The sequence below is a fragment of the Micropterus salmoides genome, unplaced genomic scaffold (assembly GCF_014851395.1).
Source record: "Micropterus salmoides isolate LMB-PRFRI ecotype aquatic unplaced genomic scaffold, ASM1485139v1 Ms_hic_scaffold_3, whole genome shotgun sequence".
In the NCBI taxonomy this organism is placed as follows: Eukaryota; Metazoa; Chordata; class Actinopteri; order Centrarchiformes; family Centrarchidae; genus Micropterus; species Micropterus salmoides.
In genome coordinates, this window is record NW_024042261.1 from 19,357,367 (window position 1) to 19,501,545 (window position 144,179).

Sequence of the window (144,179 nt, forward strand, 5' to 3'; positions counted from 1 at the left end):
GCTATGTGTCTATGGTAACCATGGGTATCAACTGTTATTTTGAAATGCCATTGAATAATTGATTTGCCTACTGTGACACTGACTCTGTTATGCTTGTGATTTGCATAGGAGTGTGGTAAAAAGATAATTTTACCCTATAGATGTTTATAGACATGTGCTGCACACTTGTACATAGTTACACACCAGTTATACACAAACACACAGACAGGTATGTTTTATATGGGGTCCTTGTAGCGGTTGCTTTGTCATTTTAATCTTATTTTCTTCCAACCAGGGGACCTGTCGCTATGTGATGTGCTCCACTGTAGCCCACACACTCTGCTTAACAGTGTCAGATTACACACAAACATGATTATTTTCATCTACCATACCTTTCAATCCAATTCTCCATGTTTAGACACACTCTGCTCTATGAATGTTTCAATATTCATTCACTTATTGATCCAAATTTGCATCAATGAAGTTTCATGTGTCCTTTTCAGTGATTAAAGTGTTAAATGTGTGTGTTTGTGTTTGTGTGAGAGAGACAGTTTCACTAGCATCAAATGAGAGAAATTGATCGAAAACTGATCAATTGGCTGATTGTTGTTGATTTTGATGGAAATATGACTCCAGATGATTCTGTTATTTCATCCGTCTTACACTGCTCTGAAAATCAAGAACACAATGTCTCTAAGCATTGTTGATGTCTGTGTGTTTGATCAAGGAAATTCTTAATATTGTGTACAAGGATCCATTTATATGTTGACGGAGACACATCGATAGACAACTTTATCAATGAGCAGATGAAGGATTATGCTGCATCTTAATTCAGAGACTGGATCCTCCAAAGTTGGCGTGACAGCACACTCTCAGCATATCCTAACCAGCTTAAATTAGCTCACAATGAAAATTTACCTGATCGTACATGTGCTGTAACTTTTTGTTCTTGGCAATTTCAGGACTGGATTGGCCCACTAGGACCTGTGGCCAAAAGTGAGCTGTGGGCCAGTTTTGAGTCCCCAATGTTTTAACCTTTATTTTTAACCACTTTAAAAAAAATAAGTACACTGTTGAGTGCTTCTTTTGGTATTTTTTATGTGATGAATTTTTTTTTTTCTGTGTTTGAGACGCCAATGTTCTTGTGAGATTGTGAGCATTAACAAATGCTTATGCTAATATATTTAAGATAATACAACAGGCAAGAATGATATCAAGAAAGCTGTAAGAAAGCTAGCTAACTTTGACACATAGCCCCTTTACAAGACATCAAAATGAGAAAAGTAAAATAAAATTGCAGTAGTTGCCTCAAGGCACTTCAAATCACTGATAGCTAATTGCCACAAAGTCAACCTATTTGGGCCCCCTGAGGATCTGGGGCCCTGTGGCAGTTGGCCACTTTGCCTGGGTGGTAATTGAGCTTAGGGGATTTTAACTCTCATTCTTCTTTTTTTTTAAGGCTCTTGGAAACCTAAAAGTGGGATGTAACCTGGGTTTACTACCTTAACAAAACATTATTTTGACCAGCACCAGTGCGTGTGTGTGTGTGTGTGTGTGTGTGAAAGTCTGTGTTTGTTTATGTATGCATGTGCACTGGTGTTTTTGGCCCATTTGTTTGTGTTAAAACTAACCCAGAAAAGTGAAACAGAGAGAGAGAGAGAGAGAGAGAGAGAGGGAGAGAGAGGTCAGGGTTAGTAAGGCTATCACTGCATCAGATAAAGCGGCATGTGTGTGTGAGAAAGACAGTGTGTGAATGTGTGCAGTTGTGTGTGTGTCTATGCTCTTTTAATGGTCTACTAATCCCAAATGCATTTGGCTGGCAAATTAATCCAAGCCTTGTCATAGCCAAGCTCTAAACCTCCCTTCTATCCCATACTCCCCTCTCCGTGTCTCCCTTGATCTCTCGTTCTTCCTCTCGGGCTACTCTCTATCAGTATCTCCAGATGGTATCTTGGAGGTAGGTGTGACTTCGAGAGAGAGAGACAGAGACTGGATGACCTGTGACGCGAACGGAGCCTCCTCATTTGAGCTCGTGGCGCAACGAAGAGAGAGAGAGAGGGCAGGACAGGGTTTATCTGTTGCCATAGTGAAAAAGTAGATTACCCACTGACAGCATGATGCTCTGATGGACGCGTGAGGGATGCTGTGTTTCTCCAGGAGCATTCAACTGTCCTGCAAGAAAAAGGTAGGCTACGTGACTCTTAACTTCTCTCGATCTCATGAAGGGAAATATGTAGTTTTAGGGTAAAGACAATTGCGCATGCTCCGATTCTCCTTACACCAGCCAAGTTCATGTATGGGAATGCACCTCAAAGTTACTACAACAGGGGGACGCTTCCTCAGATGCTTCCTTTACATATTTCTAGAAGCAAACCTGGGTCTTTGGGAGAGCTGATGGCGACCTAACAGCACGTATGAAATCCTTGATGTCCTAGAGTTTCTTCTACTGCAAGCTTTATGTAACGTTTTGCAGCCTATCACTAAAGTCCCCCCCCCCCCCGCCCAAGGAAATGCTGTTTAGCCCATTGCTTTCATATCCGAGTGAGTCACATATCCAAACAAATTCCCCAGAGTTAGGCTAAGTAAAGCACAAGAGAGGTTTCCATCATACAATACACCCATAATAGCATGCCATTTTTGTATTGTGCTTTTATATCTTGACAGGCGTCTGTATTGATAAAATAATACAAGCTTAATAAAACACAAGAACATTATGTTTTCTATTATTTATTAAAGTGAAATAAAAATAATTGTAAAACGGTATTTTATATAATAATTTTTTAAAAATATATTTCATACAAATTAAAAGTTGTCTTGTCATAAAAGACAAACAAACAGGTCTATTTTAGTGAAAAACCTAGCCAGTCAGTGCTGGTAATGGCAGTTAGTGTCAGTGTTATAAGGCTGCAGACGTTCGCAGGGGGAGAAGGATGTTTCCATTAGATTTGTATTGATTTTTTTCTTTCTTTATTGATTTGATTTCCGTGGGTCTTTAAGTTGGACGCCAGGCGAGCTGTATAGGCCCGGATTAATGGCTCTTTACTCCTGTGACCACTATGACACTTCAAATGTTATCGATCTCCTCCGCTGCATCGTTATCCCAGCCGAGTGTCACCTCTGATGTCTATTTGATCAGACAGGGGAGATACAGTAGATACAGACACCACCTTCATGCTACACATGAGGCCATTCATGCAGCATGGAGAAATGTAGCAGCCTTTGCAATGAATACGGCTTTGCGTCCATCTACCAAAAGGCTTATTTAAATTGAAAATTGTAAGTGCAGGATTTATTGTAGGCTAAGTAAAAGACAAAGGGACCAACAGAGAACAGAGACAGTCGAGATGGGTGATGAAAACAAAAAACATGTGTAGCGAGGCAGAAACAAGCAGGCAAAGACAGATCACCAGCAATCACAAAAATCAATGATCTCGGTTTGACCATCACACTGCACAGTTTTTGTCGCTGTGTTTCTTTTCTTTGTAGATTAGGCTATGTTTCCATCTGCCTGTTCCCTCCGCTGGCGTGATTTAATATAGGCACCCCAGTCCTACGGAACGCTTTGACAATACCATACAATTATGGTCATGACAGTAAATCGTATTTACATTAGAGAGAATGGGAGCGAAGGTGACGAGAAACCGATCCTCAGCTCAGATTGGCTGAATCGCGCCGCACAGGTGTCACGTCTAAATTGTATTAAGCTGCACACCAGCTGCTAGCTTGTCTATTCTTTCGAGCAAGGTTTTATAGTTTTTCCTCACTTCTCACCACATCAGGTAGAAAGAGGAAGGACAGGGGATTAAGGCAAGATAGACGAGGCGAAAGAAATGTTCAAAAAACAAATCGCATGACCTGTTTAAAGGCACATTCTCCAGAGCTTAACTCAACAGTCAAATACAAGAAAAGAGAAAAGAAGTGGATGTGAAATGAAAAGGTGGGGGGTTAAGTAAAAGGTTAAGTAAAATTGGAGAGAGGTACATTTTGGAGAGGGGAAATAGGAGCTGGTAGCAGAGGTGGGGTTGGGGGTGTGTGTGTATGTGTCGGGGGGGGGGGGCAGAGGAGAGGAAAAGGGGTGGGATGAAGGAGAGAGGTGTTCGGAGAGAGACTCAGGTGTGCGTGACTAGAAAACGGAGGAAGCTCTGAAACTGCACAGCAATCAGGGGCAGCTCCGGAGGGTTTGACATTGGACTACCAACACATGATCGGCAGTATCTTTTCTCTCTGTGATTGTAACTTGCAACCTGATCAGCAAGCGCTGGACCGTGCCGGCGACGTCAGATAGACGTAGATTCCTATAAGGTAAGGCTTACTGTTAAAATTTTGCAGAAATGCACCCTTAGTGAAAGCTCCATGCAATATGTCTACAGAGACTTATCCTGTCTACCCTACTTTATATTCTGCTCAGAGTGATTTTGTCGCACCTTTATTATATTATGTTATTTGCCTACTGTTTTGCAATATTCCTAAAGGCACTTAGTTGCAGTTAAATCCGGACTAGTTATCCTTGGATTATATTATAAGGTTATATCCCGTAACAGTGTCCTAGTTAAAGAGTGCAGCCATCACTGGGAGACGTATGGGAGATGCCAATAAGAGAGAGAGGGATCAGAAGCCCGGTTTTCATCGGTGCATGCTGTAGACATGTTCATTTCAGACGGTGTCTCTGTCATGCTTTGCACCAGTCGCTTGTAATAAAATCGTGTGCATGTGTGTTTGATTCGGTGCGAATGATGGACTCTGATCTCCCATTGCGGATGACGGATGCAGCGCTGCGCCAGTCATTGTTGTTGTCGTCTCTGGGTTTTATTTCTCCTTGGAGAGAGGCGGTTTGACCAGGCGCTCTGCGTGTATGTCAGTGATTAATTAGGGGTTTACCAAATATCACACTAATCAATGAATTATTTTTAAAGGGACCCTATAGGAACATCAACGAAACCACAATAGATAAAAAGCAAAGTATAATAATGAAGTCGCTGAAAACCGACGATTGACTACCAGTGTAGGCTGCGAGTCCCAGTTGAAACATTGCAGAATGAAGTGGTTTAAGGTCAGAGCTTGTTTGGAGGAGTTATGCAGGCGCAGTTCTGTCACACCTTGTCTGATGTGACGCTGCAGCAGGTAAGGTCTTACGTGTTGGCACTTCCTGGCGACAATGACTATATGAGCATTATTGAGGCACCATATAGTCAGCAGTAGGCTACACTACAGCAGGTTTACAGTGACATACTTTTTGGATTTCTGATTGGTTTCAGAGAGATTCTGATGGTGTTTGACATCTTCATGTCCTCTATTGTGAGAAGGTCATTCAGTATATCATACCTTTATTTATTTATTTATTTATTTAGACATGTTTAACTAGATAGACTGGCAAAATCTAATTGGCTGTAGCAGTTGGGAAGAGTAACACAAGAGATGTCACTTTCTATGGAGAGCTATGGAAGTACAAATCTGGATGTTATGTGTTGGCGTCTCCTAGTCCTAATGATGTCAGATGTCTGAGCACAAGCTTCTAGTGGCACTTAGATAATTCTAGAAACAAGACAGCAATTAGTGATGATGAAAATTACCTTGTTGTGAAACATGATGTTTCCTGGGGCTCAGGTGCAAAAAAAAGTACCTCTGTCCACTTGGGAACAAGAGGCATGTGGAGGCACATGGAGACACATTTGTCACATGTCCACTCAGCAAAAGCCTTCCCCGAATAACTGAAGTTCCCCAAAATATTGCTGCTTTCTTAAATTGTGCACACAACAGAAAAAGCAGCATGACCCATTTTATTTTGACACTATGATATGGCATCAGTTGATGGTGCCTGTGTGCTCTGTGTTTCTGTTGAACATTCATGAGTTTTCTACTGTAATCTAAAGTTGGTATGTCTTATATCCACAGAAAGACATGGACATGTTGTATCATGTAAAGATCTGTATAGCCTATTTATGTCTGTGTGTTTCAACATATGTGGTGAACAATTGTAGTTAGTGTGTGTCCTGATATGTGTCTTTGGGACCCCCGCCCCCATTTTAACCAATTAAAATATGCAGTCAGTGCAGTTTTTTTTTACAGTCAAAGTCAAGCTGCTCAGATTATGAAAAGAGCAGCTACAATCTATTTTGAAAACTCCAGACGCTGCCCCCTGCCCCATCATTAATTACAAACACAAATGTCTGTGCGTCACACAGAACAAGCTGGAGAAAATAAATGTATTTGCGCACCAGGGATTCTTTTTAATACATTTTAATTGTTATTTTCCCTTTTAAATGTGCAGTAAATTAAATGCTTTCTCAACACATTAAACATTGTGTGTCAGCACTAATGAAACTCATTGAGTTAAAGTAAGACCGAAATAAGAATGTTTGTTTGTCTCTGTCTACATTGTGTGTTTATGTCTGTGTAAAAGTTGATTTGGAGGGTTTTATAATGCCCTTGCGCAAAGTGTGGTTAGAACTAGAGATATAAATGCCTAATGGCGTGTGTGAGATGTTTGTTTAGGGAATGAGGATTTGATTTGATTTTCTTTTCAGCTATAGTCGGGGCCACACAACAAGAGAACGACACGGGGGGGGGCGCGACAGAGAGACACAGCATGTATGTGAGTGAGTGCGTGAGGGAGACATACTGGAGGATTGCTAATGAAACAGTGGCTTGCCTAGGGCAGAGAGAAATGTGTGTTGAAATAAATTTTGGTGAGTTGGAAAGTATGTATGAATATAGTTAGCAGAGACATTTTAGGTGAGGAGAGTTATCTTTGTTACTTGTGAAAGTGGATAGGGAGAATGGGAGAAAGAGACACAATTGCATCATTGATAGAGTGTGTGTGAGCGAGAGCTGAGATTTGCTGGATTTGTTCATTATTGGAGCAGCAGTTAGCCCTGTTGCCATCATGACACTGTCACGTTAATTACGTTCAGTGAGGCTCTCTGTCCCTGATGCCTCTTTTCATCACTCTCTGCTTCTTCTGTGTCCTTTCTTATCTTTCTATTTCTGTCTTTCTAATCTTACCTCTTTCTCCATACACTCCCCCTTTCTCTTTCTTCCCCTACCTTTCTATTTCCTCTTTTCTCTCCATCTTCCCTCTTTCTGTCTTTTCATCTAATGTGGTCTGTTTCTTTCCCTCTATTTCTGTATTTCCCTCCACTCCATCTTCCCTGTCGTGACCTTGATCCTGTTTTGTATAAGCAGTGGATGCCATACTCTGCTGTCTAAACTGTCACAGCCCCCTGCTTTTTATGGTCAATTAAATAGCTCCATTGCAGGAAAGTATTTGTGTAGCTCTGAGGTAAAGCAAATTATAAGACTTGCCCATTAATGCAGAGGGATGACCATGTCAAATTTTACATGGGGGAAGAAACTGACGTTCCTCATATTTGACTAACTCTTAAACACTGTATGCTTGGTATATTTCTTATACCTAGATTGTCTCCTGTATGTACGTTTGAATCATCCACTTGCTGACTTGGCCACATTTTGTAAAGGGCATTCTTCCTTTTTATCTAACGTCTGTTTGCAATTCATTCTTTAACTTATAATAAAAATGCATGTGCACAAGTCTCTGACTGCTCAGTTTTTGCCAAAGGTTGTATAGTAGTCTTTGTTTCAGTCTTTTAAAAACAGTTTAAACTGTAATGAGAACGATACAAGGGGGCCCAATTTGGAGAGAACACCCAAAAGCCAGTGTAAAAGTAATACAATTAAAGCTGTGGGAGAAAATGGTATAACATACCCGGTTTGATTTTGTTAGAGTAAATGGGCAGACACTTAGGGAATGACATACGGTGTGCTGATGGATTTTTTTGCTTCAACAGTGAGAGTTAATCATCAAGGACCAAAACAAAAAGGATTTAAAATGAGAAATGGGACTGCCAGTGGCTTTATGTGATCTTGTTGGTATTATAGTTTAACAAGTGAGTGCTGTGTAAAACTTCAGACACACAAAGATTCCTCACAGCAGCTGTGAGGTGTGATACGATGTCGCAGTGGTGTTGTTGATATTATGTTGACACAGTGTTGACCATGGTGACTGTGCTCAGTCTCAGTGATTTAGTGCTGTAGACACCGGGCACAACAGGGCAGGGCTGTAAAGCTAAAGCCAGTGTCTGTAAAGTCTGCATACATATTTCAAATGTATTGGTCTGTAGCCAGTACTCTAGTCATCACATCAAGCTTCATTAAGAATAAACAGTAATTGCAAATTGTGTTGCTCACTTTAATGGCCGATGCAGTGGTCATTATGTTGATGTCACTTGCACAGTTTGCATGCTGATTTCAATTAAACATCAAGTAGGCTTATGGAATAGTAGTCTGAGATTGACATTTGCTGTGAAATGCGTGCACAAACGGAGAGAGTGTCGAGAGAGTGAAAGATATGAGCTTGGGCATTTTTTTACACAGCTTTCCCTGCTTCACCAGCAGTAGCTGAAAAGATGAGGTGTGAAGGGAAATGGGTTGTAGAGGAAAGGTGTTTGGATTTAATCTTAAACTTGACTGAAGATCTGATTTACCCAAACTACTTATGTTTAACAAAAAAATGTGTGGTGATCTGCCAACATGTTTGCCTGTTGCTCTGAGGTTAGGAAAATACATTAGAATCCCACATAATAGTTCTTAATTTATTTCCCCATTTTGCCATGCAGTGTACAATATAATACATTAAGATTATACATTTACATTATACCACAGACGATGCCCATGTCAAACTGATAAATTAAAATCTTATTTAATCAAAGATTATAAATGCATATGGGTAAACAATGTTTTTTTGAAGGTCTGTCAAGCTTAAGTAAAGACAGGAGATTGTGTCTACAGACTGTGATTATTTAGAAGTAAATAGATCAAACTATTAAACTACAGACAAGCCTATGTGGCAAGCATACTTGTGAAGTCCAGCACCAACTAAGATGTCCAAATGTGACCAAAATTTGTCTTTTCTGGCCACAGGTTTGATGTCAACATGTCTGTCTATTACCTGTTAATGTGGAGATCAACTCTACATTTGTAATTGGGGGAGCCTGAAGTTATTTCATCCAATGAGACTAAGCCCACATTTCCTTTTGAATTTTCCAGGTAGCACCGCTGCATCTGTCTCTGCACCTGTTGCAGTGATGGTCCCATCTTGAAAGGAAGTAAGACCAGTCAGAAGAAAGGAATATATTAAAATCTTTCGTTTTCAAAAACTCCTCTGTGCCACAAGCTCTTGCCATGGCCAGGAAAAGTGTTTCTCGGACAAGTAGTTTCCTGTGACAGCTCTACACAACTCATTTAAGATCCGCTTCTCCTTGTTGTTGTTACCTGAACGGACCAAGATGATTTTTGGGCTGCTGCTAATTCTGTCCATTTGGGTGGTGTCTGATCAAGCTGACTCTGCTCAGTCCAACGAACGTCGAGTTGTAGCACACATACCTGGTGACATCATCATTGGAGCACTGTTCTCCGTCCATCATCAGCCTCCTGCTGACAAGGTAATTCTGTGTCTGTGTGTGTCTGCATGATGGTTTGTGTGTCATAATTACAGGAATTCAGTTTTTGTGCATATTTTCTCATGCCACTCTCATCAACCTCGATTATGTAACGCTGCCTGGACAGAATATCTATAAAATGATGATCAGAAAAATTATTGGAATTGCCAAATTTCCGATCTGTTGTACAGACCCAAAGAACACATTCAATTTGTAGAATGGGTACTTATTAATCCATGAACCTTCAACCTCCATTAGTTGCCCCAGGAACCTGTAGTCACCCACTGACATTCAGGCTTTCTCATTATTGATAATTGCAAACAGCCATGTGAGTATAAAACCAATTTTAGTCCAACAGTGAAGCACTTATGTGTCTTTCTGTTTATCCCATTGAAATGTGTCTGAATAATTAATGCCATCATCACTAATGACAATATTTAGACAACACTGTTATCTAAATGTCAGTTCAATTTGATTAGATTTGATGTAGTCTTCCAACCTGTACACCCCACGCAGGTACATGAGCGCAAGTGTGGTGCGGTCCGAGAGCAGTATGGCATCCAGAGGGTGGAGGCCATGATGCACACACTGGACCGCATCAACGCTGACCCGTTCATCCTTCCCAACATCAGCCTGGGCTGTGAGATCCGGGACTCCTGTTGGCACTCGGCTGTAGCTCTGGAGCAGAGCATTGAGTTCATACGGGATTCACTGGTCTCCTCCGATGAGGCCGAGGAGTGGGGTGGGGGAGGTTCCTGGGGAGGAGGAGGAGCCGGAGGTGGAGGTGCAACAATGAAGTGTGCAGACCCCTCTGCCACTCCAATGCGGGGGAAGAAACCCATTGTGGGTTTGATTGGACCGGGGTCAAGCTCAGTGGCCATCCAGGTACAGAACCTTCTACAGCTGTTCAACATACCACAGATTGCCTACTCTGCCACTAGTATGGACCTCAGCGATAAGGTGAGACCATGTACCTTTCTTTTCTGTTATTGTAGTTGTACAGATATAGGCTCATAAATATTACAGGGAATCAATAAGAGAGAGAATGTATTACTGCTACTTTAATGTAACTTTAATTGAATTATGTAGAATTACCCATTACCTACTTGAAAGTTCTAGATGCTCAATGATTTTATTTCCATTGTTTCAGAGCCTTTATAAATACTTTATGCGGGTGGTGCCTTCAGATGCCCAACAGGCAAGAGCAATGGTGGACATTGTCAAAAGATACAACTGGAGCTACGTGTCTGCTATACACACTGAAGGTACAACCACCCACTCTCTTTAAAACCCCTCTTCCAAGCTCACACACGCACATACAGACTCTTATCTTTAAAATGTTCTCGTTCTTTCTTCCTCTCTCTGTCTCTGCCTCATTATACTGATTTCTTGGCTGCTCGTTACATTTATATACCTAAAGCTTATCCAGAGTGACTTAAATAAAAAAAGACCTTGATCGCTCACATATGTCCAATTGTGAAGAAATTTGTGATGCTTCACAAAAAGGAACTTTCTGAGAAATTGGAGCCAAGGAGGAAAAAGCTGAAAAGTTTTCTTTCCAACAAGACAGGAGTATTTTCAGTGCAAAGACAAGAAAGAGAAAGGCAAGGCAGAGAGGAACTGACGCAATCGGTCATAGCAACAGTGCTGCAGAGAGGGAGGGAGAAGTGTGTAAAGAGATTTAAAGAGAGGTAAATGTGATAAAATTGGAGTTATTGTAGCCAGGTTAAAGATGAAGCCAAGAAGTTGATGAACAAGTAGTGTCCAAAAACAGCAGTGTAGATCAGTAGGTAATTGCTGGAGGACAGGGAGACGAATGGGGGTCACAAGAACAGGTGCCAGAAATAAGCATGTGGGGATAGCAGGGGAGACACACATTATGCCAGAGAGCATAATAGTAAGGATTGCATATTATAGACAGAACATCATTTCAAGGAGATCAAATTTCCGATGGAGATTTACTGTAGAAACTCACTTATTCACTAATTCACACATTCACTCTGAAGTTGGTTGAGTTGGGTTGGCTGGTTTACTGGTGGGAGATAGTGTCACAGCTACATGAACTGGAGGACAATGTAGTAACTGTGCCTGGATGTGTGTCCACTGAGAGAAGGCTTGTTAAACCTGAAAGTGTGTGTGATAAAGACTGATAAACACACACACACACACACACACACACATTTAGGACTCTAGATACTGGCCTCTGGCATTGCCTGAGGGCATTACAACAGCATTTGAATTGAGGTATGAACGTTTTGTGAGTGTAAGAGAGATATTTGTCTGTTGATTGTGTTTTGGGAATGCATTAGAAGAGTGTATAAAGTTTATAAATAGGCAAAAAGTGTTATATGATGCAGCAGCTGATGTCAAACGCTAAAACAAAGAACAAATTGTACATGGATCACTTGAAAACAGTAAACTTACTTGTAACTTGAAAGTTTATACCTTTTTCTAGTTTTAATTCACATAAGCAGTTATCGTTCTCAAATGAAAGGGAAATTCAAGTATTTTGGTACACCTTGCCAGTACCGGGTTGGACCTTCTTTTGCCTTCAGAACTACCTTAATTCTTCGTGGCATATTTGAACAAGAGACTTTTGTCCATATTGACATGATAGCATCATGCAGTTGCTGCAGATTTGTCAGCTGCACATCCATGATGCGAATCTCCCGTGCCACCACATCCCAAAGGTTCTCTATTGGATTGAGATCTGGTGACTGTGAAGGCCATTGGAGTACAGTGAACTCATCGTCATGTTCAAGAATCCAGTTTGAGATTTGAGCTTTGTGACAAGATTTATTATCCTGCTGGAAGTAGCCATCAGGAGATGGTACACTGTGGTCATAAAGGGATGGACATGGTCAGCAACAATACTCAGGTATGCTGTCACGTTTAAACTATGCTCTGTTGGTACTAAGGTGCCCAAACTGTGCTAAGAAAATATCCCCCATACCATTAATACTCCACCACCAGCAGCCTGAACCTTTGATACAAGGCAGGATAGATCCATGATTTCATGTTGTTTACGCCAAATTCTGCCCCCACGATCTGAATGTCGCAGCTGAGACCAGACCAGGCAACATTTTTCCATCTTCTTTAGTCCAATTTTGGGGAGACTGTATGAATTGTAGCCTCGGTTTCCTGTTCTGAGCTGACAGGAGAGGGACCTGGTGTGGTCTTCTGCTGCTGTAGCCCATCTGCTTCCCATTCTGCATACCTTGGTTGTAACGGTTATTTGAGTTCTGTCATCTTGAACCAGTCGGCCCATTCTGCTGTGCCTCTGACCTCTGACATTAACAAGGCATTTTCGTCCACACAGCTGCCGCTCACTGGATATTTTCTCTTTTTCAGACCATTCTCTGTAAACCCTAGAGATGGCTGTGAGTGAAAATCCCAGTAGATCAGCAGTTTCTGAAATACTCAGACCAGCCCGTCTGGCACCAACAACCATGCCCCGTTCAAAGTCACTTAAATCCCTTTTCTTCCACATTCTGATGCTCGGTTTGAACTTCAGCAAGTTGTCTTGACCACGTCTAGGCATTTGTGTTAACAATTGAACAGGTGTACCTTATAAAGTGGTCGGTAAGTGTAAATGTGACTGTTGGTCATAATACCATTTTACTCACCACCTCCATTGCAGAGGTTTACAGCCTACGTCAATACACAAGTCTTGTTTTGTTGTTGCCAAAAGTAATTGTTGCTCTGTGTTAAATAAAAAAAAAATATATATAACACATTAAACTCTAGTGACAACATTGATTGATAAACCTTGTGGAATTATATTATAATTTACATGATACTACTACTTCTCTCATTTGAAGATTCAATGTGGTTTCTTTGTAGATGACAGAAGACATATTTGCAAATCTGTCTACATTTGTTTATGTACATGATGGGTTACAGACAAATCAACCTGCATATTTGTAACAATATTGTGTCAGATATAACATTTGTCTTGAGTGTGACATTTTAATTTTTTTCTCATGAGACCAGAGTGTGTGTGTGTGTGTGTGTGTGTGTATGTTTATAGTAGTTTGAGAGAGTGCTTGTGTGTGTAAATATGTGTGTTTGTCAGGAAAGTATTGGTCTAATTCCTCAGACAGGCTGGTTTGACCTTGGAACTGGTCTTCAAGGTCAGACGCTGCCATCTCAAATACAATCACTCTGAAACAGAGAGAGAGAGAGAGAGAGAGAGGCAAGGGATAGGGAAGGCATTGGAGACAAGGGAGACAACAAGGACAGGGGGTTCAGAGAGGAAATTAAGGGTTTATTGAGGGGAAAAAGGAAGAAGAAAAATGTGGGGTGGGACAAGGAATGAAGAGAGACTGGGGGAAGCAATGATAATGGTGCCAGAAAACTGCAGAAGACAGAGTGCAAAGTGTGTGTGTGTGTGTGTGTGTGTGTGTGTGTGGAGTGCCTTGGATAGATAAGCGAGCATACAGGAGCTGCAGATTCAGAGAAAGATGGGGGGCGGGGTTATAGAGACTCATTAATTCTCTGCATTAACATTTTGCATCTGGAGGCAACAGAAACTGATACGCAAGAAACTGAATAATACATGTAATATCAGCCTAGCAATTATAATGAAGTAATGAAGTAATATTATTAGAGGGAGGACAGGGAGTATTACCTTCTCACTGGAAGAAGGTAAATAACCTACATGCCATAATATATGCAAATAATGTGTTGGTTTGACATTTCTTTTTCAATGAACGTAAAATTCAAAGGAGTCTATAGAGTATCTCTTTTTAATTGTGGAGATTGTGTATGAATCTGTCAGTTCTCCAATGCTTATAGAAATTCATTAAGCCAAAATAGTATAAACCTAGAAGTAGTATAAGATTAACTGCAGCACACCAGAAGTGAGATAATCTATGATCACCATCAGTTCCTTTTTGGTATCATCATTTTGTTTCCAAGCTATAGGGTCAATCGCTACAGAAATTAGAGGTGAGACAGAAAGAAATCAGACACAAAAAATTGATACAGAGATCAAGTCTTTGTAGAGCACCTTGGGGAGACCAGCCTGTAGCTGAAGGTGCTCATCTGTTTCACTAGGTGCTGTGAAGGGGAAGGGAGGTGATGTCCAATGTTCTTTGGCAGCGTGTTGGCATGTTTATGCACTGTACTGTATGGATTAAATGTGTGCACATTCTGTACAATATCTCACTTTTTGATCAGTCTGTTAGTCAAATCATAACACAAACTAATAATAATTCACACACACAGGTGCAAATGGGTTTCAGTGTTCAGTATGTATTTAACTGAGGAGAATTAACATCATCATCATCCTCAACAACATTGAGTTTAGCATTCCTTTGTTTCACTCTTCTCCTCAGCTCAATGGGTTTTATTGACACAAAATTTGACGTGTTTCACCCAAGCACACTCCAACAGAACTCGATCCATCTCTCAATAAATCAAGACGTCAACGCTCTCTCCACCTCTTCCTCTTTTAGTCTCACTCCCTTTTTGTCTTTCTCAATTTCTCTCATTATTTTCTCCTATTTCCATCCATCCATCCATCCATCCATCCATCCATCGTCAACCGCTTATCCTGCATACAGGGTCGCGGGGGGCTGGAGCCTATCCCAGCTGACATTGGGCGAAATGCGGGGTACACCCTGGACAGGTCACCAGTCCATCGCAGGGCCACACATAGACAAACAACCTATTTTCTCCTATTTGTTATTGGCAATTTCGATCCTGACACCACTAATTCCCCCTCTCGCCCACCTTCTCTGTTTTCTCTCCCTTTGTTTTTCCATTATCTGTCTCTAGAGCATGACATGCCCTGTGCCTATTACCTGTCATGGCCTTCGCAGGATTGAGGAAAATGAAAGTGGGATGGGTTGGAGAGGGCAGTGTATAGAAAGGCATAATGAATGGGGAAGAGGAGAATCACGGAATCTGCTCAAATTGTCATCGTCGTCTTTGGCAGTGTTGCCTAAGGGTGAAGATTCGAAGTGGGTCATGGGCCTGTTTCTGGTGGGTTCCCATATAACAAGATCTCTTCTTTCTTTTAATAAGCCTGGGTCACAGGACTACTACTACTAATATGGCTCAGATTTTGGAACTCTTGTTCTGCAAATCCATTTATTGGCTTTTGCTAAGATAGATAAACGACCATCCAGCTGCCCAGATTCTTTTTCATGAGGGAGTAGTAAATAGAGATTTCCTATTGCCAAAGATGTTAGCAGGCTCATTAAAGGGGGAAACATCTGAGCTGTTGCCATGGTAAAACACGTTAAAATAATTTACTGGAGAATATATTAACAGGGCTATAATTTATTATACCAGGTGTGTTATTAGCTGCACCTGCACAGGTACATATGTTTATGACCAGCTGCATGCATCAGTGTTAACAGTGTGCACTAATGCAAGTGTTTGTTTCTCTGTATGTGTGTGTGTTTTTGTGTTATAGTACTGATGTTTTAAAATTTAACACAGTATGCAGCTAAGTTTTGGGAAAAATTGGGGATTTTGTTGCACTATTACATACTATATGAGGGGAGCACACAGTTAAAACGTCCCAAATCACTGACAAAATATTCAATACAGAGTGAGTCAGACGTCACTGAAATGTTGTATGATGTGTTACTTAGACTAAAGGTAGTCACTGAAGGTTCTTTGTCATCCAGGTCATAGTTAAACTTAAAGGTTCAGTGTGTAATATTTCTTAGGATCTATAGGCACAAATGCAATATAAGATCCATGTTTTCAGTGTTGTCATGTTCCCCTTGTCAATGTAAAAACTTTATCTATTTTCTGGTTTATAATGGACTGTGATGCAGAAATAGTGACAGTGTTACATACTCTTGGCTTACGTTTTCCATGTTATTTGTTAGTGGCAAAGTCGCAATAACATATGGTTTAACCGAATAATTAAATAAATACAATAATAATTTATAAATCTATCTAAACAAACCTCATTTCTTGACTGGCTACTCTCTGCTGTCGCAGAAGGGACACCTTTTGTGCTGTGTCAGCCAGCTGTCCTACGCTCTTTGAAATGGTAGGGGGTGGTGTTGGACTGGGCAGTTGGTTGTAATTCACAACCTCACAGCTAGATGCCACTAAAACTTACACACTGAACCTTTAAGTATACATTAAGAACAAATATTACTGGGACCACTAGAGAAAATTGCAGATGAACATTTAACACACACAAAACAAGGAGAAATTGCGCTCAGCTGCAAAACGTTATTGCTGTGTTTGTGCTGTAATATTAATAGCACAATATCTTTTGTGTATCGCACAGTGAGACAGGGCAGATAGCAGTGGCAAGTGCAATTTATAGTGCTGTCAGCGGTCGCAATCCAGTCTTTGTGAATTGACCTTTGAGTTTTAGACTGTTCGTTTAAAAAAACAAGTAATTTCAGAACGATCATTTGGGATTTAGGGAATTGTGACCGGCAGTTTTCACTAGTTACAGACATTTTTGATCAAGCAATTAACTGATTAATTGAGAAAATAATTGGCAGATTAATCAACAATGAAATTAATTGTTAAAGGGAGAGTCAGTTATTCTGGACCGTTGATATTTGAACTCAACTGCCAAACAAATACACCCCTCCTCAGAAGCTCCTCCCCCAAAATTTCAAATCTCAGAAGTTTCTCCAGCATCGACACGCCTTCCCTCTTGCCTGATCACCTAATTTTCTTCTCTGTTTATACTCTTCAGACATTTTCCTCTTTGGCTGTTTCTCCACCATCTCTCCTTCTTCACAGTGCCTAGAGTCCAGGATGTTTGAATGTAATGCCACCTGTTGCTGATTGGCTGCAACAGTATTGTGTGGCAAGGTCCACACCACTTTCTTTGTCTTTCATTTACAGAGCCAGGGCTTTGTAGGAAAACCAGATTTCACACACAAAACAGAGAGTTAGCAAACCCTGAGGTAACATTAGCTGAATTTAACAAAGTGTACTGGAATATAATCACTCACTACCCCTTTAATTGCAGGCCTAATTTTACATCTGTCAGTAACGTCACTCTTACTTAGTAATTACTTAATAATGTAGACTTGATACTGACACAGACACAACTCACAGTTTGTGAGTTTGTGCATGTCTATGTGCTAATGCATGCAGTTTTGTATTTGTGTTTATGCACGTGCTCTTAGCTATGTAATTCTGTAATCTTGTTTACCTCTGTGTTTGACACAATATGAGTGCCAAACAAATGTCTGCCCCAGGGTATTACTGTGTTCGACATTTAGCTGCACATTGTCGTAGCACTCCAGATGTGACATGGGCCAGCGGTGGCATTGGTGAGGATCAAGGAGAACTGGAAGGTAATAAGAGAGGGATCATGGTGAATAGAAAGAGACTGCAAGAGGATGCAATTTCCTTAATAATGTGTATATTTTTACTGTTGGTGAACCATAGGGAATAAGGGCTTGAAAACAGACAAGGAAGGGAGAAAGGGGAAAGGGAGGAACATGTAATTGCATGTAATGGACCTGATAAGAGTGACAAGAGGATGAGGATGGCAATTGAGAGGGATAGAGGAAGGGTGAGAGGGGAGGGATGTAAAAGAGGCTAGAAAAGACACTGTGTCTTAAATTTTACTGTCTAATTTGCTGCAATGAGAAAGCAGGGGGCAGAAAAAGCAAGTAGCGAGAAGGGGAGGAGGGAGCTCCACTGAGGGCAAGCAGAAGACTTTTCAGCTTTGCATGTGACTGCATGTTGTAATTTATTGCAATATATCAGAAGAATAACACGATGAGCAGAGATCAAAGAAGAAGAGAGTAGAGGAGCAGAAATGCGAGGCGCACACACTGAGAAGGGATTTTTGTCCTTTTTTAATCGTTCATGTTTTTTGCTAATTTGTACTTTAAGCTCTTTTTGTTTATCATTAAAATATATATATTTGAATTAAAGAGAGACACAGCTTTGTAGGAGGAGTGAAAATGGGCAAAAAACACAGCGGGCTAAAGGGTATAAAGAAAACAATGTGAAGCTAACTGATCTAGTGATCTCTGTGCTGGAGGTGCCAGTTATCTATTTCAGCGGGAGGTCGCCAAATGTGAGACAGAAGCTTGAGTTATATATACTGTATATGAGGTGTTTTGCTCAAGTATGTGTTTGTGTGTGTGTACTGGGTATAATAAAAAAGGCAAAACAAAATTAGAGAGGGATGGCACCAGGCGACAGAGAGAGAATGAGAATAAAGCAATAGAGAAAAGGTGTGCAAGGTGAACTTTAGAAACCCAGAGAACTGAAATTGACTTTGAATGCTGTTAATAATCCTGAGTGTAAGAATTTGTGCATTTAATCACACCCAATGTCAACTTTGATGAAGCCATTTGATGATTTTTGATGATTTCCCTTCTACCCATTCTAACAAACAAAACACTATTTATGATAACATAGTGACATGCTGGAGTTTGGTCGTAGCCTAAAAAATGTAGGTGTACGTGGGTGGGTGGGTTTTTGTTTGGGAGGGATGGGAGTGCAACTGTATTTATGTGAGATTGTAGCATGAGAGAGAGAGGAGAGACGCCTCGCACATAAATCCCTGTTGAGACCAGAGTGAAGTAGGTTACAAGCTTTATCGATTTTGATGATGGTAACAGTGTGAATGTGTGAGTGTCTGTGTGTGTGTGTCTGTGTGAGCAGGCGAAGGATGGTTTGTACCATCTGTCTCCCACTCCTCTCACTGAGACACTAATTACAGGACTTTACACTTTGCTCCACCACACTCATCATTGGCCTGACTACACACACACCCGCACACACACAGACACTGAGCTGCAGCAGCGGTCAGGGATTGTGGGACCTCTTCTACTTTCAGTGTACATTTCCTCTCCCTCTCTTCCCCCTTTTCTCTCCATGTGCTCTCTTTTCCCACTATAATTTGCTTCCTCTCTCCTCTTTTCCCTTTTCATCACTCTATTTCTACCACTTTGTTTGCTTTGACCTCTTAATTTTCCCCATCAGTTTAAGTAGAGCTTGGATCAATGATACCTAATTAGACTCCATTCTATTGTTGATAGCATACTCTGTCAAAAGGAGGAATTATTGGACGATATAACAACCTCATTGGGCGAGAAAGAGAGTAACACTGGTAAAAATAGTGAGAGAAATCTTTTTTATCCTTTCTTCAATCAACAGGAAGAAGGGAAAGAGATAAAAGGGAGAAGAAGAGAAATTAAAGAGGGGAATCCTATCATATTTGTTGCCAATGTGTACAACCCTTCATTAGCATAAATTCCAGGTCACCCACTTTCTCTGGCAAAGAAACGGGTGCCACAGCGGGGAGACGCTTTCTCTGACATAAATTTGAGCTTTTAGTAGTGCCGTAGCAGGCTAGTTACTGCAATGGGCATGCTTTTGAAAATCACAAGGGACAATCTTCCCATATATGCATGCATTTATATATCTTTACACACATCTATCCGTGTTCCTTTGCTTTTCACATGGCTTTCTGAGTCATTTTAAAACAAAACTGAAATTCAACTGAAACTTAAATAAACATCATCCTTACCCTTTCTGTGGTTTTCCAGGCAACTATGGTGAAAGTGGGATGGAAGCGTTCAAGGACATGGCGGCCAAGGAGGGCATCTGTATTGCCCACTCTGGTAAGATACTCAGGTCAAGACAACCACAGTAAACTAAGCAAAATGAATCCCAAACATTACAGAAATGCGTAGTCAAGTAAGAAACTACATTGGATTGTAGTTTGTGCATGGGTTGTTTGCAATTTCACGCAAACAGCAAAAAGCAAAAAGCAGAACTTGCAGAATTTAAAATAAATTTTACTGCTCTCAGCTTACAGATATCCACTAAACAAGAAGGCATATATTTTTACAATAAAGGTTAGCCTGTTGTTTTATTAGAAGGTGCAAGGTAGATTTATTGACCATTTTATAACATGGATTGTAAAACGAGATCTTACCTTGTGAAGACTAATTTTCACACTCTGGGTGTCAGGTGGTTGATACTTGAGCTTAGTGAAATAATAAAACTGAGAAACTGTGACCCCCCACCAAAAAACAAATGAAACGCAACACCTTACAACACATAAAGCAGCAGAGATCCAAACACGTCACGCAACTGTCACAGAGCATATTTGCATCTGACAATGTGTTTTGTACAGGCAAAATCTGGAGCAATGCTGGAGAACAGAGCTTTGACCGGCTGCTGGAGAGACTGAGGGCCCACCTGCCCAAGGCCAGGGTAGTGGCATGTTTCTGTGAAGGCATGACTGTTCGCAACATTCTCATGGCCATGAGACGCCAGGGACTGGTAGGAGAGTTCCTACTCATCGGCAGGTCAGTGGAGTGGTATATTGCCATACGTAATGGATATAAAGACTTTTCCCCGGGAAATTACTTACTTACTAAAGTAATATAATTGAGATATGTAAATGGGTTCTTGATTCCCTCTGTTTACTTTGTATCTGTGAGTCTTGTTTATGGAGTTTTAAAATGACTGGATCAGTAACAGTTTCATTTGGTAAAACTTGTTTTAACTAGCATGTCCCACGTTACATATTCAGGAAGCTTTATTCAAACGATGTAATCCATTGGGGATTTCAGCCACTGGATGATTTGGAGGGTAGATGGAGAGGCAAAGCAGTGGCTCTGCGCTCTTCTCTAAAATAACAGTTAAGAGAGCCATTGATGATTATAAACACAGAGCTATTAACGTTAAAATAAGAGCCCATCTGGTAAATATCTACTTCAAACAAATTTCAACCAAGTTCTTTGAATAAAATGTTTATCTAGCTGGTCATTATCAAACTTCCAAGTAACTTCTACCTGGTCTTTGACCAGCAGTGCCGCTCCCACATTTTCAAGTTACTACACACACATACCCAGATGATGATTGATTGAGCCATTTGCCTCAACATCCGAAAAAACTGACATACTGTTTTAATTACCATTTAGCAAATGAATGAAAAGCCTGTTGGACCAATCACTGTAATGCGCTGAGCTGAGTTACAAATACAAATACAGACATTTCTTCTTTTGTGATCGATTTAGTTTCATAAATGTACATTCATTTATTTTGATGTTAGTGGAGGAAGTCTTTAATTCAGTGAAGGTGCCCTTTTTTTGCTGAGGAAGGCTACAGGAAACCCTGGTATACTACACAGTAGTAGCCAGGGCTTGACACTACCACTGAGCAAAAACTTTATTCTGTAGGTTGTAAGCCCGACTGTTTCGAAACTCTTGTTTGATCAGTCTGCTTTGTTTTGAAACTCTTTTTCAAAGAAATTAATTTGATTTCTTAGTGGGAAAGCAGTAGATTGTCATGCCTCTGTAAAATGGTGGAGCAGTAGTCTTTTGCCTTTATTCCATTACCAGTACCAGCTCAATTTGCCTCGACTTGACTCTACTCGACTCAGTTTTGGCCCGCCGTCCTCCGTTTTCCATTGCAGATAGTAGCCAGAGATAGTACCCTTCAATGTAGCTGGTTGTCATAGCAACAACACAAACAACTGCCGCGACATAATTTTCAATGCGACACACACACCAGCGACCCACACGCAGCTGTCTCTTGATTTAAGTTAAAACATTTCAATATTACTCAGAATGTAAAGACAGATAAGCAGTATGAAAACCTTACAGCTGTGTTTTCCTCTGCCGTTGTTGCTGCAGCGGTCTGTGTGACTGTGGCTTTCAGGCTCGGTTAGCGGGCGGCTGGCCGGCCTGGCGAGCTCCTCCCGCAGATTGCTGCAGGCTTCCCCCGCCAACACTTGCGGAGCTCCTCAACTCCAAAAACTTTCAAGCACATTTCCGCCATCACTTTTCGTAAAACTGTCAATATTCAAAATCTACACAGTTGATTTCTCACCTCAAAACTTCTCAGAAGTGGATTTAGTGGTGAAATAACATATGAAAATTCTAAAATATAAAACTTTCTGTTGCTGGCCTGTGTCTGGCACACGCAATGATGATGCAGTGAATAGTGACGATTCTCTCTGACCAATCAGTAGTCTGCTGTGTTTTCACATCACATTTTTGTAATCGCCTCAGCTTGCTTAGAATCTCGATGGAGGTGATAGTAAAAAAGTACCTGGGAGCAGGTAGAGGTACAAGTTTTCCACAATGGAAAACCAAAGAAAGTTGAGTAGAGTCGAGCTGGTACCATGCAGTGGAAAAGGGGCTTTTGTTTCGCAAACACAGAGTGGCGTTAAATACTCAAATAGACTTTACATCGAAACCGTACAGCAAGAGACATTGTTGCCTTTTATACATTTACCAAAACACACACGGACACACATGCTGTTTTCTGTTTTGGAGGTAGTTTTCACATTAAGCTTTTTTCTCACTTAGATGAATTCCTCCTACAATTCACATTCAAAAATAACCTTCCAAATGGACTGTTTTTATCTACATCTGTGTGTGTGTGTGTGTGTGTGTGTGTGTATGAAAGTTGTTTATTAGCCTCTTGAACTGTGTAATAAACATGGCACAGCACCTATGCCAGACAATATGCGGAGAACAAAATAGATTGAAACCATTATCATGTGATTACCATTAAAATGCCACAAATATTATTCTATTAAATTATATTTTACTCTTTCCCCCAGTGATCTGCGCGATGTAGCTAAATCGTAGCCAGCATCAGTTTTGTTGTCATCGCCACCATGATGCTCATTATCATCATGCTCATCTTACCCATCATCATCTTCATCTACGTCATCATCATCGTCATCCTGCCGAGAGTGAGGTAAAGTCTTAAACCATACTAAAAATACTTTACATCCTGTTAATTGGATGTAAGGAAGTGGAAAGATCCTGTCATGTGGTTAGTTGTTGTAACTATTTATAATCCAGCTGGTTTGATGGATAATGTCAGTTCAAATGATATTACACAACAATGAATTTATTATGAGTGCTAGCCTGAAGCTACACAACCAAGTAAAAGTCCACAACAGTGCTCTCCCCTCCTCTAACAATTACTATGAATGTGCCTTTGAGCAAAACACTTAACCTCCAACTGGTCCAGTGGAGCCGCTCTATGGTTAGCAGTAGAAATATATGGAAGCTCCCAAATGTGAATATGTGGAAGTGGATAAAAGTCAGGCTGGAAAGAAAAAAAAGTCATCTCAGTCTGAGTTGGAGGGGTGCAAAATTCCAGTTCAATGCTGCAGAATATTGGGGTTTGTTTCTTAGCAGAGGTAGCTGTAACAAGTCCAGTTGAAGCGTACCCTGGAGTGTTTACCCCCTTAGTGTGGTTCACTTGGGCTCGTGTGAACGTCGGATTCGAGCTCTGGTGCGGACCAAACAAATCAAAATATCAAAGCGATAGAAAAAACACTTAAAACTACTACAAGCCCACTATTACAACAAAACGTAAAAATACAACAACAACAACAATAACAATAATAATTGGCAAATTATTTTAACCCTTTCATGCATAGTGGTCACTACAGTGAAAAGCTGTTTACTTGAATGGGCTGAGGTTCTGATAGTCTAGTTTGCCATCAGCCACTACAGTGGACGCTAGTGTGTCATGCCATACACTGCCACCCTCTGGTAAACTGTTGTAAGTGCAACTTAAATTAGTCAAAACCAAGATGGCCGACGGACGGTCAGAAACGCTGAGCAGCTCAGGTAAATCTTGCCATTCCTCCAATTATAGGAGAACCCTGCTGGTAAATAAAATTTGGTAACATCTAGTAACAACTAAGTGTTATACAGTTATTTAACTTTTCAAGCATTGATTTTATGTTGGGAGAAAATTGCAATTAATGATCTGTCGACCAAATTGGACATTATGCATCCCTGGCTATATTTCAACTATAATTACCTATTACTGAGACTTTGTTTTTCTTGAAAATACTTTTTGAATGTAAATCAGTGGATTTATTTTACACTTGCAGTTTTTGTTACAATAAGAAAAATATTTTGTGCAGATTAGTTCCATTATATGAGTAACATTTAGGGTTTAGCAGCAACTAATAGAAAGGCATTCAGGATAGTGGAGCCATGTCTATCAGAATCAAGTAAGGATAATACTAGTGACAGTGATGATGATTGGCTGCCAGAAATATGAGAAACCTCAAATGCTGGCAGCAGTGATAGTGGAGCTGAGGATGCTGAGAAAGAGAGAGAGTGTGGAGTAAGAAGTGAGGTTCAATGTTTTTGCATTGCATTAAACTATATTAGAATATGTTAAAATATGTGACCACATTGGTTTAACAGCATTAAAAATATAGTTTTCACTTACTGTATAATTTTATTCATTGGTTTGTTAAAGACATATTTCTTCAGTTAAAACCATGTCCACCCTAGTGGACATGTAAAAAACTCCTTGAAAAATGTATGTTTAAAAAAATTTAATTCTAATTTTATTTTTCATGCTTAAAGAGCAATAAAAACACAAAGGAAAAAAATCCTGACAAAGGCTGTCATAATTCATGCATAAAAGGGATAATATGTAATATTTATTTTTGATGAAAGTCTGCACCTTTTATTGAAGTTTTTTTATGTATGTAGCATTCACGGAGATCCACACGGATTCTGTAAACATAAGCTGCTATTAATAATAGGCCTTTTGCAAGGGCTAACTTTTGACTACATGTTTGCAATAACTTCACTGGTCCACTGTGATAAGACTGTCTGATGGAGAGTTTCTTCCTTAAAATGCCTGTTTTATCAAAATTAATTAATTATGGCTTTTGTTTACAATTTCTAGACCGTTTGAGTTTTTGCATTTGTGAACGCAAACCGGATCCACTGGAAAATTGAAAGAATGTATCATTATTGCGTTTTATTCAGGAACTGGACTTTTAGGTGTGAACCCACCCAAAGAGAGACTCAAGTAAACCCAATTTGTGGTTTTGGTGGGCCAGCAGCTGTTGAGGGTCCTTATCCTTGTTGCCACTTTGTCATGTTTCTTTTCTTGGTTATTTAGAGCACCTGCATGGAGGAGGTTGGGGTCAGCTTTATAGCATGAACCTCCCTCACATTACAATCTTCTGGTGAAGCTCACTGTGAAGGAGCACTAACACCTCCTGTTCCTGATTGGCTAAAACCATGTTGTGTGGTCCACACCACTTTTTTTGTTATACATTTACATAGCCAGGACTGTGTAGGAAAACCAGATTTTTTTCTGAGCACACGGAGAGCTCGTGAACTGTGAGGAAATATTCCCAGAATTCAACAAAAGGTCAATTGGATTACAATTACTTACTAGCCCTTTAAGGACAACAATAAAATTAGCAGTGACAACGACTGCAGGTCAAAGGAAATTGGACATTCCCAGTTAGAAAGAAAAAAGGTACTTATTATTATACAACTTATTTCAAGTATCTTTAAATTATGCAACACCATCTTGATACCAGTAGAACAGACTCCCTAATTTCATTTGGTCACTTGTCACATTAAGATTTCTCAAACTAAGTGAAAAAGCATTTAAATCACCTAAAGTTCTCACATCATTTAGCTTTCCACTTGTGTGAAGAAAATGTTTTTCTAAGGCTGAATATAGAACTTAATGGGTTGTTAAAATTTATATATTTTTTGCAGTACATTGAAGTTCTCTGGCCAGTCTGTTTTGATTAGGTTGACTAATTGAATCAGCCTTCGTCAGTGTCAGTATCATAAATGGACCAGAACTGTAAATTGGAGATGGTCACGGGTGGTACCCAGCTCACTGTGGAAGGAACTTCTGATTCTGACACTCGTTTAACACCAGGATAATTACATTACCACAAGAAGCAGGCAGACAATTTTTCAGTTACCTAGGGCAGATAACTATGATCATTAATGGAGTAGAATACCAAAAGATCTCCTGAATACATTTTTACTGTTGAGATGGGCTGCGTGCTAGATGCTGTACACTAATTTAAGATGAGTGTTTGACTCTCCTTGAATCCTGTCTGTCTGTATTATCGCCTCTAACACTGTCCAATGTGATGTGTCAGTCTTGAAATTGATCTTCTCAGTTTTTGAATTGGTTAAGTCACAGTCTGATGAATCCTTAGTTTGTTGGTTAGTTTCTTTGATCTTGATGCATCTTCCAATCTCTTACAGTGAAGTTGTTTTGAGAAACACTTGTACTGTTCCCCTTTTTTAAAGAAACACTGACAAAACATAACCCACTTCTATTAGAGCATGACTTTACCACCCTAAACATAACAGTGACATTACACTTTTAGTGAACTGTTTGAACAAATTTGTTCAGTAAATATACACTATATTGACAAAAGTTTTAGGTCGCCAGCCTTTACATGCACATGAAGGTTAATGACATCCCATTCTTAATTCGTAGGGTTTAATATGGAGATGACCCACCCTTTGCAGCTATAACAGCTTCAACTCTACTGGGAAGGCTGTTTCGGAGTGTGTTTATGGGCTTATTTGACCATTTTTCTAGAAGTACATTTGTGAGTTCAGGCACAGATGTTGGACAAGAAGGCCTGGCTCGCAATCTCCGCTCTAATTCATCCCAAAGGTGTTCAGTTAGGTTGGGGTCAGGACTCTGTGCAGACCAGTCAAGTTCTCCACACCAAACTCGCTCATCCATGTCTTTATGGACCTTGCTTTGTGCACTGGTGCGCAGTCATGTTGGAACAGGAAGGGGCCATCCGCAAACTGTTTCCACAAAATTGGAAGCATGAAATTGTTCAAAATGTCTTGGTATATGAAGCATTAACAGTTCCTTTCACTGGAACTAAGGGGCCACGTCCAACCCCTGAAAAACAACACACCATAATCCCCCCTCCATCAAACTTTACACTTGGTACAGTGCAGTCAGGCAAATACCGTTCTCCTGGCATCCCCAAACCCAGACTCGTCCATCAGATTACCATCCAGAGAAGCGTGATTCGTCACTCCAGAGAACACGTCTCCACTGCTCTAGTGTCCAGTGGCGGCGTGCTTTACACCACTGCAGCCGACCCGCTCTGTGATTTTTTGTGGCCTACCACTTTGTGGCTGAGTTTCTGTTGTTCCCAATCACTTCCACTTTGTTATAATACCACTAACAGTGTATTTAGTAGTGAGGAAATTTCACAAATGGACTTCACGGTACCACACTTGAATTCACTGAGCTCCTGAGAGCGACCCATTCTTTCACAAATGTTTGTAGAAGTATGGAGGACTGATCCTGACAAATTCAGATATAAATACAGATATAAATAAATACTCAATAAATAAATAAATAAGAATCCAATTAAATGCACAGAAAAATAAAGTAAATAAATAAATCTAGGCAGTAATTAAATTATACAAGGAGACATAAATATATATATCTATAATATATATTTTAATTAGCTTCTTTACTTATTCACCTTTGTAATAATTACTTAATCTTCAACTTTATTTATTAATTACTTCTTTTTTAAATGTAATTATTTATGTGTATGTTTTAATATTTTTGTCTGTTTTATTCTTCTGTCGCATTTTCTACCCTATTTATTTCCCCAATGGTATTTATTTCTGCCTGTCCTTTTTACATTTCTGTATGCATTTCTGCCTCATTATGCAAATGAGGGGGGGATGTGTCTCAAGGGGAGAACTTCTCCCCTTTTGGTGGACCAGTCAGACGGAAGAGCTCTAGGCCTACTCTACCTGCACACATCAACAAGCTTGCTCCTCACACAGTCAGATGGCTTCCTTCAGAGCGCTGAGGTGTTTAGCAACTCTATTTGAAGACAATACTACCAGCCATGTCTTTCTTCCCTTTTTATGTGGACGCTCTGACAGACAGTGTTTTCAATTTGCTGCATGCATGGACACAGAACTGCGATACAGGGAGAAGCACACGGTCAGCTAGCTGCAGCTAAATCTGGAGTGCACTCGTATTCAATTCCAGATGGTAAATTCAGTTTTAACAGAGAAGAGCAAGCTGACAGGCAGAGTTTGAGGCCCAATCCCTATGTCCCCCCCTAAGCCCTAAGGCCTGAACCCTTACAGACTTTTCTGATGTCACTTGGAAAGTGATTGAGTGCAAGAGGCTGTGAGGGCTCAAAATGCTGTAAACAGGAATGGGACAGCCCTTTGCCACTTTATCACGTTACCTTGACGACGCTAAAACACGTTGCACACTTTTTATTTTATGTTGTTGCCTTATTTTTAAGTCCTGCAGGCTCTTGTCCTACATGAGGAGAGGTAGCCTAAATGTCAATATATATTTGTAATTAATCAATACACTATTGTTGGTCCCGCGACCCTGTACGCAGGATAAGCGGTTGACGATGGATGGATGGATAAACTAAGTATGTCATAAAGTTATTGCATTCCTCTGACTATGCAGCATCTTAAGCATCTCGCTACCGGGCTTCCCCCGGTAACCCCCGTGTTTTACGTCATAACGCTATGAACTGTGGGCACTTCCCTCAGCCAAAGTCTGCAGAAATGCGGACTTAGGAAAAGGGTCTATAAAGGCTCAAAATGTCCGCAAGAGAGCCCTCGCACACTTGACTATTTGACAGTGGGACAGCCCTAAGCCCTCACGGACTTCCCGGGAACGTGCCTCAAAGTCTGAGTCTGTGATGGGGGACATTTGGATTGGGCCTAGAGACTCTTTTCAGTCTGTTTCTCTCTTTACAAAGACACATGTTGCAGTCTGAGAGTCTTATCTGAAGAGGGCAATGAAGTCTCAATAGTACGCCATGCGAGCACCACATATAATTATTTATACAGTATGAAAAAACAGAAGTACAGTAACTAGCCTACATTAAATCATTTCAACTGGTTAAGTGCAGTAAAGTATGATTATAAACACTACATAAATTAACCTAGCGGCTAGTGGACTTTTACTCTCCTCATAGCTTAACAAATTACATGTATTATTCATAATATTTCTTTCTCAACGCTGGTTAAGTCACTGCATCTCCTGACACAACACCACAGTTGATTTTTTTCACCCTGAATGGCATTTGTTGAAATAGCAGCTGATAACAGCAGAGCAACGAGCTGCTCCATGAGGGAGAATTTACCGTAAATACTCGAATAGGAGTGCACTCCAGATTTAGCTGCGGCTAACTGACCATGTGGCTCTCAGAAACAACAGTTCACTTTCCTGCAGTTCTGTGTCGGTATAAGTCTTTATTTTTTTGTGCATTTAATCGGATGCATATTTATTTATTGAGCATTTATTTATTTCTGAATTTATCAGTCCTCCATAGTAGAAGCAGTCAGAATTCAATGATTCAGAGGGGTGTCCTAAAACTTTTGGCAATATGTTATATGTTTTACAAGGTAGTTTGCAATTTTGTCATTTGCAAGTGATGTATATGGAACCATAGTTGATAACGGTGATACCATAAACATAATATAGAAACAAAATTATTTAGTGCTGTAAAGGAATAACATCAGGAGTACTGCCAATGCTGGTTATTTACATAAAATTGCCATTTACATTTTCTTGATTTTAAAAAAGCCTCAGCAGGCGCTCAGTGTGTTTCCGTTTTAGATTTTTATGTTCTTCACCTAGAAATAATCCTAAAAACCCACATCAGGTCCTGGGGCTAACTACCACATCACAAGAAAACTATGTCACTCTCTCTCTCTCTCTCTCTCTCTCTCTCACACACTCACACACACTCACACACACACACACACACACACACACACACACACACACACACACACAGTCTGGATTTCGAGGCTGAAGTATTGATTGCTTCTGTCTTTAATTCCTCATGGTGCCAGCAGGCTACAGACCCATTAATGAATAGCTGGGCTGAGATAAATATCTAGAACCGCAAAGGACACACAAACACTCCCCCACATCTCCACACATACACACGCACTTACCAGCACAAACCCACATGCTCTCATGTCCATTAGTTTTTTTTTCTCCCTAAATCAACTTTATAACCCCTTTTTTATCTGTCTGAAAATGAAACAGCCTGTCCTCCTTTATCAAATTCAGATGAGGTCTTATCAAAGACACAAATAATTCTGTTTGGCCGCCACTTGTAAAGTGTTGTGTGTGCATGTGTGATTATACACTGTACCAGACAAATACACAATCTACAGTGAGAGTTAGTTTATGGAGTGGATGTATATATGTATAGCTCATTGGGTCAGGCGGTAGGACCTGATGGTATTTAGCTTTTCTTTTTTTCACACATTCACACATGCTCACACAAAACGCACTGATGCACTGTCCCTCCTAGCTATAAATTTCTATCCACACCATGCAGGGCAGCCGGTGATAATAGCTGTGGCTTATCATATGGTTGACTTCACAGCAACAACATTTGTGTATTTTATGGCCAGTCATTACTGTTTGAAATATGTTTCCCTCACAAGCACTGTCTCCGTTTTACCTGTGTTATATGTCCACTCCATCAGTAGTATTTATAATAGGCTGTTTTTTCTCATTTGCAGCCGATTTCAGGGAAATATCTTTGATGAAAAGACCCAAGTTGTTAAAAAAAAACAGCTAAAACATTAGAAAGTATAAATACAGATTATACAGTTACATAATAGGTTAAAACCAATGTATGCAAGTTTTGCAATCTTACTGTTCAGGCAGTGTAGTTGCATTTCCATGGCAGCCGAGATGTAACCAAGGCTGGATTCTCTGTGTTTTTGTAAGGGGCAGATATTTCAACTGCGCTGAAGAAAGAACTAAACTGTTGAATGAACTGAGAGAGAATAGTTTGAATCAAAAGTCAAAAAGCAGACTCTCTCTGGAGATCATCCAGCGCAAGTCTGCACCCCATCTGCCTGTTGTTGCCATGGAAATATCTCCTACCATATTTGGATGAATCCAGCATAGAAGCTGGGGTGATATGTGGCGCATGCGCATGTGTTTATGTGAATGGCTATGTGCATGCGTGGGTGCATCTATATGTGTGTGTGTGACTGTCAGGAAATGTGTTTTTGTGTATGCTGGGTTTTTCTGTCATATTGAGAGTCTCATTAACTACATTAGCACTGTTAGAAGAAGGTTTATTGATAATGTGAGTGGCCATTTCAGTGAAATTCAGATCAGCTGCCCTCTCATGTCCCATAACTCATCTCTCACTCGCTGTCTCTGTCTCTCTCAGAGTCAAGCTGCTTGCGTTTTGTCAAAGTGTAAGAGTGTGAGGTATGGGAAGAGACCCTGAACTGATCATTTAACAGAGGTCAGACCCCTGCGGTGTCCCACTTCACACCACAGCTGTCTGTTAAGACTGCACTTCTGCATGGTTTTAAGTCAAGATATGTTTGAAAGAGAAGGGTTAAACGGAATCTCATGGTAAAACATCTGAGCGGCTCAAGATGTCTCAAAGCTACGCGTCTATAAAATTGATTTTTAGTGGATTGTACACCTGCATGGTAGTGCGAGGAGATCAAAGACATGGTGAGGGCAGAGCAGGGAAACGGGAAGGAAAGACTGAATGGGAAAGAAGGGATAAGATGGTTGAAGAGAGGAGAGATTAGCAGTTGAGAGCAAAGCATAGGGGGCAGTTATAGAGTGTGTGTGTGTGTGTGTGTGTGTGTGTAATGGTATTGAGATATCGGGGTAATAAAAGATTTCTTGTCAGACATGAAAAGCAAATCCCACGCAGTAAGAGAGTAATTTACGCATCATCGCTGGGTTTGGGATGTATCTGCACTTGCAAACACACACATTTACTTACATGGGCACACATTAACACACAGACGTGTTGTACACACACACACACTGTTCCAGCCTGCAAGTTCATATGGAGCTGTGTAACGTTTGCTAGTATCATGTTATTTTACCCTTGCTTAAAGCTGCTTCGTGTCATTTAATTGATGAAACGATAGCTCTCTGCTCTTTCTTTTCATAGCTTTGCAATAAAATAAACTGCTGGTAATTAAACATAGGGGGATATGTAGGAAAAAAATGGATGGATGGATAAAAAGGAAGGGAAACGAGAGGAGAAATGTGTACTTGTGTGAATTTGTATGTTTATAGATCGTCAGTGATTATTTGCCTACGTATGAGTTCTGTTCATCTTAGTTTATACAAATGTGTGACATGACATGTGCATGTATGCAAGTATGCCTGTGTATAAATGACTGACTGCCTGATGATGCGGTCTTATTGTGAAATCAATAGATGGTCTGTGGCTCTATGGCTTCTCTCTGGAGGCTCACTGAGGGGGACTGAACACACACGTACATACATACACACACATACTGCATGTTCTTGAAAGTGCTGCTGAAATGTGAGTAAACAGTCAAAATGTGTTTAAACTGGGTTTAAAATGTAGCATTGGAAATATGCGCAAATAACTCAAATCTTGTTCCTAATTCCCAGCAGTCTGAACAGGGGCATCTAGCTTTGGGACTGAATTATTCTCTGTGCTTTCAGGGAGTGTTTAGATTTTTGCAATCCTAATCATTAATATACCCCACACTTTCATTTTCCAAAGGAGATTTCTATTCCTTGGGGCAATGGACGAGTCCATCTGTTTTTCAAATCTTTGGTGGATTCTCAGATTGCACTGGTCTGATTTTGCAGAAAATACCGATCAGTGATCTATAAAAAGGCAAAGTCATGATATCAAATGCCGGCAAGCCTCTATTTCATAAGTAACCCAATGTAATCTCTCATACAATTCCTTTGGTAGCAAACAAAAAACTACAGCTCAAAAAATTTACCAACACAGCAGCGTGAATACTTACATCATTATACTAGCCACAGCTTGAGGTGTGCTCGAGGGTCTAGGGCTTATGGCAAATGATGTTTACAAATATTAAATGCTATCTAAATATTGTGTAAAGGTTATCTTCTTAAAGAACTACGTAGGTGACAGCTAGTTGCTGGTTCCGCTTTGTACATGTTGTTGATAGTGATCGCTCGCAGGCTCTGGTGTGGACTCGAAAAGTTTGTCTGCACTGGAGTTCCACAGCAAAGAGAGAGTCGTAATATTTCTTGTCCAGAGTAATCCTTCCTCCTGTACATCGGCATCTGAATATCCCTCGTTAGCAGAGGCTGATGCTATTTTCTGAGGTTATTTGCATTGTTACGCATTTTGAATGAGATTTTCCTACTTCTGGAACAAAATCTGGATGTTCCAGTTTCACTGTGACTCTGCAAAATGTTGCATTGGTTGATTTTTGGGGTGCTTTAACGTCAAAATTTGGCTTTTTGTTATGACTTGAAAGGTCAATTTACTGTATGCTTGTTTGAAATTGTGATGCATCTTGTTACTGCTTTATGCAAAGTGTTTTCCATGGTGATCATGTTTTGTTTTTGTTTTTTATCATTTGTTGACCCTCTAAATGCAAAGCTGGGTCTTCTTCTTCAAGATCTTCCATTTTTGTCTTCTCCGTCAGAAGAAACTCGCACAATGATTTTCATGATTTGTACACAAAACTGCAGACCAAGTGAACTCAACCAAGACTGTTTTTAACAGCAAGTTAATGACTAAAACCTTATCCCGAGCTTAAGATAAAGATCTTTACTTAATATAAAACGAAAAACTCAAAAGTCTGTTGTTGTTGACATATATGGAAGTTGTCAGAAAGGGGCCATCAACTTTCATTAAATTTGATACTTTTCCTTAGAAAACTGTTTCTCTAGTTGTTATTGACTTTTTTTTTTTGTACGGCATCAAGCATTTTTTCTGTGAATTTGAAAAAGCAAGGAATTCATAAAGCAAAGTGCCTTGGATCTCTTTCTTCCTTGGTGTCAAGTGTCAACCACATATCAAAGAATTCTGTCAGCAGGTTTATGTAACATTTTAAACCATAACGAAACTCTACCTTGGCTTTTATTTTCTGTCAGTTTGGGTGAAGTCCTCTAAGACAGCTCATCAAAAGGCTGCTGAACTGAAACTATCCAATATAATAAAATTATTCTTTATTCAACTCACAGGTCTGTCCCTTACTTTCTCTGTCAGTATAGTCTTTGTTTCTTTCTCCCCCTGCTCCAGTCTTTTTGACATTTTACTTCTCTCTTCCTGCCTTTGCTTTTCATGGAGAGGTTACTTATCAATGTTTGTTAGCGTTAAATCAAAAGACTTACAGAAATATCCAGGACAACAGCTTTCCTGTTGCTCAAAGTCTTCTGAAAGACTGTGCTCCTAAACAATTTTAGCTTTGAGTCCAGGCACCTTTACAGCAGACAGCAAAGTTGGTATGTATCCATATGGTTGTACCAGATATGGATTAACACAATAACCTGCTATTATATAGAGTATTTTCCAATCTCATGCAATAGTAATGAATACTGTGACAGTTATTTATTTTTATTTTGGCGCTGTTGCATAAGGTTATTGTGTCCATTCCCTCTAAGTCAGTGCCTGCAGTAGGATTTTCGCAGTGAATTATTTTTAATGGGATCTTTAGGCCCATTGAATAGAAATACATCATACGGGACCAAAAACCTGTGGTAAGTCTAATGCTGCATTGACCTTGTACCATTGGTACATGGAATATTGGGTATAGGTTGATTTTAGTAACATCATTTAAACAAATGACCTACCAACAACAGTTAAATTCTTGAAATCCTTTACCCTCAAAGATGTTTAACTTCCTTGTCTTACATCTGGCTTCTCTTAAGACAAATATGCAGTAAAGTGGACATTTATTCTTTTAACTTTTCATTGTTAAACTCAGTAGCAAACTGACAATTTTAGTTTTCAGTTCCCTGCCTGTCTTCCCACTCATTTACTGAACAGTGAGAGTCATGATTATGTTTCTGGAAAATATAACACAATTTATATTAAAATCATGCATTTGACAAAACTCGGATTTTTTAAAAACTGAGGAACATGCAATGATCACACCTCCTGTTTTATAATAATTACTTGTGGTTCACCCGCGGTTTGGAAGGTTTTAATAAAACCACAGCTTAAAGAACAATGGAGTGGTGGTGTCTTACATGGTTCAGTGTACAGTATTTCTGGTTGAAACTACATATTTAAGGTCTAAAAATTGGGGATAAAAATGTTAACCAATCTCATGACCTTCAAATGACAGATTATAGCAATTTCTTCTGATTCCATGCTAATCATATGAATGGCTGCTTTTAAAACTGTTTCAAAAATCAATTCTGCTGCTGCACATCCCCTTAATCTTTTTCTCTCTGTTCCACTGTACGAGATGATTAATTACTGCTAGTGATCACTCTGCAGTTGAAGAGGAGGAGAACATTGCGAGATTCAAGAACAAAAGACGTATATACAGGATTTTCTACTAGTATTCCCACTCTGAGTCTCCTGACCAGGAATTAAGAGGTTTCCCATATGTAGGGCAGACCTGTGGGCATGTGTGTGTACACACACACACACACACACACACACACACACACGAACATAATGTAGACAGACAAATGCATTTCACACACAAACATTCACATATAAACAGCCATGCAACTAGACACACCTGTATTTTGTTGCATATTATCAACATGTGCAGCATACAAAAATAAATCATAGGTATGGCTGGCACACAAACACACCTACAAACACACATTCATCCTCTTATTGCTCTCTCAGGGAATGGCCTTATCCTCTTACAGCACTCCAATGGGAAAAGTGCTGGGAATTAGAGAGGATAGGAGGGGGAGACAGACAGACAGAAGAAATAGAGAGACAGTGACAGTAGAGAAGGGAGCTAGAAAGACGGTTATCCAGAGTGAATGCATAACTGTCCTTGTGTGAATGTGTATGTTTATGAATATGTGTGTTGGTACAACAAACTGTGTTGTTTGTATGGTCTGTTGTGAGTTCTCAGTTCGGCATTTTGCTGCTCATTTTCTGAGATTTACACTGTGGGATTAAACCTACATACATACATACATACATACATACATACATACATACATGTAAACACAGAAACACACAAAGATAATCCTTTTTATAGTTGTTATTGTAACTTTAACTGTATTTTTTTACGCTGGTATAAAGTTGACATAAACTAATGACAACAAAGATCTAATCAGGACACAAATAACCCGATGTTTGCTCTCAGTACTCTTCATTCCATTTCTACACTTTCAGTATCTCTCTACTTTATTCACTTAATCGACAGCACCTTTCTTTCTTTTTGAAATACACTTCACTATGCTTTTCATCCATCACACATTTGAAAGGCTATCTGTAAAGAATTGCCCTGCTATCTCTTCTAGTGCCAGGACAGGAAATGAATTGGCCCTTAATTTAGCTCCGACTCTGAACCAGGCAAAGGTAATTAAGAGAAATATGAACTGTGATTCCTCTGAGAAATGGCAGACCCCTAGTGAAACAAAAAAATGTGAATACGGAAAAAGTGAAGCTGCTGAGTGTTTTGTCAGATATATTTTGAAATTGTTTTTCTGCTTTTGTGTGAACAGCACAGAAAAATGAGAGCAATTGAAGAAAATGGGATTACATGACACAGGCTGAGAGAGAGTGCAACTAATCCCCAGTATTGTTGGGAACTTATTGAGTTTTAAAGAAGGCAGCTCTTCGTGGCATGCAAAGTGAAACAGATGCTTGTATTGATTTATCACAATTTGTTCAGTTGCCTCAGTGTTCATGGGAATACAGAAAGAACTGGGTCATCAAATTAAATGAAAAATTAACTGTGAAATGGGTTGCCTTGGCTGATTCTCACAAATACTGTATATTGTGGATATGGGCTGGCTTACACTGGCCTATAACATGGCATTGTTTATTTCAAAATGAACAACTCTCATAAACAAGTCATTCACACAGAGAAAAACCAAAAAAGTGGTTGGTTTTGGCAGAACAATGAGCATGTAAGCATTCTGGAAGCTCAGTCATTATAGTCTCTTCCCATTCAAATACATATAAAAAACAATATAACAATATTGTTGTACTGAAGTAGCTTGTATGGTATAGGCATGTCTGAAATGTGCCATAATGATGGAAAACCTAACACACATTGTAGGATCCTATACGAACTTGGCTGTCTGAAGGCACTTGCGCTGCACATGTTTAACTAATCTCCACTAGATAACTCTGTGTTAGGGTGACTTTATGAAACTGTCAGATGATATGATTGGCTTCGATATTTAATTATTTGTAACACCAGCAAGCTTTTGACAGACAGTGATCTGCAGGTGGTGGCCAGGTTTAGCAAGCACCAGATTACAATGCAGTGAAACTTCACCTTTAATTAGCTTTGCAATCGTTTAAAACGATAACAGAGATACTTGTCACATAAACAAGTCATTTCAATTCTCTGCAGCCCAGTAAACCTATCTTTTAACAGCTATTCGACATCGAAATGTTTGTTTCAATGTTTGTCTGTGTCTCCCTCACTTTCCCTCTCTTCCGGTAAGCTCAGTGAGACGGGTGTGATGTGTGCCGCATCAGAGCCCCCGCACAGCTTGTTACCATAGCAACACAGGAGAAAGAGCGCAAGAAAATTATAGAAAGACAGAGATAAAGCAAGAGAGCGTGTGTGTGAGAGAGAAAGAGAGAGAGAAAGTTTGAGCGAGAGACAGCAGGATGTTTACTTGTGTACTATATACATGCCTCCATCTGTGCCCGCTTACTATAATGAGGGCAGTTTCCGAATTCTTCACTCAGATCCTTCACTTCTGTCCCATTAAGGTCAATTTTACCAATTGGAGACTGCATCAAATTATTTAATTTCAGATAGACATTTACATACATGGCAACACATGTATATACCTGTAACAGACTGCTCAGAGGAAAAGTTATGCTGTTAAGAAACAATGTAACACAAGTCATTAAACTGTGTTAACATCTGGGTATATACTGCAAATGGCAGCATTATATAAAATATGACCATGCACCAAAAACCCTAAACACTGTGCTCTTTGAATATAGGAAGGAGGAAGCTGTAGATCATCAGAGATGGTGTAATCCTAGCTACTGCCACAATAAATGCTGTCAAAACAATCCAAGAGACACACACCATGTGTCATCAAATCATGTGTCTTAAAATGGCTTTAAATTAGAAAATAGAAAGTCTTTAACATCATCAAATAAACATTTTCAGCCAGTGCTGATGGTCAGATAAGAATATATTCTTATCTGACCATCCACCCATTATTCAACATTTACAGAATATCAATGAATTGTCACCTTGGCTCACTGGGAATGAATACATAAAATACCCTCTCATATAGTCATGCTATCACAATAGTTTTAGGAGTGCGGCAAGACCTGTCCTCAAGAATTACTGCCAGGCCAGAGGGTCATCAGTGAGTACAAACAATGCAGGAAATTAAAAGTAAAATCAAAACATTGCCTCTAGAAATACTTTACATCGGTTGCTGCTGGAAATACAAGAATTTCATCAAATTCTTTAGCCACTTGTCCTAAAGTAATCCAGACTCTACTCCAGCTCAAATTTGTTACGTGGGAACTATAGACTAAATTGACTAAATTGTTTGATGATACGCACTGGCAAATGTCACTAAATGTGACCAACACGTCTCACTGACATCAATAACTTCTGCAAAAGAAATCCTTAAGCAGTCACAAACTCCAGGGATACAGTCTGGCCATAGAGGATGCCACGGCAAATACATTGCTGCCCAGAGCTCAGAGGATGCTTGTTAATTAGGATACACAGACAACAGAGGTGCAGATCTGTGCTCTGGGTGAAAATGCAGGCAAATATCTGCAGATTTCTTCATCACCTGTCATCAGAGTGAAAACATCTGTCCAATGATACTTTTGTAAATCCATGTGTATACTTGCATCCATAGTATGTGTACTGAATGAGTCTATACAGTCAGTTATTATGTAATTATGTATACTTGTGTTATTTTTTCCATTTGACTTATCACTACTATTTATTATTCATTTTTATGTTAATCAGCACCGCCTTGTTGTTTTCTGTGTCATATACACCCATTCATGCAAATAAAGCACATTGAAATTAGAATTTGAGAATCACAGAGAAAGAATGAGAGATAAGAGGAGAGCGTTGGTTGAGACATGTGGTACCGATGCCATGTTGGAAAGTAATTAAAGTCAAATAACATGCAGCTAATGTACTGTAGATCCGTCTAGTACCCTCTTTCTCTGACTCACACATGATTCTGTGGGCGATAAGCTGGATGTCTCGTTACTGGGCATTAGCTGCACCTCTCCTTACTAATCCTTGCTGTCAAACAGACAGGCTGGTGGTCTGTGTGGGGGTGGGTGTGCAGCCGAACCAGTATAATTATTGCCATCGTGTAAAGCAGGGAATAACTCTGACTGCTGCTTCTAAGCCACTGGCCCATCATTAAGTTACACAAGATTGTCCATTAATGGCTGTGTGTGTGTGTGTGTGTGTGTGTGTGTGTGTGTGTGTGTGTGATTGTTGCAATGAGACACATAGTCCACAAAAGTTGCCAATGCATCTTATCTGCACCTATTGCATTAACGATGGCAATTACAACAGGTTGTTGGACTAAAACTTCAGGGAAAACTAGCATGCCTTCCCTCTGCTGATCACTGTGTTTCTCACTCTTTTCTTAAGAGTGAAGACATTGTCATATTCACAGTAAAAGCCAGATAACAAGTTCTTCCTGCTAGACTCAACCTCTCTATCTGGTTACCTACAACTCAGGTCCCCACTGTCTGCCCCACACTACAGAACAGATTACTGAAACATTGCCACATATCTTGAATGGCTGCCATGTGAATGTACATAGCACTTCATGACAGAATAGTGGACCTTATTGTGAAAGATATATTAAACCATATCTCACCTTCAGTAAAAACTTGCAAACATTCATGTGTAAAACCATCCATGTTTCAGCTCTGCAATAGTAATTTTGATACTTTCCCACATGCTGGCCAATATACGTTAGAGGGCTCTAACAGCTGGGGATGCCCAAAAAGAGGTTTAAACAGCTGGCAAAGTACTGTTCTCTGTCTGCTATCATTGGCAGCCGCCATATATGGCGAAGACGTACTTACACCTGTGAGTGATATGCTGAGTATTGTGAAGATCTGTTGTATGCTGTTGGTCAAGGATTTTGTCTATGTAATTAACTGCACCTATAATGTTTGTGTCCCTGTGATTATTTCTTTTAAGTGGTCTCAAATAAATGGTAAAATGTGTGTGTGTGTGTGTGTGTGTGTGTGTGTGGTGACTTGGCTTTAGAGATTATGTTGTCTGAAATGTTGATTTGGCCTGTGAATCGACTTCAAGTGAACTTAAATTACAATATTTTTACTCTACTGTTGTACAGAATACTACATTAATATATTGTATGTCATTAGACTTTCAATTGCCAGTGTTGTTTAAGTGTCATTCGCATGATATAAGGATAAGTTTGAATTGTGTATTTTGATACTGATATATGTGCCATATGTACACTGAATGAGCCATGTGTCCCTGTAATCATTCCTTGTGTCCAGTCTAATGATCAATAACTCACATACTTACATATGGCATGTGGAGTATTGTATTAAGACTTGATGCTAACCTTTCCTTTAACTGTTGCTTCATCTGGCTTGTTTGAAATGTAAATGGCTTTGCCAAATAATGACACTACTTAACTTCAAACTCACCTTACAGTCTGGTCCCAGGCTGGGACATTGCCTTTGAAAGTCAGTTAAACGGCTGGGCTTTGGAACACTGGCTCTGAATGTAGAAACTGAGAAAGTGAGCGAGTGCTGAGAGAAAAAGAAAATGATAGAGGAGGGGGGTTAGAAAAGCAGAAACGGAGAGAGGATCAGGGAGTAAGAGACCAAAGGGCCACCATGGTAATAAAGATAAAACAGAAATAAGAGAGACAGGGAGAGAGAGTAATGTTACATTGGTGGTGTATTACCTCAGCAGGTGATATTACAATGTCCGCTGTGCAGAATATGAGAGATGACACTTTTATGTGTGAAGCAATAAAAAGTGATGAGGCCAGACCAAGAGGAATAGGTAGAATATACAGCCTCTGTCTCTCTCTAACGCTTTCCCTCCTGACATCATTCTACATTCTCTCTCTGTTTCTTTCTCCGCTGCTCAACTCATGTCTTCACCTCGAACATTATTGCTCTTCTTTCTCGACCTCGCCAAGAACACAGTTAAAATAAAACACTGCCATCTCCCTTTTGATCCTCCTCTCTCTCCCTCTGTCAGTCATTCCATGTCCCCCCCAGAGATCATATCTGTGTCAATTTATCCTCCCTCTCTTTGTCTCTCTCAATCCTGCCTTATCTCCGAGGATTTAGTTGTCTTTAACCTCTCCACTTCTTCCGGTGTTTCTCTTGCGAATTTCATTGTCTGCTACTTGCTGTTTTGCGCCTTTTTCTTTAATCATCCTTGCTGCTTAGTTTCCCTTTCTTTGTTGACCTGTATTTGTTGCGCCATTGTAGTTTTGTTATATTGTTTTGCTCTGTTTTTCTTGCTTCTCGTGGGTTATAAAAACTATATTGTGTGTGTGTGTGTGTGTGTGTGTGTGCATGATATGGGTGGCTGAAAAGTAATTTTTATTTATGTGGAGTATTTTATGTGTTGTTTAGCAACATGTTTTCTGTGTTTTACTGTAAAGCACATTGAGTTTACCTGTGTTTGAAATGTGCAATGCATATTTTGACTTGACTTGTCGTCTCGATAGCCTCTGAAGGTTTCCGTGGCAATGCCCGGCTTAAAATCAGCAAACTAGTAGAAAGTACATCTGACGGCACAACACAGTGAGATATAAAAAAGTCAGGAGTCACAGCAGACACTATGGAGTTTGCTCCATAGTCTTTTTCTCTCAGATGATTCAACTGAAGATGAGATTTCTGTGAGATGTATGTGTGGTGTGTGTGTTACTCTCACAGCTGACTGCGTCCAGACTAAGACCCCAGCTGGAGGGCAATAATGTCTGTTATCTGCAGTCATCCATCTTTTTTCCCTTGTACACAAGTTATTTTCACTCTTCATCTCTCTCTTTACTCTGCCTCGTTTCTTTATATTTCCTCAGTACCTCTGTGGGTAGAGTGAAGAGGGGTGATTTGGCTGTAATTCAAATCAAAATAGAAATGAACAATTTTTGTTCTCATTCAGCATGTACAAAAGTCAAATTTAAACTTATGGAAATGCAATTCAATGGAAGTCCACTTCACAGTAGGTAGATGATTCATGCTGTTTTTAACGTTATATATTTATCTGTTCAGAGTGTTAGCAGTGGCATTTTTGTGTGATCATTCATCTGTATTGCCAAAATATAAATGCAAATGTCAACTTTTTGTTTCCAGTCTCAACAAAGTCATTCATTTACAAAGTCAGCTAGAAAGAAACTTTGGATTTGAATGGGAATTCAGTGTTCAGTGTTCAGCATTTTGAGCACAAGACACATACAGTAAAATGTTTCCACTTACACTTTCTTAGGTGGATGTGTGCTTCAGTTTCCACTGGGGACACACTGATCATAATATGTAAACGTATAGTACTAGACAGAAAGTGTCCGGTTGTTGGAATATAGTCTTGGTGAAATCATTCTGCCTTTATTCTGTCTAAGCCACGGCTAATTTGTACTTTTGTCTGGCCTTCTTACCCCCCTATTTGTAGCTTTTATCTCTTCCACACTCTGATTATTCAATGTGAATTTGTTCAGTAATGAAAACAAATTGAATTGGATATTTTCCAATGTGTTGCCTCCACCACTGCATTTGACCATATACAGTATCTCACAAATGTGAGGACATCCCTCACATTTTTATAAATATTTGATTATATCTTTTCATGTGACAACACCGAAGAAATGACATTGTTACAATGTAAAGTAGTGAGTTCACAGCTGGTATAACAGTGTAAATTTGCTGTCCCCTCAAAATAACATATCACGCAACCATTAATGTCTAAACCGCTGGCAACAAAAGTGAGTACACTCCTAAGTGAAAATGTCCTCTGTGTCTCCTAGTGATGTTTTTGCAACTATTGTTACGAAACAGTTCTTCGCCATTGCTTTTGACATATTTTTCAAGACGGACATTTTCTTGATGACAAACAGTGATGGAGTGAGTTCAGGCCCTGAAGGTCAATACACATTGCTGAATTTAGCTTGCTAAAAATGTGCCAGAAATATTTGCTGCGACATATATGAACTGTCATTTTTCTCCATTAGGACTGAGCTTTTTGTTAGTTTTATCACTTCTTCTTTCTCCTCATGCCTCCCTCTCCAAGTCTATGAGCTATAGCTTGCTTCAGTGAATCAGACCAAAGTGAATGAGAATGAATCAAACGGGTTGTCTGAACATGCATGAGTATATGTTTTACTAGTTCAGCTCTGTGAATCATCTACTTTTCTTTACTTTACTTTTTTGCTCTTCTCTTCCTCACCTCTAAGCCTGCCTGGTTGTCTCTCTCCACCAGTCTCCCTTGAATATTTATTTGACCCTGTATCTGTAACTTTTTTTTTTGCGTCTACATGTCCGTTTCTCTTCTGCCTTGACAGTTTTGTTTCTGTCACCCCGTGTCACATATCAAATCAGCGTCTTCTCTCTGAAGCTCAGGGGAAATCGGCAAAGTTGCCAAAATCTGAAATGAACTCCTGTGCCTAAACTAGCCTGAACAAAGTGTGTGTGTGAGTGAGTGTGCAAAAGAGGGGGAGTTTGCACTTCTATCTTTGTGACTTATCTTTACAGACAGTTGAGGAAGTGAAGGCATTTCGAAGGTTAGTACATGATGGTGATCTTCATTTTGGAAAAGAGCCACTTTAGGGTTTGATGTTATGGAAAGTGTTGTGGTCATCACTGGAAGAAAATTGAATACTTTCATGGTAATACTAATATTGTGACTGTAAGGTCAAAATACTTATTTCCAATTCTGGTGATTTATATTTTTTATATATATTTACATTTTCACCTTTATTTATTAGAGACACAACAGTTGATAGTGATAGGAAACGAAGAGAGGGATGAGGGCAACACGCAGCAAAGGGCCGCAAGCTGGACTCAAACCCAGGCCAGTGCAGTAAGGACTCAGCCTTGTATATGCGGCAGGTGCTCCACAAAGTGAGCTGACCGTGCTCCCAGGTGATTTATATTTTTAAGGTGAAGGATTAAATGCTCATTTTATTTAAACATTCCACATCCCTGATAAATATGATTCATTTTCTGTGTGTGTGTTTGTCGGTCTGTCTGTGTCAAGCAATCCTTGATTCATTTTTTTCCAGGCAGTTAAGTAACTGAATTTCATTAATGATCTGCCAATGTAATTATGACAAATTCAAGCAACAGAGAGAAAGAATAAAATGAAAAGAGAAGGAAAATCAGAACCAGACATCTATTAAGAAAAATCTATCTATCTATCTATCTATCTATCTATCTATCTATCTATCTATCGCAATAAGGGAAATCAGCATTAGAGAAACATACGTGGAAGAAATGGGGAGAGAGAAACAAAAGAGAGAGGACCCAGATGGGGAGAAAATAGATATGGGAAAAAGATGACAGGTGATAGAGTGTCAGGAAAAATAGAGACAGGGGTAATGAAGTGTGGCATCGATAGATGAGTAAAAGTGAACCTGCTGCCAAGGTAAGCAGGCGTGGGCTGTTGTGCAGCGTGTGTGTGCGTGTTATTGAATGACGGCCGTGTAAAGTGGTCCGATCAGTCACATAATTACACAGTCGGGTGCACACATGGACACAGGCCTTGCATCCAACTCTGTTGCGCGTGCACATGCACACACGCACACGCACACACACACACACACACACAGACACTCACACACTCAGAGTTTAGCACCGCTATGTCGGTGTATGAGACAATTCTGACATTGCACTTAATGAGTTTTCCTGTTGTCATGGTGGCATTTCACCTCCGTTAGGCTGAGGCTGTTGATAGATGAGGTGTCATGGCTCAGGACTGGTTGATACTTTCCGTTCAATTACAATTTGCAAAAAAATGTTACAGCGAATACTCTTCGTAAAGCCTCAGTCTAAAACCATGAATTCCTCCATGAATTGATTTTTTTTTTTAATGCTTCTCTATGTCACTAATGTGACTTGTCAACCACTTAATAGACAATAAAAAATGTAAAGCATGACTTTAACAAGCAGTGTGCCATGTAGTCACAATGTACAATACCAATATTGGTCTTTTTCATCACACTGTGGAGGCCTCTCCCCTTTCCAAATATTTAGACATACGTAGTTCTAGGCAATGTAAAGTCCTGCTGTTTACCAAAATGCACATATGCCAGATTTTTAGTTCCCTAACACATAGTATTAGATAGTTGCTTCTTATAAGCAGAATATTTTATCACAGGATTTATTCAGATGATATAATCATTTATCATCTGTAGGTTCTGAATGGCAGAAGCACTGTGACTTAACATTCTTTATTACTACTGGTGAATAACTTTCTACCGTACCTCTGTTTTTTTCTCTGATAAATCATAAATGCTGCATTCCCATCCTAAACCATAAGTCTTTCACCTCTGTCAAACCTTAATTTAAATCTGATAGCTGACATTGTAAACACGGAACAATTAGTTGATGTGCTTATAAAGCCATTGATCATTCTATAACATGCATAATTGCATTATAGCATGTAACTTCGGGAGCTGTCTTAGCTTAGATTAAGTGTTTTTTTTATTTTATCTGGGCAAAACAGCATCTACTACATCATTAAAATCCAGGGCACTGAACACTTCTTTTTCACCATATCCTACAAAATATACCTACTTGTGAGACAAATTGTGACTGCACAGGATTAGCAAAAAGCACCAGTGTTCTGCATGCATTGTTGTATTTGATTGACATACTCTGCTGCAGATTACTATCTGTGCTAACACACATTGACATGTGTTGCTGTGTTTTGAAGCTCGGGGAGCCTTCAGCTACCATGACTTAAATGTGGGCTTATAAACAGCTGAATTATAAATGTATGTAACAAAAAAGAAATTCACACTGTCCTTTGGACAACATCTATGTTTGCTTATTGTTTATTTCCTGGATTTGAATTTAACAGCAGAGCTTGTGCATGTACAGCTGTTGGGCTGCCAACACATGAGTTTTTGATGTTCACAGATTTGCAGAGCAGCTTACTTTTTTTTCCTGCAATTTCTTCATTTCCCCCGCTCTGTCAGATTGTAACCGTCTGTTTGTGCATGCTCTGTGTTCACTTTCCATACTTGTGTTGTCTGTCCAGTTAATTAATGCTGTCAGGTTTGGTTGGTGGACTTAGTGTGTGTGTGTGTGTGTGTGTGTGCAGTATGTATGGTTGTAAGCAGCAGATGCTCATCTAGAATCTCTGCCAGGTTGCCATGGCAGCTAGAGAGTGGGTGGGTTGGGGGTCGGATGGCGTGTTATTATTGAACTCAGACATTAATTACTGAAGTGACCTATTGGCAGCACAGCTTCAGATCAGATTCAAATATTTTGCCAATAGAAAATATGTGACCTTATTTTCCCGAGCAAAACCAATCTTACTATACTGATTACATAATAATCCAAAATTGTACCCTAATATAACAACTCTGAAATGGAAATGCATGCCTCCACTTTCCACTCTCTCCCATTAAACATTGGTAAGCGATTGTTTGCCAAAGGATCTACAGCTGTATCGTGACAAAGCACAGCACGTCTGAGGTCAAAGGGAAACATTAACACAAATGAACATTTACTTTAAGCTGTGGATCCCCAAACACTGAGGTTCATTCACTGATCAAATATTATCAACCCACTTTAATTTAGATGCAGTGTGGGACAGGGATGACCTTGTTCAGCTGTGGGGTTGTAATGAAACAGTCAGCTCCTGATTTACAGTCAGTGTTGGGCAAGTTACTTCCAAAATGTAATAAATTATAGATTACTAGTTACTGCCATTTGAGAGTAATTAATTATATTACAATATTACTGTCTCTGAGTTGTAATGCTTTACACTACTTTTGCATTACTTTTTAGGTACTTTCACTGCTATTTAATAGACACATTATTGTGATAGTAAGATGTGACTGCATAGGTGGGTTCTATATATGCAGAGTTATGTCCGTGTGGGTCTTTGTCAGAACATTTGGGGGGGGGGCTTATGGGTGCAATAGGATGAATTGTCTCCCTTGTAAGACCTGTCCGCATTTATGCACGAGGTACAGCAGCATAACGATTGATTATTTGAATCTCCCGACACTCTGACAGGATCGTTCAGAACTGAGGCTGTCAGCAGCCTCTCTAATCATGAAAGTAAGTAAGTAAGTACAAACACATAGCCTATAGAAATCTATTTACGCATGATTCATCAGGGGAGCCACCGTCTCTCCGAGCTCACCCGTAGTTTGCACCCTGCCTACAATCTCGACCATTGGATTCCTGCAACAGGAAATAACGCTACTCTTTTTACTCATGGATCTGTTTTTCTGGTGCCGAAATATTTCTGTGTTGGTGAATTATTAAAAATACAAAACACCACTTAATTTTAAGTTAAAATCAGTAGTAACACGTATTACTGAGATTGTAACAGTTTTTTTTAGTTATGGTTATATTACTGCGTTACAGCAAAAAGCAGTACTTTACTGTAATTGTGTTACTTTTGTAATGTGTTACTCCCTACACTGTTCAATACATGGCTCATGGTTTGATACAGTTACAATACTTCTTCATTCTTAAATGTTTTTATACATCTTTGTAAATTAATAAATACCCACCTTGTCTTACATGCAGATCCTTATCTCCACAAAACTTAACTGAATGAAAAAGGTAAGAATAGTCTAAAGGAGATAAAGAACAAATTTAGTCTCTCTAAACAACCTATTTTGCCAAAAGAACTGATTTCCGAAACAGCTACATGCATTGTCAGGGTTTCAAATTGGCTCCATTTTATAATGCACAGCAATATTTAGGTGCAGCATAAATGTAAGCCAAGTCAGTGGAACAGACAGAAATAAAAGTAGATTTGCTGGATGCAAGAAAGTGAAGCGAAGGCATGAATGCTTAAGTTACAAATGTTAGCAACTTTAATGAAAAAGATCCAATCATTGAAGTTGTATCACTCTTGAATGTACACAGACAATAGACAGAAAGGAGTCTGGAAGATAATCAGAGAATATCGAGTTCCTGGTATATTTGGAAATCAGTCGGAGCTCTAACGCACACAATGGAACTCATCCATAGGCTGCTTTTGTTGAAAAAGACTCCAGCAGTCATATTGAGCCAAAATTGACTTTGCTTTGTACCTAAACATTCTTGTTTTCTTTGATAGAGGGAAAGACAGAGAGAGAGGCGCTCTGAAAAAGTTTGACCATAGCCCCCCTGCTTCCACTTTTCACTGCTCACACCGGCCATTGATAATGTGATCTATTTTTCAGCTCTATGGTCACTTTTTGTATGCCAAAAAAATATTGCCACAGTATTGCACTAACATGCTTGTTAAGTTGCGATAACAGCTGGTTGCACTGTCAATCGTGTTAAAGATGCATTTGTTTAGTGTGTTTCATATTCCTGTGACCGCAGACCATGGCAAAAAACTTCTAGCTTGAGATGGATTTCATAACCAAGAAAGAACCAAATGAAAATGAATAATCACTCGCAAATGTTCCAGTTCCAGTTTCTATTTATACTTTGAATAGAATGGAAAGGCAATTGCCCCAGGCCTCAGTATGTAGAATTGGTTTGTTAAAGTTCTGCTTAAGGTAATGTATTGGCCTACAACACTGGCATACTGTACTATTATGCAAATAGCATTTCCAATATTGGTAGAGACAGGCCGTCTAATGTTAATTGAATAGTGAATAGAAAAGTGAGAGAGAGATAATGTGTGTGTGAGAGAGAGAGAGAGAGAGAGAAAGAGAGAGAGAGAAAGAGAGAGAGGGGGAATAGAGTGTGCGTGTGTCTGGTAGTAAGAAAGAGGGAAGAGATAGGGAAAACAGAGGGAGTGTGTGTGTGTGCGCGTGCATGCACATAACACTTAAAATCCAGTGTGCTCTAATGAGACACAAAGTACAGACAGCAGGTTGAGCGTGGGCTGGAAACTATGGCAACGGCCTTGGGCTCCTAGACATGTAGAAAGATACAGAGTGAGAGAGAGAGAGAGAGAGAACCAGGATGTCATTAAGAACAGCTTTTTTTATCAAGAATAGAGTGAGTGATTGATCAGCCAAATTTATAATGACATACGCACACAGACAAGAATTGTCCCTCCTACACACATACTTAGATGCGCACACAAACACGCTCTCTTTTCACTCTAATAAATGTATACATTTACCTTGAAGCCCACACAGTTATATACCGTAAATGTTGATCTGTAAACATCTGTGTGTATTTTTGTGTATGTTTAGTTGCATTTGGTTGGAAATCCATACAGAATATAAGACCCTATAGACTGTGGTGTTTTGAATTGAGGGCAATTCAAGAGCTGCCTCAAATGCACTGGATGCAGAGGAGTCACAATCGCACCTTTTGGTATTTTAGCAGTTGGAGGCATGTAGCCAGGGTCTGAAATTAACGTTTTTCCACTGTTCGGTTTTTTTGTCTGCCACTCAGAAATGTTATCTGCTACTTTTGAAATGTGTACGCTACACCAAGGATTGACATTCGTCTCAGTTAAGCACAGCTTTCTCATTGATACTATACACTGGCTTGGACGTCCCAGAGGAAGACAGTCCACGTCCACTGATAATACAATTCACTATGTGCACCTCCAGGCACAAAAATCTGGAAGGCCTCACTGAGCTGATGAAAAATGGGAATATTTCAAATTTAGGATTAGAGAAATAGCAATTAAACATAGCAAGGACATTAAGAAGGCTAGTACTGCAAAGGAAAAGGAGACTATGGAACATTTAGGAGCCTTACTGAATAACGAATATCTTTCAGAAAATGACAAGTAAAAACTAATGCAACTCCAGAATGAAATAGATAAACTATACATTGATACTGCCAAAGGGGCATTTATACGATCCTGGGCAAGATGGTTATAAAACGGTGAAAAAACACTAGCTATTTTTTTTGCATTGAAATTCTAAAAATAATAATATTTCAGTAAAATAAATAGTAACATCAGTACTAATCCCAAAGAAATGGCAAAATATGCAGGATCTTTCAATGAAGAACTATATAAATCTAAATTTGAACCAGAACACTGTGAAGAATTCTTAAATAACATTAAAGAATATATTCCTACTATCTCAAAACAATGAACTAGTGGAAGCCTTGAAAGACATGAAAACTGGAAAGTCTCCTTGGGATTGACGGTTTATCTACTGAATTCTATCTGCACTTTTGGGATCTTATTGAAGCTCCAATTATGGAAGTGTATAAAGAATGTAGGTCACCCCGGCCTTTCTGTGTGAAGTTTGCATGTTCTCCCCATGTCCGTGTGGGTTCTCTCCGGGTGCTGAAAAAACATGTTAGTTAGGTTAATTGGTGTCTCTAAAATTGTCCTTAGGTGTGGATGTGAGTAGTTGTTTGTCTATGTGTGGCCATGTGATGCTCAATGTAAGCTGGGATTGGCTCCACCCCCCCACGACCCTGTATGCAGGATAAGCAGTTGACGATGGATGGATAAAGAATGTATAAAAAATGAGGAAATGACAACATCAATGAAACAAGGATTATTCAGTTTGATCCCTAAACCAAACAGAGATCCTATGTTTATTGAAAACTGGAGACCAGTCACACTTCTAAATGTGGATTATAAATTATTTGCACTTGTTTTTGCAAGACCTTTAAAAAGAAATTTGCGAGAGATTATAAACGAAACCCAAACAGGTTTCATGGTCAATGAACATATTAGTAACAACATAAGATTAGTTTTAGACTTACTTGACTACTCAGAATATGTGGAATCACATGCGGTCCATTGTTTTTCTCGACTTTTATAAAGCATTTCATACAGTAGAGCACACATTTTATATACAAGGCATTAGAATTGTTTGGCTTTGGAGAAAACTTTATATCCGTGGTAAAATTGTTATACAAGGACATCAATAGTAGTGTGATGTTATATCCCAATACCTCCAAAAGATTTCCTCTAAATAGATCAGTACGTCAAGGCCGTCCAGTTTTCCCCTTTTTGTTTCTTATTGTAGCTACTGAGTTACTCTCTCGTTAAAGATTTTCAATAGTCCTAGTATAAATAGTTAAGGAAATTCGAATTACACAACTGGCAAATGATAACATTTTTGTTTCTTAAAGATAAACATCAAATTGAACCAACAATTAATTCATGAATTTTCAAAGGCTTCGGGATTACTTCTTAACATAGGAAAATGGGAAGTCTTGAATTTATTTGATATAGATAATGATAGCATATGTAGCATTACAGTGAAAAAGACTGATATTTAGGTATTGATGTAATTAAAGACATATTAACAACTTAACTTTCTTCCCAGACTTAAAAAACAAAAAATATCAACAACTTACTTACTAATTTTGTTTGGACAAACAGACACCATCACCTGCAGAAAGACACAGTCTGGACACTGTCTCAGTCCAGAAGGAAAGGTGGTTTTGAATTATTAAACTTCATTGACTTAAACAATACATTTAAAGTGAATAGGATTAAGAAATGTCTTAAAGCCCCAAATTCATTCTGGTATTTTATCCCAAATAATATCTTAAAAAAACTAGGAGGGGGTTATTTTCTACTCACTTGTAATTTTAACATTACCAAATTGCAAAGAATTTACCAACAGTCCTTTCTTGCCTGGAAATTATGTTACATAACTTTTCCTCACACAAAACTGTCATGTGGAATAATGGAGATATTACTGTTGGGAAAAAAATCGATCTTTAGGGTTGATAAACGCATTATTTATGTGATCTCTTTGATGTCAATGATGTATTTAGTTTCCTATAACAGAGAATTTCATCTTGTATTGAAAGCAATTCAATTCAATTGAAAAATTCCCAATGGTCTGTCACATTTAATGAAATGTCATCTTCAATATGAGCAAGCACTGAGGTTAGAAACCCATTTGATGATAAATGGTATTGATATTATGAATGCTAAATGCAACAATAAGCATATTTGTAATAAACTCTGTAAAAGAAGGAATATTGCCCATAAAGGTAAATTCATCTTCATCAAAAACACAAAGATTCGCCTCAACTTCACTGGATTTCTATGCGAATTTGCAGAATATATTAAAACCCTTAAGCTTAAAAAGGAAAAGGAAAGCAAAGCAGCTGGCCGGACTCTGTCTCCCCATCCACCCTGAAGCACTGTGCTGATCAGCTGTCTCCGGTGTTCACAGACATTTTTAACACCTCACTGGAGACATTCCATGTACCAGCCTGCTTCAAAGCCTCCACTATCATCCCTGTCCCCAAGAAACCAAGGACCACTGGACTAAACGACTACAGACCCATCGCCCTGACCTCTGTGGTTATGAAGTCCTTTGAACGCCTTGTGTTGTCCCACCTAAAATCCATTACAGACCCACTCCTGGACCCCCTGCAGTTCGCCTACAGAGCCAACATGTCTGTAGATGATGCAGTAAACATGGCCCTTCACTACATCCTCCAGCACCTGGACTCCCCAGGAACCTACTCCAGGATCCTGTTTGTGGATTTCAGCTCTGCTTTTAACACCATCATCCCGGCCCTGCTGCAGGACAAGCTCTCTCAGCTGAACGTGCCTGACTCCACCTGCAGGTGGATCACTGACTTCCTGACGGACAGGAAGCAGCGCGTGAAGCTGGGAAAACATGTCTCTGATTCCAGGACAACAACAACTGCACCTCCAGTCACCAGTCTGTCAAGCTCCTGAAGTTTGCGGACAACACCACCCTCATTGGGCTCATCTCAGGTGGGGATGAGTCCGCCTACAGGTGGGAGAACGACCATCTGGTGACCTGGTGCAGCCAGAACAGTCTGGAGCTCAACGCTCTGAAGACAGTGGAGATGGTCGTGGACTTCAGAAAGAGCCCAGCCCCACCCTCCCCCATCATCCTGTGTGACTCCCCAGTCACCACTGTGGACTCCTTCCGCTTCCTGGGCTCCATCATCTCCCAGGACCTCAAGTGGGAGCTGAACATCACCTCCATCACCAAGAAGGCCCAGCAGAGGATGTACTTCCTGCGGCAGCTGAAGAAGTTCAGCCTGCCAAAGACAATGATGGTGCACTTCTACACCGCCATCATTGAGTCCATCATCACCTCCTCCATCACCATCTGGTACGCTGCAGTCACTGCCTGGGACAAGGGCAGGCTGCAGTGTATTATTCGCTCTGCAGAGAAGGTGATTGGCTGCAATCTTCCTTCTCTTCTGGACCTGCAGGCCTTGAGGACTCTGAGGCGAGCAGGAAAGATTGCAGCTGACCCCTCCCACCCCGGACACAAACTGTTTTAGACTCTCCCCTCTGGCAGGAGGCTGCGGTCCATCAGGACCAAAACCTCTCGCCACAAAAACAGTTTCTTCCCGTCTGCAACTAGCCTCATTAACAAGGCCCGGGTCCCCTACTGACACTCCCCCCTTGCAAATGATACAAATGTCTCTGCACATGTAAATACTGTTTCATCTCAGTTTATATATTTATATGTACATAATATTCTCTTCCGTTGCGTTACTTCTGCACAGCACAGACCCAGAATAATGCACATGTATATATCTGCAACGTTGTTCTTCCATTCCATATTTATATATTCCTACATTTATTTATGTTGACTGTATGTTTGTCTACATGTAGCACCTTATCACAAATTCCTCCTATGTGTAAAACACTACTTGACAATAAAGCTCCTTCTGATTCTGATTATTGACTCTGGAAAATGCAACAGAACTATAAAATTGTACAATGAAATAGTTTAAGAGAAAAAATAACCCTTTTCGTTTATTTTTCCCTTGATATTATATTATTTTCCAGTTTAACGATTACCGTGTCTGCACGGACAACTGGCATGCACATAACTCTGAAGAGAGCTTGCGGTCCAGTGGATTTCAGGTGTAAGAAAGGGAATTTGTGAGCAGATAATAACAAGGTAGAGAAGAAAGAGAGCCACATGTTTAATTATGGCTTTTTGTGGAGCTTTTCGTAACAGCTGCTCTAGAGTGATGTCAAAGTCACATCAGTTCCGATCCGAGTGTCCAGACTCAGGTCGCATTTAAAAAGATCCAATTTGGATGGGATTTGGACCACATATGAAGGTGGCCTAAAACTAAAACTGGAAAAGAGCCTTAATGAGGTCTCTTTTGTATGCTGGTACAAAACTATCCTCTCAGTGATCCCTGCTTCCATTCAGTTATTTGAGACAATTCAGTAAGGAGGCTTCAGTAACGCTATATATTGTTTAAATATGTAATTTCATGATACACTGGCCAACAAACATGTTTCAATTATAAAATAAATATGTGGGATTGAGAAGAAAAGTTATTATTATTTGTGTTGTTCCAACATGTGTGGGAGTCATTGTGCTAATTGAGAAATTATTTCTTATGCTATTTGTGCCGAGAACAGAGCAAATATAAATTTCTTTGATTATACTGGAGATGTAAGAAAACACACATTATTTCCGGAAGGGGCAATTAGAAATTTGTTGATAAAACACACATACACGCATATTTTTTCATCAGCAGTACGTGTTTATTTATTCTATTCAGATTTGATCACAGACAGTATAATACAGTGGAGTGAAGCCGTTGGGTGAGACAATGAGGAGATGAACATGGTGAAGGTCGGTGATTGGGATCAAACAAGCAGCGTTGCTTTTTGGAATTAAGGAGAACTTTCTAGAAATAGTTTAACTTTAAGGTGGTGTTTTAATGCAAACGTGGCCTCGGAGGTGTGACTTGCTGGGGAACTTGAAAGACAGAAAGGGATGAGTGAGAGACAAAAAGGGAAAGGAATTAAACATTGAAAGTAAAAACAAGACACAGCACAGGAGAGACATATATCGTGTGTGTGTGTGTGTGTGTGTGTGTGTGTGTGTCTGTGATTGACAGGATCAGAAGGATACAGTGGAATGTGACAGAGTTGGAGGATGGGGAGGAAGAGTTGGATAGAAAAATGAAGGGGCTCAAGGGAAAGCTGAAGGTGTTAACAAGAGAGGGTGAAAGAAACAGATGGAGAGAGAAAATTGTGTGAAAGAATTATAGAAACCTATTGACAGGTTGAGAGAGTGCTGATTAAGGGTCATTGATTGTTTACTTCTGAGTCTGTTTTCATTGGCTCTGCCTGTCAATCTCTTGAAGTTTGTCGTTATTTTTTCTTTGCTCCTCTTCTGCTTCTCTTTCTTTCATCAAGGCAAAAAATGCAAAAATGTCATGTGCAAATCAGGATTGGGCAATATGTTAAAATTGCCTTGTTAACTCATCATAAGACACTTTCATTCAAACTTGACAGAAACAAAACAAAATTCACCAAAACCAACTTGGTTAGATTTTCCACTGTTCAAATAATCATCAACTCTGGTTGGCAATGGACATGTATTTGTCCAATCGACCAACCATCGTGCAAATTCAATACTGTTTTTGAAGTAGTCAATACTGTTATTTCTAAGCAACAGTACATACGAGGAATAGGTTTGTAGTAATATTATGATTTGTGACACGCATTCAAGTTGTATGAAATGATGTTACACTTGATACAAACTGACTTTATGACACTTTAAAATGAAGTTATTTGATGGCCAAGTTAATTGAGTATTTTTTGAAGACACTAAAGCTGTCTCTCAATACCGAGTTCGCCAAGTTCGGACTTCTGTACTTGGAGGCTCAGACTTGGCAAGCTTGACTTGGGAGTAAAAACTTCCAGAGACGAGAGTACTCAGTCCGTCATTCTGCAATTAGAACTGTAGCACACTTGATGACGGCAGGTCTCGTTAGCAGACGGAATCACATCTCCGAAAATGTTGTGGCAAATTTTCAAATCAGCTGTATCTTGAGAAATCGACCACAAATTTAGAGTTAAAACAACTACTGTATATTCCCGCATAAAAAACTGCATTCCATGACACAATAACAGCAGCATTATAACTTACAATTGTGGGCCTTCTCCTCTGCCATTTCTGCTCGTTGGTGTGAAATGCATTCGGGCATACTTAGCTATCCAATGTCCACACAAGTCAGCACCGATGCATGCTCAGTAAAACAGGCTGTGCGAGAACACATCCGGATATTTAACTGTACTTGGTTAGATGCACACTTTATAATTGGAACAGTACTTGGGCTGCGATTGATGACGTTTCACAAGTCCACAAGATCACAAGTACAGACAAGAACGCAGATTGAGAAACAGCTAAAGATTAGTTGTACAGTAATAATTCATAGGAAAAAACCAATAATTAGAAGTATGTATGTATGTAATGTAAAAATAAATATTATTTTGTGTAGCACATTTTTTCCCTGCTACTTTCCTGTTAATTGTCCCCTCAGGTTTATCTAATGGCCCCTTTGGGCGTCCAGACCCCAAAGTTGGGAACTACTTTTATGTACTTAAATGTCCCGATAACCAAAAGAAATTTGTAAAAACATATTTTGCTGTAAACACACTAGAAACACACAGAGTCCCTGCTCACTCACTGTGAACATATGACACCATACATTCACACACACGCATCACACATACACATACTTGCACATATTTATTTGGTTACAGGCACAGTCTATCATGTAGTGGGATAGCCATCTAGAAATGCTTTCATTGTGATTTATGACCACAGCCCAGAGGCAGAGGGTTAAAATCAAAACGACAGAAAGAAAGAGAAAAAGAGGGACAGTTAAAGCAAAAATGGTGGCAGACAGAAGCCAGCTTACACACACACGCGCACACACACACACACACACACATACAAACACTTTGGGTCTCCAATCAGACTGAGGCTGGAAGGACTGCTGTAGGAGAAAATGAGTTTTGTTCTCTCGAGGCTCAGAAAGAAAGAAAGAAAGAAAGAAAGAAAGAAATGAGAATTTCCACTGGAAGAGCTGAGGATCATTGTTTTGCTTTAGGCCATGTTGGCAGTAGTTGTGAAAGGAGGAGAGAAGATTTGTCATTCACATCCACATCTCTCTCTTTCCTTTCCTCTGTTTATCTCTTTCTCACACACAAACGCACTGACTGTGCCATCTGTACTTTCTTGAGGAGCAGTAAACCCAAATTTTCCACCCCAAAATGCAAACTACAGCGACATGTCTCCACATTTTGTGTGTGTGTGTGTGTGTGTGTGTGTGTGTGTGTGTGTGTGTGTTGTGAAATTATTATATTCATCTTGCTGGTGTCTGACGGGGCATGGCTGCTGAGCTGCAGCCAAAATACTCCATTTGACCTAGATCATCTCAACACCCGGCTGTGTGTGTGTGTGTGTGTGTGTGCATAGTGTTTATGCCTATTTATCAGTGATATGATGCATTTTGGACATTGCCCATAATGATGTAAGAGCTCCCTCCCACATGTCCTCTGACTTTCTACTCATCATTCTGTTTGTGCCTCCTTTCACTGTATTTCTCCCTGCCTTGCTATTTCTGCTTCTCTGTCTCTCACTCTTATTCCCTGTTTTTCAGTTTCCCATTCTCTTCCTCCAAGGAAACTGGAGCACTCACCAAGTAAATGTCTTTGTGGTGTATGAAATAGTGTTTATTTGTTATGGCCCCTGTGCCTCAATCCTCAACCCAAGCAATTAATTTAATCCAATAACAGGCATGTCAGCAGTCCACTGCGCACACACACACACACACACACACACACACACACACACACACACACAGAGATGTGTATTGTAATTCCATTTCTATTAAGAAAGCTGACCCACTCACGTTTGCATCTCGGCACATTATAATTTCCATGTACTGTACATGCCCAGCTAATCAAATAATCATTGGCCCTGTAAAACCTTCACAGCTCCACATGGCTGATTAAACTCTAACCATAACCAGACAGCACACCTGCGAGAGGGTTCCTTTTAGACATAGAAACAGGGTATCTGAGCAAGTTTTGGCTAATGGGAGGCTTGTTTGAGCAGTTCAGATGGTCACTGAGTCGTCAGCCTCATTATTTCAACCTTCTTTTTTGATAGTAGAACCAAAAAATTACAAAGAAAATGTTCCCACATACTTACACCTAAATCTTCTTCCAAAATATTTAGAACTGGAAAACATCAAATGTCCAATTAAGTTCTCTAAATAGCTCTGGCAGCATAATCAGCATGGGTAATTCAGAATGATCAAATGATTCCACCGCAAATCCAGAAGAAACTATGCAAATTTTGTTTTGATTGCAAAACAGTGAAGCAGGTATATTCATTCTCACAGATAAATTGGCGGGGTCTTTGAGTTTGCTGAACATTTTCTACTTGTCTTTCCTTGTGTTTCTTTGCAGTGACGGATGGGCAGACCGGTATGATGTAACAGATGGCTTTGTTAGGGAAGCAGCCGGTGGTATTACCATCAAGCTCCAGTCGGCTGATGTGAAGTGGTTTGATGAGTACTACCTTAAACTTCGTCCTGAAAACAACTTCAGGAACCCCTGGTTTCCAGAGTTCTGGCAGCATCGTTTCCACTGTCGACTTAAAGGCCACCCACAGGAGAACAACAAATATAACCGCACCTGTAGCAGTGAGTACAGACACAAATAAATATGCACCAAAATACACTCACCGGCCACTTTATTAGGTTCCCCTGTTCAATTGCTTGTTAACACAAATAGCTAATCAGCCAATTTCATGGCAGCAACTCAATGCATTTCGGCAAGACAACTTGCTAAAGTTCAAACCGAGCATCAGAATGGGGAAGAAAGGGGATTTAAGTGACTTTGAACGTGGCATAGTTGTTGGTGCCAGACGGGCTGGTCTGAGTATTTCAGAAACTGCTGATCTACTGGGATTTTCATGCACAACCATCTCTAGGGTTTACAGAGAATGGTCCGAAAAAGAGAAAATATTCAGTGAGCGGCAGTTGTGTGGACAAAATCCCTTGTTGATGTCAGAGGTCAGAGGAGAATGGGCAGACTGGTTCAAGATGACAGAAGGGGAACAGTAACTCAAATAACCATCTCTGAACGCACAACACATTGACCACTGAAGCAGATGGGCTACAGCAGCAGAAGACCACACCGGGCCCCACTCCTGTCAGCTCAGAACAGGAAACTGAGGCTACAATTCACACAGGCTCACCAAATTGGACAACAGAAGATGGAAAAACGTTGCCTGGTCTGATGAGTCTCGATTTTAGCTGCGACATTCAGATGGTAGGGTCAGAATTTGGTGTAAACAACATGAAAGCATGAATCCATCCTGCCTTGGATCAACGGTTCAGGCTGGTGGCGGTGTAATGTGGGGGGGGTATTTTGTTGGCACACTTGGGCCCCTTAGTACCAACAGAGCATAGTTTAAATGTGACAGCATACCTGAGTATTGTTGCTGACCGTGTCCATCCCTTGATGACCACAGTGTACCATCTCCTGATGGCTACTTCCAGCAGGACAATGAACCGTGTCACAAAGCTCAAACTGGATTCTTGAACATGACAATGAGTTCACTGTTCTCCAATGGCCTCCACAGTCACCAGATCTCAATCCAATAGAGCACCTTTGGGATGAGGTGGAACGGGAGATTCGCATCATGGATGTGCAGCCGACAAATCTGCAGCAACTGCATGATGCTATCATGTCGATATGGAGAAAAGTCTCTGAGGTGTTTCCAACACCTTGTTGAAAGTATGCCACGAAGAATTAAGGTAGTTCTGAAGGCAAAAGGGGGTCTAAACCGGCACTAGCAAGGTGTACCTAATAAAGTGGCCAGTAAGTTTAGAATGCTCAGTAGCAAGAGCAATTTTACACTATTTCATGACAGAGTGATTAACAGCTACAGCTTTCAGTTTAATTGTTGTTGAAATCTTTTGAGACATATTGGTATAAGACCTGAAATGTACTTCTTGAACACCTGTAACAGCGAGTATGAACGGAGACAACACAGAGTTACAGCTGTACTGTACTTCTATTTTGACAATGACCATCTGGGGTGCAGAGAAAGAGAGAGAGGCTGCATTGTTTACAGTACCAATCTGCATTTTTTATTGACCGGCTTTCATAATGGCCACTATTAATGCAAATTCAAAACATGCAAACAGACTGGCTGAACACACATAACATACGGATACACACAGCTTTCCTGTTCATCTGGAGATATCCCTTGTGGCTGTGAGTGCACCCTCCCTTTATTTTATTTTTTTGTATTCATCTCCCTCCGTCTTTCTGTCTCTGTTTCATTCTCTCCATTCATACGCAAAACGGTGCGTGAGAGCTGCATCAAAGGGAGTCATGCCTCATGTATTCTAATGAAGTGGAACATGAAATACAAATGAACAGGACACAGAAAGAGGCAGAAAGAAATGAGATGTGGAGGTGGGAAGTGGCCGATGAGAAAAAATGAGCGGAAGGAGAGTGGTGTTTGATGTTAGGAAGAAAAGCATTCTGTGTGTCATAAAACTAGTTGGGAAATTAACATTTTCTGTGATATGCGCGCTTTCTCTTTCCACCCTTCCTCACCAACCCAATTCTCCCTCCCCCCGACTCTACCCACCCTCCTCTCTGCAGAACGAGAGTCGCTTCGGCAGCAGTATGCACAGGACACTAAGATGGGGTTTGTCATTAATGCCATCTACTCGATGGCATATGGCCTGCATAACATGCAACGGGCACTCTGCCCAGGCTATCAGGTTGGTACCACTCTGTTGGATGAATGGAGGGACATACTAGGATAAAGGACGTAGATGAAGGGGTGGAGAGTGGGAATGGTGGGACAAAAAGAAGCAGGGTATTGTTGACATATTCCACTTGATCTTGTTTAACTTATTGTCAAACTGCATACACTGGAGTTCAAAATGGAAACCTAGATGATTGCATATATTATATAAACATGACTTATTACAGTAATTATGTGCCAATTTATGAATTGAGATAGAAAGCTGAAATAGTTTTAGCTAAACCAGAAGTTTTAAAAATACAGAAGAAAATACATCATTGCTGCTCTTACAGATTTCAGCTCATATTAGTTTTAACATAGATTTCATCCTTGCAGACATGAAAACTGGAATGTAATATTTCAGACACAGGGCTTCAATTCTGATTAAACATAATGAGATGATTAATCTTGATCTTCACTGTGTGTGCCAGTGCTACAGTAATTGGCCTGAATGGGACAGTGGTGATAGAAAAGCAAAACCTACTGGACTGCACATTTAAATTTTCATGAAACTTGGGATGATGCACCTTGTTTGCTGGTGTTTTATTGCTTTAAGTTTATATGATGATAGTCCAACAGTACAGTAATCATGTTTTGAGGATAATTTACCATAATGAAGCTGTTCTAACGAAAGGAAAGTTTTTACTGTTTATATGCCATTGCGTTGTGTTCTTGACCACTGACTACCATTTCCAAAGTGACTTGTGTACACACAAAAATACTTCTATGAAACAATGTTTCTTAAGCTGTGGCTCAGGATTTTTGTTAGATATGTCATGACAAGTCCTGTTTGTGTATTTAAAGGGCCTGTGTGATGCGATGCGACCTATAGATGGTGCTACTCTCCTGGACTTCCTGATGAAACCAACTTCACAGGCGTGTCAGGGGAGGGAATCCTATTTGATGAGAACGGAGACTCACCTGGCAGGTACGCACTGTAACTGAACAAAGCTGTCATGGATTTCTTTTTGGTGTGGCCTTAATCTGTTGGATGTATACTGTATGTGTACCATCCATCAACAGGTATGAAATAATGAACTTCAAAAAGATGGGGAAGGACTACTATGACTACATTAATGTTGGCAGTTGGGACAATAGAGGCTTGAAGATAGATGATGATGAAATCTGGCCCAACAAAGATGCCATGATTAAGTCAGTCTGCAGTGAACCCTGTGACAAAGGACAGATTAAGGTAAGACGACTGGTACAGATTACATGAGGCAAGTAAAAGTACATTTTACACAAAATACATGAGTATTTTCCAGTCCAGTTTACATACTTTGGCAATTTTGGAAATCGTCACTCCACTATGGAGTGTTTACTTCACATGAGAAATTCCATTATATGTGCAATAGATTATAGGGATGGGTCACAATTTTCAAATTTTGGAATAGTGGTTAAATTATAAAAAATGTAATAGTTTGTGCACCTATTGTTATATAACTATCAATTAGGTTGTAGCCTAATAGTGGTTTGGTGTATTGTGTCCGCTGCTGTTGAGGAAATACAGTTGAAAACCACCACAACATCTCGCCACCATCCTCCTAATAATCTAGCGCACTCCTAACTTCAGGTTCGGGGTCACAAATCTTCAAAGACAAGTACACACAGACATTGTGCACTCTGTCCCTTCCAGGTGATTCGTAAAGGGGAGGTGAGCTGCTGCTGGACATGCACTCCCTGTAAAGAAAATGAGTTTGTGTTCGACGAGTACACCTGCCGAGCCTGTGAACTGGGCTCTTGGCCTACTGATGATCTGACAGGTCAGTCTCTGTTTGTTGTGTGTTTGTGTGCCTACATGCTAATTATAAAATTTATTTTATAAATATATTTATATTATTTGCAATCTCAGAGACATTTCTGACCATGACATCTGACCACGCTCCTGCATAAAAATCCTTTTAATATCAATCCTCAGCAGTGAGGCCACTCGAAGGAACCCATACAATGACCACAGATATGTGTGTGTGCATGTCTGTGTGTAGGGTCCTAGGATAAAGGATGTATAGTACAATGAGATATGTTGTATTTTCCCTGACACAGCGTGCCATTACAGCATATTATTATACAGTAAGTCCTGCACTAGATACATTAGAGAGAGAAACCGAGAGACAATCCCTCCGTTTCAACCTCCCCTCCTCTTTTCCTCTTTTACCCTCCCCCTCCCTCCCTTCCACTCCCTCTCTCTCATCCCTTTAATTTGTTATGAACATGGTCACCAATGTTTTAATTATTCTGCATCAAGAGAAGCTTTCAGTGCAAATACATTTCAGTTGCAATGCAAATGTATTTACCCTCCATTGCGTTGGAAGTGGTTGGATATTGTCTTGTTATGCTTTGAGCTGCTCATTATACTGCTTGCTAGCATGAATCAAACCCTGCTGAAAATTCAGATTGAGCTTGCCAGAGAGGGAAGCATCCTTAAACTAAAACAGGGTGCAAACTAGTGAGAAAATGACAAAGAGAAAGTTGACAGTGAAAAAAAGAGACCGATAAAGAATTTAAAGCATGATTGCGGTTATCCATGTATCACTTTGTGATAGTGCTGCATGTCCCCAGTGGGGCTATATGGAACATCAATAATGAGGTGTAAACAAACTGCTTGCCCTGTTCCTCCAGCAGACATTTTGATCTCTCTCCCTCAGGCCAAAAAAGGAGACAAAAAGTGTGAGAGATGAATAGAAGGAGAGGGAGAGGAAGAGGCAGAGGGAGTTGAAGTGGTAGAGGAAGGGCTCAGCAGGCAGGGACAGAGGTGCAGTGGGTGTGAAACCATAGAAAGCAATAGGAGAGTTTTGGACAGCAATAGAGCAAGAACAAGAAAATAGAGTGAGAGAAAAGTGACTTAAACATTAACAGAAGAAAAAAGAGTGAGAGAGAGAGAGAGCGACGAATAGAGGCTCTGACAGAAGCGGCAGCAAGGGAGAGTAAAAGTAGCAGAAAAAGGGAGGATTAGCTTTGGGATTTGAGCCTCTCCACTGATCGGTGAAGTTCCATAGTCTGAGTCTGAGAGTGTTTGAAGGAGTTTGCCTCAAAACTTTATATCGACTGAACCCTCCAAACGGCCCCCCTCCACTTAATGCACCAGTTTTGCTTAGGGTTAAACGCAACACAATTTCCTGCAGGTTCTGTGAACTAATTAAGTTTTAAAATGCCAACATAGCCAATGCTTTTTGACTGCTCTGAGAAAACCCATGAGGAAAACTCTGATCTAGGAATTTCGGCCTCGACATCTTGATGCATGTGGGGCAGGATTAATTGGAGTTAAATTTTCAGCAAGTGCCTTAGTTTCCTCCCTCCTTACATTTTCAACAGTGGGTGGTCCTCACCCCTCATGGCTAGTCAGGACAGTTACTCTACTCCCTCTCTTAAAAAGGGGCTACGCTAAAGCAGTAAAAAAAGCACCAAGTCTATGATTTTAAAAAGTTATATTTACATACAAGTAATTTCTAAGATCAGAAAAAAAGAGATTCAGATCTGCTATATTGTAGTGATGATGCTCCATTTTGGCTGATTTATGTATGGGTAATTTTTCTGTTTCTCTATTTATCTCTTTAAATACAATTATTGGACTGATTATTTTTACCCACACTGCATGATGTTCAATCCCTCACACTGCTTTAGATTATGATAATTGTAACTGAAATGACACGGCCTTTCAGTGAGTGAGCCTGCAAGTGAGCCACATCCTCTGCAGAATGCTTCCACCTGACTTATTTTCTGTTTGTTACCGTCCCCTTGGCTCCCGTTCAGCAATTAGGCTGCTGTTTATGCCCCTGGACCAAACCACATCACTGATTTGATCAACTTTATTGACCGTGTGAAAGACAGAGTCATTGAATTACTTAAGCCTTTTTTAATGACTGTTCTATCTCTTCCTCTCTCTGCGTTTTGCTGTACTGTACAAACAGGTGTATGTGCATCTGTGTCTGTGTGTCTATAAGGAAGAGAAACAGGTAAAGCAAGAGAGAAGGAATGAGAGATAGAACATTGGAGACAGAGGAAAAGAAAGACAAAAAGCAAGAAAGTTAAGATGTATAGGAACAGAATGTTTTAGAAAGAGCCTACATATATCCCTGCTGCCATAGTATGTCTAGACCAGCCAGCTGGATAATTTCAGCAAGCGTTAATTCAGATCGTAATTAGAACTGTCCCTCTAATTAATGACACTTTATCTCCTTGCCTGTGAGAGAGACAGAGATGGAGGAAGAAGGGAGAGATTAAGGATGAGGATGAAGAGAGATATGGGACATATTGGGGGGGGGGGAGGACAGAGTGATGAATGTGGAATTACAAAGAAAAAGAGACTGACAGGAAACAGATGCAAAGATTGAATGACATGGGTACAAGAAGAAGGGAAGAAATTGAAACACAGATGAAGGGTTAAGAAAGAAAGTGTGGACAAGTATGTATTGCAAGGATAAAAAGCCTGCAGTCTGATGTAAGTGGAAAGGTAGTGAAGAAAGAGAGATGTCATATCCTCACTTAGAGATGAAGGGGGCATGCTGAGTAATGACTACACTATTACTACTATAATATACTTCTCAGTCAGTTAATGGTTCAGACTTCCCCACCAGGACAACTGTGGCTCCAACCCTGGCCTGTGCAGGTTGTTGTTCACTGGGTCAAGCTTTTTACACTGATGTTCGTCCTGGATCAAAGCTTGATAGAGAAACAAGAGAAAAATGAAAGAGAGAGAACATAAAGAATAAAGATAAGGCTACAGTTAAATGTTTGGCAAACATATGGAAGTCTCATTATCTCAGTTGCTGGGCTTCACACTCATCTAATAAATGTCAATGATTTTTTTTTGTCACCAGGCTGTGATGCAATCCCAGTGGAGTATCTGCGGTGGGGAGACCCTGAACCCATTGCTGCTGTGGTCTTTGCCTGCCTCGGTCAAATGGCCACATTTTTTGTCACCGCAGTCTTCATCAGGTAACGAATCACTTATCACTCAGAAAATAAATGAACCGAAGAGAACAATACAAGTAGTGTTAGACTAGACAAAAGTATGCACCATAAATACCCACTTTGCACATTTCTACTATTTTCTTGTAGTTTTCACAAGTGTGTTTTTTTCTTATATACAGTAAACTGTAGGGTGTGTGTGTGTGTGTGTGTGTGTGTGTGTGTGTGTGTGTCTGCGTTTAGGTTTCGGGACACACCAGTAGTGAAATCTTCCAGTAGGGAGCTGTGCTACATAATACTGGCAGGGATCTGTCTGGGGTACCTGTGTACCTTCAGCCTCATAGCCAAACCCCATGTTATCCACTGCTACCTCCAACGACTGGGAATAGGTCTGTCACCTGCCATGAGCTACTCTGCGCTTGTCACCAAGGTAAGGACTGAGTTAAGGATTTGAGATGTAGGGTACAGCAGTTGTGAGAGGTGTAGGGCTAAAGGAGTTACCTCCACAGACATGGAATCTACTCCTTATCTGTTTACACTTTGTTAATGTATTACGTGCTTTATGAGTGAGTGATTTTACAATTTTTGTCTTTTTCTGCATTGTTTTAAGTGAGCTCACTAAGACACATTCCAATCAATCATGTTGACATGGCAATAAAGTATTGAATCTTGAATACCCCTGTCATTAGATCTATGCTAACCTCTCTTGGTCATCAATGGTCTGTGGGGAAGAGCCACAGAAAAGCTTCAGATACTGGAGAGTCAGCAGCAGGGATACATCTGTGGGTGGAAGCAGAACTGTAGACCTTATCAGAAAGAAACAGGGGAAAACACAGGTGCCGTAGTCCCTTCATACTGCAGTTTTTTTCTCTTCCATTTCTTAATGGTTAGAACGAGGGGATATGGGCACCATAACATTAGAGAGAGCCAAAAGTCTATCCTACCCATGAATGATGGCTGAGGGAACATGGAGGTAGGATTGAACAAAGGCAGGCAACAATAGCCTTCCTATAAGAAATCACATAGTTTCCAGTTTCCACACAAACTTTTTACTCCTGTGTGCAATATTTTTTTTTTTATCAAAGTTTTGTTCACTTGTCTACAGATGTCTACATAAGGACATTGGCAGCAGTGTAGAAATACAGAAAGCAGATGGCCAGAATATAGATACATTATGTTCAGTATAGCTTTTTAAAAGGTACTGATGGTGTTTGCGATCTGACCCTAGACAAACCGCATCGCTCGGATCCTGGCAGGCAGCAAGAAAAAGATCTGTACAAAGAAACCTCGCTTCATGTCTGCCTGTGCTCAGCTCATCATTGCCTTCCTCCTCATACTGCTGCAGCTGGGCATCATCGTAGCTCTCTTCCTCATGGAGCCACCTGAGGTAAGCTGTGAGTGTAGGTGTGTGTCTCAACAGGTATCAAACTGAAGCTCTACCAACACGCTTAGAGTTAAACAGTTCTCACAATTAAGCAGTTTAATGAATGGCAATGTTATTTTGTAAAAGTGTACTGCTTGCCCAATCTATTTTAATGCCACTGTTACATATCTGTAAACATAATTTTTAATGTTCTGGAAGAGAAAAGTGATGCTTGTAGTAGAAGCTTTTTCATGCCCTGGTTACTCCGCTGTCTTTATAGGTGATCCATGACTACCCCAGCATCCGCCAGGTCAACCTCATTTGCAACACCACTAACCTGGCCGTGGTTGCCCCGCTGGGATACAATGGTCTGCTCATCCTCAGCTGCACCTTCTATGCCTTCAAGGTACTAGCTTAAGTGTTTGTAACTACAACTGACAATATCACTAGTGAAAAGTCACCCAGACATAATGTGAAAAGCAATGATTGAACCACTGTTTGTGTTTGGTGCTCTACAACCTTTCAACAGGCGTAAATAAATTATATTACACCAAATACATTATAAAGTCAATGTTTGATTATCAGTGACCTGCAGCCATCCATGTTCTGTAGAGTGTGAGAGCAGAGTGGTAAATGGAGACAAAAGCTGAAATACACTGCAAGTCAAGCAAATACATTAAGCATGTTTACAAAGCAGAGAAAACCAGTACAACTCTGGTAGCGAATGGTTATGACCCCATCTTTAATGAGGTGCACTTTCTCTACCTTTAAGGCAGAATCTACAGAACAATTCAACTACAAATAAGAAATTAATCTACTTGCTTACACTTTCTCTCTCTCCAAGACCCGCAACGTCCCAGCTAATTTCAATGAGGCTAAGTACATTGCCTTTACCATGTACACCACCTGTATCATCTGGCTGGCCTTTGTACCCATCTACTTTGGTTCCAACTACAAAATTATCACCATGTGCTTCAGTGTCAGCCTCAGTGCCACTGTGGCTCTATGCTGCATGTTCGTACCCAAGGTAAGCCTGAGCCTAAAATCCACAGTTTCTACTCATTCACCTTTTAGATGAATATGTTTTTACATTTTTCAGACTCCCTAAACATAAAGTTTCTGCTTTAAGCTCCTTTAAATAAAATTTTCAAGTGTCCATTAATAGTGTATATTAGGGAACTTCAAACATGCCGCAGTTGTAATCGTTCTAAATCAGTGCACAGGGTATATTAAACTTCAGGTAACCATAGCAGCAGTATTACTACTTTTATGCTACATTACCAGTTAATTACTACTGTCGAAACAGACCAAGATGACAATTTCTTGTATGTGGTAGGCATCCAAGTTATGACCTCAGTAATACACGCTGATGTCTTCTGATCTTTTAAGTAATTAAGTAAAATCGTTATTATTTATAGAAAAGCAGTTCACTTCCTACAGTACATGTGAATATTTACGTCATCCTTCCTCAACTTCCTTTTTTCACTTGTGCATGCAAGAACTTAAATGTGATGATAAAGTACCCCAAAACATTAGTTGCTTGCGACCATATCTACCGATGCACAGGCAGAGTAAACACCATGTAATTGAAAGTAAGTGCAAGTTAAGTTTTTGAATAAATAAATAGAAACTTGAAATTAAATTTTAACCAAATGCCTGCATTGATGTGAAAAAGGTCATTTAAAATATTATCATGCATCGTGTTTTCTCCCACTTGTAATAGCAAGACATCCCTGTGGTGCCTCAAGGAGAAACTATAAAAACATTTCAATAAATATTGTTTCTTTGAGAATTGTATATTTATTGCAGTTTCACATTTAAGGTCAGTCATAACAGCCTTCATCACTCATCACTCTAAAAAGAACATTTGTTAGAAGACAGATTTGTGTAAACAGTCGGCATCAAATTATTTCCAACAACAGACGCAGTTATGAAGGTCTTCATTTTTTTTAATGGTCTTCTTTAAGAACTTAAATAACATTATGTTTTATTTCATATCAGGTGTACATCATTCTAGCAAAACCAGAGCGTAACGTGCGCAGTGCCTTTACCACTAGCACAGTAGTGCGCATGCACGTGGGTGACGGCAAATCTTCCTCAGCCGCCAGCCGTTCTTCTAGTCTGGTTAATCTGTGGAAACGCAGAGGCTCTACTGGAGAGACACTCAGGTACATATGTGTGTGTGTGCATGTGTGTGTATACACTAGAGGCTTATTGGCCAGGTTAATGCCAGGTTACTCCTCAGTTAGAGTCCAAGGCACCATTTCTGTAATGACACTGCTCTGAGACTATTTATAGTGTGTGTGTGTGTGTGTGTGAGAGAGAGAGAGAGAAAGAGAGATTGATTCTCTGAACTCTCCTGAGTCTGCTTGACTGTTCTTCTGACCCTAACATGAACTGCAGACAATTGCCTAATGATGACATGGCAAAGAAGGAGAGAGAGGAGTGAACCGAGGAAGGGAGGGTAAGGAGAAATTCGGAAAGAGAAATCTGATGACAGGGATGGAAGGGGGTGGAAGGAATGGACAGAGAGATGCCAAACAGAAGTGGTGCAAAAGAAAGAGAAGAAAAGTCTAGATACGGAATAGTTTGAAAAGAAAGACGTAATAACTTTCACAGCCAGCTTAAGGCCATCTACAAGTCATCTACAGTGACAAGTAACCGATCAAAGGACACAAAGGGAGTGACGCACAGCTACTTGCCCAGAATGAAAGGGGAGAAAAAAGACAAGAACACATTTTCGTTTGTCAGCAGGTTACTTCAGCTCACCCCGCTTGGCAAGCAAGATTTCAATCATGCTCTTACAAGAAGCGTCAGGAGTGTTTCCATCTTTTATTGCTCTCTTCCTCTGTTCTGCTTTTATTCCTCTCTTCCCCTCTCCATCTCTTCTGGTCCTATCTTCCTCTGTGGGTGGTGGTAATTGGCAGGGCTGTCTATCTCCTCAGTGCGGGGCTGGAAGCAGTTCCCTTTTGAGATGCTGTCATTGTGTAGTCTGAACAGATGCAGACAGACATGAAACCAGCAGACCAAGTGGTGGTGGTGGGGGGGGGGTATTTAAAGAAATAAAATGACTGTTGTTTGAATAAAATGTTTGAGCTACTTAAGAGTGCATGGTTTTCCTCAACAGATCAGTCAGTCAGACTCAGTGCTGGATACGATATAAGATAAGATCAATTAAGCACTACTTTATTTTGTGCAACATGTGTTTCAGTTAGTAGCAGGTCTGGTCTGGTCCTACCTTGCTCCAAAGCCTTCTGTAAGAGACTATGGGATCAAATGAGTAGATCACAGCACAGTGAATGTGTGCGTTTTACGTGTGTGTGTGTCTCCAGGGTGATTTGAGTTCTTTTCAACCCTTGTCACAGTGGTGTGAGGTTTAATCAGAAGTTCCACTATAGATTAATCACACTAATTAACCTGACAAAAGGATGAGAGGAAGAAAATGGGGAGGGGGGCAGGGGACAGACTGCTGTGACTGATGAGAAAACTGAAAAAAAAAATTAAAAGATAGAGAGAGAAATAGCAATGGAGAGAACCTGACAAAGAAAAATGAATGGAGACCATGCTGTCGGGAAAAATAGAACAGAAAATTAATTGTAATGAAATTACACTGCATATGATGTCCAACTGATTTTCTGTGGTTGAATCAAGGCTCCATTTGAAAATGTTTGTATCTATTAAATGACATTACTCATCTAGGATAATAAATTGGAACTAAGATAGAGCAGGCACAGTTTATCTAATGTTTTTTTTTTTCAGTGTTTTGGCTCACAATGCAAATTTACTACTAATGGGTGCTTTTAGATTTAATCCACAAAATACATTTAATTGCCTTGTCTATCCTTTGCAACATTAGTATGTCATTCATGTAGAAAGATCGTCTTTAATACATACTTAAACAAGGAGATGTTGGAGTCTGCAGTTGGAAGAAGTGAAAGAAATGTTCAGCGCTTCTTTTTTCGGGACCTAAACACAAATCAATTCACTTTTTGCCCCTTTCTAAATTAAAAATAAAGAAAAAAAAATTTTTGTAACTCTTTGTAAATTTATATAACCATTAATTGGAAATGCAGTTTGTTTTTGGAAAAACCAATTAAATTAGTTTTTCCACATCAAATTAGCTAATAAATGAAAGGTGGCAAATCTACTTCCAACCATTAAAAACAGCCCCTTATTTCTTTTCTCTTTTTCCTTCCGTGTCCTTCCTGTTCTCCAGCTCCAACGGTAAATCAGTGTCTTGGGCGCAGACGGAGCGCAGTGGCTCACGTGGCAACCACCTGTGGCAGCGGCTATCCTTCCATATCAAGAAGAAGGAGAACAATCAGACTGCGGTCATCAAGCCCTTCTCGAAAACGTCAGAGGAGCGTTACTGTGGAGGGGGGGACCTGCCCCCACATGTCCCTCTGCCCTCCCTCCCCTCTATGTCCTCCCTGCCCAGTCATCCTGACACTGTCACAGACAAGACCCTGTACGAGCTCTCCGAAGCAGAGGAGCGCTACTCCATCACATACCGACCACAGACGCCCTCGCCAATCAGCACGGTTAGTCAGAGGCTAGGGGTGGGTTTTGGGGAGGAGCCTCCGATGACTGGTATTTCACAGTACCAGAGCAGCATCTGCAGTGGCGGCAGCGGCAGCAGCTGTGGTCCTTCCAGCAGCGGCTCTATCGTCGCTGGGAGTGACGGCCGTTTGATTACTGTGGACGATCACCCGGGAGAGCCCCAGAGCTCACTGATGGATCAGATCAGCTGTGTGGTAAACCGCTTCACCGCCAACATCACTGAGCTCAACAGCATGATGTTGTCCCCCTCTCCGACGCACTCACACACGCACAAACACACACCTCCTTCTCCTCACCCCACCGACCCATATCTGCTACCCCGTGAAATCCAGATGCCCCCGACCCTCACCACCTACGCCGACGTCCAGCCCCTCCCACCTGTCGAGTCCAGCTTGGGGGGCCGAGGTGGGTGTCTTGCACACCCTATTCCTCATTCACCTTACCCCCTGCCGCCTCTTCACCCCCAGACCTCCCCCTCTCTCTCCCCCATGCGAGGAGGCCTGATCACCTGCCTCACCGACTCTCCTCTGAGGAGGGCGGAGTTGGATGAGGAGCTCATTGCTTTGACTCCACCGTCGCCTTTCCGCGATTCCTTGGCATCTAGCAGTGGCTCAGCTATCTCAGAGATAGACCTGTGTCTCCCCCCAGTTCCCTCCCATCCTCCTCCCTCTCCCCCTTCGCCCAGGTACAGCAGACTGACACTCAGAAACTACAGCCAGAGTTCATCCTCACTGTGAGACAGAGACAACAAGTAAAGAAAATGCAGAAGTGAAGAGGAGCACTCAACAGCAACGGTCAACATGAGAAAAGAGTAAGGGAAGATGGAAGTACAGAAATCCATTTGTCCCTACGTGGAGCAAAAACCTGAAGTAAAGGAGTCGTGGAAGACTGGTTGGTGAAGACACCAAGCTGCAACAGTTGGCTGTGTTTGTGTTTACATGTTTGCAGTGGGATGCAAGTATAACACACTTGCCCACGTTGTATTTTCTTAGTGCTGTTTGTCACAAGTGGGGTGTGAAGAACTGCAAAAATGGCCACTATAACTTGGCAGTGCTTTGGTGTCTGTAAAGCCTGAAATCATTCTCGAAGGTCTAGATCAATGTGCATTTAGGTTTGGGTAGTGGCCTTAAGAAAAAATGGCTATCAACTAATTAGAGATTGTAAATGTGTGCGTATGAGTATGTTTTTGTTTCTGTATCTTAGTTAATGAGAGGTAAATGGCAACATGACAGCAGTATTGATGAGGCGAGACTCCTTAAGCCTGTACGGACTAAACACTAAACAGAGGCTATCAAGGGCACACATATATATATATATATATATATGATCATACACACTCACAGTCACACAAACAAATACAATGTAAGGAAAAACACTGTAAATATATGAGAAGTTATGGATTTTGTCTTTGATCAAGTCCAACATGCTTCTGACAAAAGTGCATTGTGTTAACATACCAGGCTGTATGTTACTCTGAAGATTTTTCTCACAAAAAGCATCTTTTTATTCATTCAGCTCTCTGATCTGTCCGCTCCACATAGCTTTGTTTTCCTCAGTCCCTCTTTCTCTTGCTGCTTTCTTTTATCCTGCCAGTATTTCAGTATTTTCTACTCTTCTGGTTTGTTTTCTTCAGAAGTTTGAATGTATGTTTTCTACATGATTGCTGAAGTAGTTGGGACCAAACGATTTTTACCTCTGCGACTCGAGAAAGAGGGAGAGGAGGGATTGACTAGACCGGGCCTTGTTTTATCCTGAACATCTTAGTCATTAAATGTTCAGGTGGACTACTTTCAGAAAACTGACCCCAAAGCTTTTTTCTAGTTTGTGAAATTTCATACATTCCATACAATGTGTCAGCAGGACACAAGTGTTGCACTCTTTCATCAAAGGCAGTCCTTTGAATGAGATTAAGGCCCCATCCACATTACTGCGTTTTCATTTTAACATGGAGACAATTTGCCAGGTTTGCACCTCCCATCCAGACTAAAATGGCGAAAATGAAGACCTAAAACAGAGAAGTTTGAAAACGCTGCCGACCCTATTTTTTGTTTTGAAAGAGCGTTGTAGTGCACGCTGTTTTCCGCCATCACAGTCACTTTTAACTTCCGTGTTACAATCAGTAACAGTCAGCTCATTATTGGTGCATGCAAAATAAAATCTGGTATAGTTCTTTGTCTGTAGTACTTTATTCTTTCGCCAAATCTTCTGTAACTACAGAATAGACCATCTGCTTCATGTTTACACCGACATGCACATGTCCAGTGTACATGAACGACCACTAGATGTGCATTTTCAGTCGTTTTAGTATAGACAGAGATCAACTCTGATACGCAGCCAAAATGCTGGTGTGGGTGGAGATCGTATTCGTTTTAATTGTCCGTTTTTAAACTAAAACGGACTAATGTAGATGGGACCTTAGTGGGCACAGATTGATAGATTCAAACAGGGAGAGAGAGCCTCCTCCTCCTCGGCTTCTGCCAGGGTCGTCTGTTGCAGAGGTGCGAAGACCCTTTTGAACTTCTTCACTCTTTTGTTACAAAGAGAGGCAGAACAGCAAAAGAGGTGAGATGAGACTGGTCTTGATCTTCTAATCTAAAAAAGCGATTCAGTAAATTTCCAAAATGTCAATCAATTGCTTTAAAGTGAGGTCTCATGAGACTAATATAAATTGTCATGGAAAATGTTGCAAGTGAATGTAGTCCAGGTGGTAATTACATTATCTCTAAAAGGTATTTGGCAATATTAGTATATCTTTGCTTTTGGTAGGAGACAGGGTTTGGTTTATATGGCGAGAATTACGGTTTGATATTAGCGTAAAGGTCAACCTCAATACAATATGTTTATGCATCTTAATATTCCATTCATAAATGTTGAGGTGATGGGTAAACAGAACAAAAAACACTAAAATATCTCATTTGGATGTTTCAGATTTTCATAAAAACATATGCCTTTAAATGGAAAATTGTACTTACACATGCCAACACTGTAAGTACTCATGCCTACTCACAGAATTTGAGTGAGTACCCAGAGTAGTACTGGGATATAAAATGTGCCGATGAATGCATTCACTAAGATGCTTTTGAGAAATGGGGTCTTGGCTTTTGTCAGCTCCCTCCACAGAGAAAAACACTCATAAACAACAAGAGTCAGAAGGTTGTGATACACAAACATTTTTAGATATTTTGTATGAGGCATGTTCTCTGCATCAAAGACATTGATTGGTATATCTGACTTAATTTAAGATAATTGGACTGTTGGTATCACAACACAAAAAAAAAAATCAATACTTTAAAACAACCCCTGTGTATTATTGTAAATCATGATATTTTCCGCAGCATATGCGTTCATCTGCTGTCCTGGCTGACTGATCCAGATGTGATCCGTGGTCTGATTTCCTCGTGAGTGTAGTATTTCTGCTCTACAGTAGCCAGCAAGAACAAACTCAGACAAAGTGATTCTGTAAATAATAAGGGCATGCAAAGACCGTTCTTTTTTTGTTTCAGATGAAAGTAAATTTATTTACATATCAACAAAGGTGAAAAAAGGAAAAAAAGATGTTTTTGAACTATGTTATAACATCATACAGTACCAATATGTGTTACGACTACAGAAACTGTGTTACTACTCTGAATGTGTGAGTGACCATTCCTATTCAAATGTCTTGTAATTCAACAGTATAATAATAATTAATATGAATATGATTATTGTGCCAAAGGGGTTAGGGAGAGTCTAGCTTACTAGCTCGTGGGTAAATACGTGGTTTCATAAAAAAAAAAAAAAAAAAAAAAATGTAAATGTAAAACTGTTTCTATTGTTTTGGATATTTTCTATATATTCCACATTTTCCAGTGTAAAAGCAATATTATCCATATGTATACAAGTTGCACATCATGGGGTTTTTCTGAAATCCTAAACAACGTTTTAGATTGTTGTTCTTTTTCATACTTATGTAATCTCTGGTGGAGAATTCAACAGGGAAGATGGTGGGTGGATAAGTTGACATTTTTCTTTGCATTCTTCTCTTAATCTTTATGTAAGGTACGACTCCCTACTTTTGTTGTTATCTTCTCACATATTTCACTTTTATCCACCATGAATTTCTGGTTCACTCTCTGATCTAAACTTTTAGTTTGTGTGCCATTAATTGTTGTTTACTCTTTTGCTGTTTATCAAGACGTGTGCCGGTTAATTAGGATACAAACCTGAATTGGTGTAGCTATAGTATGAATATAAACTTTTTCTTGGGTCCCAAATGGGAAAAACTATGTGATCAGCTTACTAAGTGATCAATCAACATCTGAGATAATTGTACAAAGACATCACTTACAGTATGATAGAGAGAGAAATTGACACCAAAAAAAAAAAAGCATGTAACGAGAACTGTTGGTCATACTTGTTGACATAATTGGTTCCTGTCTCAAACTGCTGTCTGAATCATTACCTCTACATCTGCTTATCTAATTTTAACAGTCTGGACCCTGAATTGTTGTTAAAAGAATTAACCAGTGCCATTGCTAAGATGTTACTGGGGAGGAGCTGGTTTATGTGCTGCTATCACTGACAGTGTTTACAATATGCTGAGAGAGTAACAGGGCGCTTGCTTCAGCACTTCAGCAGCATGTTAACAGCACCCCTGGGTGAGGCTCGACAGTTGTGTGCTACCGCTGCAGAAAAAGACAGGATCAGCACTTACATCTACTGCTATCTTATTCTCTTTTAAGGCCTCTGTTAGTGGTATCGATTTATATTAAAATGAGTCATTAAAAAGGATAGTTAGAAGAGTGCAGCAGGCTTATTACGAAACTGCAAGAAAAGTGAGGCAGAGAATCATGGCCTCATATATTTGGCATAAAAAGTAATGCAGGTATTGAGTTGTAAGTCCGATATAAAATCACTGAACCACAAGGATATGAAAATGAATCTGTCCTCTATTGTAACATCTTGACAAATCTTGTGTTTGGATCCAATCTCTTCAGTTCTCAAGGGATATTTACACCTGGTGAATTTGGGCGTTTCTAACATTTTCCATGACAAATGCGTAGTATCGCCCCTTTATGGAAATAAAAAGTTGAGCTTCAGTAGTAATGCAGACAGGACATTTTGATGACAAACTGTGAGCTTTCTGCACTAATACTGTTGCACCACATTTTAGCCCTGCCTCAAGGATCATAAAAATCACTCACATTAATCTGGGGTGATCTCAGTTAGGGATATTTCCGCCTCGTATTTTAGCCAAAAAAATGATGATGATAATGAGAAAAGTCTTATGCTTGCCTGGAAGATGATCTCCTGATGATGTCTACCCAAAATGCTGTTGGCTGACTTACTTTTGTAAATGCACTCTAAAGAATTGGATTGATAATCCCTGCGCTCAAAAATACTTTTAATCCAGACATGCTCATCTGCTGATCAGAAGGAGAAAAAAAAGAGACAAGGTCATTTATTTTATACTTTATGACTGAAAATTGTCACTGTTTCACTGGTTGTCTCTCAATCCTTAAACCCTGGTTCAGAGCCAGATATCCGTAATTATGGGCCTGTCACATGTTTCCTTCTAGTGTTCTTTATAATATATTTTTTAAAAGCCTTGGTTTCGGGGTGCAATATCATTTAATTTTGGATTGCAAGAATCAGCATCTGTAGGCAGATTAGTAATGTACTGATGAGGTAGACAGTTTTTCAGAAGAAGGACCTAGGAGGATCACAAAAACCCGATTTAGGGCTTTATCAGTCTGACTGGCAGTGCTGTGTGATGGAGCAGCCTCTCCCACTGTCCTGCCTGATTATTTGTTTGATTTGATACAGAAAACAGAACTATGTTTACTGTGTAAACACCGCATAGACAAATGGTTGTACACGCTGTCAGGGCAGGCTGGAAGAAGTTTGTTTTGTCAGGCCACTGTCTCACATAATTCAATCAAGTCAAGATGAACACCTTGTTGTGAGTGCAGTTTGGTGGATATCACAAATAGTTTCTTGCCTTTTAACAGCGATAATGAAATGAGTAAATCACAAGATGTTTATGCGAAGTAAGAACAAAAGTGTTGGGTGGGGCTGGGTATTGAAATTCTTGTTTACACTGAGGCTGAGATCAACGGGCCCCTCTTTCCTCTATCTGCAAAGCAGTAAATTCCTTCACAGTTGTGTTGATTTAGTTCAGTTGTTGATTCAGTTGTTTCTAGCACACTAATCAAAAGAAACTAGTAAGGATGCAAGCTTAATGATACCCATTCCTAAGAGTAAATGCCTCATGAAATTTTGCAGAACTTGGTTATTTAAGAGTTAGGCTGATTTTTTTTATTTTACAGCAAAAAAATCAATATGGGAAAATTCAAAAGAAGTATCGTTAGAAGCCGGTATTGATAATTGTACAAGGATACTGAGTCCTACTGTTGATAATGGTGCAGTCTTTAAAGGACGGAACAACTCGATGTCTTAAAAATCATCAACAGTATTTTTGCAAGTTTGTCGGAAGCTGCTGATTTGAATGTTGCTTTTTATAACTTAGTAAAGAACATGTGTCTTTTAATATGTGATTGTTTCCTCAGCCAATGTGGTTAAATAACTTATTTTAGGCAGTCGGTGTAGGTTAAATAGGGCAGAGGAGATGGAGTTGCGTTATAAGTCAGCCCTTAAGAAATTAGCTACTGTGTTATATTGATTAGTAAGAGAGGAGTTTGTGTATGTGCTTATTTGGCTTCAGGATTTATGAGAAAGTGGAATAGTCTATCAAGCAGGTCTGTGTGTGTCTTTAGGGGATAATATTGTTTTGTATACAGAGCAGGCAAGTTGCCGAATTGTGTATTGATGGTTTGTAAAAAAATATTTAGTTAAACCAACTCATCCCATGTTTCAATTTATAAGAGAGTTAAACCAAACTGAGGTGTGACATTTCACCATATAACAGAGGTATTTTTGCAGGGCATGATGGGATCAAAGAAACACCATTGTGGCTGATATTTCGATATTGTTTTATGCTGCGTGCTTTTTATATTCTTCATAGACCATCTTGTTGGGATTACTGCTGTGGACACAAACACAAGCACAATCCCCCATTAAAACCCCCTCCTTAAAATTCTGACAGATTCTATTTTCAGTACAGTGTTTGAGGTATCAATAAGTAAATGATGACGTGGTGTTTACATTCTTACTGATCACTTGAGATAATCAAGATGATCATGTTTAATTACTGACTTCGGGTTGTGACATTTTACGAGCTTGTAAGCAAACATAGGTCTTTTTGCGTTCTTCAGCAACACTGAGGTGGATGATCTGAGCACAGAACAAATTTCTCTTATTCTCAACTAAGGCATCTGCATAAAAATAAAGGTGTTGTTATGTTCCAATTTTTTTACAACCCAGATTTAACAAAACCTTAATTCAACCATTCTCATTCGAGCAGCTAGTTTGGGGTTCGTTTTGAAAATGATGATGGGTTAGCATAAACGTAATTAAAGGGAAGTGGAATGAGCTGAATTCCCTATACTCAGTGTAGAATCTAATATATTTTTTCTATATTCATTTACAACTAGAAAGTGACTATTATGGAAATGGAAATGTATGATAAATGTATTCTAGTTATTTATTTTAAAAAATAACAGCAAAGTCGGGCTTAGATTGCAGTGTATCCCTAGACTCCAGTGGTGTTTAATCACGGCGTTGTTAACATAAGCGCCTCCACTCAGTGCCAACTTTCACTCATCTTTTTATTTCAAGTGCTACTGCATTTTTTTTAGCTCGGGTGGATAAACACTGCAGAAATATGAATAAACTGGAATTATATCGACATGCTCATCTGTGGAGAAAATTTCTAATTATATATTTTTTTCATAAACTGTTCCAATATTTTGTAAATGTGATAAAGATGGTTTTAATTCCATCATTTTCTAAAGGAAGCCTTGTAGTGTTTATCCACCCTCGGGATAGTTGGTAATTACTTTTAATGAACATGACTTTTAAAGCATTGTTGTTATGTTTTTGCTTCCCCCCTCCCCTCTGATGTTCAGAACTTCAGAATGTACTTTGATGCTTTATATTGATGTGATAATGGCAGACGGTTTTATATTTGGATATTTGATTCTTTATTTAATATTTTCACACAGCTTTGTGAAGTGTGCATTGTAAGAACATAGCTGGAAAATACAGCGTGTTTCTTAGTGGCTTTTTAGTTGGGTGAGTTGATGATTGGTGAGGTGGCAGGTTGTAGACTTCTACTTCAGATTTTTATGTTCGATTTTACTGATTTTCCCCACAAATAAGCTTTAGACTTCCATCAGCCATTAAACAATAAGATACCATGGTTTATTCCCTGAAAGGGTTGATATCTAAATGAATTGCCTTCAGATTGTGCTGGGCCACATTGTTTGTCACTGACACTGAGGCCTCGTTCACATGCTTTTTGGAGGCTCCCTACAGACCTGTCAGTAAGAACAAGAGCAGTTTTGGCCAAAAAGAGTTCTTCTCATCCCCCAGTTAATGAATCTTTATCTCCTCACTCCAAATTGGCCCGCTGTGATGCCTGTGAAGCTCGTCTCTGGGCTGATCTGTGGCCATTGGGAACAGAAATTGGAGAGTGGGCAGTGTTATGTTTCCTGTACCTTAATATAACTACACCATGTATTTGTTTATCAGAGGACACAAGAAATGAGGAGTAGGGAGCTTTTTATAAAAGCCTGGAGCCAAAGGTTCACATAATTATAGAAAGTGTTTTATCTAACATTGGATGATTAAAGTACTATTTTATGAAATTCCTAAATCCCATCAACTCTGGCACAATTGTGGGTACACCTATCCATAAATATGTTCATTTTGTAGGTGATTGGTGTTTTCAGAGGGGATGATCAAAGTTAGCAAATTGGACCGTGCATGCATAATAGTTTGACCGAAAGCGTCAGCTGGCAAACAGAAAATGCAAAAAAGTTTAAATATAAAACAACTTTTCATATGATTGATGTGTATCCCATTTGGCAACAAAATGATTCCTCTGTCCTGTGTACATTTCATCCTTAGCTTTTCTCCATCTGTCATAAATGGGAGGAGCTGTTGAACAAAGAAGAGATGCAAGGCAGGAAGTGCAGCTGCATTAATGGGATCTGAGAAGAACCACTTTTCTGCAGAAACACCGTTATACCGCAGCACTTTGGCATTAACAGCTGGATTTTTAAAAGTCACCATAGTTTGACTCGCTGCAGTCAAACGCCCACCCACTGAGCACCAAGAAAGAGCTAGAGTAGCCTTCTTAAAATGAAAAAAAGAAAAGTCACAGTGCATTCATTAACTCATTAACTTGCAGCTCTTTATGATGGCATGGTTCTCTTTGTGTTTTTTCTTACTGGGATGTAACGCAACAACTCTGGAACCCTCCAGTCAGTGTGAACACCATGCAGCAGTGCTGTTGAGTCAGACAGGCAATGGGATATGGTGTTGGGGGGGAAACTTACAAAGAGAGGGTTATGCTTTATGTTGTTTTTTTTTGCCATTGATAAAACATTGTGTAAGTGTACTACAGAGTACCTCTGAGTCATTATTGAAATCATTATTAAAAAAACTATGATTGACACCCTTGTCTTTTCCATCTTTTTACTGATTCATTATATAATAAGAAGGTTATAACCTTTTTGACACACACCCTTAGCACTAAGATGCAGTATAAAGAACAAACAGTCAACCCATCTTTGACTTTGCACACCAGGGTTTTAATCCTGGGTCAAAAACATCTGGTCACTCAGTCTATCCACATCATAACTAAATCAGACAGACACTGTAAATATTCGTATCAAACAGGGTTGTTTAATATTTATTGATTAAAAGTGGTTTCTGCTACATTAACACTGGAAATTCAACATGGCTTCTCTTTTCTTCCCTGGAACATATTTGTTTTACGATCGCATTCAAAAGACAGCTGAGAATGGATGACATTTACAGCTGAGGGGGCAGAAAGTAGTTGCCAATATCTCCTATAGGGTAAAAATTATCTCTAAGTAATTATATGTTTTATAGAAATGTGAAGTAAAGCAATGTTTGACCTGGCAAATTCAGCTTTATTCTGCCTTGATCTGAAATGATGAATCCCAGTAAAACAATAAATGTTTTTTTTGTTGGCTAAAAACATTTGTATAAACTTCAAAACTTCAGATTCTGACCTTCTTAAGAGGCCAATTAAATAACATTTTTGGTCACTGTCTTTATAAAAATGTTGTGTTTGAATTTAATGAGTTCCTCGCAGTGAGATTTTCATTTTTTAGTACACTTACCACTGCAGCAAGCATTGTGCAAACGTTGGCACATAATCGGTGGAAATGAAACATAGACCACACGGTTCAAGTTTGGAGAAAGAAAGGTTTATCACACCTTACAGTTCCAGTCTGCATTGGTTTTATTTCATCCAGTAGTTGGACAAACTCCCAGTTTTATTGCCCACGATAAATGAACTAACAGTCTGTGAGTATCTGGACTGAAGTTGAACCCGGTCCGGTTGCTGCTAGACAGCAACTTGAGAGCTCCTGCGATATTTGCTTCCTCCTCTGTCTGTTTCAGTGTCACAGTGACATGGCAGCCAGTGTGACACGGCTCCGCTATGAATCAGCCCCAAAAAACATTTCACTCATTTAACTGAAGGCATAAAGGTCAAGACAATAAAATTACCCTGCCATCTTTCATTCTCTCTCCCCATATCCTCCTGGTCTCTCCAATTCACACTCTTTTATTTCTCTCTGTCACTTCTCTCCACCATTCTATTCTTTATTTTTCTACACCTCTTAGTAAAGAAATTGCTCTCTCCAAAATGAAATTGTTGCAAATGACCCACTGTTCAAGTAAATGGAAAGGGTGAAAAGGCAATAAGCAAATGGCAGAAATACGGAAAAGGGGGGGGAAATAAAATAAAAGAAATTTGTAGGTAGAAATTGGTTTGTTACGTACATGTAATATGTTCCCAACACCTTCAACAGCTCTGCTCAGTCATTGATTGCTTTATTCAAGTATTGTCTGCATCAATATTTACTGCACATCTATCTCTGTAAGTAGCATCATTAATAACTCTCTTTAGTAAAGATTTAAACTTGTTACATTGAACTTGTTCCCAGTTTACACTCTTATGTCATTGGCTGCAAACAGAGATAAGGTTGTGTATCAATAAACTTGCTTTTCATTGACTTATCAATAATTACTGATGCTGAAGTGACAACTGGAGAATAAATTTACCTGATAAAAACAAAAAATCTGTTTCAAGACATATTTCTTGTTATGGAAAAAATGCTTGCTAAAAAATTGTTTATTGTTTGGAAGTTACTAGTGGCTGCAGGGCCTGTAAGCAGCAGCTCAGTTTGCTCTTATCCAACTTTGGCACTTTGAAACCAAGAGAAACTTTACATGTTTGCTTTCTTTCAGAGTGTTAGACGAGAAGTTCGATAACACTGCCATGTCTCCCATGTACTCAAAATATGAAGCTACAGCCAGCAGCTAGTTAGCTAAGCCTAGCAAAAAGACTGGAAGCAGACGAAAACAGCTGGCCTGGTTCTCTAAATAGGTAAAAAAAAATCTGCCCTTCAGCACTGCTTAAGTCCACAAATTTACACATTGCATCTTGTTTAGTGTAGTGTGTACAAAAAGATGTTGCTACATTTATTAGTGCTTTCATTCTAAGCGCCATTCTAACCGCTCATTCAACCAGTCAAGCACACATCGATTGCAGCAAGCTACCACGCAGGGTGCTGGCCAGCCGTCAGGGGGAATTTGGTGCTGAAGGATGGGTCAACATGTGGAGATGGGGATCAAATAGCCTCTCTGTGATCAGCAATCTAAGATGGCGGCAGATTTTTTTGGTTGACTAACTGTCCAGGGACTACAGATGAAAAAAAGTCTTTTGGCTAACTCTGGCGCATTTACTTTGATGTTTTATTAATGTGCACTGTCCCTGATAAATTAAACTAATTTAAAAAAGGAGACAACCCACTCTACCTCCTGAGCGACAGCTGCCCCCGTGTTTTTATGTGGGGAGATGTGTGTCATTATTTCTTGGCTGGTCACAGTAACTTCCTGAAGGCTCCACTCAACCTCATGATGACGACAAGACTGTATTACATTGATGCTAGATATAATTTGTTAGTTAGCATGAGCAAGGCAGATGTTGTTACCTGCGGACAGAGCCGGGCTAGGCGTTTACCTCAGCTTCCAGTCTTTGTGCTACGCTAAGCTAACTGTCTCCTGCTGTTAGCTTCACATTCAGACATGTGAATGATATTAATCTTCTCATCTAACGAAAACGATTAACCAGATTTCAAGGTCAAAATATTTCTTTAACCACGATCAATGATTTGACACATGGTCAAAGATACTGTCCATAAATGCTTCAGCTGGCATGTTTCATGTGAATGAATACCTAATTGTGCCTGATTTTATAAGGAACAAGCAGTTCTGATCTTTGATGCTTTAAAATATATCTGAGGATGTTAGATGTCTTATAGTGTCTACAAAGGCCCCGTTCTCTTCTATGCCCCCCTGGGAACTGTGCCATGTGTTTGGTACCATAAGAAAATCAGTGGGTGTGCCTTTGACTTCCTACATGTGCAAATTAATAATTGTGCTTGTAGTGAGAATAAGAATTTAGCGTGTATTAAAAAAAGAGAAGAATGGACAGTTTTGTTTGTTTCTATGTAAATGGCATGTTGTGGGTTCAGTGTAGTCAGACACTATATAAAGTTTGTGTGGGCAAGGGGTGTCATGGCAGCATGTGGTTAACAATGAGTGTCACACTGTGCGTGCGTGGACGTATATCATCTCTGCTACATAGTATGCATGTGTGGGCACGGACATATGTATGAGGAAGGTGAAAGCATTTCATTCCACAGCACGCAGTTCTGTTGTGTGTAGGTGTATGCGTATGGCTAAGGTAACTGACCGTGAAGCCTCACCAGAGGACTTAATTTAAATGTGAAGGATTTAACATTAACACCACAAGGCTGAAGTGGCCAACCCCACTCTGTGATGGAGTGGCTCCACCCACACCTCCAACTTAATGAAATGCTGCTCTTGCATCCTTTTTCACACTGATCAATGTGGGTAACAAAAGGCAATGATGTTAGTAGTGCTGAGAAGTGTTGTCAGACACGATGTGAACAGTTAAACCTTCTTAGTTGAAATCATCATAAAGCTCCCATCAAGCAGAACTAAAACATGATTAACACACTGACTGAAAGTGTTTTCTAGGTGAAGCATGAGGAGCCGAATGGCTTTCAAACAGCATGTTAATATATAAATTAAAGGCAATTTAGTCGCAGATGCTCATCGGGTATTTAACAGCTTTGAACATGAACTGGGGACCGGAGCGAATGGTTTCATAAATTACATTAGTTATTACACTTACATTAATTCAGTGATTCATTCAGAGTTTAAATTTGCATAAATGCAGTGTTAACCTCAACAAAATAAAGGAATGATCAGGCACAAAGGAAGGGCGTTTTGTCTATGTAGTAGGGAGTGAGGAACTGTGCATGGAATACAAAGAAGGGAAACACAAATGGAGGCATGTTTATTATGCTCACACACACACTGTATACCTGTAAACGCAAAAACTCACACACAAGTATCTGCACTTGAAGGTTTTTTTTCAAGCAAAAATACAAAATATTCTGTGTTTTTCCAGCTTCTCAAATGTGATGATGTGCTGCTTTTCTCTTTGTTGTGTGATTATAAATGTTTTTTAGATAAAACAATATATTAAAAGACATCACACTGGGCCCTGGGAAAATGTAATGTTTTTTGCATTTTTATAACACTGTATAGACCAAATAGAAAATCGATTAATCATGAAAATAACTGAATTGGCATGTATACAGGTTCATGGAATGAATGTCTGTTATATGTGTGTATATGAAGCAGAATCCTGAGCTAGCGTGTGTATTGTGTGTTGCACAAGTTACTAAACCACACAAGTTGGAATTACGGAGACCAACAGCAAGGGAAACCAAAAAGGCATGACAGAAGAACTGTGATGGAGAGAGAGAGGAAACCAAGCAAGCAGGGAACAAATCTGTGGGTGCCAATATAGCAGAACTGAAAGTCACTTGAGTTTTAATTTCCTGCCAGTGGAAGCGAGAACAATATCAAGATTGAAACACGAGTTTCAATGAGTCACTCTTAGAGGGAGCTCAGTGGGCTCAGGCTGTTAACATTCATAGCAGCTTCCCTCCGTCTCTGTCGCTCTGCTCCTCTATTTTCTGTTATTGCATAGACTCGCACGCTTATATACACGCACACCATCACATAAACGCAATAACATGCGCACACTAATGCCACACTTCCACACATTGTAATGTCACTAATGAGACTGCGTGACTAATACCTCTTCAGTCCTGTCTTCAGATGAGTGCTTATTATGGTCTGTCAAAGAGATGAGTCAGTCTATGTCATGGTTACTATGGTGATCAAAGCCTCCAGCACTTCCCTTAAGTGCCCGCTGGCTAAAATAAGCTCTAACCCCTTTAACTACAGACCTCTCAGGATACAATGACATCAACACACACACACACACACACACACACACATACAAATGGGTGAGTTGACTCTCTGACCAACCTTAGAGAGAATTCCCCCCACAGAATAACACAACATCATAAACAGGAACTAAACTAAACAGCAAACTCAAGGGAGGAAGAATACCTTATTTTTCTATTTACATTAACTCATAGAAAAGGTCAGTTTTGGAGCTCAGTATGTTCAAACACTCAAAAGCACCGTCTGGATCAACCTCAGATCATTTCTTCATGTAGGGCAATTTGCTCCTGCTCCACTTGCTGCCGGCTCCTGGTGTGATGTCGTTCGGTCTTTCTGGCTCATCACACAAGGCGTCACAGACCCTGTTGGTACATGACCAAATTACTAATAGCCTACAGATCTTTTTAACCAAACTTTCATGTGAAAATGACTATTAGATTTTGCAGTTAAACCCTACCATAGCTGAGTGCATGTGCAGTCATAAAATGCAACGGCTGATTTTGAAGTGATGGGAAAGGTTAAAATAACTTGGTTAAAATATGGAAACCTCAGCAATGAAACCTATCGGCTTTTTTCAAGGCAGACATGATGGCTGTGTTTGAATCTCAATGGTTTGCTCATTTACTAACTCCCCATATAATGTACACTTAGTATTTACTCAATAGTGAGCAGTGAATTCATATTTTGGACACTTAATTATCATAATTTTGCCTCATCATCATTGATACTCAAATAATGTATTACATGGACACTACCTTTTTTTTGTTCCTTTACAGGAAGGGGCTAGCGCTTAACTATCAAATAATTTCAGTGGACCTTGGAACTCGCACACCTAATGTTGTTAATTCAATTCTCAACTTAACTTTATTTCAGACAGATAGGTCTATATCAGCATAGATATATTTTTAAAAAATCCAATATGAGGACAACAACATAATATAAATGCACAGTCATTAAGACACATAAAGACATTTGTTCCAATGTTTCTAAAAACAAAGGGAGTACCTTGTGTTATAAATTACCTGGCTGTGCTTTTTCTGCAATGACAAAATGTGTGCAAAATGCCAACAATATGACCAAAACTAAAGTAAAAGTAAAAGTAAAGCCCACTTTCAAGAAACACAGATGATTAAAGAATGTATAACAGTTTAACAATAAGTAAACAGGCTAAATATTCCTACAATATTTGTATTTTATTATTTATTTATTTATTTTTTAGCAGATTAAAAAAACTATTGTGTCACTTCCTCCAAATGCATTTTATTTCATTTTTACTGATATTCAACTAGAAATGATTAAAGCTAACATAATTTGCTTATCAAAATGTCAATATACATGTTTTGGTGATCACATCATAAAAAATAATCATAATCATAAAAGATCATAAATCTAATCAGCAACGCTACTACTGCGCACGCCCCCAGATGGTGGGTCACATGACGAGGAAACCGAAACCAAAAAGCGAAGCACAGATAAAAGCAGGACAAAGGAGAGTCGAGGACGAGAGGGTATCTGACTTGTGCTTCCTTGTTCGTTGAAATTTCGGTAGACTGAGAAGAAATGGACGAGTGTAAAACTCACGATAAGTTACTTATATAGGGCTGAGAGCTCGCATAATATGTAACTGAAATAATACACACGCGCTGGAAGTACTCCTGTATAAGGAATAATATCGAAATATATGTTTGCCGGGAACTTTAGCTAGCCAACGGTTATTAAATGCTAGCTAATCTTGCGCATGTGCGTTGTACTGTTGCGTCTCAGTGACCTAGCTTGACCGTAGAAGTTGAAATGTGGATCTTTGTGAAAAAGATTCAGTTTGCATAAATAGTGGGGAGCAATACAGGGGGTAGCAGGAAAGCCAAAGTAAGACAGGTGGTACAGAAAAGTAACGTTACCCTGTCAGTATTTTAGGCGTTTCTCAGAAGACGTAGACCTGGCTGTGTAGTTCTTAAGGTGTTTGTTAGTGTAGGCAGGTAAGCTAGCTGTATATGAGGATGAGGCTGAGCGGTGTCCTGGTGTGTGTGTTTCTGCTTTGGGTCGAAGGGTCATGGGGTGACACACCAGCCAACTGCACCTATGAGGACCTGCTGGGCACATGGGTGTTCCAGGTGTCCAAAGGCGGACGCGACAAGACCATCAACTGCTCTGCTGAAGGTAAAAGCCCTCCAACACAGTAGAAACTGCTCACACCGATCAGATGTAACATTAGTAGCTTCGCCATTTGGAAATCATGTGACATGTTAGGGCCTGCCGATTTTAGGTTTTCAAATTCTCTCGACACTTCCTCTTTGTGCAACGTTAGTCTGGGGTAAAATGATTAAATTTTTTATGCTTTTAATTTGTTTAATATACCCTTGTTGCTGACATGGTGTGTGTTATGTACTTCTGAGTCCTATCCTGTTTTAGTGGTGTTCCGTCACGGTGTGTAACTTATATTTTAAATATGACCTTCTTTTATGTATAATATCGTGCATGACCCTTACAAATATATGAATGAAAAGGGTTAACTCATAATGCTTACACATACTCCCAAGAATGTTATGTTAACGTTGTAAGATTGTAACAGGATCAGTCTCAATATTTTAGGAGTATTGTGGTAATCTTTGTTGTTGAGGACTGGAAATCGAAAAGTTGGCTGTAGTCGTGTCATTCATTGCAGTGAAACACTTCTACATCGTATGTTGTGGTGTTCTTCCTCAGCTACAGGTGTGAGCACGGTGACTTTGACCCTGGAGAAACTGTCTGTAGCCACAGATGAGCTGGGGCACACTGGCTTCTTCACACTCATCTACAACCAGGGCTTTGAAGTGGTCATTAACGGATACAAATGGTTTGCCTTCTTCAAGGTAAAAACTAATTCTCTCCTTTTTTTTTTTTTTTGCAATAGTAATCCTGCAAAAAACGAGTACTTTCCTGGCTTGTCAAGTTTCCATTGCAGTCCACTGAAAATGCTTGCTTCAAGTTAGTTAATATGCCACTCTTATGTTATAACTCAGCTTGTATTATGCACTGATCACTAACTTCATGTAGTCAAAGGTTCGGCTAGGCATTCTAAGCAATGACAACTTGTGGTGCTTTTTGTAAATAACGTGCACAGGAAGTTACACTGTGGCTTAGCGATTGTCCAGGTCCAATGACATTAAAGGTTTAGTTTTGCTGTCACTCAGTTTCCTCTTCCTTCATCTGATACAACACTTTCTAGAAATATGCATAACGTATATGTGTGCTTCAATACTCCTAGGCCAGGCTAAAATTTGATGGCATTATGCACTATTGAAAAGCAGCTATATTCAAGGTTAAACCTTCAGTCATGTGTTATTTGTCATTACTCACATGACACCGAGTTGAGGGAAGTGTCACAGCCAGTCTGTCTTGATGATTTGATGATTTATCCATTTCTCCATTTTCTGGACTTGATTTAGCTTGATGTAGCAGGATGAGAAGAATGGGGAAATTTGCTGTTTTAGACTTAACATAATTCTTTCTCAAACCTATAACTCTGATCAGAATAATGTATTGATAATAGTGTACCTTTATATGGACTAATCTGAGGTTAATTCACTGTCCTTTTTTAAAAAACATGAGTATTTGTATTTGCATAAAATCATATGACAGGATTGTATATTGGACGACAAACCCTAAACTGTTTGCCTCACTAAACTTTCAGTACTCTGAGGATGGCCCTAAGGTGACAAGCTACTGTGACCAGACCCTGCCAGGGTGGGTCCATGATGTCCTCGGACACAACTGGGCCTGTTTTGTAGGGAAGAGAGAGAAACCAGTACCACCCCGACGAGATTACAAACCAGTGTTTAGCAGCAGGTATGTAAATTATGATATCTGTGGACATCCGCCAAAATACGAGCAAGGCTTCAGTGGACTCTGGCACAGGGGAAAGTCTGTTCAGAATCTTAGCACAGGCAGGGTCAAGCAGTATTCTCCCTCATTCCTGCTCTGATGTGAACTAAGTTAGCCTCACTCACCCTCAGTAACCTTGGAATCTGAATTTCTATCTGAGAAATATGAATTATACGAGTTAAAGCATGATTGTTACTGATCCAAAAAGACTTGATCCAGAAATGAATGTGCAGTCAACTTCCTGACTCAGTTTCTGGCAACATAAAGCTGCTTCCTGGACTCTTTGGTTACAGTTGGATACAAACCAGGTTACCTAAAGTGTCAAGTTACAGGGTTTCAGTAGCTTCAAGTTTATTTGTAATCAAAACCATAAATATATCAGAACAAAAAAGTGTTTCTCTCGGAACCAGGGGGCTTAAATCACTGGTGTCCACTGTGTTGTCTCAGGTAACCTCCAAAAACCAATTTATCTTAAACTGTTCAACCATGTTAAGCTTTGATATTAGTATATTTCTCTAACACAATTAGATAAATCATAAAAGTTTGTTTGTCTTTAATCCCAGCTTGCTCTTAAGCATTGATTCAACAAGTTTTTGCATACTGAGAAGAATCCAGTCCTTAATACCCACAGTATAAGTTAAATTTTAGGCTCAACGTCCTACTCGTCCTACTAGACCTTTTGCACACAACTTGCAAGCACTAGGGGGATGCATGGAAAGAAAGGTATTTCTCTTGGTCAGTGTGTATTTGAACTGTGAAAGTCACTAAATAGGCAAAACGTCTCCACACCTTCACACTTCAAACTGTACCATGGTGTATTTTTCTCACATACAGAAAGCTCACAATTGCAACTGAAAAGTTTATACTTAGTTCTATTCATCTTACACTATGAAATATAAATCTTTGTACCCATTGTAATGAATTACACTTTTGTTAATATAAGATGTTTTTAAACTGCAACACTCGTCAAAGCTGGATTCGCTGATCTTCTCTTAGCCAAACTTTTGCTAACTGCAGTAGGATCTTTTCGGCAGATAATTCTGTAGTGGATGCAGTGGTCTCTGCAGGTCTGCCATGTCAAAGTCTGGATGAAAATGACTTGTGTTGGGAATTGTACTACCTTCCTTAGACAGTTTCTTTCTAGAATAGACTTCAGCACTCGAGGGAACCGTTTAGCCTGAAACTGCTTTACAAAGTTGTTTCTGACATCAGTATGAAAAACTGCAAAATATCTTCGCTGTTCTTTATTATCCAAGTTACACTTAGTAGCAGAGGTTGTTATGCATAGAGGGCCATACTCAGTGGCTGCATGTTCTTAATGATTTAAAGACTAAAACATTTCACACTGTATATTAGTGGCATACATATTAATAAGAATACAGATTAATATTTGAGTGAAATGATGGTGAGCAGCAGTAAGAAAAACAACCGTGGGCAAACAAACAAGAACATATGACATCTGCAGTATGCTGTCCCAAACAGTACCACTGCAAAAAAATGCTATTGCCTGCAGTACTGGCAATAAACTTTCAGGAGTATATATAATGCAGTCTAATGCAACAGCAGCACAGAGAAATATTACGGCAAAACTTAACACAAAGATCCATCAATAAAAACAAGCCTCACAAAGGTAGTTTTCTTTGTTCTCTTTTTTTTATTTTGACATTTTACCTTTTATTGGACAGTTAATAGTGTAGAGGCAGACAGGAAATGAGGAGCGAAAGAAGGGAACAACATGCAACAAAGGTCATTGCAGAGTTGTTGTATGTACCTTAACCATTCAGCTACTGGGCCCCCAACAAAGGGGTCACAGTGCTACTGTGTAATTTAATAACGTATTGTGATTCAACAATCGCTTGCAGTGTCTTTTTTTTTTCTTCTGTTTGTGGGGCAGATGAATCCCCCTCCCCCCCTAAAACAGATAACATGAAAAAAATCACATGTGACATTATTCACCTTACAGGCTGCTCCAGAAGCCTTACAAACACAATCTGGACTTCATTGATTCCATCAACTCAGTTCAGAAATCCTGGAAGGCTGTCCACTACCCAGAGCATGAGACGTACACTCTGCAGGAGCTGCACTACAGAGCAGGGGGGCCCGCCTCCCGTATCCCCATGTGAGTATTTACTTGTGATGTTTTCAATATCAGAAAGAATAATATGGCCCCCTTATTACTTTTAATGGAATGTGTGTGACAGGCAATCAGTCTGTGCAAAATAAACACACCCTGTACCAACAATAGAAGTGAGGCCAGCACAATCAACATCTGCTTGAACTGAACTCAGATATTACTTTGGCTAACAGATGTTACATAAGGTGAATTTATGTGCATTTAATTTCCATAGTTATTTTCTGTAAATCTGTGTTTGTCAATGCAAAATGTCTTATGTAAAATGCCCCTGTGATTCAAATGTGACTGTTTATTTTTACATTAGGCGTGTAAGCCCTGTGCCCGTGAAAGCTGATGTAGCCAAGATGGCAGCAGCTCTCCCTGAGCACTGGGACTGGAGAAACGTTGACGGAGTTAACTTTGTCAGCCCCGTGCGAAACCAAGGTGATATTCAATTAACGTCCTGCAGAAACCTTGAAATTGTTGAGTGCTGACATGCAAAGTTTGTTAGTTAACATCCAAAAAAAATCCTCTTTAAGAGGATGGAGAAATAACTGAATCGTACCTGGGGACATGATATTAGAAATGTAAAAAAGAAACAAAGATGCAAACAACAGAAATCAAACCTTTACACTTCAGCAGCTGTCGGTAAGGGCTAACACTAAACAGAAGCTCGCCAGCCACTCGCCTGGGTCCGCTCTCTGTTCTCCTCCTGTGTTTCTGCACAGCCCAGTGTGTGAGTGGAGACATTATGCGTGCTGAGTATTTTGAGTGTCTGAGAGGGCCTCTGTAGGGCTGGGTTTAAGGATCTGTAGAGGGCTGGAGTGTTTCAACAGAAGCCCTCTAAGCCACTGTGCAGTGCTGTGGAGCTTATTCTGACTCAATGGTACAAGTCAGGTGGATTTTGTAGGTTCCATTTCAGTTCACAAAAATTGGTTGGATTGAGGAGAAAATGTTCTGGCTGGTCTTGTATAGGAACATGGCTGTTTTCTTAACATCACTTGCAACCCAATATTGACTTTTAAAGGAAGATGCAGGTGTTACTGGCCTTGTAACGAATTCGAGCTCCGTCATGAGTCCTGTCAGATCTCTAACCTTTGTGTCTTGTGGGTAAAACATGACAAACCTTTGTCATCACATTGTTTTCTCCAGAATCGTCTCAGAAAGTGATTACATCATATTTTTATAAAATATCAGGACCGCAAACGCTTCTCAGCAGCATCGATCTTTGAATTAAATGATTGGTTGTTACACCTTATTAGTCTTAAGAGACTTAAGGTCACAAATAAAAACGGTTCTCAGTGTCGCCCTGACTTGAATCATTACTGCAATAAAACCTCCCTGCAGATCCCTGCAGCCTCTGTCCTCTGACCTAATTTGATTTTCTGCAGAACATTTTTATTAAGAACATCCCACACTACGGATGGCAACCACTGACTTTAATCAGTGTGTCTGTCTCTGCTCCATTATTATGCATTACAACTAATGCAGATAAGTACACTGGGGCAGTAACTTAAATACTGACTAATGTAATGTATTCTTGAACAAATGTGCTATAAAAGTGCACAGTTGTGAGGATTTAATTTCAGGGTTGTTATATTAGATTGCATCAGGTTGCGCAGCTGCACCGTTACAAGGGATGTCGCTGCATCGCATCATAAGTTGTTTCCAATGTTTTTTGCACTTTATTTACATTCATTAGGACAGAATATAATGTCATTTAGTACAACACCACCTCTCCTCACTTTTCAGCCTCAGAAATGACTAGAGTTGACATGGAAAGTCAACAAAACCTGAAGCTTCACAAAGTTAGGATTTATTCCAGTGCTGTTGTGATTTAACTCAGATTTAACATTAGTGTAAATCTCCAATGTTTTGTTTCAGCGTCATGTGGAAGCTGCTACTCCTTTGCTACCATGGGAATGCTGGAAGCTCGCGTTCGAATCCTCACCAACAACAGCCAGGCGCCCATCTTCAGCCCGCAGCAAGTGGTCTCCTGTTCTGAATATTCCCAAGGTAAATAAACACTCAATCTAAAAAAAAAAAACAAAGTACTAGTTCCTGTCCATATCAATTCAGTTTACATTCAAATAGTTTATGCAGGATATTGAAACTATGACCTGGGCCGCAGTTAGAACATTTACACTATGCACATGAATTATTGAAATGTTTAGCACTGCTGTATGTAGAAATCTCTGGGCAGCCTTCCTCCCTAATCAGACCAAGTAGCGCTTAAGAGTTTTTTTTGGAAAGTGTATCCTAACTGCCTTTAGAAAGTCAAGCAGTTTTCTAATTGCCCTGATTAGTGTATTTTCACTAATTATTTTGAAGAGTCCTGGAAAAGGCCTCCATTTAATTGTACCATCTTGGACTATATAAGAGATTTCCCCCTGTAAAGAAGTCAAGATGACCTCCCAGAAATATTCCTTTTAATGATAATTCTGAATGGTATACCTATTTAACATTCATCTTTCCTCTTTAAGGTTGTGATGGTGGGTTCCCATACCTGATTGGGAAGTATGTACAGGACTTTGGCATTGTGGACGAGTCGTGCTTTCCATATGTTGCGAAGGACTCCCCGTGTGGCGTTCCTCAAAACTGCGCCCGTGTTTACACTGCAGAATACTACTACGTCGGTGGATTTTATGGCGGCTGTAGTGAGGTGGCCATGATGTTGGAACTGGTCAAGAATGGACCCATGGGAGTGGCCTTAGAGGTACAACAGCTGCTCACTGTTTCGTGCTGCTATTCCTCTACATACAGTATGTGTTCATTAAATGAGCAGCAGGTCAGCGTGGATTATCAGCTGAGAAATTGTTTAATTCTTCCCTTATTTTCGCTCAAACTCAGACGCTGTTTCTTTTCAAAATCAAGTTTAACTTGGCAACTTTATCAAAGTTTAAGTTAAATTTACTGCATTATCTTGTTGTCTTGTCAAAGACCACCTTAAGGATAAATCTAAGAAGCAAATGATTTTTAGGCTATAAAAGACCTTTCTGAGACTTTCACATTTTTGGATTAACACCAAAGAAAAGATAGTTCACACAGTTGGTAAATTTCACAACCACGTTAATGGTCAGTGTTTTATTTCAAAAGTGTGTTCATTTTTCTGATGTTAGCAGAGGTGATCTTTGTGTCAGGGCCCACCTTGGCTAAAAAACACTGAGGGAAACCCTGCAAGATATCATTGCAATACTTCTGTATTGCAAAGCTTCTTTGCTTTTGTGCATCTCTAAACAGGGTTGTTTTGTCAATCCATCTAATTGAATTAACCATATATAGTATTATGTCACACACAAACAAAAGCCATTTGCTAATTCTCTGGAAGAACAGGTTTACTTGTCCTGCTAACACCAAACCACAGTTAAGCTAGCACCTGCTAACAGACAGAGCTAACAACCCCAGCAAGTGTTTCTCCTTAACTCTGTATACCTTCTTGCTTTTATAGGTATAGCTTGAATTTGACACAAAATGAAAAGTTAATTGTCCCTATCCTTCCACAGGTCTACCCCGACTTCTTGAATTATAAGGAGGGCATCTACCACCACACAGGTCTTGCAGACGCCATCAATCCCTTCGAGCTGACCAACCATGCCGTGCTGTTGGTGGGTTATGGCCGCTGCCACAAGACCGGAGAGAAGTACTGGATTGTCAAGAACAGTTGGGGCTCCGACTGGGGCGAGGACGGCTACTTCCGAATCCGCCGGGGAAGTGATGAGTGTGCCATCGAGAGCATTGCAGTCGCAGCCAACCCTATCCCCAAACTGTAGAAGCTGTGATCTCGGGATGGGAGGAATGGGTGTCTTGATGATTAGTTTTAATAGTAGGGCTACACGATATATTGTTTCAATATTGACATCGCGATGTGTGCATGTGCTATAATCACATCGCAGGACGTGCAATGTGAAGTAAGGCAAGTTAATTCAAACACGGGGTTGCACTTCATCATCAGTTTTTCAAACAACCAAAGCAGGCCCCACTAATCACCTACCACAACCTGAAAATGAGCCCCGCCTGCTTTAGTTGTTTGATAAACTGATCAAGTGCACCCCTACAGTGGATCACCTGCCTGTCAACATGTATGCAACACTGCTACTGTCACAGATAATGTCGTAAAACGTTCAGTTACACAAGTCGGCTTTTTAAAACCTGAGTGCCAATTAAACACCTGTCCCTTTTACTGGCCTGGTGGGGCTACACGTTTTGACAGAAAAACGCAGGTCTCAGTTAGATGCCTGATTTAGATTTTTATAGAAAGTTTGTTGGATGTATAACACCTTAAAGCCCACCGGGTCGCCCTGCATGAGCTTGTTCTAAGCTGCTTAGATCACGCATACAAATAAGTGTTTAAACTTATGTCAATATGGATATATGCTAGTTAGATTGGTTAGAATCTCCACAATTCAATCATTCATTTTATGGAAACCATGAGCACCAAAGTATGATTCTTTCAGATTGACCGAATTAATGATTTTATAACTGATATTATTCAATAGTTTAATTGTTATACAAGTAGTATTCATGGTTTAAATAAACAATTTGATAGTAGCCAATTTCCCATCTTTTCTAAACACGACTTTTGCAGAAAAGGAATTCTAGATGCCTGTCCCAAATATATAGGCAGTCTGGGCTGTTCATTTAAGTTTTACAGTAGATAAATCAGTTTGTTGCTCGACAGTTTCACCAGCCTTAGCTGCGCGGTGAGGCTTGTTTATCTTCCATCACTGAAAACTGGAAGTTTTTTTTTTTTTCCTATATCGTGCAGCCCTACTCAGTAGTACAAGTTTAGATTTATAACCTATGTAGCTTAGCTGTTTACAGTGTATGCTTGGAAATTTAAAGCTAAAGTCTAAAATGGCACATGTTTGTCTTCTTCCTCCCTAATCTAACACGTGGAGTTAGCTGTGACAAGCAGTGCATGAAAATTGCACAATATTAAGATGAACATTAAGAATCTCCAGGAAACCCTGACTTATCCAACACCCAACCACTGTAGCAAATACAATCATAAATCACATAAATTACAAGCATAAATTGAGGCACAAATATCTCTTTTGTTTGTTAGTTTTTTTTGTTGTTAATTTTAGTACTGATAGATACTGTTCACAGCAGTGGTTCCTTTAAATGGGTTCCGGGAGACTTGAGGGGGCTCCAGAATGTCCCCAGCAAAAAGGGAATTACTTTATTTTCACTATAATTCCATCCAAAAAGTAACAATGACAGAATGTTTCATCCACTTTCTATAATAAAACCTCTAAAAGCAAAATTCAGGTGGGCGACCATGGGACAAAATCTTATCAAATGGGGGTCTGTGGTCCAATTTTTGTCAGTTTAGTGATCCCTGATGTGAACAAGTTTGAGAACCAGCACCTTAAATGTTGCCTGTATTGGAGGGAAACATTTATTCTTCTCTTTCGATGTTTTTTTTCTTCTTGACCTAGTACCAAAGACTGTTGAGCTGATTTTACCACATCAGCTTACTATGTTGCTTTAATGTTTCCTGATTTCAGCAATCACTCATTCGCTGCCTATGGAAGATTCAAATAATTCTGTAACTGCCGATAGAAACGTGGAATTAAAATGGGTCGGTACATACTGTGACAAATCATGATGTGTAGAATATTCTTTTTTTAATTTTAAAGGGAACTGACAACTGAGGAGTGGGTCATTTGTGTTTGCTCGTCTGGTGCACCCAGATTCTTTGTCTCAGGGAAGCACAGTGGAGAGCTGTAATATCTTCTGTCCTTATTTCCCTGTGGAACATTTTAAAGGGATTTCATAATCAATTAATAAAGGGATCTAACTGATTCTAGTGCCTTTTATTCTGCCTCTCATTCAGTGTAAACAAGTGTTCCCATTGTATTGTGAAAATTGCACTGTTTTGTTTTTTAATTTGACAGAATAAAAGCATTTTCAATTCACTCTTTGTTTTGTTTGTCTGTAAGAAGATGGAACACAACTTTATATCAGCCATTTTCTCTCTACTTAAGACTCTCACAATATAAACAAATGCATCATGCTTACAACAAACCACAAGTTAGTGAAACAATAATATCTAATAATAACTTACTATATGAAAATCCAGAAAATGGTTAATTTAGAGGACCATGCTGCTTCTATGTGAGTAAATCTTTGTTTCATTTTCACATTTAATTTGATCAATGTGCAGCTCTGACTTGGAGTGGTGGAAAGTAGACTTACTCAAGTACTGTAATTGCACTTTAGTATTCCCATGTAATGCTACTCTACTGTACTTGTACTTCTACCCCACAACATTTCAGAGGGAAATATTGTGCTTTTGTACATGTATCTGTCAGCTCATTAATTTGCGTGTTTAGATTTTAACATAACATCATGACATTAACATCTTGATCTTACAAAAATTATTATTTTTTCATTAACGGTGTTTAAAATAGCTCCACCTCGATCAGCTGCAATATTAAAATGTTAGGCTACTTATGTTAAGGCATCAGTAACCAAATTCAATAGTTTAATAGGCAATAGCAAACAATGACAGGGACTATTTTGCTGCGCAATACTTTTTTTAAAGAGTACTTTTACTTTTCATAGGCTATTATAAGTACATTTTGCTGACAATAGACCTACTTTAAAAAAAAATGGGCTTAATAATTGTAATGCAGTCTTTCACGCTGCATTACTACTTACACTTAAGTAAGTAGCCTAATCTAAATACTTGGCTTGGAGGTTTTAAATTCTTCCCGGCACGCCCAGGCAGCTCCCCTGCGTGAGTCACAAGATCCAGACTTCTCTGCTCTGCGGGTCAGGGCGTACCTTACCTCCCCGTCTCTCATTCTCAACTCTCTTCAGTTCTCTCTGCGCTGTCCTGAGTGAGTCCTTCTCAACCCTTTCACCCCCCTTTCCTCTGTCCTCTCCATTACGGTGGATTCATGCTCAGCTCTCGCCCTTCTCGGTCGCCATGCAGAACAACCACCAAAAGGAGCATCTGTATAAGATTCTAGTGATAGGGGACCTCGGGGTCGGCAAGACCAGCATTATCAAGCGGTATGTCCATCACAACTTCAGCCCCAACTACCGAGCCACCATCGGGGTGGACTTCGCGCTCAAAGTCCTCAACTGGGACCAGGAGACAGTGCGCCTGCAGCTGTGGGACATTGCAGGTACAGTCCCAACTTTTATGCAAGGAATAACAGATATACATGAGAGCAAACAAATATGGCACTGTGGAAAATATGATAAGACATTTGAAATTTAAATAAAGTGAGCCACAGCACTGAGACAAGACGATTTAGTGTCTAAAATAATAAATAAACTGGGATGTTTAAAGAAGTAGCCCATAGCCTAAAAGATAGAACACACTGGTCAAAAATAAATGGATGTTAGTTTATTGGTTTAAATTATTGATAATATTTAATGGCTAGCTTTTGTCCTGGAGGAAATTATATTTATATTTACGTTTTTTTTTTTCATCAACATCACTGATTGAATGAATATGCTTCACAATCCTTTCCCATCCTCACTGCATTAGAGACAAAGCTTTCCAGTTAATGATTCATGAGAGGTCAGCTGCTCAGAAGGAAACCCTAGACTTTTTCCTTCAGGAAAGGCAACACTAATTTCAAGTCAGAGAGAAGGAGACGTTTGTTTTACTGTCTTTTGAAATATTCTAGGTATACAGAAGGTTTGAGGTTAGTTATAAAAACGACAGAATGAGCATGAGACGGTCTCCTCACAGTTATTATTTAACCTTTTTTAGTAGAAGGCTGACATTAAGAATTTTAAGCAGTGTTAATTTTCCTCATGTGTACCAGCTGACCTGTTGGCATCACCCACAGTAAATCATTTGGCAGGCTTTTCTACAATTAGTAATGCAACAAGAAGAAGTTTCCTTATATACTCCATATATAGTTTGTTATTATTACATCAAACCCATGCTTTCATAATCAGGATGTAGTTAAAGGTGGGCTGTATAGTTTTGGCATCTAAGTTGTCTTTGTGTTTTAAAAGGGTAAAGTTCATGTTAGACATAAAATAAGCAACATTTCCTGGCCTTAGCATTATTTTTTCGTTTATCACAAATGTGTGATGTATGAATGTTTCTTATATCATGGTTCTGGTTTGATCATTTTTATTCAGGAGTTGCAGAGAGCACAGCCTGTGTCTTCTTTTAAAGCAGCTGTCACCTCATCACCAATACCTACTGTAGTTGTCCTGCTCCAAAACTAGCCTTGAGACATCTTATAGGATGTCTTATTAACCAAAACACCAAGTCATTCACCCACACATTCATACATTAATATATACATTTCTTCAACAGTAATTTTAACTTTCCCCTAGTGGCCACTCACCTCTTCTCTATATATGGCATTCCTCACCTGTATGTTACGGTGTGTTCTTTGATATATATTTCATTTTAAAATGTATCTTTTTCTAATATTTGTAATGTATATCCATTTATTTGGCTACAGCTATGATTCATTCACTCAGATTTTGAGGCTGGAAAGACTTTATTAGAAAATAAGATAATGAAAATGAGTATTTAATGCTTTGATTGCCGTTGGCGAGCACAGAATTCAGAAATAATAAAGGCATTTGAGTGGGATGCTGTTGGGTAAGATAGCAAACCTAAAGGCTACAGCAGTCTCATCTCACATGAGTGTCGGCTGAGGTTTAGAAGAATCCTCTGACCTGCTGTTCTCTCCCCTCCTGTGCGCCCTCTCCAGTAAGCGCAGAAGGAGAAGTCATGTGTCTCAAACTCATGTGAGGGAGATTTGAGGCCCGAGCTCTTGTATACAGAAAGCTTTTATTGTGAACTAAAGGTTGTGTGATTGAGTGTCTCCCTCAGAGAACATTGCTATAGGTCAGTACAGTACATGCTCCCGACACTCTCCGTTAAGTTATGGAAACCTCTGAATTGTAAATCTTAGTCCAGCATAGTTTAGGGTCATATGGTCATTCTCAATTTAGTTTGGACATTTGGAGATGATGTCATATAAACATATTGATTACAAAGCAAATATGTAGATTAAATGTACTTTTTTAAATTAATTATGTTTGCACCTGGCATTTCTGGAGTTTTCTCATGCCACAGAGGTAATAAATCACTTGCTGTTTCTGGGCATTTCCCAAGACAAATAATAACCTCAACCGTTCTATTTTTGGCTGCCATTTTTCTACAGCCTGGACTAACAGGGTGACAGGGCTAGCTACAGAGGCACATAGCATTAAGTTGTGTGTGAAGCTGGTTTAAGGCTTATTGGAGGAGTTTTATACTGTTGAGCCTTTAGAAATCAGCTGTGGAAGTATGTGGCTGCATACCAGGTTTGAAAAAATACCAAGAAGAGCTCTATTTCATCTCTGTCTGAATTATTGCGACATTTAATCCGTATTAATGAAGCCAATGCCACTCCTACCTAAGCTAACCTTAAAGGTCTAGAATACCTACTTTCTCAATCAGCTTCTTACTATGAGCCCCTAAGGGGACATGGGCAAAAAAAAAAAATCACGTTTCTAATAAAGTATCTGGTGCGCATGAGAAATTATCTTGTTCTTATGAGAAAGTATCTGTTGCTCACAAGAAAGTATCTGGTTCTGACGAGAAAGTATTTTTTGCCCATGGCCCCTGACAGGCTCTGTACTGCAGTTCTACATTAACACACACTTTTCTGCTGATGTTTAATAGTTTAGGTTATTGTACATGAGAAATTACTGTATTTCTGTTTTTGTTTTTAGGAGTGTGAGTGTGGAAAGCCTCCAATCAGGATTTAACAACATTTGAATCAAAATGTGATTACACTTGTGCTTATGTTGCCAGACAACTGTGAGTCAAATCTGGTCAAACTACACCCACACAGTCCTGATGAAGCAGTTTGTTAAGTGGTAAACTCATTAATAGGATGTTTTTGTTTTGAACTTTAACTTAAATTATTACTTTTTTAGCAGTGAATATTTAATGTTATAGAAAGATACTTATTTATACTTACTATATACTATTAAGATACTTATTTTTAGTAGGTCTTAAAAACATTCTCTATAATGTCATTGCCCTGAAAACACTAGTATAGTAGTAATAGAAAACACAGAAGATTTTCACTTGGTATATGATAATACTATACTACAATATTTCTCAATATAACAAAATGTTATATATTGATGTTGTATGTCCTTGAACAAGGCACACCTCCTCCCAGCTGTTCTGCAGCTGACCCTGTGCTCTGATCCACCTGTGCTGGAGAGCAGTAGCATGTAAATCACTATTAACTCCTCAACTCTTCACTACGATACAAACTGTTTTTGGGAAGCACCAGTTTAGGTGTTGGGTTAGACCACAGTGTGAAAATGTCTTGCCCACAGGCTGATTGCGGGGCTGGAACTGATGTTGCTCTAGCAGAAGTTACGGATGGGAAAATCAGTGTGGATACAACATTCCAACAGAGCTTATCGAATTAATTTTACCCTCAGGGATTTTTACAGGCAAGTTCACAGGCAGGGACACACACACACACACACACACACACACACACACACACACACAAACACACACACATCCCCTCCTCCCATCCTGCCTCTATCCGTGTCTGCGTCTTATCTCTCTGTTTTTGTATCTCTTTTAACAGTAAAAACTTGCATGTAGTTGTATGTGTTTGTATTTGAGAGAGTGGGTGAGGTATGTTACAAATGCTTGCGTAGTATGAGACAGGAGTGTGATAAAATTAGTAAATCGGATGACTCGAATGCAAGCCTCTTTCTGTTTTCTGTTAAAGTGACACTGCATCACTTGCAGCTTTTCCTGTGCCAGCATGTAGCTGATCTCTGTGTAAGGGAAGGAGTACAAAATTAATGGATGAAAAAAGTACACAATGATACACCTTTATAGTGGTACCAAATGATATTCCTTTTTATTTGCGTTACATCTGTGTCCTTGTCCGTGTGTGTCTTCTAGGTCAGGAAAGGTTTGGCAACATGACCCGCGTGTACTACCGCGAGGCTATGGGCGCATTCATTGTGTTTGACGTCACGAGGCCGGCCTCCTTTGATGCCGTCACCAAATGGAAGGAGGACTTGGATTCCAAACTGACACTTGCCAATGGGAAACATGTAGCCACCGTGCTTTTGGCTAATAAATGTGACCAGGGTCGTGACGTACTGACTAACAATGGAATAAAGATGGAGCAGTTCTGCCAGGAGAACGGCTTTGTGGGATGGTTTGAGACATCTGCTAAGGTGAGAAATACACACACACACACACACACACACACACACACTCATAAAAGCAGAGCACTGACATAGATAGCATGATGGTGCTGTAAATACAAAGACTAGCATTCAACAGGAGAAGGTCAAGCCCGTGTGTGCGGGCACATCCTTCCTGTTCAGATGTCCTTGAGAAGCAGCTGACTCCCTGCCCTCTCAACTGTATCAGACCCGGCATCTGATCACCCTGTGGAGATGCCACTACAGAGGCACATTCAGGATATGAAAAAGTGCTGAGTTTAACAGACGCTCAGTCTACTCAGTATTTGCATATAAATGAAGCCACTGTCAATGATTTCTGCAGAGTTTTTCGCGGCACACATTCCTACTATGGGATTTCAGGTCGGCTGCACTGGTGCTTCAGGTGCTCTATCATCCAGACAGAATGTCCAGGGAAGATAACAGCGGTTTTCTACTGACTGAAACAGATATTAAAGGAATGGTTCGACATTTAGGGAGAGAGTTAGATGAGTAGGTTGAACGCACTCTCAAGTTTGTAGGCTAAACATGAAGCTAAAACCAGAAGACGGCTGGCTTACTAGAAAGAGGGGGAAACAGCTACCCTTGTACTGTCGAAAGGTTAAAAAAAAAACAAAAAAAACAGCACATTTATGATTGTATGTGTTCCTATGTATTTATGTATGTTTGAACTCGACACAAAGTGCACAGATAAACAGACATAAAACTGACAAAATATTAAACACAAATATAAAACCATTTGAAAGTACAAGTACAATATGATTCAAGACCCAATGATGCAGACAGCAATGAAAGAATGTGGTAAGTGAATTCTGATTGTGAGACGAGCTGAGAATTCACCCACCTACACACTAACACACTGAGACACCAGCACAAACCCTGATTATAGCAGCTAATGTGGAGCAGGAATCTCACAGCTAGATGGTAAGGGATGAAAATGCACATGCACACACACTCACACTTGCACGCACACGCAGACCCTTAAGGCATCCATGTACAGTATTGCATTTAAAATTGAAACAATCACAATTATGGTGCATACAAACTACTTCTTTAGTTTTCTTTAGTTGCACTATAGGTGTGGGAGAAGCACAACTGCACCACAGTGAAAATACACATACATACATTCAATACTTACAGTGTCCTTATCAAGGACAGACATTCATGTTGTTACATGTGCAAGGTTTATTCATTCAAATAAGTAAAAAGTCCTTTCCTGGATCTACACTAATACTCTAATATTAGTGACTTGCTCCTTAGCTCGTAGCATAACTTTGCACCAAACATCACTGAAATGTGTTTTTGAGATATCCTTCTAAATAACAACAAACAATAACAGACCAAGAAACAGATGATGGAGGCCACTGGAAATAGTGTCAACCATCATTGCTGCCGTGAAAGAACAATAAAGATTGAGGGGTTAAGCTGTTGAAATCAAGGCCACTAAAGCAACTGAGAAGCTTTACTTAAAAGCAACACAACCGGCCATGTGACACAGTGGGAGCTGAGTCCAAAGCCCTTTGTGTTTGTTTTCTTAAAAACCGGACAAAACGGTTTCTCAGTGTGCAGCCATTTTGCTGTGAGAGTCATCATATTTGTAACTCTAAATATAAAAAACAATAGACCGTGAATATTAAGTGAGTGTCACTTATACAAGGGCATGGACCATTTCCTTTTGAGCTGATTGAGTGTCTTACAGTCTGTAATATATCAGGGTGATGGCTGACATACACTGAGCCCACAGCCAAATAACCTGCCAGAAGAATTATTTCTAACTTTTATCTTAAACAGCCCGGGACACGCGCTGCATGCACAAGAATGCACAGTGAAAGAAGTGAAGATGGCAGAGTGTAGAGAAGGTGTTTTTTTGGTTTTATTTTAATTTGGAAGAATCTTTTGTTTCACAGTAAGTATGATAGATCATGACATGCCACACAGAGGGGTTTGTTCAGGGCGCTGCAGTTGGCGCCATGTCACGTCCTACTGAGCACAGTTATGTCTAATGAATATTTAGTGTTTCTACTGCTGCTGCATCACGCTTCACATATTAAGAAACTGTGTGCATATGTGTCTCTCTCATCAGTACCCATTGCTTGTTCTCTCCTCACGTAAACCTCAGGTTAACACCACTTCTCTACTTTACTCAGATTTCAGCTCTGGTCCAAATCGCTCTAAATTATTTGTATGGGTGCTGTCTAGAATGGACATTTTGCATTTGTGTTTTATTATATTTTGGTGGGTAGAATAGGCTTATAAATCACACAAGATAAGTTTCCCAGGATTATCTCTTAGCTTTATAATGTTGGCTGTACTCATTTCATAAATGGGCATCCTGGTAGCCTAGACATAGAGCATATGATCCCAACTGGTTGCATGTCATCCTCTCCTCGACACCCTGCTTCCTGTCTGTATCCACTTAAGGCAAAATGACTTTAAAATAACTTTTGTTACAATAAAAAAAATACAAACATGGAAACATGACATGCAGTGGTGCAAAACTAATGTGTAAAGTTGCGGCTAATTTAAATTCACTATGTGAAGAAAATAGACCAGAATGAGTAGCACTTCCAGCATTCATTTCTGTCTTACATAGACAAAAATTATTCTGATGTTGGTACTATTTATTCAAAACATTACATTGACGATATTTTGTTGAAAAGGCTTTCATTCTCTCCTGCTAACATCAAATCAAAGCTACTGTCACAGAAAGTGTACTCTTTTGTATTATTCAGTTTTTTCAAAGTTTGAGAGATGAATCATCAAATTTAATTTCAGTTTAAATGTTGCTCGAGTGTCTGCATATATTAACATATTAGTATTTAGTTAAATGCTGTATAATCAAATCCAAATCATGAGACATTTGCTTTATTGTCTGCTAGAACATACACTGCAATCATTGTCTTTTATATTGTATTGTAATATTGCTTTAGAAATATGAACTATTTTTAGTTACTTTCTGTATTTTATCATAAATTCAGAGATTTCCCAAATTTTACAATACTGGTTTGATCACTCGTCACATTGTGTTTTTCCCCCCAGTATAGTGTGAGGGAATTAGTTGTATTATGTAAATTTCCCTTTTCAGTTTGTGTTCACATGATGGCTGCTGGCTGGTGTGACATCCATCTACTCACTTTAGTAATGGTCCGTTTGGTTTGGTTCACTCACCTGCTCTCGCAGGTTTTCTTGATGCACAAAATGTTGATCATTGATCAATTTATCCGTCTTTTTTTTTTCCTCCCCACCTTTTCATGTTCCTGTTGCTCTTTCTATTTTTCCCTTCACTTTTTCCTCTGTTTTTTCAGGAGAATATCAACATCGATGAAGCAGCTAACTGCTTGGTGAAACACATTATCGCCAATGAGAATGACATGCTCCAATCAGAAGTCCTGGACACCATCACCCCCCAGTTAGAGAAGGACAAAGGCGGGACATGCTCCTCCTGCTTCAGATCCCAGTAAAAACTTCCTGACAGTTTGAAGTCCTTTTGTATCTCGTTATGCACAAAGTCGAGTTTGTCTGTGAGCAGGAGAAAGGGGGGGAAGTACTGGCTGTTTTTTAAGAGGCGTGTATGGGTGCCAACTCTTTTCCTGTCTGGTAGCTCTGGTGAAGGTGTGTGTGTGTGGGGGGGGGTGACATATTGGCATCTGGCTCAAGAAAATGGATGTACTAAAACAGAGACAGAAAGAGAGATGGCTGCAGCTGTGTGTGCTTGTCAAAGGCAAGGTCACCCTCTGGGCGACTTCAAGCCTCGACACTGCCACTTTGGTTACCATGGAGACACAGTTAATGAACACATGCACAGAAAGATCGCAGCAAATCACAGTATACATGTACTAAAGGTCCATACCATGATAATTGTTGTCCCCCCCTTTGTCATTCTTCTTTTCTTTGCCTCCTGCTCCTTTTTTCCCTGTTTCTGCTTGTTTCTTCCTCCTTGACCCTCCCTGACATTTTGTAATTTTTAATTTTTCATATGTCATTCTGGGCAGATAAACAGGCTAAAAGCACAGTTATATCTTGTAATTCAATGGTTTTATATTAAATTTATATCCCACTGTTCAATGTTTGTAATATTTGTAATTATGGGATAAATGCATATAAATATATATACAAACATGTACATATTATATACAGTATGATGAGACAGATTATAGAACCAAAGATGTATCCAGTTTTCAACATGTCCATATGAATAAACTATTGCTTTACTGACCTATCCCTGGATGTGATTTTATGTTTTTTTTTAAATAAATGTGCAGATTATTTGTGTTTTCAATTAATCTGTCTGATGAGACCTCTGTTCATTGTTGAATTTGGGTGGAGCTATGGGCCATGATAATAAGGCTAATCAGGCAACGCAAATGAAAACACTTATGTAAGTGGACTGTGGGTGTGCAGGGGCTTTAAAGCAACATTATGTAGTAATTTTAAAATAACAACTGCAAAGCAAGAGCCGGACAAGAGTAGGCTAAATGTCGGACTGGCTTTGTCTCGTTGGAGCTAAAAGTACTGAAAGGATGCAAGACAGATGCAAAGCTGGCTGTCTCGCTGTTGGACTATTAAGTAATATTAGCTAGTTTGCTATGTCTTCTGTTGTCGCACTTGCTTGATGTTTGGCTGTATTAGCAAAGTTGTTGACTTGCTAGTTTTTGATCATAAATAATGTAATGATTACTAATGCACATGTACAGCTGTTCTTATTTAAGACAGCAGTAATTTACACTCTGAAATGGTAGTGGCACCAAATCGCAAAAAACGGCAAATCTTATATAGTGTTGCTTTAAGTGTAACCTAGTCCTTTATATTTCAATATTTTAGCTACAGTTTCACAAGTTTCACCCATTATAAAACATACTTTCTGTGTTCAGTCATATGCAGACATTTAGATGGCTTAAACCTGGTCCCTGGTGCAATGAAAATCCATTTCAGGGTTTTTAATATCTCCTGCCAGTTAGTGTGTTTTTCGGTTGTGACCAGAGCATGCTTGATTGACACCTCCCTGTTATTTTCCTGACTAAATCCCTAACAAGCTTGTAGCTGTTATAAAGAAGAACTGTGCCACAAACAGGCATAATGTGATTTTTCCTGCCTTGAACCAAATTTCCTACTAAATAAAAGGGAAATTGTTTTAAGCAACTTCACAACTAATCAGGTCAAATGTCCTTTACGCAACATTCCTCAAATCATTCACTGTCACAGTCAGTTAACATACAACCTGATTTGTGCTCAAAGCTACATTGCTGGATCTACATGACAAATAAAGAGTGGATTATCTGTAGAAGGTGGTTGGTTGCTAATACTAAACTAAATCATTCACAGATTTTGTCGAGTTCGTGCAATTAAAATGTGGTCTGGCACTGAACCACAGAATTTATTTCCAATGCTGTGTCTCTCTATTTAAACCTGCAGTGTGTATGTCTTATGATGTATACGCTGTGCTATATTGCTGTCGCTTCAGCTGCTCCCCCCTTCAGCTCCGGCAAACCAATCATTGCGGGTTGGCATTAAAAACATCAGTACCAGTTTGCCAGCCCGGGAACGTTACCACAGACACCAGATTTAAACTGCAAAATACACAGATTTACCTGGTGTTGATAGGCTTGATCAGCATTGTGTGAACTCTCTTGGTGTTGGCTTGAATAACAGACGTTCATTTATATATAAAACTCCCATACTCCACCTTTAAAACATTAATTCCCTAGAAGAGCATTATTTTTTCTGCTGTATTTCTCACTGTACATTTTACCGCTCACTTCCACGAATATTCTGAAAATCCGATTTCACAGAGGAAATGTCCAGATTCCAGTAGGCTATAATAGTTCTTGTTTATGGCCTGCCTCTGACTCGCCATGTGACAGCAGCCACTCAACACTACACCGTCTTAATCCATTATCCATTGTACTTTATCTGAAAATGTACTTTTGAAGGTCATGACATACTGACCTAGAATTTCTTGATATCAATGATAATTTCTGTGGGCTGTTGGGATTTTGGGCTGTCAGAGCAAAGAACAGGTTGACATGGTGTGACTACACGGCCTACACATGTTTACAAGGTGTTGCTCCATACCAAAATGTTTGTACCTATTCTGTGCCAAAATATTACTGTGCTGTTACCCAAATCTTTTTTCGTCTTTTGCCTCCACCAGTCCTCTCCTCTCTCCTGCAAGACAGACTCTCTGGCCAATAATAGCCCTCTATAGATAACCACGTTTGTGCCGCATTTACCACTGTGGTCTCTTTCCATCCAAGAGAGACTAAGACGCAATCTATTGTTCAGCAGAGACTCTGTCGGAAATTGGCTAAGAAGTGAGGGCACGCGCTGGAGAGACGGTGTCACCCTCTAATTTGTAATAATTGGCTCATTGATGTAACAATTTGTGAGAGAAAACGCGGGGCAGAGGGGGCAGGGAGAGAGGTTATGCACAGTTATGAGGGATTCTTCCTCTGCTGTGTGTCAGAAACCGAGTAACTTCTCTGTACACCCACACGGGCACCCTCCTCATACACACACACACACTGAAACACACACACGTACACAGATGATCAGAAGATTTCACAGATTTAACTCTCACTCTCTGCTGGTCTCTAAGGCAACAAGATGCTGGGAGAGTGATGGTATCGTTTCTCTTTGCTTACAGGCCCTGTCCTTGTAGTTCTCAATTCCTTTCCCATGTAACAGAGGAAGAAGAAAAAAGGGAGAGAGAGGAGTGGGGGTGGGGGGGACCGTAACAAGAAACCGTAATCACAAGACCTCTCAGTAATACAGGATAAGGAGAAAATAAGCTGCATGTGATTTCAGGATGTCTTTCTCTCTCCCACTTTCTCTCCCACTAATTCAGACACTCACATAGTATATGTACACAGCTTTACCTGTCATTGCATTGCAAATTGTGTTCAATGTTTGCAATAGCCTTCAGCGGGAGTTTGCAAAGATTTCCTTCTGACAAACTTTGATCACAAACATGGTCAAACAATCCTCTGGAGGTCCAAAAAAGTGCACAGGCTTCCACTGAAAATTCAGCCACTTGTTCTCAAATGAAAACTGGCCCTTTGAAGATAAAGGGTATTCATTTTTCAGCAATGATACATACATACAAGTATAAATAATAAAATGTAAACAGCCACAGTGAAAAAATACAGGCACTGAGCTCTGCTAGTGCTACTATATATATGATCGATAAACATTGAGAGAGGTGTTGGAAATGGAGGCTGTGGCAGGCGCACTGGCTGTGAATTAAACACACAGTAAAATGGAATCGATAGCAGGAGCCAGGGGAGACCAGGGGATGAATGAAAATAACGGCTGCACCTCCAACTTTGATCGATAAGTGTGAGTGTTTGTCTGTGCGTGCGTGTGTGTGTGAGTCCTGGCAGCAGCAGCAGCAGCAGCAGCAGCAGCAGCACCAGTCTCAGTGAGTGCTACGTGGAATATCAAAAGGCCTACTCTGGATGACTCATCATTCACAACCAGCTCGGCCGAAGAGAGAATCTGCTCCAATACCAGACCCAGGTCACACACATAGGCATACACAAACAAATGCACTATTGATTACGCTTCATGATTTGTTCACACTTGCAGCAGATCCCATTTGACATAGCTGTGTAGGATGTGATGTTGTTTGGGCATTTTATACAACTTGTTATATAAAATATATACAACTCGTTGTATAAAATTAGTGTTTTGTTTGTTTTTCATAAGGTCATTGATATGTCACTGTAAATTAGTGGATATTCCCTTAGAAAAAAAGGAATTTGTGTAGCAACTAAGCCCAGACTTGAGTCATCTAAAGTGATCATGTAAAAATGAGACTAAAACTACAAATGTATCAAGATTTAAGGAGATGAGTTGGTGAAGCAGGATGAAATAGTGGTCACCCATCTATCTGTAGCAATATAAAAGGCTTACTTGTTGGCTAACCCAATCATTGATCCTCCTCAGAATCCTTGGATTCTGGATAAACACATTGTTTTGAACATTTGAGAGAAAAGGCCGGTCTTTTTACTATTCCGAGGCTACAGGAACTGCCTCCTTGTGTTTTACACTACATGAAAGGAAAATGAGATGAATGCCATCATCTGTTACTACTACAATAAACGGCTGAAAAATACCTGAAGTTGTTTTCCTGTCAAGCCATGTAAGAGTTTGACTTTTAGTTATCTACAAACTTTAAAATTGTGACACGACTTTCAGTTCAGCACTTTTCACTAAACTGGCTGATGTTGCTCCACATATACAAGCATAGAGCAAGTGGAAGTAATGCTTTTAAGGTTCACACAGTTACAGAGCCATGCTGGGATGTACACAAACAACAAATACTAATTTTGATGACTCATCCCAGAGAGCTTAGAATGCAATTGGATCCCTGCCTGGTTTGAAAACTTGACATTGTTTCCTTCCTAAGTGGCAAATTTGTTCTATGTCCATACTGCCACATAGATCACCAGTAACTGACAGAGCCTGCTTTCTATTTGAACAGACTGTCTGTGTATGAGGTGACACTGTGGCTCAGTGATTAGCATTGTCAACTCAGACCAAGAAAAACTCACAACACGTACTGTGCTGAGTTTGGATTGTCTTCCTGTTTCTACTAAGTACTACAGTTTAGAATAGGGACTCTAGACTGTCCACAGGTTTGTGCGTTATGCCTCAGTTCCACTGCATGTTAATGCACAGCTCGACCCCACTGGAAAATTGTTGTGGAAGGTACCTGGTGCGTTTTTTGGCCTCACCTCGGTTGAGGTTCCAAGCGAGAAGAGTCAATACTACAAGCTGGAGAATCATCACTAGAATCATCACTTCCTTGACAGAGGAAACCCTCGCCATCTGCGCTCTGATGTAGGATTTCCACACTGTTTTTTTAGCAATCTTTTAACTTTCTGCCTTCAGCTTTTTTCTGAAATAAACTTGCTGTGACAAACATCATCAAACCCAGAATCAAGAACACCATCCATTCAGTGTCCTCCATTGTTCCTGTGTTTGTGTCATGTGGAAGATGACATTTCATGCGCCTTTGTGACGATTAGCCAAGAATCCTGCCTACATTAAGATGGTACTACTATCTGCAGTGGAAAACGATGTAGAGGGAAGTACCTAATACCAAAAGCAGAGCCGTACCATGCAGTGGAAATGAGGTTTAAGTCTGTGTTACCCTTATAGCTTGTTGACCTATTCAGTGTGTTCCTCTGCCTTTCATCATGCAGAAAAGTATGTGGAAAAAATAGAATAAATAAATGTCATTAGCATTCAGAGCCATTTGTTTCTCATCCAAAAAATGCATCTAGTGGACATGTGTATGATATATCATGTGCTGCAGGGTGTACTGTACTGTTTTGCTTTCATTTCAGAAATGCAAAATAATAGGAAGTGTCCAGACCCTGTATGATTTATACTAAAAGTAAATAATGCACACACACTGAGTGCATTTTGAGAGGCAATATTGATGTGCAAAAAGAAGTATACCTTGTCTTGCTATCTTCCATGGCATGTGTTTTCCACCTGCAACACACATTATGCATCAGCTTTGTTCAACAGAATTTACTGCCCAGACTGCTGTCAATATACCGATGGCAAGGAGTAAACTAGACCATTCTGCATCCCTGCCAGTCCCAGGATCAGCACCTCGGACAGCGATTGTGGCACACTTTGGTGCAGAATCACATGTTTCACCTTATTGTGCTGTTTATTGCTCTTTTTTTCATATACTGTGTTTATTTTCCAGACGCATGATGCCAGTGTCACAGTTAAACAATATGGTTATATTTGTGTCACATTATCATTCAATTGCATCCAATATGTCCAGTTAATCCTCTTTCTATTGTGGCAAAAGGAGGTGGGAAATGACCGCATAATAAATGTCAGTATAGATTGAATGGTTTCCACTTTATAACAAGTGCCTTTCTGCTCAGGAAATTGATTGCTGGTGCATTGTTTTTGTCCCTGAGACTAGTCTTTTGGCCAAGGCCACTACATGCTTGTGTGTGTGTGTGTGTGTGTGTGTGTGTGTGTGTGTGTGTGTGTGTGTGTGTGTGTGTGTGTGTGTGTGGGTGTGTGGCGACAGAATGTTTGCTGGCTCTCTTTGCCTTGGCAGGGAAAAGGCTATGTGGAATATCGGTCAGCAATGCCCTTCCCCTCTGTGCCAACTGTCTCTCCTCTAGCGGATGTGTACAGAACAGCTTGTGTACAGAATATCCATGTTAATGTGACCTTGTGCTGAGTGTGTTGTCCTTGCAATTATTTAAAAAACTGGTACATTCTGCTGTGTGTGTGTTTTGTGTGTGTTTTTGTTTTACACACATGCAAATAAATGTGCACGAATTCATACTCTGGAAGTGACAGTGGGCGTCTGTGGATTCAGTTCAACAGCTGTGGTCCTCTCTGTGGTGCCTTACAGCGCTATCTAGCAGCGCATGTGTAGCACTGCACAAACACTGCATACCAACAAACCACACTCCCAGCTCTCATTTCACATATTCTAGCTACACAAACGCACTGGGGATAAATGCTCTGCAAAATTAAATAAACTGTGATAACCTAGAACTATTGTATGTCAAATGTTACATGAAAATACATTAGCATACTGCACTTGCACTTTCAACACTGTGCTTTCGTGTCTGATGCCGAGAAATTACTAAAGGAAGGAAATTACTCTCTGGACATACATAAGGGTGGCAGACAGAGTGTGAAGAAGCATGGATATTGATGTGTTGGGAGGTAGACTGCATAGATGGCTGGGTGAATGGATGGATGGCTGGAAAGTGGGAGGATAGAGGTGGGCGGATGAGAGGTAAGTTGCCAGGTAGCGTGCGTGGGAGTTTGAGGGCATGTTCAAGAGTTGTGTCTATGAGCGTGCCTCCTCTCTGTGTGGGTGAGCAAGCATGGGACCGAGCGGTCGCTCGCGTGGAGGTAGTTGTCATGGCAACAGAGGATGTCGTCTTGTTCCGCAAGATCTCAGCTGTCCCAGAATCCTACAGATCTCTCCTTTCCTTCGTCTGTCTCTGCCCTTCTTAGTCCATTTCTCCTGCTCTCATGTTCTGTTTTTTTTTTTAAACAAAACCACCGGCTCACTCCTCTTTCTCCCTTGTGCTTCCTCTCTCTTTTCTACCTCTCTCTCCCCTGATGTTCTCTACATTCCACACTCTCTACCTCTTGCCTCATTTCCTTGCATTCTCCAATCCCCAGTCTTCCACCTCCTACTCTCTCTCACTCCTCCTCTCCTCCACAGCTGTAACAGATATAAATAGAAGTAATAAATTGCGGTGAGGTTGCTGCCAGGGTTTTTATTTATGTGTATGTATGCATGCTTGGATTTTTGCTCAAATGACCTGTACAGACTCACTGGTGGGATATCCCTACATAGGAGCAGTAGTGCACCATACCTCCCTCCCGCCGTCCATCCCTCCCTGTCTCTCTGCCATACATGATACACACACACGGCCCATTACTTCACAGCTTTAGCTGCCTTAGCATCTAAACACGGAGGCTACTTAACTCTGTCAGGCTTGTGACCCTCAGGCAATTCTAGTATCCCACTGGTGCTAGAGGTTGTTTCAAAGCTAATTAAATGATCATTAAAGATAAAGTCATTGTTAAAAGCAAAAAAGAAACAAAATACTGTGCTAAATTCCCCATCTCTCTGGTTTCTACATGTGTAGCAGAAGGTCATAAATGAAAACAAATACAAGTGACAGCCAATGCGAAATTAAAAGTCAAACACTTTTATAAAGGAGTTCTGCTTATATTTTTTAAATCTGATTTAGTATTGTAAGTGTGTGAAAGGTGTTGTTCTTGGTGATGATCCAATAGAAAATCATCCCACATCACTCTACAGTTCCTCTCAGATGTACAGAGCTTCCTAGTTTCAGTGTCTCAGCTCATCGTTTTGGTTTGGTTCAGTCAGGTTAGAAGCTAGATATTTGCCCCAGGCAACTTCAGGAGTTCACAAAGTGATAATGGCCAAAAAAAGAAATTTAATAAAGATTTAATATCACATAAACATGCTAATATTCAAATTAACTAGCAATCTGACAATGTAGCTACAGTAGTACCTGTGTGTTTTTGATGGTGGATGCATGTGATGTTTTTCTGTCCAAGCCTAAGCCCACCCTGACCCACTGCTCCTGGTTAGTAACACTAGCAGCACTGAGAGCAGATTAGGGTATTATTATCAATGCTGCACATCACATGCAAGGTCAAGGAATCTGACCGGCATCAGCCAAAACATTCAATCTCTTTCCAAGGTCTAATATGTAATAACAGTCTGGCGCCATGTTTATATGTACATCCAGTCAGCTGACACTCTAATCCAGACTTACTGTTGTTCTCTACTGTTTGTTTTTTTGAGGTGGAGAAATCGCTAACACTACCATTAATGAGCCACCTAATCTACAGAATGAGCTACAGCGACTGTAATACAACGTACTTGTGTAAAAATCTATGAGAAACCAGAAAACAATGTGCAGATATTTTCAGCGTTTTAAAATGGCTGTCACAGTCAAGGCCGTGACTGTAAGGGACTGCTTCTGGGTCCAAAATCTGCAACAAAACTACACCACCAGCCATCAACCACAGCCAACAATTTCCATTTTTCTCGACAATGGGACACTTTAATTGATTTCTTACCTGAAATTGTTTCCGAATGTAGCCAAATACACCTTGAAATCTGCTGGAAGCAAGCAATGTTTGTCTCACCTTTACCAACCCTCCTTTGTTTTACCCTCTGATCCTTAATGAAGTCTCTCACTCACTCACACACACACACACACACACACACACACACACACACACACACACACACACACACACACTTACCTCACATACACAAACAACATGTAATGTGATTTATAGCTGTATTAGCAACAACCCATATCCCTGGGAGAGGGAATAAGGGACAAAACAAATGCGTGAAACCAGCTGAGACCTGACAACATACTCATCTGTCCACATTTACAGAAAGGAAGGAGAGAGAAGACCTAAATGGACAGGAGAAAGATGAAACATGGAGAAATAGTTGAACAAACACAAACACTTTATTTTTTTGGGGATGTGAGCAATGCCTGCACAGAGACCTATACTAAAACCTGGGCTCAACAACGACATCTAGCAAAAGAAGGGCTGAGCAGCCAAATAAAGTGGCGTTCATGACAAAATTGAATAGTAATAAAAAATTAAATGCGACACAACAAGTTAATTAGTGAGCTTTGGGGGTGCTTTTAGGTTGGACAGCGCCATGTTGTTGTATGTCTCACCCTCATTTGCTTAGGACACTGTCAAACGTGGCATACATCAGTTAGTGACAGAAACAAATACAAACATATAACTATGTGCAAAGGTACACATGTGTTTTTACCTGAGCAATGGTAGGAGAATCGTGAAAGTAAGGCGTGATGAGCAGACGAAGAGGAGATGGTGACGGTGATAGTCGGAAAGGAGAAGAGAGAATATCATCAGAGAAAGGTTGGATGAGCTCTGAGAGTCCCAGCATGCCAGTGCAGCCTCTCCACACATCTGTTTGTTCATCCCATGGGGGGGGGGGGGGGTTGCAATAGCATATGCAACAGGGCTTGTGTTCGCGCTCACCTCTCCCCTCCACACATAAACATCTGTCTCCTCACACAGGCCATATGCCTTGTAACACAAGCCCTCTTTCGTCTCCCACCACCCACCCGCGTCTCGCTTTCATGTCTTTTTCTCTATCTGTCCCCATCTTGTTGTCTTTGATGGAGTGCCAGGGGCTGGCAGACACTCCTGCTGCACATCTTCATGGGCCCACTGTCTCCTGCAACTGTCCTTTGCAAACAAACACACACACACACACAGATGCACACAGAGGAGAGATAGATTTGCTGTGATGAAACAGCAGAGCTGAATATACCCATGGTTGACAGTACAAAGTTCAGGTTTGTATTGTATTAAAATATAATGATTCCTCTTGACGTGCACATAGCATAACTGTCATTACAGCCTCAGCCACAGATGGGAACGGGCATGAAAGACTGACTATCAGCACACATTACACAGCAATGTTATATTGATGCTCGGCTGATGTGGGCCAGCATCTCTTCACCATGTTATGTTATGATAGTTACTTCTAAAAGCAGTTAACAGTGATTTACTTTGGATTACTGGGCGTGCTTTTATTATTGTTTTTTGCTGGCATTCCTGTGATTAACAACCTAAATGACATTTATTCATTTTTCTTTCACGAGTTACAAGAGAGCTTGATAGCAGAGCCTTTCTCATTGATCGAAGCCATCAATGTCAAGTTTCAGTCTTCCTTAGCATTAAAGGCTTCTCTTTGGACTTAACTGTTTGTGGATTAAATTCAATATTTGTAATATATACCTTTTACAGGAATGTTGTTGTTGGTTGTTATCCTGTATTTGGTGTGTCTGTCTTCAGTTGTCTTGCTTTTATTTTTAATAATTTGTTCATCATCAGACAGGCAGTTTAGGTAGGTTAGGCAGATTTATTTTGCTATAATATAACAGGTTATATTGTGAAATTGGGTTTGTAACTCCCTTCTGCTACATAGCAGACAATTTTCATCAATATAGAAGCAATTATAAAAATGGTAAACAGAAATAAACTATATTCAATGGAGCAGTGCTGAGGATGAATTTGAGCTCAAGAGTCTGATGCTGTAGCTTGGGTTTCAAATTAGTACAAAAACAAAACAACATTGCGATATAAGTATGGATGACATCATCATGGGTTGCTCTCGCAAGCACGGCAAGTTCCCAAATCAAACATATCTACAATGGTTGCCAACAGGTGCATGCTGGATCTGCTGTCTGTCGCAAACCACGCCCCAGCACTGTGGCTGCTTATTTATTCCAAATTAAAAATAAGAAAAATTTCAGGAGCTCAATGACTGAGGTTGAGTGGATCGATTACATGACCCAATCCATTGAGAATGAACAAGGGCAGGTGGTGGAGGCCTACTTGCAGCGCTGTTTAAACTGGTGAGTACAGCAACAAACTCCCTGATGGTTACAACTCAGAGAATGCCAACAAACAAGCTTTGTGTATTTCAGCATTACATGATGGCCAAAAACTGTGCAGTATCTATGGTGTTTATGTATATTTATCTATATGTTGTCTGTCTTGTTGATGCTATATTCTGTAGTATTCTGTGTAGGAAATACTATGTAATTTCACACCACATGTGGTGTCCATTGCCTTTTTTATTTGTTGGTGGCTGTTTTTAGTGTAGTTGCATGGGACTGCCCTCTTATCTGATCATTTTAGTGAGGCTCTACTGAGGAGCTGAGGATTTGCAATTACACTGTTTTGTGCATATATGCTGCAAAGGGCTAGTCTTTAGCAGAGGAATTAAAACTTTGTTCTGGACAACAAGGTGCAGTCATAAGGTCTGCGTTTTAAAGTTTGTGGAACTTTGGTGGTATACAAGTTTGTTTAATATGCTTAGAACAGCCTTTTACTCTTCTTCTTAAGTTAGTGTGAGAGCCTTTCTGGGCTTAAGTAAATTAGCTCTCCTGCTGTAAAGGTTGAAATTGCACCACAAGCATACAGAACTCAGAGCAACAAACAGACGCAGATGAATATTGAACCACAGATGTGCTTGAGCAAACACATCTCCTATAAATCTCAGGTATCGATCTAAGCCATGTACCTGTCTAAAAGGGGATTTAGTCTGGGAGTCTACAACCAATCGGTCACACTGCGCTGCCCAGCACACAGTCGAAGACACACACATAGCCTGTCTATTCCTTCCCCTCATCCACATTCATACATAATACATGAATCCCCTGCACGGTTATTGGAAAGAGAAGGAATATGTGTGTGTCTGTTGAACAGAAACATGCAGCACAACAAGAAGAGAAAAGTTTTACTTAAAATGAAAATTTCCTATATTCACATACTCTGCCATCTCTTCTCTTCTCACTTTTCTCACTTTCTCTCTCTCTCTCTCTCTCTCTCTCTCTCTCTCACACACACACATACACACACCAACACACAATAACTCAGTCACAGCTGCCCCTTTGCCCAGTCGCTCCACCTGTCTCCTGCTGACATTTCCCTGTGGACCCAATCAACAGTGAGCACTGGAAGACAGATTATGGCCTTAAGCAGCACTCAATAGGAAGACGATAGGAGGAGAGATGACTGGGAATGAGGTTAAGGTGGAAGCAGAGGATGAGTACATCTGTGGATTACAAATGTGGAACAAGATGTTGTGGGAAATGGCAGGTGATGGGAAAGGAGAGGAGAGTGGCCTAGGAAGAGATGGGAAAAGGTGATTAAAAAAGAGGAGGTTAATTTAAATTGTGGAGGTCGAGAAAGCGGAAGACAAATAAAGGGAATATGGTGCTGAGCTAGAAATCACTAGCGACTGCATTACACCTTAGAATAGAAGCGTTTGAATTTGAGCACTACCACTGAAGCTAAAAGGCTTAGGATCATAAATGTACTCAGCAAATTTGATTCCAATCTGCTTATTAGATTATAAATCATCATGTGCCCAAACTTGACAGTTGGGCTTGAGTGTGATACTAGATCAAAGCTCACAAATTATAATGTTTCATTCTTCCAAGTGTGCTCATTAAATTTCACTAAATTCTCCCTATTAGGAGAGATTTTGGGCAGATGGCGATACTACAAGAAAGGTCAGAAGCTTACCAAAAACATTAGAAACCCCAAGGGGTCTATGAATTACAACAGTAAATGTATGTAAATGAAAAATTGGCCAAACGTTATTGAGATTAGAGCTGAAACAAACTGAAATGCCAACTAGACAATCGTTTAAGTCACTTTTCAAGCAAAAATGCCAAGCAATCTATGGTTTAAGCTTCACATGTGTGAGGAGTTGCTGCTTTATATCATGTAATCTGAATATCCTTGGGTTTTGCAGTAGGCCTTAAGGGAATTATAATGGACAGGTTACTCATTTCTCACATTCAATTTAATTTTTTGTGACATTTTATGGACTGGAATTTAGAAAATAATCATCATGAGAATAATTGTTAGTTTCAGCCCTTAATAACGGACTGAAGTGTTTGAGGGATAGAAATGACTGACCTCTCCATCTTTGTCCACACGATAAAGTAGGAGACGAGAAATCGAAAAAAAAAGATGAGAAGTGGAAATGGAAATGTGGAGAGAATCACTGACATGGTGTGTCTGTAAATAGGTGTGTCAGTGTGTGTGTGTGTGTGTGTGTCTATCTATGTGTGTATCTCTGTAGACCGACCTGGGAAGCGAGAGTGAATGTAGATTTTCTTGACATTTTAGGTGTACTGACATTAAAGCTTTGTCTGACATTTATATTTACCATTGATTTTTGCAACTTGCTCCCTAGACGTTGCTGTAAAATAAGACTGATCACCCACCTCAGTGTGTATCATGGGTGGTCATGAGAGAGATGTTTATTCCTTCAAGTGCATGAGTGTACTGATGTATGTGGTTTTACATTCAACTGTGTGTTTGTGTGTGCATGTGTCAACGTACTTCACCTGTTAAAATAATCTCTCTCAGAATCTGCTGTGTGGTTTCATTGTAAATCCCTATGTGAAGAACATACCAGTGATGAACTGATGTTCACACTACCTGCTTGCTGCAGAGACTCCCTGAATTCCCCAGTTTCATCCAGGACTATCCTATCACGGGGAGGAAACATAATATTTGCTCAACATTTGCGAGATGAAGGATGAGGACAGTGTCTACAGGGAAGAGCAAAGCAGCCTTAAGAAGAAGAAGAAGAAGCATAACATGATGTTGAACTTGACAAAATTAACTGGCTCAGGGAATTTGGTTAGAGGGGTGGGGATCCAGAGGTGGAGTGGGACATTAAGTACCAATTGTACACTAGCTAGTCTCAATGTGCTGTTCCTGGACAGTCCAGAATGCATCTATTGTTCTGACACATGGAGGTTTATAAGTACCAATTAGTGCCAGAGCTCCTTGGGCTGGTGATTAACTCTATAGTTGTTTAACAAAACCTGAAGCCATATGTTTTGGACATCAGCATGCGTCATTGGAAAACATGTGCAGCGCTGCCCTCTAATCACCCTCTGGTGGTGAGTCAGTTCGGACTGCAGGGAGGCTGCCCACCAGGACCAATCCTCTTAGAAGTCATTTTTATGGCTGCTCCTGTAAGAGTTATTCATCTATGTGCGTTTCTTGAAGCAGACACAGTGGTGCTGTATATCTGAAAGGTGCTAATTAGTTTTTTTAATAACACATTTTATAGACCTGGATTATCACACAGCATAATAAACAAACAAGGAAAAGAAAACAAACATTTCCTTATAGTCACAGACTACACCATTAAATTAGAACCTGAAGATGGCACACAGCATATTCATAATGTAGGTTAATTGGTTTTACGTTAGTGTAATCTTTGACTGATTATTCTGTATTTTCCCTAAAGCATCAATTAATATGTAACCACAGATGTAGCAGTGTCAGCTTTTATTTCACTATGTAGTCTGAACCAGAGAGGTGTCAGCTTCAAGGGCATTTTATTTAGGTATTGTCAGATCATCCCTAGACTATGGTAAGAATTGAGAGGCAGAGCAGGGCAAGAGACTGGCAAAAATCAAACATTTCTTCTACAAATAACTTGTCAGCAATCCTGAAGCTAACTTCTCCAGTTGCATCAGTTGCCAAAGGCACCCATTTTGTGTCTGTAATGGTTTGTCAGTCATCCAGGTCATACGATATCTAGTGAATGTAGGTGAAAAGCAGGGCAGTGGCCAGGATTTTAGAGATACTGAGGTTAAAGTGCCTCCCGTGCAATCTCACCCTCCCTAAGAAATGTTTGATTGTGGAGTCTTCACATGTTTTTTCTGCAATTCTTAATTTCACCACACCACCTCCTCGCCACCATGGAAACCTGGAAAGAGGATTGGTCACACAAAAACAGAAGAGGAAAACCTACACCAAGAGGAGAAACGAACAGAGAGACAGAGAGCCATGATAACATGCAAACTACAGGGAGAGGGAGAGATGGGGAGAGGCTGAATCTCCTGTGGGCGACAAAGATCCTGATCAATGACAAGGGCTCAGCGCGGTCCATGGATGGTGTGGTCCAGTGGTCAAGCACAGAGAAGCCTCAGAAGGCTAGGGGGAAGGAGGGAGAGAGCGGAGGGGGAGCATGCACAGCTTGGCAGCTTTTAGGGCACAAAAAACACAGAGGGTTAGAGAAATGCAGTCAATATCAAAACGTTTGCAGTCTGTTAGTTGTTGACTTCTCATTGGCTGGATAAACATGGACTGAGACTGAGACCAACCTGCTGGAAGCAAATTAGTCCCAGATATGAGGCGTAAAGTACGGAAGGATAAGTACTAATTAAAAGTTGTCAGGTGTTTGTCTTTCTCAAAAATATGGGAATTTAGCTCAGACTGCCGGATGTCAGCACAAACATTATTCTAGAGAAAAGGGGCATGAAAGGAAAAGGCTCAGCAGCCAGCTGACTCTTTTTAACTCTGGGACACATGGGAGGCCTGAGAGTGGAGAGGATGTGACATAAGGTTTAATGAGATCAGAGAGATAATAAGGTGTAAACCTATTTATATTTTTAAAAGTCATAAGAAGTACCTTGAAGTCTGATCTGATACAAATAAAGTGAAGCTAAAATTGGTGAAATATGGTCAAATTTTGTGGTTTAGATCCTAGTTGCAGCATTAGGAACCTTTTGAAGACTTTCAGTGACAGTCATCAAATTGTTACATTAATCCAATCTAGATTAAACAAAGGCATTAATTTGGATCTTTGCATCAGCCAAGGACAGAATTTCTTTTTAGCTATGTTGCAATAATGAAAAAAGTCAAACTTGTATGTAAATGCTGCTTCGAAGCCCTCCCAACACTGCCAAGAATATCATTCTGGAATTTGTTTATTTTAATGTATGTTTTGATCTAAAGCAGCCAAATCCAAGTCAATTCTGGCTCTAAAAAAACAGAATAAGACCTCAGTGTCGCTACCACTCTGCACTAATGCGCAGAGATGGCTTCTGTTATTGTTGCCAGAAGGAGACACAGCCGTAATGAAAGAAAACGTAGAGTATTAACAATATTAGATAATATTATTCTATATCTGATAGGCTATATAGAAATACAATTATTATATCTTATTTATTCGATGAACTATATGAATAGATTTTTTTGTATTTTCCTTTAGCTTTGGCAATACTGTTGTATTAACATTCATGCCAATAAAGCAAATTTAGTTTCGACCTGATTTATTTCCTCCATGAGATGGAAGAGTTTAGAAAGTTGAGTGGCGCTGCAGAGAGCCTCCAGTTGCAGTAGAGCAGGATCACTCGTAAAATTCATCCAGCCAGAGGGAACGATCACCAACTGTTCACAGCGCGCCGGTCGTAATATAGCGACACAACCAATTGTATGTATCGGAGAGGGAATGTGGCGTTGGGGCATAGGGGAGACCGGGTATGGTTGTAACACTTTTCGCTAGAGTTCTCAAATTTTTATACAAAATACCCACATTTGTTCACTACAAATGGCACCAATTCAATCCTCTACAAGAATATCACAGACCTCGTGAGTTGATGTAAAATGCAATGTGTTCCCTTGTTGCAACCTACCCCAATAGCGGGGTAGGTTGCAACACATGCTGGGGTAAGTTGTAACAATCACACAAAAGAATCAAAAATAGATGCCATACTATATGATATGCTTCCAAAACAGGTAGTTATATAAAAGAACAAGGTTTCTCTCTTGCTGTAACAGCCTTTGTCTGATGACTCACACATGTACAGTATGTGTATGTAAATTTATCTACAGAATAAACTAAACTAAAAAGTATACTTAATAAATACTACTACAATGTAATTAATTAAAGAACATCTCTGTACATCTTTAGGTCTAAATAAAAAGAGGTGTATGTGTGTGTGTGTGTCAATGTGTGTATATTCTTATTCAGAGTCAGTCAGTGCTTGAAGTGGGCTGGTATTCACCGTACCGGTGAGTATACCAGCACTTCTATATTTTACTCTTTAGCATACCGGGCACTTCTCACAAGCTGCCCATACACTTTTCTACCCTCTCCACCGGTGGAGACCGAGTATGGAAAAGGTCGAGTGACGATACACACGCCAACACGTGTACAACATGTGAATGGGGAGGACTGGTCACAGTTCTGACAAATTAATGCTGGTAACCCTGGAGTGTGGGTTTGGTGGGCCCAGACTGCATAGGGCAATCTGGAAAATATTAAAATCAAGAAAGTACCTAGTTTTATGTATCGTGGATGGTTGTAACACTTTTTAAAGAAGTGTTATAACCCCACCCCACCCCTGTCAGCCGTACTGGCTAGCTGTATTACCATAGTGGTTTGAAATTAGAAAGGAAAAAATGCATCACATGTTGCCTAAGAAACTATATTTCAATCTAATATAAATCAAACAATTCTATCTGCAATAGTATATATATATTAAACAAAAAATAGTCTTGGTCAAAAAATGTACTTTCTTACCTCAAAATCAGTTTTTTCTCTATATATTCTGAATATGTTTCCAGACATGACAACCACCATGCCTAATCAGGGTCTGAGATTGTTCACTCTGGCTGGATGAAGCACGACTTGCTGGCATTTCCTCACATCTGGGTCATCTAGCATACTGTATCTGTTTCTGCTGGGGTTTCCCAAAGCAGTTTTTCCAGGTGTTCTGTCCCAAGTACTTAGTGCAATCTTAGGGTTTTTACACTGTGGCTGCTTTCCCTCCCGACTCTCCATGGCGGAAACCATTAAAACAAGCAAAACCCTCATTTAAATACTCCCACCTCCATTGTGTTTGCTCCTGTTGTCATCTACGCAATAATTCTTAGTAAGTCACCCATAACGGGTACTAAAATTGCACGTGTACTATTTTAGAATGCAACGCAATTTAGTACTCTTTATTCGGGATGTTAGTAAATCGGGCCCTATGATTTCAGCCATGTTGTTTTCTCGGCAGCTCTGTGGATAGGTGGGCCGCAATGAGTGGTCACAGTAGGAATGTTTTTCAAGGACAGAGAATTCAATCATTTTTAATAGTGGTTTTGCCTTGGAGCCAGAGCCCCTCTCCTCCTCTGACAGCTCCATGGTGGCATCATTGAAGGTTGACAGCACACTGAAGCAGTCACCTGTATTATTATATTCCTCTGCAGTCGCTAGGGGATAGATTTTCTAGTCATACCAGGATGGAGCCAGTGGCTTGAACAGATGCCACAGTATGTGGAAGGAACTTTTCCAACAAGTGTCTATGTAACACCCCCAATCTAGTTCCCTATTGACCAGTGTATAAACTAAGAGGGCAACAATAAAACACGCTGTACAAAATATAACCTCCAAATTTATTTGTATAAAATGGACATGCAAAGGGTTAAAACCAGACTGAGGCTAAGATAGTTAAAAAGAGCTCAAATGGGGGGAAACTGTTAAACAGAAGTGCAGTTCGTCATAGCTGGGTGTGCTCAACTTCGTCTTCCTGCGTGGGCGAAGCCAAACACAACAGGAACGGGTCTGCTGTTGGTCACAGGCTGGTCGGTTGTAGCCTCACTGCTTGGGCCTCTGGTAACTCTACTAAGTAGCAGTGGCTCTACACTGGCAGCTCCCCAGACCACGACCCAGCTGTGTACCACACTCTTGCAAAGAGTCAGCAGCCTCAGCACACCCGCACACTGCATACAGGAGACAAACAGAAGACCCAACAACATCAATTTATAAACCATCCCATACAGACACTACCACCAGCCCACATAACAAGAGCTACCCCCAGGGAAGAAGACAGTCAAAATCACTCTACCTGCACACAGGAGACAAACAGAAGACTCTTGAGCTTAGTGTGTGGCTGGTTAAATAGTTTGCAGATGAGGTCATGCCCAAGCACACCTGTCTGCCATTAGTCCATACCCATGCAATCAACCCAAGTGCAAAACCACACCCACCAAATGCGCACTCACTCTAAGTGCTCACCCCTCACACTACCACTGCACTCAAAATTGGCTGATACAGGTCTACCCCGTTACATCTACATCCAGGATAAGTGCAGGTGGTGGTAATCCAACTTGTTCTCATAGTTGCACTTCAGCAGGTATAATCCTCTACTTAGAAATGGGATTGGTTAGGACAGGTCAGGATAAGATGGGATAGGATGCATATCCCTGGGGAAGATAAGTCTGTCAAACCAAATATATAATAAAAAATATGCAAACAACAAACATAATTTATTATTAGAGCTTTGATTAATACTTTTAGTAACTTTTCAAGCAAATATGCCTAGAATTCATTTTTCCAGCTTCTAATATGTGAATATTTGCTTGGTTTATAGTCTCCTGTGATGACAAACAAAAAAGACAAGAAGATGGGATCTTCTGCTCTCATGAATTTCAACGGGTATTTTTCACTATTTTATAGACCAATATTATAGACATTTATGAAATATTTGACATTTTATAGACAAAACAATTAAGCTCTTATGGTTATTCAATGCAATAAATGCCATATTCAATACCCTTGCTGCTTCTGAGTTGGGACAGAACTGTTTAGACTAAAGTCAGTGCATGTGCAATGCAAATTGCATGCCCGAGGTTCATATTTGCAGCATCTGTGATTTTTTTCCTGAAACCTCCACGAGAGACGCTCTGGCTCTTATTTGGCAGTATGACTCTTTGGCAATGTTCCCACTCCCAAAACAAAACTGTTTAATTTATGGTCAACAGCAGGTATGCATCCATACTTAAAGTGGTGTAGTATTTGGTGGTCCCAAATAGAGCTTTATGTATGTGCTTATGTACGCTTTATCCAAGCGCACACATACTGTTTGTACACATGCCTTTTGGGGGGTAACATAATTAGGGTCCAGTTTGTGCAGAAACCACCTGAACCCCTCATCTTTTACAAATGTAGGTCTGCAATTAAGTGTAAACATGGCAGTCTATTTCCTTTGTGTTTTGCTCAAAACTTCTTTATGCAATTACTGCTGAACTGCAACCACACCACAGCATTATCCCCACTGACAGTAGAAGAGGAGATAGCCATCACCTGGCCACAGTGGCCCAGCTGGTTTCTGGCTGAAAATTCAGCATATTTTTGCAGTTTTCTAGTCTGCTAATGAGAATGTTCCCAGCTGGGATATTTGCAAAAAAGCTGTCTGGTAGGAGGGAGAGGCCCCAGTAATACCCAAACAGATTTAAAGGATGAATGTTTCTAAGAGTACCCAGGTAGGTTTACTTCATTCTCTACTCTGCCATCAAAGGTTTAAAGTTCTTATCAATTTAAACTACTGGTTTTGGTGATACCGGTGTTGCAAACCTGGCATTACATTCAAACCCCAATTTGTGAAATAACCCATCCGCAGCAGAAACAAACCTTTGTTCTTGTTTTAGGCGTTTAAACTCCAGAGTCGTCATCATGATTAGAAATAACCAGAGAGCAAAGAATGTTCTCACTATATGTGATGCACAGTAACCGCATTATTCAGCAGCTACTTTACCTACCTGAGGCCAAAGCTGAATGGTTACTTGGGCAAAAACACACGTACACACACACACACACACACACACACACAGTTATAATCATGTGTGTATGTGTCTGTATATGTTGTTATACAGGAGAGGAACACAAAAAAGTACAATCTAGAGCAACATATTTATTTGGTATGACCAAAAACTGTGTACAGTCAATGCTTTTATAGTGTGTATTCCTTTTATATATGTATATATACACACAGGCGCGTGGGACCGTGTGTGCGTGTGGTTGGGTTTGTAGCTAATATTTGTCTCATTAGGGATGAGATATGTGATCTGGGCCTCACTAATGGAAAAGGATAGGCTTCATCAATCTCTCACACTTCCTCTTCCCCTGTGCTCTGCAGAACGCTGTGCATTTTATAACCATATGAGAATCTTATACTTAAAATGAATTATTTGTATGGGGGTATGTCACCAATGTAATTTCAATTACTCTGTACCCACAGAAAGTAGTTTTTTAAATCTGTATCACAGCCTACCACAGTTCATAGAGCACTAGGCTACATTTTCCTGCAGCTGGTGTCAGTCATTAGCCATGCGCCATTTAACTTGTAGGGCTAGGGTTAGTGAACATTATTCTGCCAGTAATACAGCACACATTAATTTCAGGGTGTTCCCTCTCTAACAACAGGACATTTGTAATGACCTTGTAGGTCTATATCCCTCTGCTAATGATGGCAACTTCTGCGCCACTCTACTGCTCACTATGCCATACGAGAGTTAATGTCAGGGTGTGTTAGAATGTATGAACATCTGAGGAATTGTTTTGTCTCATGCCTCTCCGTTCCCAAGTGAACTGGTGTTGTTAAGGCCACTCTGCTTTTAATGTTATGATTGTCCTTTGCTTGTGGCCAGAGGCTCGAAGCTGCCCTAGGTGGCAGGTCTCTGGACCAGCTGGTTTGCGTACTTCCTTGTTCTTTTCTTTAATAAATATTAAAAGACAACATTTGTTGTCATTCTTTTATTTGCCTAATTCTTTACTGGGAAATATACAATTTCCACAACAACATCTTTGCTTGAAAAGTTACTAAAATTATTAATGAAGGCTCTAATAATAATTTTGTTTTTGTTGTTTGAGTACAGATGTTGCTAATATATTGCTAATAATAATAATGTCCCACTTAGTCATGACAGTGTGACAGTGAGCCAGGACCCTAAAACTGAAGCAGCTAAATAGAATTCAGCCATCATTAATTTGATTGTTTACACCTTGCTTTTCCTACTGTGACATGTCAAAATGTTAACAAAAGAGACAAGTATTTTTGTTTTTGATGAATAGTGAAAATGTACTAACAGGCAAATCTGCGGGATGTTGTGGTTCCATTGTTGCATTTTGAAGAACTCAGCAACAGAGTTTCACAAAATCTGTCACAATGTCTTAGAGTATTTAATCTTAGAGCTGTAGCTGTGGGTGAATCTGTGAGATGTCGCAGCTTTGCATCATTAACTTCTGTAAATAACAGTAGAGCTGTCTCTCTGTTGGTCTCAAACATACTGCGAAACACTATTACTGTGATTATGTCGGTCTTGTAAAGTATGTGTAAAGTGTGACATAAAGCTGGTGCCCATTTCTAATTACTGTTCACGTGCTTCCTCAGAATTCACTGTCCCTAAGATTTAGTAAATAAAGTTACTATTCTGTTGCTTGTTGAGGTGAACAAATATTCTCCTCCAATTGTTTTGGCTTCTCTTCAAGCTATTCAGATGTTTGTCTTTCTCTGCTTCGCACATACAGTGAATGGTTCGGAATTTTTTTAATCACCATCATCACTTCACTGTGGAATGAATGAACCAACATCACTGTCACCTAGGTACCGGTTTGTATGATGTCATTTTCAGCCTTATTTGCGTATTAAGAATGCCCACCAACAAGTGTTTGGATTTGCATCAGAAAATGCAGACTAAAATAAGGTGATTTAATTGAATCATTAAATGTTTTGCACATCCATATATGAATTTTAACAAGATTTTAGATGTACCTTCCAATAGCTTTGGGCCTTTTATTTCATCACGTTTATTGACTTCCATTAACATCCTGTAATTTATTATATAATCAAAATTTAGTATTTTTACTTGGTATGTTTCACATTTTAGTTTCACGTTTCGTCCCTCATCCGAAGGACCACCAGGTGCACATTTTAGACAGAGAAGATGTATGGTTTGAAAGAGGTGTCAAGGAAGCCATCTACACCAGGGTCGAGAAGCCGTCATTGAACAGAGGAGGGGGTCTACGCCACCACTTATCCCCCACTTACAATGCTGTCCTTTCATCACTTCCCAGGAAACTCAACAAATGTAACCTATTGGCCTCAGGTGAAGATACCAACGATGGTCGTTCAGTCTTGGGCACAGGTAGTCTTAACGACTGTAACGACTGTCGTCACAGCAACAAGGAACACTAACGAACCAGCGGTATCGATGACCCGGGCCAACGACCCCACTGAGGTTAAATAGCTGAGTTTCCCTGCCAGTCAGTCAGAACTGAAGAAGTCCTTTGGATGAGGGACGAAACGTCTTCCAGTATCTTCAACCAAGTCCAGTTGCCCTTGATTTTAACCTTCGTTGGGTAACTATGACCTGGATGACTGAGAATCTTCATAGACATTCTGTACTATTCTTACATTAATGTGGAAACACATTTCTCAAAACATTTCTTTTCTTCCTTTTACCCAGTTTTGTAGTTGTTTCAAATGAAAACTGCCAATAATACTTTTTCTGCATTTCCCCAAGGCGGATTTTGTGACATACTTATCTAAAATGGCCTGTTGGATATGTGCCACAGGTTAAAAATAAGTCTAACAAATGTCCCCAATTCTAAACCTACAGTATGTTTTACTTGCTTTCCAAGTGTTGAGGCTGACAGTGTCCCATGGGGTTAGAATTCCATCCATCCATCCATCCACAACCGCTTATCCTGCGTACAGGGTCGCGGGGGGGCTGGAGCCTATCCCAGCTGACATCGGGCGCAAGGCGGGGGTTAGAATTATTCAATTAAATTCTTTATCGACCCCTCTACAAATCCCCCGTTTGATAAATTGTTGGGTTTATACATTGTGAGGTGATTGTTGTCATTTTCCTCCAAACTATTTGAATGTAAACTCTCCAACTCAACATTTTATCAATAATTATACTGACAGGGCAAATTAGGTGCCGCTGCAGTAAAACCCATACCAGTCCATCTTTGACAGTTTTATTAGTGTCACAGCAGAAAATGTTCTATATTGTTAGATACATTAGTCTGTCCCTGCAAATTGACCCCGGATAAGCGGATGAAGATGGATGGATGCGTGGACATTAGTCTGTACTGAAGGAAAACTAATCTCAGAACTGAAGTTTGTCTTCTCATATTCTGGCGATTTAGTTGCAAGGTACAATCATTTACAAAAGTGGAAACATTTGTATAGCTTGAGCAGCCAAGTTCCCAGTAATAGTTTTAAGCAGGATATCAATAATCTATGATAGATTCAGTATGGGGCTTATTTTACAGTACAGACTCTAAGAAACAAGTCATATATTTATAAGTCATATGGCTGTTAAAACATTAAAGAAAAATAGATGCTATAATTTACCCTCTAGGCCTCTCTTTTTTGTATTCCTGCCTTTCTATTGCTTATCTGACTTTTGATTTGTTACTGTGTGTGTTTGTCTGTGTGGGCACAGCGTGTGCATGTCACTTAATTTCCATATCAGTGTGACAGGGGTGCAGCTGTGGTGTGTCAGACCAGTTCTAATAAGCGGGACACAGTGAGTCCTGGATCATAGGCTTTAGATAATTGTCTCATTGCTATTCAGGCATCCAATAAAGTTTAAAACTGGCAGTTCAAAGTCACTGACCCATGAGTAAACAAAAAAAAGACACACATACATACCCACAAACACTGTCAAACATGAGGTGGCACAATAACAACAAAACATACAGACACACAATCCATTCAATCAGGATGGAAGAATAAAGGCATGGAAGCACACAATAAAAACACACAAACTTGCACACAAATCCATTGGCCAGCTGTTCGTATGTTGCAAAATGTAAGATGCAATAAAGGGGGATACTAAGCTCCTAATTAAAATGTAGGCTTTAATTGTGTTGCTCTACTTTGACAAGTAATAGGAAATCTACAAGTAGTAAGTCATAATAACTAGATTTGTTTTATTAGCCATGGTTCTAGAGATTAAACATTGTTCAGACTGGCTGATTTTTTCTCCAGCGCCATCAGATCAAAAGTTTAATTTTAGTAAGTAATGACCTTCCTGCATGCTAACACGCTTAACTTAGATGATGAACATGGTAGAAATACCATAGGATACCTTAAAAGCTAGGTTAGGCAACGTTGGAGAACTAGCAAGAGGAAGCTAAAGTTTGAAAGCATCCAACCAAAAAAGGAATACCCCTCCCTTCAGACTTCCCTCACATGCCAATCCTCCAAAACGTTTTTTCATGCACAGTGAGTGCACGGGCAGGTAGGTAGGCCAGTTGCTGTCAAATGTAAAGAGAATTTCAGCAAATATAACAAAACATGCTTCTGAAATAAATTTCCTAGCCCAGCTTTAATACCATAAACCAGCAGAAGACACCAAGAAACTGATCTACCATAGGGAGGCCTTTCAATGCCTTCTATTTCTGTACTCTGAGTGCAGACACACAGGACAAAACTAACAGGAAACAAACCCAGACAGGCTCTTGGAGATGGATTGTGTTTGTATGAGTCATTTTCCAGTCATTTAGCTTGCCAAACTGGCTTTCTGATTGAGGAAAACAATGGATTCATTTGTTTTCTGCTTGTTAGACTCTTCCCTCCATCTTTTTCTCTGAATTTTCTCCACAACCACACAACACCACCACTCTCATTTTCTTACTCATTTCCCCCCCTTCTTGCCCTTTCTTTCCTTCCCTCCCTGACTCCCTCGGTCTCCCCCCCCTACCCTTTTAGTCCCCCTTTTTATAACCCCCCCCGCTCTTGCTTTCTCTCTGTGAGAGAGTGAGACAGAGATGAAGTGACTGTATTGACCGGTTGACATTTCTAAAGTTGATAAATGTCCTGCTGAAATAACATGGAATCACTCAGCCTTTCTCCCACATGGTACCGTATATATTTATTCATTGTAACACATTTGCAACAGCACAGCCTTTGTACAATAGCACCCCTGACGTGTTCTTCATGTACCATATGAGATAGACAAACATGTACCTGTAATATGTGGTTATTAATCAAGATGCTTTCATATAATAAAAAGTGAGCACTCAGCTATCAGTTTGTGAGTCGTTATCCTCTTGGTTGTTCACTAGCTCACCTATCACCTAATATCTTGGGTGGTTAAGAGATGTCTGATTTGTGTTGTTTTAATTATAAATTTGTGAGATCAAACTGTGGTGGGAGACGCATTTGGATGCTTTTCTTAAGCAAAACTAGAAATATTACAAAATACTCTTTTACTCTTTTCTACTGCTGATACAGTAAAATATATGAGCATTTAAATGTTATAGAGGCAGAGCAAATTCTAACTACATATTATACTATTTTGTAGTTTATTCAACATGCATAATATTTTATGTATTGTATATATGTCCATACAGTACAAATGTAAAGCCCCTGTACATGTAGTCCCCCTACACAAGTGCATTTTACCTTATTAGAGTTCTCCTCTCGACTGCATGGGCGTGTACAAACTGTTCTTGACTAACATTTCCTTCACCCTTCTGTTGGTTTTGGTGTTCTTTCAACATTCTTATTAGCACATGGAGTTTGCCAGCATCATGTAATTCACAACAAAGGTCCATCCATCTTACGCCTGACTAGAGGTCTAATCAGCAAGAGTGATTGAAAACACCTGTGTAAGTGGGCAGAGCCTTTAAATTGCAAAGCATCAAGTAACTGGTGAAGTAATACCTTGTATGTGGTGAAGTAAAAAGTACAGTAGCAATACAGTACAATTGAAACAGAGTTAAAATTAAAGTAGCATCACATAAAAATACTTGCAAGTACCTAATGTAAGTAAATTCCCTAAATAAATATCCTACATTCCACCATTGCCTTCCATAAATGCAATACAACGATTTCATCTTTTATTTGAAATACATTCTCAATTGTTGGGATGTTTTTGAAATCAAAAGAATTGGGATGGCAGAAAGTCATAGGTAAAATATTAAAACTGGGTTTTGTTGTTACAAATTACGTCAGATTATGCTTCTCTTCTGGCCAACCAGTAGAGATGATCTCAGTAGGCTGGTAAATTGGATACAATGTCTGTGGTTAATTAAAAACTTTAAATTTTAAATTTCTCAGATTAGTTTCTGATTAACCCTAAAACAGATTAAAACATTAAGATAAATGGGAGCATAACCTTAAGTCAAGCATTTACAGTTACAGTTAGAGAAACTGAAAAAACTGCCACAGATGGTAAGGAGGTGGTCTGGACAAAGATGGACATCTAGTGGTGACATTGGGACAAGGCATGTGGTTTAAGAGATTGCAGTAGCACAGTTGACATGTGTTAAGTGGGTTTATGAGGTGTAGTCCAGTGTTAGTTGTTTCAGGTTATGGTTATGACATATTATGACTGTGAGGAATAAAATGAAGACATGCACATGTTGTTGCTTTCCATATACCACAGACCAACTAATATACAGATAAGCTTTTCTTTGTAAAGCCAGAGAACTGGCTGACTGATCAATGTTTTCAGTGCAGTTCCAACATAGTTCCATCATATCAAAACATAATTCTTTCTATCAGAGGTGGAAGAAGTATTCATATCTTTTAAGTAAATAAAAGTAGCATTGCCTCACTACAAGTAAAAGTATTTCATTCAAAACATTACTTAAGATTGTAACCATAATCAGCAAGTTCAAATTCTGCAGAAAAGTGGTCCCTGTCAGTTTTTTACTATTATATTTGATGTTTCTGGATTAATATTACTGGTGCATTAATGTGTAAATTGCATTTTACTGCTGTAGATGTTTAAGGTTGAGCATATTTTATGTCATTTTATATAGGATTATAGAAATTTGTCTCGGGCATTCGATGGACCACAGTGCCCTGGCAGAACACAGCCATCCACATATACAGTCACACTGCAATAACATTAAACACTTACATTCCTACATAATCCCCATCAATTAACTGGGGGTGTTTCAATTCAGTGGTTCTCAAAAGTGGGATCCCAGGGTTCGTAGCAAATAGGGGAATATTTTTTTCACTGTAATTACAGTAACAGAATGCATAACTATTTTGGTCTCATCTAAAAGCAAAACTCCTATCAGATGGGGGAAAATGGGGGGATCGTGATCTAATTTTTGTCAGTTTGTCAGTGGTCCTTGACATGAAAAGGTTTGAGAACCACTTTCATCTATGAAAGCAATCTAAGCAATGCATCGTTTTCTGTAAGATCATCACGTTTATTTATTTATGTCAGCTTTGTGTCGATGCATTTTCCAGCTAATCCAAGGGGGGGTTTACGTAGTTTATTTTTAGAGAATGTTCTCTACCCATGGAGGAACACTTCATCCTTCAGTTTATCAGAAACATTTAAATTTAAAATACACGGTTTTCACTGCATAGAAGTAAAAAGTACAGTATTTGCCTCTGAGATGTAGTGCAGTAGAAGTATAAAGTTGTATAAAATGGAGATACTCAAGTAAAGTCCAAGTACCTCAAATTTGCACTTAAGGACAGTACTGGAGTAAATGTACGTATTCCACCACTGCTTACCATGCATTGTTCTTTGAAATTACAATAATATGTATTTTCAATTATCTGACCTGACCTTTTAAACATACAGTACATCTTTGTCTGGCATTAAATAAATTCTAAAATCTTTCACACCCTCCTGCCATGCATAAAGAGCTCTCTGTTCTCAACTTGATGGTGAATAAATCTCCAATCTCTCTCTTGGCCGGGCTTTTGGATTTCAGTCTCTGCTCGTTAGCTTGTTTGGCCCGAGAACCAGGATTTACAAATCCTTCTTGCACTGAATTGACTCTCGGGCCAAGACAACTACGTCACCCAGAATCCCTAGTGGTGGCCATTACTCAAAACGATTCATACAACATAGACACTGAGCAGAATGGGAAAATGATTTCAACATTGCTGAGAGGGAACAGCTGCAGGATTCTGCTGTTGGAGGATTGCAGATTTCCTTTTCCCCTCTTCCTCTCACTCAACCCCTCTCACTTACTCTCTCTTCTCTATTTTTGTCTCCATATTCAGTTTTTCTTTCATTTCTTCTTTTTCTCAGTTTTCTCCATCTCATGGTCCTTTTTTCAGCCTTTCTGCCGCTCTTTCCCACTCACTTTTTATTCCAGTCTATTTCTTCCCTCTACACCCACATGAACACACACACACACACAGACACATACACACAATTACACACAAGGGATCCCAACTCTGAAAATACATTCCCAGGAATATTAGCCCAAGGAATTTTAATGGGGCCCTTTCACATTTTCAGCCTCGTAAAAAAAAGAAAGAAACTAACATGCTGTTCGCTAGTGGAACAGTGTGTGTGTGTTTACAGTATGAACTGGTTGTGTCCAAATGTCACCACAAGAGCGGATATCCAGAGGTTATGCTGTGAAAGCTGTCATTTGTGAGTAAGAATTGAAGTTAGAAATGTAATTTTCTGATATTCTTAAGGTTGGAAAATCAGAATTTAGGGTGAGCCGTGAGCTGTTGAGTTGAAAGTAGACACTGAATCTCTAAATAAACCACAGAAATGTGGAAACCGCTGCCTAGGAGGAGAAACCTGGAGATAAAATGACCAGTTGCATTCAGTGAAAAGGGAAGTTGTAACAGACTAGAAAGAACAACTGCAGCATGTTGTATGCTTTGCCACAAACTCACGCATACACAAGCACACTCTCGTATACAGAAACCACCATTTAGGGTATGAATTTCAGAGCATTGAACTCATTTAACTCCTCCTTTTTCTTTCTGTGTATGTGTGATTGTGCATGTCAGTTTGTGAACATGCGTGCTTGCTTGTGCATGTGTGTGTGTGTGTGTGTGTGTGTGTGTGTGTGTGTGTGTGTGTGTGTTAGTGGAGCCACATCTGGAAACAATAGAGCAGTAGATGCTGTCACTTTCCCTATACCTCAGGCTTTTGAGTGAGTTCTTAAACAAACACTCAATTCACTCACAGTAAATTACAGGAAGGCAATCTGAGCTGCAGACTTAGATATTTGGACTCTCTCTCTCTCTTTTGCTGACACACACACACACACACACACACACACACATTCAAGCACCAGAATTAATCAGTTTCTCTAGATGCAATTTTACCCCTGCGCTGGTAAATTGCAACCTAGCGTGCATTAAGTGTAATTTTAAAACCAAATTGCAACAAATTTTAAAGTGAGAGGAGCTGTGAGTGTGTGCTCCTGTGAATGTTTCTGGGTGTGCTGTAAGTTAGCGTGTGTTGGGTGGGTCTTAAGTTCATAGCTGATGAGATGTGATTGACGATAGGGTAATGTTTACACAGTATAATCATGTGTTTCCGCTGTGGATTCAAAACAAATGTAGTGGTTATGGAGCATTTTTCGTATCCTAACCCACAGTAACTGTTCGAAAGAAACACAAAACAGAGTCACTGCTGTATAGATGTGCACAGTTAGATAGTTTAAGAGGCTGCAAACAAATCTTCAAGAGCGTTAGTGCCTCATACAGCACAAGCATTTCATTTGTCTCATCAGACAAGAGGTGGCAGCATTGCTCAACCCATTAACTGAACACAAATGCGAGGACATGCAGAAGACTTTATGCAATGTACTACATGAACCCCGAACTCACTCACTCATATTCTTAACTTGCTGGCTGTGGCTTTTAGGAAGCAAGGAAATGTCACTATATGTCACACTGAGGCAGGATTACTCATCAGTCTAATCTTTAATGCCTCCTCTGAATCTATTACATGTTTGTTAATTCTATGAATTAATTATTAAGAAAAATTGACACACAGGCGCTTTTCAAAATTTTCTAACATTGTATAAAGATTAATCAGTTAATATTGAAAAATAATGAAAACTAAAAATTTGCTGCAGCCCAAATTCTATTGCACTAATTTGTAGCACACACACATGTTCATACATAAACACACAAAATGGCATCACCATGTTGGAAACCAAAACGTTTTTATTCATTATCTTCTTCTGATACAAAAGTGTTTTTAAATAACAATTTTTGTCACTTTTTACAAGGATAAATTAGCAATTTCTTTTATAATACATCGATAAAATCATCAAGACAACAAGTTTTCTACACAAAGCAACAGTCTAGACCTTAAAGGCTACGATCAGTGTTGATGAACTGACCCCCGACCCCCACCCCGACCCTCCCTACATTTATTCATATGTGGGGTTTTTACAAATCTGTATCACCAGTGGTTCTCAATCTTCAGTAGGCCGTGGCACACACTCATCATGTTTCAACTACTCTGTGATTGTTTGGAAATGTCACCTGAAGCTCACCGTGGTAATCTGAGAGTAGACGACCAAAACATTAAGAGAGTTTAAGAGGGGAAATGCATAAGCTCAGAGGGGGAGGTGGTCAAAGGGTAATTCAATTTACTTTAACTAAATGTAATGTTTGTTAAACTGGAAATTTAATAAGTGTGCCATGGTATGCTGGTTTGAGAAACACTGGTTTTTCAGGGCTCTAAGTTTCACCAGAACCACTAAAAGTATATTTGAATGCAATAAGGGTGATATTACATTTAGTTACATCTGACATATTTGGGGGAAAAGGGCAGCCCACACTTTAAAAAGGATTTTCCTACCATTCTAAACATTCATTTAAAAAAATACCTGTGACAGGCTGAGTGAGGCACAATCTGGTTTTAGATGACACACAGGTAGGCAAAGCTCCAAATGATTCAAGCCCTTATACACTTAAAAAGCCCAGAACCAAATATTATTTACTCTACTTAAATGTAGACGACGTAATGTGACACACAACCCACGTATTATACATTCAAAGACTCACTGAAACGTAAGAGCTTTGATAGATAGATTGTCAGGCAAATATACGTTACACGGGGCAGTCGCAGAATTTGGTGGATGCAGCAGTAAGACATGACAAGTCAGGACCAGGAATAACTTTTAAATTCATACATTTAGTACATGCTATAAGTAGTTATTGAGAGAGATTAAAACGGTGGGAGATGCACCTCTGGAGACAATTATTGAAAGTCTCATCTCCATCATCCATGAAATCTGAAATGTAATGTACAATAATCTTTTCCAGGGATAACTTGATTGTCTGGGAAACGAGCCACAACACAGCAGACAAGGTTAAAGAGAAACAGGCAGGCAGTGGGCCAATGAGAGCATCAGACAGACAGACGTACAGATATGCAGGCTGCCACTTTCATTGTGCTTCTGTGATGGCCTCAATGAACTGAGGCTATTTAAACAGAAAGTCAAAACCGATTGTTAGGCAGATTATTATTACTGTTGTATTACTGTTACTGATCATAACTATTTCCTGTGTAAGTCAGGGGATGAGATTTGTGGGAACTGATTCCCATGCGAGTATACCTGCATACATTTGCATGTGAGTCTGTGACAGCTCTTTGTTCCTGCATAATGTGTCTTTTGGCAGATGATTGTCTAATAACCTCTAATTCTTTAACCTGCCTCAGGTCCGATGGTTGGAGAAGAGGGCAGAGGGAATAATTTAATTTCCTGGATTTCACGGTAACTCGAGAGCACACACAGTGCAGGGTTTCCAAGAAGACTGCACACATCATTGGAAGTTAGCTGGGCTTCTCGTAGACCACAGACAACATGCAGGCCTACATTTCCCAGACACCTTACCGCGTCCGCATTTATGGGTCAATAAAAGGTACAGCTGGGTTGCTCCCAGGATTCATTGCAGTATGATTTAATAGCTACCACAGACTTTACTTAAATGTACAAAACAGATTTTAAAAAAATAATCTCTTGTTGTGTTTCTCTGCTTTCACAACATTTGTAAGAAAAGTGATTGAGTAGATTTGTATTCATTTGAGCAATAGACCACATTCGAGTTATTTTTTCAGAGAAGAACTGGCCAAACTCTCTCTGTTAAAAGGCTCTCTGCATATTAACATATTGTGTAATGACTTGTTACTAGTCCCATCTCTGCTGTCCCTGGTAATGCACTTGTAACAAGCGCACACACTTCACATGTTGTATAAAATTATAGTGCATTATTACAGCTTAGAGTTGGTTTCCCCCCACAAAATCTGAGCAATTAAAATCATCTTCTCTTTTATATTGTACAAAAGGCAATAATTTACAAAAATGGATAATAATATTGTTTAAATGTAAAACTTCATTGATTTTAAGGCCTTGTTTTATATGTTTCCATCCGATTTTACTTTTGGTCTGGTATTTCTTTTGTTTTGTTTTTCCAGTGTGGACATAAAAAACCCACAGGAACTCAAGTTGTCAGATGCTTTTGGGAAAGGTCAACCTACCTCTGTTTAAAGTCTGCACCAAGACCCTCCAGTGTAAAATTCAAACTTCAAAAAGACCCGAAAAAGACACAACGGTATAAGGGTTACTGTATCCAGCAGGTTCAGTCTCTTCCGCTGAGTGCTCTGGAGAAAAGAGAGACAGAGAGGTAGACGTGGTGCTACACAGCTTATCGGTGTGTCTGGTCTGCATATTGGTGCTTCTGTTCTGCCTTTCCCGTCTCTCTCTCTCCTTCATTTCTTGCTTTCTCTGTCTCTCTGGGCAAAGGAAGTCTAACAGAGGTAGAGAGGCTATTGTTGCTACTTATGCACGACCCGAACCTGCACTTTCCTCCTCCATTACCCCTGTGAGAGGCTCAGAGTCACTTAGACGGGGATGAGACATGCTTAAGGACTCACAGTGAGCTTTTATGATGCCATTACATCCAGTGGCTTCCTGGAGACAGTCCCTGTTCATCTCCCTCTCATCCCTCTCTCTCTTCTCTGTCCTCTCCTTCTCTTCTTAGGCAGAGTGACTTTGGGTGAGGGGAAACCAGGCAGAAGTCCATTCCTGTCCGTTCTCTTTCATTCTCCTCACACCACTGTCTCATTACCTTTCCCCGGCTTGATCCAGCCCTCGCCCGGTGCCCTCTTGCCCCCTCGGCTCGCCCTATTGTCCCTGAGCAGGCGGGCGGAGCAGCGCTGCCAGGTGTGGAGGGTTTTTGCGGACCAGATCCACATGCCTGACGTGATGCCAACAAGCAGTGACATGAAGATTCGAAGCATCTCTGACGCCACATACGAGTCCCGGGGGCTGGCCCTGAACTCCCCCCAGTGAGAGAGCTGGTAGAGGTAACAGCCAATGACGGTGGACGCTGGGACAGTGTAGAGAACAGAAAACACGCCGATCTTCACCATTAAACGCTCCAGCTTGTCTGTTTTGGCGCCGTCCTTCTGAAGATTGGAGCGGATCTTGAAAAGAGCCACTAGGCCAGCACAGATGAACAGAGTGCCTGAGGTGCAGAAAGGAAAACAAGTTATATAAGGACCACAAGATAAAAAATAATCACTTATGTGTTAAAGAACTAATTTGGGGTCCGAATATATAAAATACAAGTAGATACACTGATTGTACTATCATACTGCAATTACCTATTAGAAGGTATGTGGCCAGTGGTGCCACCACAAAGCCCGTAAGCGCCTCCTGCTGCTGGTTGCCAACGTAGCAGAGTCCCGTCAGATCATCTGCATCCACCAGCCTCATTATGAGGATGACAATGGTTTTGACCGCTGGGATGGCCCAGGCTGCTATGTGGAAGTAGGAGCTGTGCATTTCAATAGCCTCGTGGCCCCACTTCAGTCCAGCAGCCAAGAACCAAGTGAGAGTCAGGATCACCCACCTGAAAGAGAGAGCAAGAAGAGTGAGAAGAGGCAAAACAGTCATCAGATTGCCCTACTGAACTGGCATTCAATTTGGTTATGAAATACAATGAAAGGTTTCCTGGAAACAGAATGATCAGGCAACGTTGTGCTACTGTTTACTGCTAGAGTTGCTCAAAATTTAACTTTGCCTTATGTCTAAAACATAAGGCAGACACATACAGGCCTTTATTGTAATTAGCTCATCATGACACCAGATGATAATGAGTTACATAACAGAGAGTTGTGGTCATGTTTTAGAAGAGATTGAAGTCCTTGGGTTTTTCAGTGTGTTGCTCCTCCAAAAGGGAAGACAAACAGGAAAACAAGGGCAAAGTGAAAAGGAAGAAAAAGAGCTGTGACAGCAGTGTGTTTCCACTGCAACTACAGTGCAGCACGCACTCAAAAAAAGAGCCTTTTTTTTTTTTTACAAAGGCTGCCTTTGTATGTGGAAATGAATCCATGTGGCACAGAGGTTATGAGACAGGATAGTTAGACTTTAAAGAAAACAGGATGCAAGTCTCGTGTTCCAATTGTTCCACCAAAGTCCATTCACAACGGCTGATTACAATGGGACATAGAGTTGAAGGATTGATGCGCTAAAAAAGATGTGTGTCTGTGTTTGCTTGTACTAACCAGAGTGAGGAAGCCATGCCAAAGAAATAGAGCAGGAGGAAGACTATGGCGCAGCCGGTGCTCTTCAACCCTTCTTGGACTAGAATTGGTACTGCTGTGGCATCCAGGTCACAGGAAACCCGCTCCCTACCCAGAGTCAACCGCACCTGCAGGAAAGGACAAAAAGTGATAGTGGAGAAGGAGAAAAAAAGACAACTATAAATTAAGTTGTATGTATTGTTTTTATTTCACAGTTATTATTCTCTTATTTATTCTCCCAACAAATTAACTTCAATGTGAGTATGTAATACAGAATCTCCCATTCACCAGGTAGGCAACACTGTAGAGATTACAGCACATAGACAGGAAGATGATGGGCCTTTCAGGGTAGGAGAAGCGCTGCGAATCCAACAGAAAGGTCAGGACTGTCAGAGTGGTCGACAGGAAGCACAGCACGGCCCACACTGCCATCCATGCGTCTGTGAAGACTTTGGCCCCCCGTCGGTAGAGCCCGCTCTCGTAGCCACACTGGAGAGCACAGCTTTCGGTCTGTTTTAACCAGGTATACTGGTCAGGTGCAGATCCCAGGGCCTGACACTCCTCCTGGTGGGGTGGATGGCGGACGGGCTGGTAGGGTGGGTCCTCGTCCCCCGGACCCTCCATGCACATGTGGTTATGGTCGTTTTGAGGTGGGAAGAGGCTGCAGTTCAGCACCTGGAGATCAGACATGATGGGAAACGGCATTCTAGTTGCTTATTAAGGCTGTGATATATTGTGAAGATGAGCAAATTTACATAAACTATATGGGATTAAAAATGTTTGCTATTTGTTTCATAAATCCTATTATCCACACCATTTAACAACATCCTAAAGTTATATTTGTTAATATATGTAAGATGTGACTCACCTCAGGCCATATGAAGCCAAACTCATGGAGCACTGGGAGGCATTTTCTCTTGACAGACAGACACATGCTACCACATGGCCCAATGGGGATGGGAACCTTGTCAGTGCACATTGGCACATAGACTGAGCACAGGAAGAACTGGAGAAAATGGAAGATAAAAGATGACATGTTAAACATTTTGCTCCTAGTATATTTCACACAACTCTGCAGGGTGTGTGTATTCTGTAGTTTATAGCACACAGTAAAGAGTGACTGCAGAGCAAGTTTAAAGAGAAATAAATAACACATATGTCATAAAATGGGCTTAAAGAGATGATACTGCAAATGTGAATTACGATTACAATAATGTGGCGTGAGAGTACATCCAAATAACAGCTATTGTATTTTTATAGAGAGAAAAGAGGGGAACAAACATATTGAGGAGTGAAAAAATTACAGTATACCAAAACCAATTTCAACTTAATTGACTGAAAGTGCTGTAAGATTGTAACAGTTATCCAATATTATGTCACATTTCAGTGCACTGCTTTGTAGGATTTGTTCCAGTTCAAGTTAAAGCAAACTGTGAAGTAGTAGGTAAGTCCTGCCAGTGGTGTAGTGCTTGTTAAAGAAGGGGAAACAGTGCTGTGACTACCCCATGGGCCACTTTCTATATGTTACAACAGGATTACAGCTGGTAGGTGGCTACACCCTGTACTCCCACGTGTGAATCCTCCACCTCCTTGCATATACCACTCACTATGCTTCTGCTTTCAATACATTGCATCACCTTTTCTTGTGGTGGGTCTCTACTTTCACTTCTAATTATAAGAAAACTCCACAATTTGAGTCGAAACACCACGGCCAACACTAACCTGCACCAAGGTTATACATACAACTGTGCGTCTTTAAAAGCAATCTGTGAATTTAACATCACTGAGGGCATGTGCCCTGTAATGCTCCATAATCCTCCTAATCCAAGGCTCAGTTTTCTTT

At 40.0% G+C, this 144,179-nt stretch overlaps 4 protein-coding genes and 1 long non-coding RNA gene across 5 annotated transcripts in view; 3 read left to right on the forward strand and 2 right to left on the reverse strand.

Moving 5' to 3' along the window:
* The first annotated feature begins 4,117 nt into the window (after positions 1-4,117).
* grm5b (glutamate receptor, metabotropic 5b) lies at positions 4,118-81,213 on the forward strand. Its single transcript, XM_038694192.1, is given in 19 exon segments — positions 4,118-4,281; positions 9,043-9,437; positions 9,951-10,394; positions 10,585-10,699; positions 19,943-20,017; positions 20,536-20,710; positions 58,469-58,704; positions 60,683-60,804; positions 61,635-61,692; positions 61,695-61,758; positions 61,854-62,022; positions 62,467-62,593; positions 65,648-65,765; positions 65,982-66,168; positions 66,967-67,125; positions 67,382-67,507; positions 67,946-68,128; positions 69,103-69,269; positions 71,318-81,213. Coding segments are annotated over 18 exon segments (3,762 nt in total). The 5' UTR covers positions 4,118-4,281; positions 9,043-9,281; the 3' UTR covers positions 72,399-81,213.
* Positions 81,214-87,687: 6,474 nt separating this feature from the next.
* Positions 87,688-98,049, forward strand: ctsc (cathepsin C). Its single transcript, XM_038692894.1, has 8 exons — positions 87,688-88,311; positions 88,858-89,003; positions 89,825-89,979; positions 91,979-92,134; positions 92,454-92,572; positions 94,013-94,144; positions 94,612-94,844; positions 95,632-98,049. The coding sequence occupies exons 1-8, from the start codon at positions 88,146-88,148 to the stop codon at positions 95,896-95,898; spliced, it is 1,374 nt and encodes a 457-aa protein (XP_038548822.1). The 5' UTR covers positions 87,688-88,145; the 3' UTR covers positions 95,899-98,049.
* An 871-nt stretch (positions 98,050-98,920) lies between these two features.
* On the forward strand, positions 98,921-107,559 carry rab38a (RAB38a, member RAS oncogene family). The gene is made up of 3 exons (XM_038694028.1): positions 98,921-99,267; positions 103,050-103,330; positions 106,645-107,559. The coding sequence occupies exons 1-3, from the start codon at positions 99,066-99,068 to the stop codon at positions 106,798-106,800; spliced, it is 639 nt and encodes a 212-aa protein (XP_038549956.1). The 5' UTR covers positions 98,921-99,065; the 3' UTR covers positions 106,801-107,559.
* An 18,081-nt stretch (positions 107,560-125,640) lies between these two features.
* LOC119883211 lies at positions 125,641-133,574 on the reverse strand. The gene is made up of 2 exons (XR_005440603.1): positions 133,465-133,574; positions 125,641-125,986 (listed from the first exon to the last, which is right to left on the reverse strand). It is a non-coding gene; the product is annotated as an uncharacterized LOC119883211 (long non-coding RNA).
* A 6,328-nt stretch (positions 133,575-139,902) lies between these two features.
* Positions 139,903-144,179, reverse strand: part of fzd4 (frizzled class receptor 4) — a 7,336-nt gene continuing 3,059 nt past the window's right edge. Inside the window, exons 2-6 of the mRNA XM_038693507.1 lie at positions 143,205-143,342; positions 142,625-143,011; positions 142,319-142,464; positions 141,416-141,663; positions 139,903-141,276 (exon numbers count right to left, since the gene is read on the reverse strand). Of these exons, the coding sequence (XP_038549435.1) occupies positions 140,858-141,276; positions 141,416-141,663; positions 142,319-142,464; positions 142,625-143,011; positions 143,205-143,342 (1,338 nt within the window). The 3' untranslated portion in view covers positions 139,903-140,857. The remainder of the gene's footprint in view (positions 141,277-141,415; positions 141,664-142,318; positions 142,465-142,624; positions 143,012-143,204; positions 143,343-144,179) is intronic.

Excerpts from the sequence above, each read along its gene's own strand:
- ctsc (XM_038692894.1), top strand. The coding sequence starts at position 88,146 with ATGAGGATGAGGCTGAGCGGTGTCCTGGTGTGTGTGTTTCTGCTTTGG. Across the intron at positions 94,145-94,611 it reads CTGTTCTGAATATTCCCAAG|GTTGTGATGGTGGGTTCCCA; the intron begins GTAAATAAACAC and ends TTCCTCTTTAAG. Across the intron at positions 94,845-95,631 it reads CCATGGGAGTGGCCTTAGAG|GTCTACCCCGACTTCTTGAA; the intron begins GTACAACAGCTG and ends ATCCTTCCACAG.
- rab38a (XM_038694028.1), top strand. The coding sequence starts at position 99,066 with ATGCAGAACAACCACCAAAAGGAGCATCTGTATAAGATTCTAGTGATA. Across the intron at positions 99,268-103,049 it reads GCAGCTGTGGGACATTGCAG|GTCAGGAAAGGTTTGGCAAC; the intron begins GTACAGTCCCAA and ends TGTGTCTTCTAG. Across the intron at positions 103,331-106,644 it reads GGTTTGAGACATCTGCTAAG|GAGAATATCAACATCGATGA; the intron begins GTGAGAAATACA and ends CTGTTTTTTCAG.